Here is a 144,179-nt window from a genome sequence, read left to right as displayed (position 1 = left end):
CAATGTTGACCGTTGTCTAGCTCGGCATAAATCCATGGGCAAACGCAGACGCAGGAAGCGCAGACCTCTTAAAGAAGGTTCATATTCTATCAATTAAATCAAGTCACAAAAAGGCAAAGTTCTTTCTGTCGCTTCTTCGCCGACATTCCTCTTATTGTTAGGGTACTTGTACAAGAATGATAAAGCCCCCTCCCTCTTCTCTACGAGTATTGATTTCTGCGGAATTTTTGGGTGCTTTCTCTCTCAACAGGGAACTGTGGAACTTTTACTAGTTTCTGTCGTCCGAAGAAACGGCTTTTCTCGGACACTGACCTCCATAAAATTCCCAACCGGTCCGGGTTGGGTTTACAACCTTGGACTTAGTCTTGGTGCAAGCAGTTTTGTTAAGTTTGGCACAAATATCGGCATTATACAAGGGTTTGGTTGTTTGTTTGTTTTCTTCAACATGTATCTATTGTATATGTTTATTGGAAGAATGAGCAACCGCGGCTACTGGTGAAATGCCACTCCCAGTATATGTAATGTGCGATACAATGCAAAGTCAGTGGGTAGGTGCGCTTCTTTATACACGTACGGCTGTTTTTGGTTTTTGTCGTAAATCCGAAGCTTGAAATTGAGATGAAATAACCCATGGTGCTAAACTAAAACTAGAAATGTCGCTTTGGCGACTGGTATGCCTCCGCCATAATTCATGATTTTCCCAATAGGTCTAGATAGTACATGTGGACAATGTGTGATTACATTTTCACAAAATTGGCAAAATATTGAAACAACAAATTTGTCACAAATGTGTTGAATGTTCACCTTCCTTGACCTAGGTTTAATTGGATGAATAGGAGAGCATGTATCTAGGGATTTAAGGACTTTAACTTGACTTTGACCCATTCATACATTTAGGCATTGAGTAATTTTTAAGGTACAGGTGTGGAGAATTGGTGTTAATTTCTGAATTGAATAGTAAATTGTTACCATTTTCATCTGGCCCTTGACCCTAAAATTCATAAGATAATCACTTTCAGGTAGAACATGCATAATATGTACTAAGTACTAAGTACTAAGTACTAAGTACTATGGAGGAAAAAGTTAGTTCAGTACTTTCACTTGATCTTTGACCTTTTGACCTTTGAGGCAAAAAAAGAAGAAAAAAAAACTTTCCAGCGAATTTCTATTAGGTTACACATGCATACACCAAGTGTAAAAAAAATAACCCTGCTGGCATTGCATAAATATGAGGGAAATAGTAAAATTTTGAAGTGTTGCACTTGACCTTTGACCCCTGACCTTTGACCCCATGAACCCTACATTCTCTAGATAATCAATTCCAGTCAGTATGTTCCATGAAGATACCTTGAACAATTTTCCAAGGTACGGAGAAAAAAAGAAGTTTTAATATTTTTACTTGACCTTTTGACCTTTGACCTCATGACCCAAACTTTCACCAGAGAATTTTAATTGGGTAATACATATATACAGTAAGTTTCAAGAAAATATCTTGAGGCATTCAATAGATATGGTGGAAATAGTGAAATTTTATGTATTTGACCCTGACCTTTTGACCTTTGACCTTTGACCTCATGACCCAAACCTTCACCAGAGAATCTTAATTGGGTAATACATGTATACACTAAGTTTCAAGAAAATATCTTCAGGCATTCAATAGATATGGCGGAAATAGTGAAATTTTATGTATTTGACCTTGACCTTTTGACCTTTGACCTTGAGCATATGCACCCAAAAGTTGATAGGCACAACTTCACCCCCTAATACACATACATGCCAAGTTTCATTAGGATACCTCAACAGGTTTTGATAGTTACCTTGTCCACAAAATTCATTACGGACGGACGGAAGGACGGACGGACGGACGGACAACCCGAAAACATAATGCCTTCGGCACCACTTCGTGGCGGAGGCATAAAAAGCAAAAACAACAACTAACAAACAAATGAACACACGAACAAAACACACAAAAAAAAAAGAGAGAGAAAAAAAAAACTACGATTTCGGCGTTCATTTATCTCCTGGAAGAACAATCTCCTCTATCACCTCAATAGCCAGTATTTTACTTAAAAGACAAGAACCCCTTGAAGTCCATTGCCTTTCATCTGTAACGTCGATCAAGGAGTATATGTGAGCTGCTGGTAAACACGAATGATAATTTCCACAACTTATTGCCACGATTTGTAAGTATCCTAATACTTTACGATAAAGTTCCGCTTCAGTTTATCACAGATATCTATAAGAGACTATATCACTGCAATGTCGTCCATTGTGTCTCATCGCCGTTATCTTCTCGGCATGTGTGGCCTCATCACTTGTATAATACAGTGTATGCAACATTTCTTTTTTCAGCGGTCATATTAATAGTGAGTGCAAGTGTAGCCTTGCATGCAGGCTACCCGACGCACTTTTTGCGCCAAGTGACCGCTGCGTGACTTCGGGAAAATTGGGTCACGACTTAATGTGGGCGTCGCTGCGCGGAGGCAAAGTCGGAAAGTTTCACTTTATTGGTCACAAGTGGCGAGTTTGATGACATAAGCGAGGTCCTCACTGAGGGCGTAGGGACGGTAAACCGGGAACACTCGAGGCGGGCGAGTTTCGGCCGGAGACGGCTACGAAAAGGTTAGTATTTATTTTAGATGATGCAACGAAGGAGAGCATGACGTCCCTTCAGCAGAAGGGAGGGGTATTATATCACCCTCCACAGAAGTTTACGAAAAGTCGAGAGAATATGTTCTTTAAAAAAGAAAAAAGGAAAGAAAGAAACTTTGTGTAATTTTCTCTATATTTTGTTGTTCCCCTACCGTGATATCACGGACTGTAAGTTATAGCTTTCTTTTCCCGCGGTGACGGCAGATCTTGGACAATGTTGGATGAACACCTGACTTTCGAACGGATCGTCTATATATTCCTTAAACTTCACTGGCTTTTTTTTTCCTATTATTTCTCAATTCACTAAAAAAAAAAATAGCATAATATAGATAATATATAATATAATTTTATAATCATTACATTATGCTTGGGGATAAAATTCCCCTTAAAGTAGAAGGCTCCCTGAAGAGAAAGTAAAAGCCTTCTGATTTGAGGCTGATTTGGGAATCATTTTCACCTCTTGAAAAGCATGTATCACAGTAGCATCTCCCTGACTGCTTCCATATCTCAGTCCTGATTTTATTGTGTGAACATTTTAGCACTCCCATTCTGAACACATCACCACCCCCAGAAAGAAATGCATTGATAGTATAGGGAAAACAGACACTCCAGAAAATTTGCAAGTGCAGTGTACTGTGTAAAATGCCATGGTTACTTCTTAGTCGTAACATAATACAGTAGCATGTTTGTATAGTGATCATGCATTCATCTTTGAGTCAATGAACATCAAAATCTCAAATACTTCTTTAATGACAATTTTCTACAGGACAAATAATAGAAAATGACCAAATCAGAAAAGTAAAAAAAAAAAATCCAAATTTATTCATAAGCCTCCTCCTTTCACGTAAGAATATGACTTTCACTCCACCCAAATTAAGCGAATGTCTACCTATAAACATGCATACATGATGAAAGCCTGGCATTTTGTGTGACAAATCGATGAAATTTTAATGGAGGCAAATATCTGAAGAACAAGCAAGCATTGCCTATTCGTTTGCTTTAAAAACAAAACAAAACAAAACGGAACGTGACTTAAAAGGTCAGAAGACTCATTTCGCCTTTTCCCCTTTCTCTACCACGCCTCTCTCTCTCTCTCTCTCTCTCTCTCTCCCTCTCCCTCTCTCTCTCCCTCTCTCTCTCTCTGTCTTCATTTCTCTCTGTTATAATAAATGTACGACTTTCCTTTCACTGGTCACGCATGTCGTCTTCGCTATGGTAAGCCAAACAGAAAAGTATTTTTTCCGCTTTCTCTTTCGATTCGCAAAATAGCTTACGCTTTTCTCAAAAGTAAATAAATAGTTCTGTTCGGATATCATAACCACGCAAATTGTGAGTGCTCTGGATATTCACGGAATGGTAGATAATGTCCTCTTTTGTTCCCTTTTAATTATCCATCCAACATGATGGACCAATCAGGGCTACGGATCTTGTCTCCGATATCGTAGAGGCAGGGAAGGGCGGGAATGTTGTGCCTGTAGGCCTAAATAGTTTGTCTTTTTTATTCAAATTTTGCCTGTCCAGAATTGTTCATAAACAGGCAAATTTAGAAGGCAGATTAGACAAGATTAGCAAATCATTTAAACAACGAACAAATTAATCCCTTCGCCAAATATCACTACTTCGTACAATATTGCATTATGCAAGATAGTGCACTTAATTACACTTGAACAGTGTTGAAGATGAGTTTTCAACATGATCTAAAAGGAAATAAATTCCTAATTTCTCTTTATTGATTAGGCAGAAAACCTGTTTTGCCAGGTGATGTTCGTTATTCCGAAGGTTCGTAAATCCGGAAAGGAAATAAGGTTGATTATTCCTGAGGTTCACACAATTCCCTATCCGAAAAAGAAAAGGGGTTGATTAATTTCAACAATTATGGCGTTTTTCCGGAGGTTCGTTATTCTGAAGGTTTGTTAATCAAAAAATGAAATAAGGTTCGTTATTACAACAAGGCAAGTGCCAAAATGTGTCTCGCCCATTCGCGAAGAAGAAATGAATATTTTCTAACTCTCGGAAGTTCATTGACCCCGCCTATGACCTTTGACGTTGTGGTGACCTTTAACTCCCCAAGGGACATTTACCAGCCAAGTTTGGTCACAAACAGACATAGCGGGATCAAAATTTATGAGCCATAACCGAAACGCGCCGTAAAAACTTAAAGGACAAGTTCACCTTTTTAAACATAAGGATTGAGAGAATGCAACAATATTAGCAGAACACATCAGTGAAAGTTTGAGGAAAATTGGACAATCGATGCAAACGTTATGAATTTTTGAAGTTTTTGTGTTGGAACCGCTGGATGAGGAGACTACTACAGCTTGTGAGTCATATGCGTACAACAGTATAAAGAAAATGTAAAGAAAATTCAACATATTTTCACTTTTTTCGCATAATAAAAGAGCACTTGACTTGCCTCTTTCTAAAGGCAGGGGGAATAATATTACCCGTAACATATGTCGGTAATGAGTCATGGGAATGTGTACTTTTTTCAAAAGATGAAATTTTGTGAAATTCTCTTTATATTTTCCTTATATTGTTGTACGCATGTGACATCTAAGTTATTCATACACTGCAGTAGTCTTCTCATCCAGCGGTTACTGCACAAAAACTTCAAAAATCCATAACTTTTGAACGGATTGTCCGATTTTCCTCAAACTTTCCATGATGTGTTCTACTCCATCACTTCATTCTCTCAATCGTTATGTTTATGAAGGTGAACTTGTCCTTTAACATTGGGCCCTAAAAGTTCGTTGACCCCTGTCTGTGACCTTTAACCTTGTGATGACTTTCAACTCCCCAAGGGACATTTACCCACTGAACTCTGTATAGTGAAAGTGACGCTACGCGCAGTGCTTTGCTTTAGTTGGCGCTGCCATTTTAGGACTGCACATTTAGAACCCACCCACTTTACTATATGCGACTGTTGTGCAGAGGGTATGCAGAAGAAGCGTGCGTTCCTCAGTGGAAAGTCACGTTGGTGTAAATTATGGGGCGCCAGGAATCGCATGGATTATTTCACCACGAAATGGCTCTTTAGTCGACAAGATGAACATGTCTTATAACAAAACAACTGGTTTTATGACAAAATGAACATTTCTTCAACGGAATGACTGATTTCAAAATGCCATTTTGTAGACAAAATTATTCATTTCGTACAGGAATAGCCATGTAACACTTGGCACCTTATTGGTGCCCCGTAGCAAAGTCCCAAAATGGCCGCCACCGGCCAGCACTTTCGGTGACTTCAAAACTTGTACCCACAGTAAAACACGAGCGTAGTGGCTTTTCGGTGTAGAATGCACGTTAAGTGCGCACAGCGCCCCTTCCACTATATAGAGTTCAGCGCATCTACCGTCCAAGTTTGGTCACAAACGGACATAGGGAACAAAAGATATGAGCCATAATCGAAACGCGCAGTAAAGACTTAACATTGGGCCCTAAAAGTTCGTTGACTCCTGTCTGTGACTTTTGGTCTTATGGTGACCTTCAACTCCCCAAGGGACATCTGCCATCCAAGTTTCGTCACAAACAGAGATATACATTAAAAGTTATGAGCCATAATCGAAACGCGCCGTAAAAACTTAACATTGGGCCCTAAAGTTCATTGACCCCTGCCTGTGATCTTTGACCTTGAGATGTACTTCATGTTTGGTAAAATGTGTAACTTTGCATAAACACTCTTCCCTCCAAATTAGATTTAAATTGAAGTCCTCAGTAGAGAGTTATTCAAGTTTTTGTAGCGTTATGGACGGACGACGGACGGACGGACCGACGGACGGACGACGGACGGACGACGGACGTATATATTATATAACCCTCGGAATTACTAACCTATAATTATTTTGTTTTCGGAGTAATGGCTCTTCGGAGTGACGGGTTTTTCCCCCTTCGGACATCACGAACCTTCGAAATAAGGAAAAAAAAACCGAACCTAATTTCATTTTCCAATTAATGAACCTTCGGAATGACGAACATTATTTCGTTTAAGCCACGTTTACACCGGAGCCGAATCAGCTGCGAATCCACCCGAATATACATATTCGGGTGGATTCGGGAGCATTCTTTTCTACTTCCCCGAATGGGCGAAAATTCGGGAGGGATTCTGGAACATTTGTGGAGGGATTCGGCTCGTTTTGAAATGTTCAAAACCAGCCGAATACCCTCAAAACTACGCCCGAATGTGGCCCCGACAAATTTCATTCGGGCCACATTCGGGATGTATTCAGATGGAATTCGGTTGGATTCGGGGAGGCATTCGGGGCATTCTGGACAGATTCGGGCCTATTCTTATCATCAGGGGAGTAACGGCCCGAATCATCTAGCCAAATAGACCCGAATATCACAAATAGAGCCGAATCTGCCCAGAATGCCCCGAATACCTCCCCGAATCCATCCTAGTCGTTACCCGAACACAGAGCAGAATACAGGCGAGTGAGCCGAATAGGTCAGAATACGGCCGAATAGGTCGATTGAGCGGCCAGAATGACCCGAATAGCCTCTCAAATATAGCCATATTGGCGATTTTGCTCTGATTTGGGACCTATTCGGAACATATTCGTCTCTGATTCGGGGAGTTCCCCGAATCGGAGACGAATAGGTTCCGAATCCACACAATCCATCCGATTCAGGCCATATTCGGGCAGAATCGGTCCAAATTTATTCGGGAGTATTCGGCTTTGGTGTAACCCTGGCTTTACAGATAAATTAACCTTCAGAATAACCAGCTTCATTTCATTTTCGGATTAACGAACCTTTTGAACAACTAACCTTCGGCATAACGAACATTTTTTTTCATTTTTTGGTTTAACAAGGCTTCGAAATGGCGAACTTTATTTCATTTTCGGATTGAAGACCCCTTGGAATTAGGAACTGTATAGTAGTATATCCTTCATACGGATACTCACCTCCTTGGAATTAACGAGAACTAGGTAGATTTGAGTCACAAAAACGACCACAAACAAAAGTTTGGGTCCCTGACGGGAGTTTGAGTGGAAACACCTGTCCACTTGTCAAATTTTAGGACATGAAAGCTCTTAATTTGGGTGTGAATGTGTGGATGTTTGCGACATTTACTTTTTTTTTCATTTGCTTGCTTTGTTTAAATTGTGTCATCATGGAAAATTTCGTGCCTGAGTGAGACCATCAGTTGGTGCAAAGTCACTAAAACTGTTCGGAAACCATAAGTGGTCTTCAAATGATCGAGTTCATGGAGTTAATATATTTGTGTTATTATATCTGTGTCATCCCACATTTGTTGTCGTCTCATATTAAGGCTTTGTTTCTGTTTTTTCTACAAGACTACAGCCAATTAGGTGGTACAGGGGAAGTTATGTCGAGCTACTCAACCTTGAACCTGTATCCTTATGGAGGATTATACATGCTACCCATTGCGCATCGGTCTGAAGCTGAGGTTGGACTCGTGTTGGACTCGAATCAAAACTTCTTGTTCTATGTCTGTCATTTTGAGTCTCCATTTTTGGTGATGTCTCGTTAGTCGGTTAAACGATGGATGTCACTACATGATAATGCAGTTATCGTTTCCACATTTTATTCCAATGTTTCTCTTCATTCGACATCTAGGCCCTATATACATTTTTTTTTTTCATTGAGAAACATGAAAATAAAAATTGACTCGATATGAAAATGAAATGACATTTTACGAAGACACGTCAGGATTTTCCAGATTTTCCTCTCCGTCGCTCCGAGCTGGTTCTGGACCAAGATTTTGTGGTTCGATCGACCTTGCACCTTTGACTCCGACTCGAGGGAGAGCTTATGTTGATATAGAATTTGTCATGAACTATTCCCCATGGTAACCTTAGAAATGAAAGGTGAATGAACTTTCAGCTTCAGGCATTTCAAGACGTCAGAGATTTTATCTTGTCTCAAGAGCTCGTTCGTCGTTTACCGTCGAAGGTCACGTGACGGTCAAACATGGTCGCAAGAAAATTATTATACACCTGCGAGAAATATGATATATATAATATACATATATATATGGGTGAGAATTTTGAACGATGTACAATTGCCAATTTTCGCACCTTATGACATTCTTTTACTTAGAACACGCCAGGATGATCTAAGAAACCAGATTTTTTCATGTCATCTCAAAGATTGGTAAATTTCCTTTCAGGAAAAATATGGTTTGGTTGACTTTTGCCTGATATTTTTCATTTGACAAGGACTTAAAGCGTAAAAATACGGTAAAAACGCTATTTTCACAATAATTTTTGTTTTTCAAACTAATGATGTGCATTTTTAAGCGTACGTGGCATCTAATATCTGACCATGTCCTGGATCTGACATATCATGGGTATGAACCACAAAATTATAAGAACTTTATGAGCACGTATAAAATCACAGAGAACAATTGAAATATCAAAGTCAAAAACAGACGAACGTCCGTGATGCTTTTATTTCTATCGCTGCTGCAAATTCTACTTTGTTGTCCCAACTGCAATGTATACGAAAATTTGGTGTTCCACCTAATGAACATATCCTGCAAAAATTGTATGTCTGCTGGCTGTACATGGAACGTAATATTCTTTTATGCAAAATTATACTCAGTTTTCGTCACGGACGTGCTTCCGCTATTTTCTAATAAAGATCGTATCCCATTAAACGTTATTGGTGATATTGTTCTGAGTCGTAATCAACTAAGATCTAGCCACACGATATTATGTTTGTTTTGAGTTTCTGTCCATCCTTTGTCAAATAGGAACCGAAATTATATTTTTAGACGAACCTCCGAGAAAAAAAGAACGTCCGTGATGATTAAAACGTTTTCGAGTTGGACACCATCTTGCTTTGATGACGAAGGTGCATTTTACCTTTGGCTCTCTATCCGAGGAGCTGCATGTTATTTTTGGAGAGGACTGAGGCTTGTCCACAGTTTTTGTACCATGCAATTCACCGAAAACCAAGCAAATAATTGATATTTTCTCTGAAAATTCACCTCCTGATCCCCCTCTGAGCAATACATATGTTGTAAGGATGTCAAATTTCTTATAATTTGCATTGACAATACCTTTTCAAAATTTTGAAAGCGTTAGGAAGGCTTGGTACTCTCTGCCGATTAGTTATCCGTCCTGGAACATGACCCTATCAGTAGAACGAACGTCCATGACAATTCCAGCGAACGTCCGTGACGTATGCAATCCCTTCGATAGGGATAACTTGTCCCGAAAGTGTCCTGTATTCTTTAAAACTTTTAGCTCCAATAGCCACAAATAAAGTTTTACGAAGTAAACAATGAGTTTAGGGCAGTAGTTTCAGAATTTTTAAGGCGTTATGTGATCATGATGAACAAACAGTTGAAAATTTACTCACAATTTTACGCTTGTTTTCCCTCTAATCATACAAAAACAGCTAAACACTGAAAACAAAGTTATAGGAAAATGGAATTTTGCGTAATCTGTAATTTCTGTGCATTTAAGTTTCTTTCTAATGAGGATCTGGAGACAATTTGTACTGTTACAGGTTCTGAAAGTTTCGCTCACGGACGTTCTGTGCGAGAAAGGAAATCTCTGATAATTGCAAAAATATCCCTGCACATAAAGTTAATGTTAGTTGAAAATATTACCAAATCATCGAGCCGCTCATACCCAAAAGTGAATAAAGTTCAGCACTCAATTTACTTGTAATAACAAAAGGAAAACGTTTAGGTCACGGATGTTCGTTGGTAGAATAAGTCAATGGATTACATAGTAGGAGAAAGAGGATCAGTCCCACTTTTTAGTGACAGGTGCGCCAAGTGTTTATCTTTTGAGTATGGTAGCTGCCGTCTCAAACAGAACACATCCAGTTTTGGTCTCCATAACGGACGTTCGCTGTAATTGTCATGATATTAAATGCCTTAATTCATTCTTATTTTTCTCTTCATGACGATTTTTCTCTCATTCTCTCAATAGCCTGGACATGCTGCGACCAAACAGAAAACAGAAACAAAACAAAACAAACCAAAACAAATCCGAAAAGTGCTACGTAATCACATGCAGGATAATAACGGAAGAAGTCTGTAATGGGCATGTGTTGAATGAAAAATGGAAAAGTTTCAAAAGGACGTGGAAGCAGTTGAATGAAAATGACTGAGAAACAGAGAAGGGATCGAGCGCCAACACACAGAGAAAATAATTGCCAGAGCACTCCCGTTGTACCAAATTCCTCTGGAGAAGTTTTGGTTTGTTTGTTTATGTTTTTAATTCATCGAAATGCCGTCACAAGCGAACAAAAATAATGCAGTATACAATTATTGTCTGATGAAAACAAACAAATCCTCCGCTTATCATCACATGGTGTTGTTTTATACTCATCAATGAAAAGCAATGTTCATTTGTAATTCTTTGCAAGATTTTTTTTTTCATTTTATATTTAAGAGACAGAGAGGTCGTCAATTTGTCTGCGCTTGTTCTTACTTTGAAAACACATGTTTACAAAAGTAATGATTAAGAATAGGTTTAAGGTTGCACTTTGATACGTTCGCTCTTCCTAAGATTCGTTACTCCGATGTCCAAAGGTTTGTTATTCCGAAAATGAAAAAAAAAGAAGTTTGTAGTTAATTAAGGAGGTTTTTTATAAAAAAATGTCTTATTCCGAAAGTTTGTTAGTCCGAAAAATAAATATTAAGGATAATCATTTTTAGGTCCGTTCTTCTAAAAGTGGTAAGGGCCTGATATTCGTTTAGGTGAAAACGGTTATTATGAGGTTTTGAAATTTGGAGGATTTTAGTTGTTAACTTGTTTCTCCACATTTGGATAAGCGAACATGATTTTTCATGTTCCAATTAATAAACCTTTCGATTAACCTTCGGAGATTCCTATCATTTACCGAATAAAAAAGCTTCATAGTCATACGAACTCTATCAATTTTCGTATTGACAAACTGTATGAATAACGAGTCTTCGAAATGACGCGCTACAAAATGTTTGTTATAACAACCCACATTGTATAATATCGAAGTCACAAATATCCATCCAAGTTATATGGACTTATTGTGTCTTGTTATGACGAAACTTCGCAGTATCGAACCTATTATCATTTCTGACTATATGATGATACAAATTCTCCTCGGTAACAGTGTGTTACTCAAGGAGCAAACATAGAGGGATTTCTTCCCAACGTATTCGTTTGCCCTCCCCAGCTAAACTTCGTATTTCTATAACGGAGCACATTTTTGTTGTCTTTCTATGTTAATTCTTTGTCATAATTTTAGCTGTGACCATGTTCGTTTTATGAAAATTTTGCATTGTAGACTTTATATAACAAATTTAGGACCTGAATCTTTACTTCATGATAACGAAATTTTGACAAATATATTCGTTCTCAAGGATGGACTACGTCACTGAGATTACACATATGTTTGTACGTTCATTTACGAGACATGGAAAAATTGTTTTCTTTGATTCCTCAGTATGAGAAGATAAACAAGCTTATAATTATGATTGAGAATTGGTAATATCTATTCAGGATTTTGCAGAGGAGTTTGTTCTCGACATGAAATTGCTGTTTGTTGTGAGTAGAATGCGTTTCCAACTCAAGAGAGCTGCATCTTGTTTGTTCCGAACGTCCGTGAGCTACATGTGAACCTCCGTGATGAAAACAATGCTATGTTTGTTGGGTTATAGACACTGCCTAGATCAGATACATCTTAAAAAGGTATATTTTTATTTGGGAGTGAGGATTAAAGTATGGGATAGTGAAATAAGAGGTCAAAATATTGAGTTTCTGTAAAATGCGCGTAAAGTGGAGAAAGTGTTTAGCGGAAGAGCAATATTTCGACAGAAACGACGAATTTAGTTAAATCATCAGTTGTCTACCATTACGTACAGGTTAAGATTACAAGCTTAATATTCTGCAAGCACGTACACATGTCCCTTAAGATATTTCGTTAGGATTTTGAACTGAATCAGATCTTTGCAAACTATGTTAAATGGTATTCAAGTGTATGTGCTGTACTATTCCTCACGGACGTTCGCTGCTCTGGACATGGTAAACTTCAGCGGTGAATAAAAACTTGTTCCTCTGGGAAAATCCTAGTATAATTGGGTTCATATTAAAGCTTGAGTTATACTCTTTCAGGTAAGATGAATAATTTGGAGAATTTCCTACTTTTTAAATTTTGCCTTGTTTTGGCTCAATTGTACATCGTTCAAAATTCTGACCCATATACATACATACATACATACATACATGTGTGTGTTGGTGTGTTTTATGTATGTATATTTCAAGTTAGATCATACTTTCTAAATTCTATGAAGAAAAAAAAAACTATGAACAGTTGTGAGGTGACATCATCAAAGGCCATCACCTTTTCTAATTTGCATATGCGATTTGATACGACCAATGAGAAACGCCAAAGAGAACATGTAAAACTTTCACCCACAGTTTTCAGGAAAGCCGTGTGTAAATCGCGTTGGCGTACAACTAGAACTACAATGACCTTGGTCGAGTTCGAGCGGTTGTAAATCAAACATTCAGAATCAGGCTGATACTGACTTTGGCTCTCTTTACGACTCTGTTCTCTTTTTCTTTTTCGTTTTCAGAAATATTGATTTACTCGAATCACAAGATATGATCATGTACAACGGGCATGGAAATGGCGCAGATGCATGAAATGCCCTTAAATTGTCCCAGGTCACTTTATGATTATATGTCATTTGTTCCCCATTACTATAAAAACGTTTGGCGGTCATTATTAGTATCAAGGGAAAAACCTTGCCCTCTACACGACTTCATCAGCTAGATTTAGGGGAAAATCGTTTGCCTTTTCCTTGAACCTTTGAACATAGCGGATTTTGATGTAAATCTAGGTTTATTTAATACGAAATGAAGAATTAAAAGAAACAAATATTTAGAAAACTAGCACGATGTCCAGGCTAACCATGTTTACTCAAGAAAACACGGTTACAGAAATCAACTTCCATGTCCAGCTCTGAAATTACGTCAATATATGACGTCGGATAATCTTGTTTTTGCGTACATCATGGCGCCAAAATGTTCGCGCCGATTTTCGGAGATGAATGGTTATTGCATTGTGTCGAGTAATTAATTATTGCTGCCTCCTTCTTCTTCCCGCGCTATTTTCGGGTTGTTTTCCTGCGGCAGAAATCTCGAACACGATATATTCTACACCATTCGTGTTTTCAATTATTTGGGATGGGTATGAAAGCATGTTTACAGTCTGACGCGTCGCGACGTACACTTAAATGGCCCAAAATTGCAGTCAACATCTTTCACATCCATACGCCGCATCCAAAAAATCTTCATGCTTATTTTTTCTTTGCTTGTTTTTATGTGTGTGTGTGTGTGTGTGTGTGTGTGTGTGTGTGTGTGTGTTTGTGTGTGACATTTTCCTTTATGGGGGGGGGGGTTAGGGTTGGAAGGAGTTGTTTTTTTATCATTCAACTAGAAATCCTGACAGTTTTGTTTTGAGTTTTGTTTGTTTTTTTGAAGATTTTAGCGTTTCAAAACTCACCAATTATTGGATCTTCCTTCACAGAATCCACTTTCCATGGGTAGCCAGATCATGAGATAGGTGATAACAGTCTTGTTATTGACCATGATTGGCACAGTGATTATTAGTTACTTTCTTAATTCCAAAGTAGATTTAAAATGAGTGGAAGAGTTTTAGTACTACGCGAAAGGTAGTTGGGTCACTTCAGACGAAAATTAGATAAACAACGTACCGCATAGGAAAATGTAAAAGGTCTGAGCATTGCGCAGCATGAAGTTATAATAATATATAAACTTATAAAGCACAAAAACCTGTAGACATAATATTCTTCTACGCTGCCAAAGCTTCTGATGTACTTGGTGATAATAGACAGTTAAATGAAAAAAAAAATTGAGTCGTGATTTAAAGACTGCTACAGTTGGGGATTTCCTGATTTCTTATGGAAGGTCATTCCACAGTCTGGGAGCTGCACAGACAAAATAATGCTCGGCTCCCAGTGTTATTTTTGTTTTGCGTGTTGGAATTTGTAAGAGAAGAGTATCCTTGAAAAAAGTTGCCAACAATACAATGTCACCCGAAGTGCTATGTTATGGCCAGTGCTTCTTTATGGAGCTGAGAGCCGAACAATCAACGAAACCATGCAGGATCGTCTACAATCTACTAATATATGGTTCCTTTTAAGCAGAATGCTAAGGATATGTTGGACAGATAGAATGACGAATAAACAAGTACACTGGGTCGAACTATAATGGAACTGGTAGACATCTTCAAGACTACTACTACAAGATAGATCATTCTTCGTGGACATACTTTGAGAAAAGAACAGCTTGACGAGACCTATCTCTTACTTGAAAGACATAGGGTATACTAAGTATGGTACCTATTACTTTTCTTTGTTATGCCTATCTGTAGTTTGTTTTCATGCCTGTTCCGTCCCTGCTTTCGTTCTTGTCCTTGTCATAGTCCTTTCTTTCTGTTTGTTTCGTCTGACGTCATGAAATCAAAATTTTTATACACGGAGTCCTTGACGGATCTTGAGATGCCCTCATCTCCTCTAGAGTAAATTCACAAAATTTACAAGGTATGCTTCTCTTGTGAATTCCTCTTACCCATATAGAGTTACAAAATAAGATTGTATTGCTTACTTGTTTATTTATCTAAAAACCAAAGTTGATATCATTATGATATTGTATCCATGTTTTGTTGAAACTTATGTGATTCAAAGTTCCTTACAATATTGTGTACTCATGTAAGCGTTATGTGTATTGTTTTGTATTACTTTATATGGAATTAAATCATTTCAATTGAGATGAATTGACTTCAGAGAGCCGTTAGTACATTGCTCAGCTTGAGCTCATCAAGCGCTGCAAGAATAGAGACAACGTCAGAGAGGAGCTGATTGAATTTGCACTGAAAAGAAGAAAGATCTAAGGATTCGCAATATTTTATCACTTTATTAGTAATATTGTGTGAGGTAAGCAAACATACACACACACACGCACGCACACACACACACACACACGCACACACAAACGCAAAATTACTGTAAGGATGCCAGAGGTATAAATGTCAAAGTTCAAAGTCTTAGCGGTAAAAACATAGCTAGCTGGATTGATGTTTACTTTGGAATCCCACTGTGACTCTACTTCTGAATTTTAGTTGTCATGTTTCTCACCTAAATTTCTTGATTTACCTTACGTTAAAATATGATGCATGATGTGTTTTCCCCGAACAAGTATCATGAAAGTAAATACCGGTTTTTGTTTTTGTTCTGTTGTTGTCAATGTTTGTTTGTTTTTTGATAGCTTCATCTCCAATCGGACATGAATAACGCAGTCATAATCATAAATCTGCGATGAATTCATCACAGGAAAATAATCATGATGGAAATATTGCTATCTATCAAAACGTACCTTCAAAACAAACGAGGGTTGGATATGTGGGTGGGGGAGCTATAGGAGAGACCTCTCTATAGTTGAGGATATTTTTTATCTGACAAGGGGATATTTTCAAATCCCTGGTACCAGCTGCTTCCTGAAGCTGATGTATCATTGAGAAAGAAACGCCAAATCAAAACAAAACATCTTTCACCGTTTGTGGACGGTTTTTTTTCTTTGGAAAGCGCTGAGGAGGTGGATGGGGAAATAGGGACATTTCTAGAATCTTCGCTTGGGTAAACCACTGGAACTTATTAAACATTTTAAAGAGGAAATGTAAATAAATGAAAAGTCATTTCAAAATATACCGGTCATCATCCCGATAACCAGCCAAGCGAAGATGTTTAGATCATGGAGCATGTTTCGGGATCTTTTGTTTACGTTAATGGTTTGCAGCTCCGCAGTGTAAACGTCGGATGAAAATGTGGGGTGCGGCGTGACCTCGCTTTGCCGCTGTCTAGGGGTTACTCATGTATTTCCGTGTCTATCCGTCGGGTCGCTCACCTGAACCCGTGAGGTCATGTCAGATCAGATTTCTTCCGGCAGGGCGAGCACGGTTTGTTGACATTCTGACTGCGTGTGAATCCGCTCCGATTCTTGGAATTGAGGAAGTGAAGGAGAGAGTTGTGTAATATGAAGGGCACTGGGGAAAGAGGAAACGAAAGTTCAAAAGTGACACAATTCGAATAATTAGGCTTGAAGATGTGGAGGTATAGAGGAGTCTATGCATTAAAATAATACACAGTGTGATGGAAGCAGCGAGAGCTAAAGTTGGAAACCGATTGAAGTGCATGTGTGATGGAATCAGAACCAACGGAAATCAGAAAGCCTAACATAGCGTATCAGGGAAATGGTTAGAGGAGGAATGGAGGAACAGTAGTAAGGAATGAGTATGTCTTTTTAGAGTTTGGGATTGTTTTAAAATATCACAATTTGCCATGCCATCACTCCCCCTAGTTTTCCCCCTCCCCATTCCCCATGTTTTTTTTTTTTTGTTTTTTTTTTTTTTGAAGGGAATGGCTAGTAACTGATCAGTGGGAATCAGTGGGAATGCTGGGGGATGATTGTTCCAATCCTTGTGGGATTCATTTAAGAGTACATCATAATATCAATTGTTGTGTGGAAATTGTTTGCTTCAGAATGGTCTTATATTCAAGTAATGTACAGTTTAATGTTTCCAGGTTAGCATGCCTGTACAGTAACGGGGCATTAAACTGCACATTACTTGAATATGAGACCGTTCTGAAGCAAATAATTTTCACACAACAGATATAATGTACTCTTAAGTGAATCCTACAAGAATTGGAACAATAATCCCCCAGCATTCCCACTGATTCCCACTGATCAGTTACTAGCCATTCCCTTTAAACTAAAGTCATTATTTGGTCATTGAACCTTCAAAAGTAGAACAGCTCCGAAAAGACGATATTGTGACATAATGATCAGTCGATGATCAGTCTGAACACAAGGGAACCTTTGAAAGTGTATGACTACCTGTCCAAACTGGCTGTTCAAAAGCTTCCTCTTGGTGTCCGTTCTGTTGTAATCCGTTCCATCCTGAATTCTAAATCCCCATAGACTTAATACACCCATTAGGCCCCCAGGCTCCCATAGGGAACGGGTTTAAAGTTGGTCAGATTCGTAATTCTTGATCCATCCCTCGAAGGTATACAGACGTCCATATATGGACCTAAAAGGATTATGTTTGTGTCGGACTTCTGTCCCGCTCGAAGAGACTATAGTCTCTTCGAGCGGGACAGAAGTCCGACACAAACATAATCCTTTTAGGTGGATGAAAACTACATCATTGCCTAGCATCGCACACTTTAAGCATGAAGCTACAAACCAATAGCTTCATGCTTTAAGTATTATTGCATGACCCACATGCGATACGATTTTTTGTTGTTGTTTGTTTGTTTGTTTGTTTTTGCTTTTTCTCCATTATTCTTTACTTTTGTTGTTGTTGTAGATGATGCGCCATAGACATATTCAGAAACAAACCAAAACAAAACAACATAAAATGGTTTGACAAGTAGCCCAGATACAGACATACAATGCTTCCTCTTTCACAGAAATCCTACTTGCGCAGTCCCTTACCGAGAAAGTTTTGTCTTCTTGGTTGAATTGCTGCTACTACTCTCCGAACTCAGGTGCAGTAAGAAGTTTCGTTGGAAATCGGGAAAGTTGAAAACAGGGATAACAGAGACAGGTGTAAAATGACGTATGGAGTTCCACACATAAATGACTGTTCGTTCTTCCCGCGTGGAACGTAATACATGCGATATGTGCAACCTTGCAGGCTGAACACATGCGTCCATTCAACAAAACGTAATCTTACACTAAATCACTCGGTAAGGACATAACGCAAATGGCTTGTAGTGACATAATAAATTATCAAATACCTTGGCTTACTACAAGCAATGCCAAGGAAGTGATGTGTATTCTCTGTTGACAAGACCTGTTCGAATCCAGAGCCGGTTCAATGCCATACTTTATAGCCGGATGTCACCGGGGCTTGTTTCCAGTTGTTTTATTGCTTGTTAAAATGGACAGAATAGTGTGTCGTATTCGTTGAGTCTTACGTATAAGAAGCTGACTCGTACCGCCAGACCATGGGGGACCACTTCGCTATAGTGAGTCCCGAGTTCCCACAAACGTACCAGGTGCGTGACGTAACAGCGTCTGTAAATCAAGTTCACTGCGAGGCGTATGACCTTACAAGCCTGTCAAGGTTATTCGAGGCTCCCCGCAGGCCTTCGGAACGGCACTTCACTCAAAGTCGAAGTAAACGTTAATGCATAGAGTGAAATCAAACAAAGGGTACATGGCATTCTTATCTATTTCTTTTTCTTGAAATGAAATGGGGCGCTGTGGCATAATGGATAAGACTCCCGACTCCCGTTCGGAGGACCCGAGTTCGAATCCCGCCCAGTCTTACGTCCTTGGACAAGATGTTTTTACCCACTATGTCCCTCTCGACCCAGGTGTATAAATGGGTACCTGGCAACGCTGGGGTAATAATGATAGCAGGGCCCTCTGGTAGAGCAGTGGCAACACTGAAGAGGCTACCCTGGGTAAATAAGACCTTATTATTATTATTATTATATCGCTGGATAAGAAATCATTACTGTGACGTTAAAAAAGGCGCAGAGTATACATGCAACGGAACACAGAATCCTTGGAAAACGACATTTTCACTGGGTGTGAGATCACGAACATAAGACAATTAATCACTGGGTGTCTATCCAATGAGTTCGAGGTGCATTCCCGTTGTTTACAACCAGAGGAGGAATTGTCAACAGTTTAACTGTCAAAATAAAGCGAAAGAGAAAGGTGTGTGTTTGTGTGTGGGGGGGGGGGGGAGAGACACCCACAAGACAAAGAATCAAAATGGAATGTCTCTCCGTGTTAGAACTAAGTTTATTACTTGCAGTAAAAGGGAGTTGTTGAAGTCAGACTCTTAGAAGTTATGGAGATTCTCAGTTTTCGTACGAAGTAATGATGTGTGCTGAAATGATGACAATTAGACATGTTATACACAAGTGGAATATGTCATCCCCTCATAGCTCTTTTAAAGGGATCGTATATACAGTTTTGGTTGAGAACAAGCTTCAGGTTTCTAACATTTTTGTGGTGAGATAATGAGAAACTTTTTATGAAATATGAAAGAGCATGGAATTCTAACAGGAACCCAACGTTTACTTGATGAAATTTGGTTTTGAAATGGCTGAGATATCCAAAACAGCAATTCTATCTAACAAAAGGTGGACCCACCTTTTATTACAATCGTTTTGTTTTACTTTGTTTTAGATGTCTCAGCCATTCCAAAACCGATTTTTATCAAATAAAATTTGAATACCTCTTAGAATGGTATGCTCCGTACTCTTTCATAAGTGGTTTCTTGGTATCTCGCAAAAAGTTCAAAGCCCAATCCTCATCTCCACCAATACTATACCATACATTTAACCCCAAACGGAATGATATTTAGTCGGGCCTATTTGACAAACGCTTTTTGACTGGCGATGAACATGTTTGAGAATGAAGTCACTCTTCCTTTTTGTGTATCATGACGATATGTCCAACGTCTCAAGAAAGCTACGTCATGTACCATTAACCTACATCGGGCCTATAAAATTCTCGTCCATGACAGTGACGTAAACGTCCTTGTCCCGTCGACTTCGGCCTTCACCCGCCAGAAAGCCGTGCACACGTATGTCCCAAGATGAAAGACTGTCGTTATAGCTCATATTGAAAAAGTTCAAAAGTTCAAAATTAGAAATTAGAACAACGATAAGGACACTCACTTATTGAACGCACGTATCTGGGACGTCGTTTGATTACTTGCTTGTTTTTAAGGATGGGGTGTAGGGTGCCGAAGGGAGAGTGACTTGAGAGAGGGAAATATAGGGAAGATAATGTACTACCTTTTATTTTTATCGCTTGAACTTTGGCAAAGAAGAAAAAATGTTGGTTCAGTTTATCCTCTCTTCTGGGGAAAAAATAATATGACATCTTCTCCCATCCTAACCACTTCCACCGTAACTTCTTTAATAACGAGAAGCTTTCCGTTGCCCCAAATCGTAAAATCTTAGTGTATCACAGGGGCCGCGGAACGTTTTATAAGATAGGTGTGCGTGTCTGTGTGTGTGTGTGGGGGGGGGGGCTGCTTGAGGGGGTCAAGAGTCAATCATCCACGTGTTTTTGTTTTTGTTTTATTTAAGGAGAGATAGCACACACACACAAAAAAATGAAAAATCGCGGGGGGGGGGGTTCTCCCCCCCCCCCCCCCCTCATCCCCGTTCCGTAGCCCCTGTATCATAATTTATATACACATACTCGATAATGGAATCTTGACTGATATACATTTATACCTGGATGAATCAAACTCCAAAATCATATGATTGTTTGATTTCTTATTGTGATGAGTCATGTGACTCAACTTTAGCGGAATGTTAGATATCAGTTGCTTAATTTAAGTTTCATAAGGAAATATTTGTCTAAATCTGCAGCTGAGATACTTAATCATGCTTTGATTTCTTCTCGGTTGGATTTTTCGAATTCATTGTTGTGTAATCTTCCAAAAAAAGAAAATGTCACAAAACTTCAACGTCAACTTCTCCGTTATGAGACCAAAATTGTGGAATCAGTTACCTTTTCAGTAAAGGCAACTGTCATCTACAGAGGTATTCAAGTCCAAACTTAAAACGTATCTGTTCCTCTCACACTGAGGACTATAATTGCTGTCATTAATGTTCGGAACAATCGTATTCTTTATTTGGTATATGTTTGCTTGCTGTTTTTGCCTTTTTCGTCTTTGTTGTCATGTTTAAACATGTATATGTATATGCATGTATATATCTATCTTTTCATTTTTGAAGCGCCACGAGCACTGAAAGGTGGACCTGTGCGGTATGCAAGGAGCCACTGTTGTTAATATTATTATTATTGCTAGATATATACTGTTCACTGCAATTTTGTCCGTAGCATCAGCCTCCTTCGAAAGGGAAGAGGAGAAAGCTCCAACAGAAGACGACAGAGTTTTATTAAAAGTTATATTAAAACTAAGTACTGAATTACACCAAAAAAAAAGAAGAAGAAGAAGAAGAAGAAGAAGAAGAAGAAGAAGAAGGATGCAATAGACTAGAATAGAAGAAAATCACATGAAACGAAAGTAATATGATCCAGCCAAAGATGATTAAAGGGATGTTATAGTATTGGTTGAGGTGAGGATTCAGCTTTTAACTTTTTGTGATATACTTTTGTACTTAGAAACAACTTTATGAAATGTTAAAGAGTATACAATTCGATTAAGAGGAATTCAGATTTTATTTGATGAAAATGTGAGTTGACATGGTTGAGGTGTCCAAAAACAAAGCAAATCAAAGCGACACTCATAAAAGGGGGATCCCTCCCTTTATTAGGATTGCTTGCGTTATGGATATCTCAGCCATTTCAAAAACAATTTTCATCAATTAAATTTTGAATTCCTCTTACTATTATATGTTCTTTCACGTTTCATATTAAAGAGGTTGCTCATTATCTTAACAAATATATATCATCAAAAATAAATCGAAAATCTGAATCCCCATCTCAAGCAAAACTGAACCCATCCCTTCATCTCGAATCGCAAACAGCGAACAGCTCTCGTACTGTATGGTGAAACCAGAGATGGCAAAGGGGCGGCGGCTCGTTTCCATGGAAACCGGGCTCCGCAGCGGAGCACGAGGAGAGGCGTATGACCAAGGAAGTCCTATAGGCAAGCCTTGTGTGTGACAAGCAAACGAAGCTGAACAACGCGAGACAAGGCAATAAAGCTTGACCGTCCTCGGACATGAAACCACAGCGAAAGGACTGTCCGGAGAAAGACCGAGAGTGGACGTCTGTCGCCTCAAGGGAGAGAATTCTCAGACGGTCATTGACATCGTTTGTCCGACATCCGACATGTTTGGGGACGGTCGTAAATCCGACGCATCCAACCGCACTCGGTGGGCCCTGACCTTGACTGGGCGACAGCGAACACTCAGCGGGTCACTCTGGGAATCGACATCTCGCTTCCCCCATGGCAGCTCGCTTATGACCAGTGTCGTTGTGCATCCCCTCTCCCTTTGCGATTTGTTTTCTTGTGTTTTGTGCCGTTTTCATTTTTTTTTGTTCTCCATGCTTTATTACTGTTGTTTGCCCTTGTTGTTTGGAAAGATGCCCTTTTTTGTTTTGTTTGGGCATGGAGTCTTTATCCTGTCTTAATTGTTTGATGTTTTATCCGGTTTTATTTGAGACGTTTAATTTTCGATAATGCAGCAGTAATAACTAATTGTCTGTAAGGTTACTGGTGAATTCCCACAGTAAACAAAAGCAGCCTTTTAACGTCTGGGTTGTTGTGCGACTTTCCCCTTCATTTTGGGTATGTAATACTATGTATAGCTTGTACGTTAAAGGTAGCGTGTACAATATCGTGATTACAAATTGCCACAGTACCGTTTTAATCACATTTCAAATTTGGCATGTATATTCGAGCTCTGTCAGTGTACGCTGATTATCACAATCCGTTTCATCGTGACCACTAAGCCATGGTCATTTTCTCCATCTCTTCCGTCAATGGTCACGTTGTCGAATCGTAATTTCGCTTCAATCCTTTGCACGTTTTTATTTTCATTGTCAGCAATACGTAAGGAGCGGGGAGGACAAGTGGAGCCCTGGGCAGGGAGGTGCCCTCTCACCTCCCTGGCCTGGGGGAGGAAAGAAGTGCAGGGGTCCGACTCACCGCTCCAGATGGGGGTTCAGAGGCTGGGTCATCCAACTATAGACCGACACCCACGAGTCATGCAGCCCACGAGTTCGACACTAGGTAAAAACAGCCCACGAGTTCGACAGATACAACACGGGGCTTAAATGTGTTGTTCTCGTGGGCCTTGTTAGGTCAGTGTCGAACTACTGTAATGGGCTGTATGACTCGTTGGTGTCGGTCTCCTGACGTGCACCCTCAGAGGCAACGGCTAGTGAGTGGTACGGGGAAAATGTTTAGTCCTACTGTACACTCCCGTTATAACGAACACGGTTATAACGAAATTCCGGTTACAACGAAGTAAAAAAAATCAGGGCGAAACATTATCCGCTCTATTTTTTTTTTATTATTGTGTAATCGTCCGGTTGTAACGAAATTTCAATATAACGAAAGGAAACTGCTGGTCCCAAGGACTTTATTATAACGGGAGTCCACTGTAGATGTATATTTGTTGTCATTTTTATGTATACTATGCATATCACATCTTAGCTGTTACAAACATGTGACCAGGGTCCGTTGCTAGAAACTTTGCGTTTAAACGCAACTTGCAACTGATTGTCACTGGCCAATCAAAATCATTGTTGCATGCATGTCTTCTTAATAGGGCAGACCCTGAGCCAATCAGAATGGTTGTTTCAAAATTAGCAATTATTTGAAATTGATTGCAACTTTCTTGCAACGGGGCCCTGCTCACATAATTTGTACGTGTGTGTGTGTGTGTGTGGGGGGGGGGGGGGGTGTTTGTCTGTTTTTCATGGTTACAGTTCGTTTTTTCCGAAGGTTCGACAATCCGAAAATCAAATAAGGTTCGTTATTCCAAAGGCTCATAATCCCGAAAATGAAATAAGGTTCGTTATTCCAAAGGCTCATAATCCCGAAAATGAAATAAGGTTCGTTATTTCGAAGATTTGTTCATCCGGAAATGATATATGGTTCGTCATTCCGAAGGTTCGTTAATCCGAAAATGAATAAAGGTTCGTTCTTCTGAAGGTTCGTTAATCCGAACGATCGAGAAATAAGGTTCGTTATTCCCAAGATTCGTTAATCCGAAAATGAAATAAACTTCATTTAGGAGCAAATTACGGCATTGCAAAACAAAATTGTAGGAAATTATTCAATGAAAATTGAATTAAAATACGCACACACACCCACACATGCTTATACAGTATGTATATGTAAACACAAACACACATGTCACAGACTGATTGACAAACTAGAATGCAATCGTAATTTGTAATAGCCTTATTCACGAAAAAATACACATTTTCTCCTCCTCCTCTCTATACCTCGCTTCCCCCTCTTTTACATCATCCTCAGAGTGAGCCGTTCTTTGCCACAGTTTATTAAATTTTCGAAATAACAATTTTTTTTTTTCATTTTTTGGCTCAACGAACCTTATCTGATGTTCGGCTGAACGAATATTATTTCATTTTCGGATTAATGCACCTTCGGAATAACGAATCTTATTTCGTTTTCGGTGTAACGAACCTTCGGAATAACGAATCTTATTTCATTTTCGGATTAACGAACTTTTGGAATGACAAGCCCTATTTCATATCCGCAATAACGAACTCTCCGAATAACGAATCGTATTTCATTTTTGGATTAACGAATCTTGGAATAACGAACCTTCAAAATAACGCCACAAATGGATAGGTACAGGTAAATATATGTGTTTCGGAATAATGAACCTTCGGAATACCAACCTTATTTCATTTTCGGATTAACAACCCTTCGGAATAATGAACATATATCACCAGCTTTCATTATACACTAATTTTAGATATTGAAAATGATAATGGCGCAGAAGAAGTCAAATCAATGATGTAAGCACCAAATGATACCGCCGATACTCTCCGAACGCCGTTTTGTTTGTTTGTGTCCTTACGGCCATGTCTTCACACTGGCGGAGAAACACACACACACACAAACAAACCAAATAACAAACAAACACACAAACACACACATGAAGACATCATAATGCAAGACAGAAGAATAGCAAGGAGGTTCAAGAGTGGGAGCTTGAACTGGCTATAATCATTCGGACAGCTGTCAGTTTTCTGTGGAGTCTACAGGTGCATCTGTACCTTTGATCTTGCCGTTTGATGCCGCCATTTTTCTGAGCTATCTTTAGATTGCAAGATTTATTTTGAACGTCAACATAATGTCATGTATATTTTGCATGTTTATTCATTAAATGAAATGAACTTTCATCTTATGATAAAGCATATAAAACAAAAGTAATCCCGTCCAGAAATATGTACAGTAGTCAAAGTGTAAATCTGAGCTGTATGTTGTGAAAGAGTTTGAAATTGTACCCTCCGGGAAAGCCGATTTTATCACTCTTCCGATTGATTTCGACGTATAAAAGTGACATAATCTTTGAATATAGTTCTTTAGAAATTGAAATGTCAGATACGTGTCCAGACATTTTTTTTTTCTTTTGGCAATTTGCGGAATTTCTTTCAACGCATCCCCGTATCTTTACCGTCATGTACCCCTCATCTTTAATAAGTATAGGGATGGCGAGAAGTACCATCATAAAACAATACAATTGTATCTTCCTTAGAGAGTAGCTGATTATAATGCAATGAGACATGAATCTATTGTTTTCCTATCACTTGGGCAGATCCAGTTTGGCACATACTTCAAAATATTTTTGAGTGGTGGCATCGAACAAGGAATCAAAGGGAATACAATTGTTGTGCCTCTACGTCTTAAAAATTGAACCTCTTTGGGAATAGTAATAATCGATTCATTGTGTGCTGATAAAGTCTCACGTAAGAGGCTGTTCCAATCATTCCAGACATGTTTTGTTTACTTCTTTGTCTGTTGCTGTTTGTTTTCTCTTTGAAAATGAACGTTTGGACTCGACATAGCGATATCGTTTTTAAATCATAGAATTTGTATTCGTAGCGGAATGTTCCTTAACCAATTGATTCGCGTGTCCTAGTCCCCTCCCTTCGATTTCTCTACAATTAAGTTGCACTGCAGGGCGAGACTGCATAAAACTTTCTTCGACGATGACTTTTCGAAATTCGGAAGATGAAAGAGACTCGGGTAATTTCGAGAGTCATTAATACCGTTGCGACTCATGTCATTTTAGATTTCGAGAGACTTACGAATACCAGGCGGGCCATCGACTCTGCCAGCTGGACACATTTCGCCCCCCTGAACGTGACTTGATGTCCCCCTATCAATCTTCCAGTTGGGGGATGGTATCGGGGTTGATAGTCTCCCGGAGTCGGGCCCGGAATGTGACCTTGGAACGAGACAAAAGAAGTCATTGTGTTACACAACGTCCTTGTCAACAATGATTCGGAGTGCAGGGACCTTATCCGAAGGCTCATGTTGTTATTTTCGGGGTTTTTTGTTTTATTTTGTTTTATCATGTCGGCAGCGATATTTCGGCGAAAGAATGATTTTTTTTTTAATGATCATCAAGGGAGAAGAAGATCACAGGAAACGAGGAGAGGGGTTAAAGATTTGGAGAGGGTGGGGGGAGGAGGTGGAGGTCCACAGGATGGAGCTCCACTGGATCGCTGGAATCCAGGCATGGGTTCAAGGCCACCATGTAGTCTGCCGGGATTCGAATGCAGTGCTAACAAAATACTTTATTTTGCATTATTCAAATCGATTTGGATGGTTTGGTTTGGTTTTGTTTGGTTTTGTTTGATGCAATTTCTGTACTTCTTCTTTTCTGTTCTTTTGTTTTACTCCAAGGCCAGTATCAAATTAAAGTAAAAGGTGCAAAAAGTATATCGGTGATTCTTGATGATAATTAGGATTATATTTGTTTGTTTTTTTTTGTTTTTGTTTTTGTTTTTTTGTTGTTTATGTGCGCAGGATATGACCTTATATTCGTCCGGCTTTTTCGAAAGGGTGGGGTGAAATGTCGTGCCGCTTTTTATTTTCTTCTCTTCTATTCTCTTCTTTCCATATTTATTGTCTCCTTCTTTTCTTGTCCATCTTCTCCTTTGTTTTCATCCTTTTTTTTTTTTGCTTCTCTTCTTCCGTGACTTGTACAATTTCAAATATTTTTTTACTATACTTATATATCTAATAATGTGAAATTTACGTCAGTTTTGCGACGGATTTATAACTTATTAGCGACGTATCACTGACGTGAAATTAACGTTGCTTTGCAACATATTTATCACGTCATATTAGCGACGTACTAATGACGCGAAATTTACGTTATTTTTTGCGACATAGGCCTATTTATGACGTTATATTAGCGAATTATTAATAACGCAAAGTTAACGTTCGTTTGGCGACTTCTTATGACGTCATATAAACAGCGTATGAATGACGTCAGATTTACGTTGCTTTTTGAGGTGTTAATCACGTCATATTGGCGACTTATTTCCTGATGCTAGAAACACGGCAGAATGTCAATTTCACGTCATTATATGCCGTCTTTTTGACGTAAATGAGGTAAGAAAATAGATGCAATTTAGACGTCTCAAACTGACGTCAAAAATTGTATTTTTGCTCAAATGGAAAACATCTAAAAGACGTCATATTTGTGACGTCTTTCTGACGTCTGAATGTTCATACAAAGACGTCATAAAGACATGTAAACTACTTATATAAAGAGAAGATCTGACTTCAAGAAACGTCTTTTTGAAGAAAACAAACAAAGTATAGATGTCATAAACATTTCAAATTGACGTCAAAATGCCATATTTTTGGTCAAATGGAAGTTGTCTAAAAGACGTCATATTTGTCGGTCAGACGTCTTTATGACGTGTATATTACCATTTTAAAGACAGGATCTCACGTCAGAATAAGGTCATAAGCATGTCGTTTTTTTAGGAAGCAAAAAGATGGCGTAGAGACGCATTTTTGACGAAAATAAACCAATAAAATGGTCGTGATTTTCACGACTTTTTTAAGTTGTGACATTACAAGATCTGATAAAGCTGTGAGTAACTCAACCATGATACGAATCTAACCTTCTGTACTCCTAATCCTATATCTGCGTCTACCACGTAGATCCATGCTCTATACCCTCGGGATCATGACAGAGTTATAAACGACGTCTTCTAATAACATCTGGTAGAAGATTCTCATCCATGACTTCTGATGTGCCACTCAATATTCCAATGAAGTGAGTACTATAGTGATTATAATCTTAAACTGACAATGAGTACGCACTGCATTGGCCTTTAAATAATTCAGCAGTGATTTCGATGAAGGCAATTGTTCATATTTAGTCGCAAAAACGAATCAATATCAGCCCAGTTTCAAAGAAGTGCTTAATTGCAACTGCCAGGGCGTACATTAGCATTGACATTTTATTTCAAGATGGGAACTATACTTAGATCTAAATGGTATATTATGCAAAATGTCCGATTGTCCGTGATCACTTTGGGAGGTAAAAAAAAAGAGAGATTGCATTGATATGGAAAATAAGGTTGCATAAAGCCTAGAAATGCCATCATGGCTTATGTTTTGAACTGATAGGGTCTTTAAAGGAAACCTCAGGATGATTTTGAAACTTTGGTATTCGAACATCTATAAACTGATTATATTGGGTAGGCCTTCAAAGTTTCAAAATTTATAGTCATTGGGATGAGGAATGGAAAATGTTCATTGAAAAAAAAAAACCTGCTCAATGAACAAGGCTGATGACATAGAAGCTTCATATAAAGCTGCATGATTGGGGATCAAGGAAGCAGAACAAAGAAAGGGAGCATATTCCACACAGGTGAACTTGTTAAAGCAAGTGGATTGTAATGGATTTGCACTCCTTCATCACTGGAATACGTGAGCCTCTATATGTCATCATCCTTGTTCAGTGTATTTTTTTTTCCGGTTTTTCAGAGTATTGATTTATCTTTTCAGGACTACAATAAATACCACAAATCTATACATAGCACTATTACTTTATTTACTGCATGATGTGAAATTATATAAATTGTCTGGAATGCCCTTTAACTTTGGTTGTTTTCCCCGGGAACGATTCCCTTCTGTCGATCTCAACTCTACACGCTTATACTTTTTAGGGTTTCTTCTTATAATAATCAGACGGAACAATTTTTCAGTTGACATTTGACATTTAATTTTTTTTTCTACAAATGATTTACACAACACTTTAGATTTTAGATGTCATATCTTAAACAACAATCAACTAAATCCAGACAGTAAGAGGCATAATATAACTTCAAACTTCTTTGTATTCCTGCTATATGTAGTTCCGCCTGGTGTACAGGATGCATGGAAGCTTCTTTTTTCCTTCGTTCTTTCGTGATTTTCCCATCCCCTTTTGAATGTTTTGAATTACTGCTCGCGTCATCCTGTCGGAATGTCTGCATGATAGCTATTTTTGTTATTTTTTCTGTATCAAAAGAAGGCATTGACATTTGGAGAACATTCTCCCTGACGAATAACAATAGAATGTATATCAACCATTCAGTTTTCAGAGAGCCCAGAGAGGGAACGAGTATAATGGAGACCAGCCCTTTTGTTTGCTTGGATTCATTGCTATGGTAACCCATCTGATCATCAAGGTCACAAATTGCAATTCACAATATTTATTTCATCGTCCGTCTCATCTTCAAAATCGAAAGTATGTACCGATGCGCCCTAAAAAGGATACATAAATGTGTCAGTTCATATATCCCTTTCTAATTGAACACAACATACTGAAATATTTGTCTAGCCCCCGCTTCTATAGGTTTGATAAAGTTGACAATTATTTGTCACGCAAAAGTCTTCAGGGAGATCGCTTGCGTGTTACAACTGGCGTCCAATCTACAAACCGTGGTATTTGAATATGTCACCACCTACACAAGGCGCAATATCAACACCAACAATTCTGATAAAAAAAGAAAGAAAAAAAAAGCAAACAAACAGTCAATTCAATATATTATGTATGCACACATCATGACATTTAACGCATCTAAATGTTTCTAGGTACATAATAGAAACAAACAAAATGATTTATCTTCTCTGTCAATCCATCTGAGAAGATATAATGTCATATTTCTCAAAGTTATAAGGAATAACGATCAAAAGAAAAAACAAAACAATACAAAACAAAAAACCAAGTACGCCTGCAAGTAAAGGGTTTGCATGCTTAGTATTTTCTGCGAATTGTCCGGGAGGGAGGAGATTCTTATTCGGCAACATTAAATCGTGAAGTCCAAAATATTGGGCCACATTTTGGTCATATCACCAAGATGAGATAACCTGGTGATGAATAAACTATAGTGATATATGAAATGTATTTATTTACCAAATAAACATTGTCGATGTATAGTCAAAGGAGATAAAGCACACTGTTGGTGAAAAAAGAAAAGAACGGGCAATAATGTGTGCAGGGTAGTCGAGGCCAATCGTTTCAACAATGTAGAGAATAATAACGTATTTGCAATATTTACAGAAGCAATGTTATAATCATGTACATATTTACAGGTTTTATGGGATCATTTATACATTATAAGAGCTACTTTCGTAATGATTTCCGAAGAGCATTACGGGTATTAATATTTTTAGATCCTGTGGAAAGATATAGACAAATGACAGTTGCTTTGTAATGAAACAAAATGTAACATACGTCCAACTCATACCTGAAATATAAGATGCGTTGAATATAGGGAATCAATGACCTTGAAATATACTTAACGTCTGTAAGGTTTTCTATGATAACATTTTGTTCATTCGCGTCTATTCCTTTGTAAATGAAACGACCCATGCAAATTCTTAAAAGCATTATATTCGTTCCCATAAAGTTTCTCTCAACTATAAAATATGTAATTCAAATCCAAAGCAAAAATCTTATTGAAGAGAAGAATTTGAGTTCCATTAGCTATGTATTGACAGGCGAAGTATTCGAAGAAGTACAAAGATAATCATGCTATGGATATGTCAGTTAGATCATACTTTCTGGCTATTGCCGTAAAATGGGCAGAAGATACTAATGATGACAAATATATGTTATGCTGCATACTCTGCTGCCAAAAGACCGTAACGGCAAAGATTAACAAAGCATTGCGTGACTTGGTAGTCTCGTTTTTGTTTTTGTTTTTATCTGTTTTTGTTTTTATTTGTTTTGTTTTTGGTAATACACTTGTCAGTGTGTATATTTCAGGCTGACGACATCTGCGAATAACTCGTTGTGAAGGTGACCTTGTGAACTGTCTACTTTAAGAAGATTCAAAACGAGAAAGAAAACCATCAATAATTGACATCTCCTTGTCACTTGTAATGACACAATAATAGCTATCCTGTCAGATTAGTGCATCACGCTAATTGCACGGCAAAATGACACCACTTCACAGGAGTGGCGCCACAGGATCAGCACAGTGTATAAAGATGCACTGAAATGATGACAAAAACAACGATGGCAACATCAACGACGAGGCTATTAATAACCTCACCAGCGTTTATGGATGAAGATTCCTTAAAGCAATTAACAGATTTATAAATCATACTTATATACCAATTAAAAGTTTGAGGTTAGTCTTGATGTGGACATTTCTTGAATATGCTGTTTAACTTTTGATTTATGATTAAATTGCTCCCTCTTGTCTGACTGCCTGTGTTTATGGATTGACAATGTCGTCATAACAACATAAAGTTCTTTTTACAGTCTGTTCTTCGTACTCACCTCTTCAATCATACCAGCTACCAACTAATGGCACAACATATATTATACAGTATGTCCACACACACACACACACACACACACACACACACACACACACACACAAACACACAAATACAACGGGGTCCTCCGCAATGATATCTTTAAAAATAGTAAATCAATCTAAATACAAATTCAGGGTATGAAACTATAACTCATTGCCCACATCTTACAGAAACCCTATTCGATTTGCTTCAGTGGTCAGAGAGAAATGAGGAATTTTGTAGAGGATGTCGGGAATCTCTTCCGTCCAAATTCTGTCTATTATTCACACACAAGAGCGTTGGATTGCTAAAATTGGAAGAATAAGACTCATGACATGCTTTACAACAATCGATATTTCTCTGTGACCGCTAAATCAAATTGAATGGGGTTTTCTGCAAAATAGAGCTAAGATGTTACATTTCAAGACCCTGAAGTAGCACTTAGACAGGTCGATCATATTGGGTGTTATCAATTAGAAAATCTAATTGTAATTTTTGGGGCGACTTACTCCAGTATGTCCCCCAAAAATTACAATTAGATTTTCGCGTTGATAACACCCAATATGATTAATTCTTTTAAATGCTACATCAGGGTCTTAAAATTTAAAATCTTAGCTCTATTTTGCAGAAAACCCCATTCAATTTGGTTGAGCGGTCACAGAGAAATGCGGATTGTTGTAAAGCATGTCATGAGTCTGATTCTTCAAATTTGAGCAATTCAATACTCTTGTGTGTGAATAATAGACAGAATTTGTACGGAAGAGATTCCCAACATCCTCTACAAAATTCCGTATTTCTCTTAAACCACTGAAGCAAATCGAATGTTTTTTTTTAAAGATGTGGGCAATGAGTTACAGTTTCATACCCTGAATTTGTATTTGGATTGATGTAATACTTTTAAAGATATCATCTGTTGTGGAGGGCCCCGTTGTAATTTTTTTTTTTTTTTTGGGGGGGGGGGGGACATACTGTATAGAACGCAGATTAACCCTTTATGTATACCAAGATCTTTGGTTAATGTGTACAACCCTGTGGGGTCTTCTGTACTAATCAGCACTCCAAGCACATATAGGGTAGAGAAAAAAAAATAGCAATGGGAAGTAGACAAAATATTGAAGTGCATCATGTAGGCCTCTTTGTTTCCTCTTGGGTGAACTTGATTATAGACTTCGACACAACTACACTGTATAACTTTCATGTTTCAACTTGGAATTTAGCAAGTATATACATTGCACAAAGATCGGATTTAAATGGATGGTATAGTATTGGTTGAGGTGATGAATCAGCTTTTTACTTTTTGCAAGATACTTAAGAATGACTTTACGAAATATGAAATAGCTTACAATTTTAAGAGACATTCAAAGTTTACTTGAAGAAAAACGGTGGGTTCCATGTTTTATTAGGATCGCTTTGTTTTAGATATCTTAGTCCTTTCAAAACCAATTTTCTTCAAATAAACTTTGAATTCCTTTTAGAGTTGTATGTTTTTTCCTATTTCATAAGAGGTTTCTCATTATCTCAATTAATAATCATCAAAACAGTTGCAAACCTGAAGCCCCATCTCAAGCGCAACTGCACCATCCTTTTATGAGTCATAATCGGTGGAACACATCTGCATTAGCAAGAAATCATAATCGCTTGGGGAAAAAAATCATCACACTGTGAAGGTCATACTATAAGGGGCATAGAAGAAAAATAAATAATTGAGGAGAAGATTTGTAGCCTCTCTAAATGTCGCGTTGTAAGTCCTTGATTTGAGGTAAATGTTTGTGAGTTAAAAACAGCACACGATCGCTTCGGTACCTCCAATGCAACACACAATATATGTATATATCTTCGATTTGTCTAAATTGGGTTTAATCTGTTCAAAGGTTACTCAATCAGTTTTATCAAGCGTCTACTAGGGGCCAAAGAAGATGCCGATCGTGTGACATGCATGTTCGATGGCGCCTGAAATTTTGTCTATTGAGATGAAAAGGGCACGAGGAGTCAGGTATATGCTAGTGGTGAATCAGATGGAATCAGGGGAGGTGGATGTTGTCAAACATAAAATGACTTTTATTTCCGGAATTTACTGTCACCGACGACACATGAAAAGCTGTTTGGCTAAATCACCTATATAGCAGTTAAAAGCACAATCCCTCCGAGATTAAAATGAGGTTTTGCTAACATTGGCCTACTTCCAGATAATTGATGCAATCAAGATTATTAATCAGAGCGGGAGTCATGTTCTTAGGGGTGCACGCTACGAGTCCAATACCCACGAGTCATGCGGCCCACGAGTCACTCAGCCCGTGAGTCATACAGCCAGCCCACAAGCTCGACGCTGGCAAATAAACCGCGAGTCCGCGACAATAGGCAAATAGGGCCCACGAGTCCGACACTCGGCAACCCCCCCCCCCCCCCCCCCAAAAAAAAAAAAAAAAACCAAACAAACAAACAAACAAACAAAAACAAACAACAAACAAACAACAAAAAAAAAAAACAAACAAACAAAAAACATGAGTCCGACGCTATAATCAATTTAACGCAAACAAAGCCCACGTGCAATGACGTGTCCTACAGACGTTGCATCACTGTACGCAGTGTCGATCTCGTTGGTCTTTTCAGCCTAAATGATGAAAATGAATAATGATTGTAGCGTCTGTCGTTGATACAATGCACAATCATTCCATCAATTCAATTTCATTTTTTGTTGGCATTTCTTTTCTTAAAATGCTTTACAATAGAGTATCAACGAAATTGATCTATAAGCTTCCCCTAGGCATGGTGGGCGTGTCGGCGTAGATAAAAGGTCAGGTTGTCTGTTCTTGCGTGCTTGTCAAGAATTTACCCTGAACCTGTGGGCATTAGTTAAGTCACCTGGTGGCATTAACAAATTTAAACTTACGTGACATCATAATGGTCTAAAAGCTGATTGGTCGCCAACTCAAATAGAAGCTTACACAAACAAGCGTATTAAAAGAAACACAATGTTGTTGAGATATGAAGCGCAACTAACTGTTCTTCTTCTCCTCTATCATTTCCTCCTCCTCCCCATCTTTATCATTGTCGTTATAACAACAAGCATCATAAAATGCTACGGGCTTTAGAATCTATGCAATCTGATTGGTCAATTATTCATTCCGTTCCACGCTAAACCATTCATCCGGTAAAATCCGAATTCAAATGCATGGTTCAAGCCTATAGTATTGTAGGTTGCCGGACGCATGAAGGGGAAAAAGATTGAATTTTATGAATTTACGAGCCCATTTTATAAAACGAATGATGCACAGGCCTGTTTTTTTTTTTTTATTCGTGAGAACTGGATTCTCTTGTTAACCGACTCTCACCGATCCACTCTGTCCTGTGCGTCATTTGTATATTAATGTTATAACTATCAAAGTAGTTTTTAGTATAGTTCTACTACTTTCACCGATCCTGGTGATTATCATTAATGTTATCATTACTACCTTTCCCTGCATGTTTTACTGTAATGTTATATCATGTCTATAGTGCCTGGTACCAGAATTATTATCTTTTTTCTTGTATACATAGCGGTTACAGCTCGTTATTCCGAAGGCCGGGTTAGTTAATCCGAAAATGAAATAAGATTCGTTATTCCGAAGGTTCATTAATCCGAAAATGATATACCAGTAAGGTTCGTTATTCCGAAGGTTCGTTAATCCGAAAAATGAAATAAGTTTTGTTATTAATCCGAAAACAAAATAAGGTTCGTTAATCCGAAAAATAAATTCCGAAGGTTCGTTAATCCGAAAATGAAATAAGGTTCGTAATTCCGAAGGTTCGTTAATCCGAAAATAAAACAAGGTTCGTTATTCCGAAGGTCGTTAATCCGAAAATGAAGGTTCGTAAATCCGAAAATAAAATAAGGCTCTTAAATTAAAAAAATAGAGTAAAATTCTTGTAGTGACAAAATATGGTATTGTAATTGATATACTGTCTTATGCGTTCCTTGATACGTGTGCGCATATGTGTGAGTATCTGTATTGAGGTCAAGTGCATAAAACCTTTGAAATTACTGTTTACATGCCCATCTTATCCGTTCTCACCCCCATTATCTTCGCCTTTATATGGCCTCACGTTTATCGGTAGTCTAAAATTCATCGTCATCATCATCATCATCATCATCACCATCATCATCATCATAACAATTCAGGAAAGGCATGTTCACTTTGAAAAGGAGATGCCAGCATACTCATACTGTCTTTGGACACATAAACACATACGCGCCCATACAGCCCCCCCCCCCCCCCCACACACACACACACACACATATGCGTGGACTTAAATATAAAGGCTTTAAACAAATAAACAATCAAATATACTCAACAAGCAGATTGCAAATGTATAACATCTCTTTTAATAAGCTTCACTGTGAAGAGTGGAATGTAATCGAACTTGCCCTATACACCGATCAGTTTCTATAGGTAAGAAATTATCTTTGCATGAATTCAATGAGAAGTTAAATGCAGTTCTCCACTTTTTGTGTGTGACATGGTAACACATGGAATTCATGTCGTTATGGTATTACTGACAAAATGTAAGCCAGTGCTTTGTGTCATTTCTAGCTCTCGTAAAGTTAAGTAAATTGCGTTTTAGCACTCCATTATGATAGCCTTTGCCATGAAAACCCTGCATCAAGGTTCGACCTCCCATGCCAAAATCCGACCGCGCGTAAAAATTGACACTAACTAGTCGGATACGTTCGCAGGATTCTGAAAAAGTTACATAGTCATGTTTGCATTCGGTTCAAGCCCAGGATACTAACTGCAATCTGCGCTCTTGTGTTATTACAGCCATCAGAAACAGTGAATCTCTTGTGAAGAGTGGAATTTAATGTAGGCCCACATTGTATTTCAGCTTGTTCCCTGTCATTTATTGCTACAGCTAGTGCATTTCTTTCATTTTCTCATCTCTTTTAATTTCTATCTATTCCCTTGACTTTATTAGCTCTACGCCTTTTACATGTGCGTGTAATTATCTATTTTCTAAGAAGAAATGCATGTATAGGCCTACATGTATGTAAAAAACTTCATGTGTACGAAAAGAAACTGCAACTTTTCTGTGTAAAACCCGATTTTGGACACGTTAGGTGTACTGTTTGGATATTCAAGTTAGGGTACCCATCGTTAGAAGTGAAAAAAAAAAAACGAGTTGTCAGTTTGCATGCATATCACTTTCTTTGAGCATTTTTTTTTTTTGGGGGGGGGGGGGTGGTAGAGGAGCCGCGGTCACAATCTCAAAAAGGGAAGGTATTCAAAAAATTAAAGGGTTGGTATAGCATTGGCTGAAATGGGGCTTCAGGTTTCCAACTTTATGATTTAAGGTGGGTCCCACCTTTTATTAGGATTGCTTTATTTTTGGAAATCTCATTGCAGCCATTTCAATACCACTTTTCATCAAATAAACTTTGAATTCCTCCTACAATTTTTTTATTATATGCTCTTCCTTATTTCATAAAAGGTTTCTCATCACACACACATACACACACATCATCATCATCATCATCATCATCATCATCATCATCATCATCATCATCAAAAACATGTTGGAAACCTGAAGCTCTATCTCAACCGAAACTGTATCCATCCATTTAAGATAACGTTTCTTTCCATTCCCCCTCCCCCTTCCCCTGCCAGTTCCTCCTGGCTCTGCCGCAGTGTATATCAGGGCAATTACCCCCCCCCCCCCCCCCCGACAATACCCCCCGCTAAATACTGGTTAGTGATAAGGTTAGAGTAAAGATTAGGGTTTGGGTAAGGGTTAGGATTAGGTTCAGAATTAGGATTAGGGTTAGAGAAGGGGGAAGGGTCCGGGGTAATTGCCCAGGAGGTAATTGCCCTAGACCCCTGCCGTCTTATTGTCGTTACTGTTAATATCATTAAAAATGTGAGGGTGTCTGAAGGTAGGCTATAGAAAAAAATCACACAGTCCCTTACGCTGTAAATCCAATCCCTCAGGTAAATAATTGTTCAGCCTGAATTAAAATCAAGATTCTTGATCTACGCCACTTCTTCACGCAACGCGACGTGCTTTGCCTGAAAATATACACGTGTATCATCCTCCCCAGAGGAATATCGAATTTTCATTGCGTAATATCCCAGCAGTTTTTTTGTTTTTTTTTTATTACGACATTGTATTTTGTCATTATAATGAGTTTATTTCATGTTCGGAATAACGAGCCTTATTCCATTTTCGGATTTACGAACCTTCGGAATAACAGACCCTATTTCATTTTCGGATCAACGAACCTTCGGAATACGAACCATATCATATATTCGGATGAACGAACCTTCGGAATAATGAACCTTATCATAATTATATTCGGATTAACGAACCTTCGGAATAATGAACCTTATCATAATTATATTCGGAATAACGGACGCTATTTTATATTCGGATCAGCGAACCTTCGGAATTACGAACCTTCGAAATAGCGAGTCTTTTTTCATTTTCGGATGAACGAACCTTCGGAATAACCAACCATATTACATTTTCGGAATGACGAAACTTCGGAATAACGAACCCTATTTCATTTTCGGATTAACGGGCCTTCGGAATAGCGAACCTTCGGAATATGTTCTCCACGAATGTTCGGATTAACGAACCCTTTTACATTTTCGGATTAACGAACCTGTAGGTTTAGGGAATTTGTGTGTTTCGGATCAACGAACCTTCGGAATAACGAACCTTCGGAATAACGAACAGCACCCTACATGGTTACATGGAATTGTAACTTGTGGGACCCGCAACCTACCAGACCCTATTTCATTTTCGGATCAACGAACCTTCGGAATACGAACCATATCATATATTCGGACGAACGAACCTTCGGAATAATGAACCTTCGGAATAATGAACCGCTTTTAGGTCCCCCCATCTGCGTCTCAAAATTATCAATTTTATCACTTGAATGTTGTTTCACTTCCAAATATTTCACTTAAGTTCTCATAAGTACAATGTACCCTGCTTTTGGAATTACGATATCTTGATACCTCTTTCCTTTCATTTACATTGTGTATAAGCATGTTCTATTAATTATGTTAGAAATGGAGAAAGGAATAAACTTGAAACTTGCAGCTGAAAGAAATGTCATCCACGTGGCATTCACCCCTCAATAACCATTTTGTGGTATATTACATTCGCCGAATCAAGTATTTGATGTGTCTCCTGTCTTTATGACCCAAATTCTGTCCTTCTTTTTTCATTACAAATTGCATTATCATAATTACATCTATACGTACCCCGCTGGCCAATGTTTGATTTCATTATTCCTATCCGGTGCAGAGAGCAGTGCAGAATCTGTAACGATTCAAATCAATGATATTTGCAATGACTGTATGAATATTATAGACACAAAGTAAATGGATGTCTACAGAAGTAGCTGATTGAGAAAGAAGTAAAGCGGAAAGCGAACGAAAGTCAGTGTTTAGGATTAACCTCTTACACACAGTGCGATGACCCGAAAGGGCATTGGGAGAGGTAGCGAGAGAGGTGGAGAGAGGGAGGGAGAGAGAGAAAGACTTTTGGGGAAAAAAAATGCTTTTCGGGAATTTTCCAGCGTGGAGGAGGCCCTCTGGCTACGGCGCGATGAATGACGGAACAGAAACGCTGCCTCACGCGTGCGGATTCCAGAAAAGCCGGCAAAAAATAGCCGCCGTGGGAATACTTACCTACTGTGGGAGGTCGCTCTCTTGAATAGCGGCAGTACCCGAGCGAAGAGTTCACCGGCTGAACTTGACCGTTGCGACTTTTTGGCCATGATCCAAATTTTTTTGCGGTCGTTTCCATCTTTGAGGACGTCAATTGGCTGAAGTGTGAATGCTGAGAGAGAGAGAGAGAGAAAGCGAGAGAGTATACGAAATAATGAGCACTACGAGAATTTAAAAAAAAAAGAGGGGGTGGGGTGAGGAGAGCGAGGGCTCCTTTTTATCCCGGTTGTGACCTGATTTACTTAATACGAACTTTCGAAGAAAAAAGTGCGAAAATCGATGAAACGTGGCAGATATTTATGATAAATCTTGGTTGTTGTTGTGTCGATATCATTCATTGAACTGATAAAGAGGAAACGGCTTTCGAACTTTGAGGACGAAATATTGAAATTGAACGAGATGAAAGCGACGAAATCAATACTTTGCGTGACTTCTTTAAAGTAACCTTATGACTAGGACCCCTCCCACCTCCAAAGAACTAGTAAAAATCGATTATTTCAAGAGACATTGCAATGCAAATGCATATTGACCTGTATTGATTCATAATACGATGGACTTATAGCTTCGTCATGATTCTCCGATAATCACATTATGTGGCAAAAAGAATAGCTATATAGGTATGATATGTGCCATGAATTTTTACAATAATCTCTCTACAGATTTTCTTTACAGAAAAACTCTCTACAGAAAAACTCACCGATATTCTGTCAATGACATAATCTGTCATTGCTAGAATACTACTTCTATAAACAGACCACGGAGTGCACTTTCCCCTACTGAGCATAACTTTCGTGTTTTCCAGCGATGTTGTTAAGTAGTTCAGCAACTTGGAAACATGCTGGTTACGCTCAGGTCATAACATTGACAGAATCTATAGTGTGAAAGGTTTGATAGTGGAGTTATCCAAGTTATCTAAATAAAAATACTAGAAAAATTATTTTAATATATATGACAAGATTTTTTTTAGATATTCATTTGGCCAAATGTTATTAATGTTGAGGGTATCATGAATCGACACAAGTCAGACTGAATTTGCGTTTCGTATAGGTTCTTTAACCCTCTATGTGCTCTATGTGCAATGGTTACAGCTCGTTATTCCGAAGATTCGTTATTCCGAAGATTCGTTATTCCGAAGGTTCGTTATTCCGAAGATTCTTTGTTCCGAAGGTTCGTTAATCCGAAAATGATATAGGGTTTGTTATTCCGAAGGTTCATTAATCCGAAAATGAAATAAGGTTCGTTATTCCGAAGGTTCGTTAATCTGAAAATGAAACAAAGCTCGTTGTTCCGAAGCCTGTCGTTACAGACCCTATATCACTTCGGATCAACGAACCTTTGGAATAACAGATCCTATTTCATTTTCGGATTAACGAACCTTCAGAATAACGAACCCTATTTCATTTTCGGATAAACGAACCTTCGGAATAGCGAACCCATATTTCATTTTCGGATAAACGAACCTTCGGAATAACGACACAAATGTTCGGATGAACGAACCTGTTGGTATAGAAAATGTGTGTGTTTCGGATTAACAAATCTTCGGAATAACGAACCTTCGGAACAACGAACGTTCGGAATAACAAACAGCACACGCCACGGTAGCATCCTGTCCATATACATATCTGTGTGAAATTAGTACACATTTGACTAATTGGCATAGGAAGGGTCAATCATTATGAATTGAATGATGAGTCAGATAACTAACAATGCTATTCGTATGTTTCATACTAACGCTGAAATCACTTGCCCTATATACCCCCCTCCCCAGCAAACACCGACCCACTCCCTTCCTACTCTTCATTTCCAATAAAGATTCGTGGTTAGGAGACCGCAATATCATATCAAAATATTTCTAGGTCCTTCCCCCATTGGACATTTTACAATATAAGGTTTCTGTTTCCTCTTTCTTTCTCTCTCCTCCGTTGCTCATTTTTGGAACAAAGAATGTTTGGATACTTGCCAGCTTTCACCCCCCCCCCCCCCACACACACACACACAAACATGCACCTTTTCCACTCATTCTTGTATCAACCCGTGTGACGACACTCGCATACTTTCCCATAAAAGACGGATAAACAGACAAGCATACATAATACATAAACATGCACACATTCAGGATTGTTCATCCTTGTTTTATGCCATATCCAGAGGAAGCATATAATAACAAGTTCAAGTGTGACTTGTCTTTAAAACATTTTCACGTGAATGTGTTTTACTACTAAAGAACTCGGGTGGCTTTTAAAGGTCCTGTCACACCTTTCCGGGCAAGCTTTGCGTGTGATTTGCGGAGAGCAATTTTTGCTACCCGAAGATTCCCGCAGATGACCCGCACATGACAGTACCTGGCACGTATATCGCCCGTAGTCGCCCGGAGGCAGATGCAAATCCTTTTTAAGCGCAGCCATGTTTAGGCCCTGTTACACCTTTCCGGGAAAGCTACGCGGGCTTGTGTTGCATGTGGGGATTTTCATTTTTCCAGCATACCGGACAATTTCTGAGGGCGTACAAGGATTTGGGCGAATTTTTGCATGTGTCTTATAGTCCAAGAGCATTAGGTCAAAAAAGGCTTAAACCTGGACATTTTTGGTAACAAGCTGATTTTTTCAGGATAGGTCCAGAAAAATGTCTAGAATAACATACTAAAAGTCCTCATTAATCCTCTTTGAGCGTTTTCCGCAATCCAAGATGGCGTCCAAAATGGCCGCCATATCCAGAAATTCTTATAACTTTTCAACCAGAGAACCAAAGTACAAAATTTAAATGTCTAAATATATGTTTTTAAGCATGAAGAACTCAATAAAACACATATAAAGAGATTTTGATGCGCGCAAGTATGGTAATCCAAGATGGCGTCCAAAATGGCCGCCATATTTTGAAATTCTTATAACTTTCCAGCCAGGTACCGCACATACCAAATTTAGATGTCTAAATATATGTTTTGAAGGATGAAGAACTCAGTAAAATACATATTAAGAGATGTTGACGGACACAAGTACCGTAATCCAAGATGGCGTCCAAAATGGCCGCCATTTCCTTAAATACATATAACTTTTCAACTAGGCAACCCAATACAAAATTTAAGCGTCTATGTTTCGAAACATAAAGAACTCAATGAAATACATATTAAGAGGATGTTGACGCACGCATGTCCCGATTAAACCGCTCGACCTCTTCCTAAAATGCAAAATGGCGTGCAAAATGGCCGGCAGTCACAATTTTATCTCACAATTATGTAAATGTTAGTATAGTTTATAAGAAACATTTTTATTTAAAAATAGTTCTTATGAGTAAAGTATAGAAATAAAATATTTGGATGTTAAACTCAAAGAGTGTGTCCTTGTTACGAGAGAAACATTTCACCATCGTATTTGTTGCTAAATAGAGAGCCTACTAGATCTTTTTACCACATGGTCTATTTTCGTCACCTCGAGCACATGGAATGAAAATTAAGTGCTAGCCCTTTTTTACTACCAACGCATTTGGTGTCTACCATGAGGTGAGTTCCATTTGAAACTGTCAGTTATCACTCAAGAAGTAAAAACAATTCTTGCTGATGTCTGTGCTACATAAATGTTGAAAATGAGTGTCTGCATGTGCGACAAAATAATGTGTAATTCATCACACGACAGTGAATTTCTTCGCTGCACGTATATTGCTCCACCTATTAAAACAAAGTGTCTAAATTATCTTATTTATTTCGTGTAGATTAGGTAAAACTATATTATAGATAGAAATCAGAGAATGTGGCACTGGAATACTCCTCTCCTACACGAGGGATTTTCTTTTTTTTTACTCGAAAGTGAAACATATAGCGCAAACGTTTGGTTAGATATTGAATTGCTTCCATCAAAGAGTAGGAAATATATAAAGTATAGTATTCAGGGAAATGGGCAATATATGGGAGGGTGTGAAAAGGGGATTCCCTCCCCCTCCCCCAACATCAGGAAGATTTTGCATTTTCAGACTTGATATTCAGACATCTGATGCACCCTATTGGTGAAATTTTACATTTTTGTTTCCATTAAAAAAAGGAACAAAAAGTTATGTAATCATGGAAGTGCGCGGTCATAGGGTTGCCCGCTCCCACACGAGGGCAAAATTTCGTATTTTCAGACCTTAAATTTACAGATCTGTTGCACCTTTTTGGTGAAATATCTGATATTTGTTTTATATTTAACGCTAGAAGAAATATATATTCAGGAAAGTATCGGGGAGGGGGAAGTATGTGGGGAGAAAACTCCTTCCCATACGATTGAGAATTTGGCATTTTCCAATTTGAAATTCAGAGATTGAGCGCACTCTTTTGGTGAAATATCTGAGATTTGTTTTTGTCCTAAAATTAAGAAAATATATTAAGTGTATTAGTGGAAATATGCCGGGGAGGTGCAGGAGAGGTGTATGGGGGTGATGCACCCTCCCACAAAATGGATTTTCATTTTTTTGGTCAGGTTACGGGTTTAAGTATGGTGCCCAATGTTGGTGACATACTAGATTTTTGTTTCTATTAAAGAGTGTAAGTAGCATAAAGAATAAAGACTAGCACATCCAAGGCAATGAGCTAGTAGAGGATGGGGGGGGGGGGATCCCTTTCGACTGGAGGGAGTTTTGCATTTCTTTGATCATTAACCGGCCTATTGCACCTTTGATGTTATATTGATTGTCCATCCTCAAAGAGTAGATAATTCATAGTCTCAGTATCCCCATCCCCTCCAACTCCAGGGAGCTTTTATACTTGAATTGAAATGAAAATAATTATAATCATTTACACACATTTCATGGAATATTTGGGAATTGTTAATCAAAGGGGTATTTCATTTATATTGGGGATGTGAGCGGTGGAAGGGTTTTGTAGGAAGGACAAATTACCCTTACTTTTGCATTTTGTAAGTGAAAGATCTAGTGCACGCATTTTGATGACATATTCGGAAATTTGTTAATCTCAAAAGTGTACAAAGTCTATGGAAAGGGGCCGAGCGAGGGACGTTTTGCATTTTTGTGATTGCAATTCAATGCCAAAGTGCATATGATGAATATTTGGGAAATAATGATTGTATATAGGCCATCCCTTTCCACAAGGGGAGGGGGAATGCATCCAAGCGAGCCTATACCCGTGTTGTGCACATTTGAGGGAAAGATTCCACTGGACCTTCTGAGTTTTTGAATCTCGAACATTATGTTGAATATCTTTGTCTCTTGGTAAACAAACGGCGGCCATTATGGGCAACATTTGGTTTTCGCGAAGAACTCACGAGGTTTTATTTGTACTTACGTGCTTCATGATCACTGTATAAGTATTTTGTTAGGTTCCTTATGTCTCAAAATATATATTTATACATTTAAGTGCGCATCGATCGCGGTTACCTAGTTACAGGCTTATGAGAAAAACAGGAAATGGCAGCCATTTTGGACGCCATTTTGGATTTCTGAAAGTGCTTAAGTGCTTTATTTGTGTTTCAAAATCTCCGAATAAGTATTATATTTGGTTCCCTGTGACTAAAAACGTATATTTCGACATTCAAAGTGTGTACAGTTGAAGTCTACTTGCAAAATTATGATTTAAAAAAAAATCTGAAAATGGCGGCCATTTTGGACGCCATCTTGGATTACGGTACTTGCGTGCTTCAACAACTCTTAATATGTATTTTATTGAGTTCTTCATCCTTTAAAACATATATCTAGACATTCAAATTTTGTATTTGGGTTACCTGGCTGAAAAGTTATAAGAATTTCAGAAAATGGCGGCCATTTTGAACGCCATCTTGGATTACGGTACTTGCGTGCATCAATATCTCTTAATATGTGTTTTATTGAGTTCTTCATGCTTCAAAACATATATTTAGACATTTAAATTTTGTATTTTGGTTCTCTGGTTGAAAAGTTATAAGAATTTCTGGATATGGCGGCCATTTTGGACGCCATCTTGGATTGCGGAAAACGCTCAAAGAGGATTTATGAGGACTTTTAGTATGTTATTCTAGACATTTTTCTGGACCTATCCTGAAAAAATCAGCTTGTTACCAAAAATGTCCAGGTTAAAACTAATGCTCTTGGACTATTACTTGCTGGACGCATGCTACTTAAGTTCTACTTGCAGGCATTCCGTGTGACCTGCGTGTCAGGCGCGTGGGGGCTGACAACTCAGTGAAGGAATTCCTCTGAAGGAATATTTATTTGGCAGAGGTCCCAGTGAATGTCATAATCCTGGCCCGCAGCCAACTCTCAACTAAACAGCAGAAAAGCAGTAACTGACCCTCAACATGCACGCGGGTTAACTGCCTGTGACTTGCGGTAGCTACGAGCCTCCTGCTGGTGTTCAGCGTGGACCTCTGCTAGCAATCCCCGCGAGTCACCCGGAAAAAGTTTTGAGTACGTATATGTTCAAAACTTGGCTGCGGGTTAATAGGACCTGCGTGCGCAACTACGGGCGGCTGCGTGCTAGGTACTGTCACTGTGCAGGTCATCTGCGGGGACCTCCGGGTAGCAAAAATTGTTCCTCGCAAGTCACAGGCAAGGTTTGCACGGAAAGGTGTGACGGGCCCGTGAGCAAACTCAAACTTGTTCTGTGTGAGTCGCGGAGATTGCCCGCAGATGTCCACGCAGAACACCAGTAGAAGGGCCGTAGCGGTAGCATCTCGCAGGCAACTCCCATGCAACTATCCCGTAACTAGAACGTGAGTAGAACGTCTAGCACACGTCCAGCAGGTAAGACGCACGCGAAACTCTCCCAAATCCTTGTCCGCCCGCAGCTAGAAAATTACCCTGCGTGCTGGAAAACCCATACACGCAAGAAGCCCGGGTAGCTTGCCCGGAAAGGTGTGACAGGGCCTAGATGTGTTCCGACTAAAATAAACAAAAAATAAAAATAAAATAAAATAAAAAATATAAAGATAAAAGATATAAAGATAAAAATGGACTCCTCGATAAAGGATGAAAACATTTCCTCTCATAATTATTGATAACAGAAATGAAAGGATACAATGGATTTTTTTTTTAATTCGATAAAGGCACAATTTATCATTATTTTTTCTTTTTTTTTTTGGGGGGGGGGGCGCAAATCTGGCTACATCTTGAAGGGATGACGCCAAAGGAAACTGAAGGGTGATTGGTTGGTAGTTGCTGAATAAACCAAAATTCTTTTCTGTACGATATTCTTACGTATAATATACTGGCCTTTCTCTGTTTATATCATAAACAGATAAAGGCCAGTTATGAAGTGCTGACATCCGTACTCCATGCATTTGCATATGATTTACTGTGCTTGACGACATCGATTCGTGGAATACAAGTTGAACTTCAAATTCAATAACTTTCCGGGTTTTTTTTTTAAGTCCGATTTGAATGCACCCTCCCTTTCTTAGAATTTGCAGTCTTCTAGTCACTTCAAACATGGGTTGACTTTCACTCTAGACCTATATACAATCACAATGTCTCTGGTGATGCAAAGCTGTTTATTGTCATTCAAAAAGCACAGACACTTTGGCAGACAAACAATGAAATGGCGTAATAATTTCACGGTGGGAAAACCCTGTATAAATGTTTATGTTTCTCCGTAAACTGCAATTTACTCGATTGTAGGCTTTAATACAAGCACAACAAAATATCTGGGATTTCCCCGAAGACTCGATGCCGCTCATGATATAATCATTAGTCAAGTCGAGCGAATTTCCAGCTCCGTGAACAGTGGTGAAAGTGTTTTCTTTTGACGTAGCATTCTTCCCTCGAGGTATACAATGACTACATGAGCAATGTGTTTCATCAACCCCTCTATTCGCCCCGCTCTCTTTCTCGCGTGAGACGGGGACAAACAAACGGACGGACAGACAGACAGACACACTTCTACTTCCTCTTTCTCTGTCACCGTTTCCTCGAAAACGAGAAAAACGATACCGTAAACAAATTTGGATTGTGGTGGTATTTGCATTGCAGAAGTCTCTTTAGTTATGCAAGTGAAAAACAATCTCAAAGGGAAAAAGGTCATGTCAAAAAGAATCTGCGTTGATACTCCTCAGTCTAAGCACTCAGTTATTGCTCGCTCAAGCAGCAGGTCCCGTTTGATTGCGGTTGATGAAAACGTCTGATTAAGTTTGCTGTCGAGTTGGCTTTTAATTCAGGTTTTAGAATCAGAGGTGTAATGAGCTGGATTGTTCATCTGTATACCATGGGAGAGAATCCATCCCACCACGTACCTCCTCTGTCCGTATCAGATAAAGGTTATAGTCTGAAAATAAATAGTAAGTGTGACAAGGACAACAGCGAAAACTCCGTCATAATCGGATTATTGTTACAAAATAGTTCTCAAACGGTTGATATGAATCTGCAAATGACTGATCTTATTTTATAATGACATTACATCACAATATTCCATTAATCATGTACAAAAAATAAAGATAAAAATAAAAAGCGAATACTTTATGCCATAAAAATGTTAAATCATTATGTTGCTCATGGCCGAATGCAACTTCAAAATAATTATCAGTCAGTATTTATCAGGATTTGAGACTGGGACTATTAAAGTGCGTTTGAACAGAAAATGAAAATTTCAAAATATCATGTACAAACTTTATGGGAAGTTGTGAGGGGATGACATCATCACTTCACTATCTGCATATTCATTTTGACTGTTCAACAACTGTTTCGTGAAAACTAACGAAACTTCACAATTGCATAATTTCCTTAGGTTTCATCCAATTTTGATTAAAATGTCATAGTCGTAAACTCACAAAATTTTATTCTTTCTTTTCAGACAGACTTTCATATGGCCCGGCATTCTCTTTTAAGTATTTTTTTTTAATTCATCTTTTATTACTAATATTATTATTATCCCCACTTTACCTCATCTGAAAAATCTTCTTCCTGAAATAACAATTTCGAAACAAAAAAGCCCATATTCATGTTATATTGATGCCGGATGCGGCTTTCGCACTGCGTATTTAACGCGACTGAAAGAGACAAAAGATGAAATATGAAGGAAAGATAAAACAGGTAGAGAGAAGGAGGGAAGACCCCCCCCCCCCCTTCCCCTACATTTCAATCTTATTCCACATGAATACAGTCTTGGGAATTGAGCCCAGACAATCTTTATCCTATATCTCTCTCCTCCTCTTTCTCTTTCTCACTCTCTTCTTTTCAAGTGGCAAATCGTCTAGACTCATTCAAAAACCAAACAAACAAACAAAAACAAACATGAAGTTTTTATTGTTCTATCAGGGGGATTGGATACTTCCTTGTATCATCGCCGGAGGAAAATTCTCAAAAGAGGACACCATATAATGAGAGACGCTCAATATTTAAATACTGTAAGTGTGAAAAAATGGACACATCACCGTTTCAAAGCCACTAGAGCGTAGACTGTGTTTACTTCATTCAGCATCAACGTCATTCTTGCTGTAAAAATGGTATTTCACATACGACTGTGTGAATGGTTATAAATATGGCTTGATTTTGAACATTTGATATAGACTACACGAATTACAAAGATTTTGATGTTGGAGATTTAGAAAAGAAATAACCATTGCAGTTCCATTTTCTTTAAGATGATAACATTATATTGTTTTTTATAATCATCATTATTATTTAATAAGATACGTCGCAAAGAGTCAATATTGTACCGGCAAATGATTTTATGACATGTAATATATTTGCCCACCTGCTTGTGGGAGTTGCGTGGGTTTAATCGCAAGTGAACTGGACAGTTTCATCGCTTTTTAGGCCTTGTGAAATGTTACCAAATTTCCAGCTTATCATGACATTTAACATGACCCTTTCCAGTTCATACTTAACGATACTAATTTTGTTGTTGCCGGCAGCTTTATCACAGAAGCTGTATCTCCGCTGTACTGGTAATTCATTCATCACCATTGATTACATCAATTAACTCGTCTGGTCTCTTAATGAAGAGGTAAGCGATGCCTTTCAGGGGGAAATGATAGAACAGTAATGATACTTCTGCTATTTTCAGCAAGCCTATGTCTCTCTTAAAATACTGAATGGTCTGTGCAGGGAGACAATTTGTTTTTACGTTCTCCTTCTCTGAGCTACGATTGTAGAAGTCATCGGGGCCAAGCGTCCTCAGTCAGTGACATTCGTTGACGAACTTCGCGAACGGTGCAGCAATCAAAAGTGCACTCACCGTAAACATCGTTACGTCATCAGACAGTCTGGGCGTAGTCGTGATCTAGAGACCGGTCAATCCAACAATCAAACCGTATGAACGCAGCTGGGTCTTCTAGTCGCCTTTGAAAATGTCATGGCTTTTCTTCTGCTCAGACGAACGGACATAATTTCTTATCAAGTAGCAGAATAAAATGAGAAGGTGGATGGTATAGTATCTTGAGTATCCATTGTACTTGAAATTTACAGAAAAACGTACAGCTTGAATGGACAACCAAGGTAAGCTACAGTACTAAAATGAAACGGAAAGAAAGTTTAAACAAAAATGGAGGACATAACTTGTCCTCTCAAGAATGCGCGATTCTCTTTGCAGAAGTCATGGACGCCAACAGAAGAGTGCAAGACACCAATTGCGCTCTGAGCTCCTGCGGAAAGGCAGATAAGTCACTAATTGCATTAATACGTCCTATTTGCGGAAACAAACTTTAGACTAATCAAAACTATCTATCTATTATGTGGCATGACGGGCATCTACCTACGCCTTCTTGATCCCCCCCCCCCCCCCCGCTTCATCCAGCTCTCATCATCTCCCCCATCCCTCCATCTACTATTCCTCCTCCTTTTCCCTTTCTCTTGATCTTCCTCCTCCTCGTCTTCTGTCTTGTCCCCATCTTCTTCTTTTCGTCTCCCACAAGTCATCATCCTCCACCTCCTTCGTCGTCTCTCTCGTTCTCCCTTCTCCTACTTTCCTCCTTTTCCTCCTATTCTTTACCCTTTCCTCCTTATCTCCTCCTCCTCCACACCTCTTCCTCCTATTGTTTTTTATCACGCTCATCATCCCAATCTTCTCCTTCATCTCCCCCTCCTCCTCAACCTCCTTTGGCTTCGTATATTGTTCCTCCTCCTACCCCTGCTCTTTCTAACTTTTCTTCCTCTTCTTCCTCCTCGCAAACAGTGCTAAATCACGTGGAGAAACTCACTGCTGCAATCATATTGGCATACTAGTACAGCACTATGTTTAACCATGACATTTGTTCCTGTGACAATATTGCTCCAATCGTACACATCTGCATGTTATGCCAAACATAAAACCTACCAAGCATGGCCCTAACCCTAATCCTAATCCTTATATTAAACTAAGACCGTTAACAACTTTAACACCAACCCTTTGCCCTTGGAGAAAATAAGACCGGAGCAATTATCGCAGGAGGATTATGTCTTGTCACCATGTGCAACATCACACACAAAAAAAGAGAAATACAAATTGTACATTCCTAGGGGCCGATTCATAAAGATTGATAGCAAGATTGATATGACGATTGATGCAAAAGTAGTTACGCTCGATCTGTTATTAAACCTGTGCTTTTTTTATTAAGCTCAAGTATCTTAATGAAACGGAATCACGATTAGTATTGATCTTAGGCTCGATACACTGAGCTACGCTAAATTAATCGAACGTAAGAATAATCGTAACTCTTTATCAAACAGGCCCCTAGTACCCTAAAGCATCGTCGCCCTTTACTTTCACGGACTACCATGTCATGGGACGCCCTCATGTGGTGCCTTGACGAAGACAGATAGAAAAAACTGAGTTCACTGAAGTAGAACAGCCAAAGGGCAGCAATTACGTGAGAAATCAAAAGGTTATGATTATCTGAAATCGACCTGAAGGACGGGTATCCGAGGAATTTTAATGAATCAAAGGGGAACCACCTGATAAATTTACTGGTAACCTTAACTGGCTCAATAATGGCTATAATAGGCGTACTCCACCAGATGAATTATTGTTGTCCAATGTGTGTGTGTGTGTGTGTGTGTGCGTGTGTGTGTGTGCGTGTGTGTGTTTGCGTGTGTGTGTTTGCGTGTGTGTATGTGTGTGTGCGTGTGTTTGTGCGTGATGCTGCTCTATGGGGGGATGGTAGATGGGTAAAGCGTGTGTCTTAACGTGCCGACTTACAGCCTTCGAAAAAAAAAAAAGTTAAAGACATTTTTCTCCATGCACAGAAACGGAGGGGAGGAGGAAGAGAGATGCATGGTGTAAAATTATTTAAAAAAAAAATCACAACAAAAATCCTGTACCACTGAACTGATATTGCGTGATACAGAATGGGCGGAGTATTAGGCCTTTTAATAGGTAGGCATTTGGTTGGGGGGGGGGGTTAACGTATCTAAAACAGTAATCACGTCATGTATTCATTTCTATTTTTTCATGAATGCATTTCTTTGTTCTCCTTTCACCAGTAAAGGGCATTACCCTCGACAAGCGGCACCAGCCTTTGGTTATTACCGTTATCTTTATTCGAATATTTTCTGTCGGCATTTGTAGCGCTGTATATTATCATATCATCCAATACGTTGTACATTTTTTTGTTTGTTTCCTTACCTACTTATGGATTTGTCCCGCCTCACGTTTATTATGCCTGTACCAAAGAGATCCAAATACCGTTCCTATATCTCTATAGCCTATACGTAACGTGACTTACACTAAAAGGTACAATGTATTGAAATGAATTTAATTTAATCTAGTAAGATTGAATTTTTTAAAAAATGGACTTATTGAACTGAACTGCATTAAATGAAATGAATATAATTGATTTGGTTTAATTGAGTAGGAATGAAATTGAATTGAATTGAATTGAATTGAATTGAACTGAACTGATTTAAACTGAACTTCGCTACTCGCTTATGTGCCTCCGACTAAGAGTATCATCGTGGGCTATTTTGGGCCAATAATTATTTGTCGAATGTTCGGCGGACAGCCAGCAGCGACTCGTAGTGAATTAGCCCCCGTCGATCAGTAGGATGAAAATAAGATGATGAAAGTCCAAAAGCAGGTCGGATACACTGTGACAGTGATCAAACATTCACGAGAGAGCGCCCGTTTTGGACATCCCCTGAAACCTGGCGTAATTCGCTTTCCGTCCCGCCGGGCACGAACTTCGGGGGATTTGGGGCCCGCGAGGAACGGGGCTCGGACGTGGACGCGTTTAGTCACGCTGTTTGGATTATCTTCAAAATCAATTCTCAGATCGAATAGGTCAGAATGGTGACCTATACAACGCAACACTTTTTTTTTTCCATCTCTCTGTCTTCTTTGCGGGGGAGGTTGGTTCTGTTCAATGATTAAATTTGACGTGCATGTTATCATTATGATTTATTTGCTATGACTTTACGGGTATAGGCTTATTTTCCTCATATATCTTCATCCAAATGTGTCAATTGCTCAGCCGTTTATCCCCTCTCTTGCTCTTTAATTTCGTCGAAAGAATTACATATCTCGATAGATCCACTCCCACGCTATAACACAAATACTAAGAGTAATCCCTGTAGACTGTCCTGCACCACACTAAGATACCCCCTGAAAACAACAATAAAAGAACAGCAGACATCCAACAATGATATGATGCTTTTAAAGTAAATGAACATACAAGATTAAAATATTTAAAAGGTCTAGGGAGCTGAATGCTGCACCCCATACCATGGTCTTGATAACATTGACTCAACAGAATATCAAAAATTTAAAGGGATCGTACAGTTCTGGTTGAGACATAATTTCAGGTTTCTAACATTTTTAGGTGAGATAATGAGAAATCTCGTATGAAATATGAAAGAGCATGCAATTTCATGAGGAATTCAACGTTTATTTGATAAAAATCGGTTTTGAAATGGCTGAGATATCCAAAAAAGAACGATTCTAAAAAAGTGTGGGACCCACACTTTGTAATCATCGCTTTTTTTACTTTGTTTTTGGATGTTTCAGTTATTCCAAACCCGATTTTCATCAAATAAACTTTGAATTCCTCTTAAAATGGTATGCTCTGTGCTATATCATAAGTGTTTTCTTGGTATCTTGCAAAAATTCGAAAGCCTATTTCTCATCTCAACCAAAACTGTACTATCCCTTTAAAGGGGTGTTGTCTTTCTACCCCCTCCCCTTATACAACTGTACTATCCCTCCTACGCTCTCAGCTGCAAGTGTACAATATTATATTTTATAAACAGAGGAATGCACATCTGTATGCCTATATCCTATGAGCATCGATCAAAATGTTTGATAATCTGCTAAGTTTTCTTCTTTTCAAGTTATGTCCTTCATTTTTGTTTAAACTTTCTTTCTGTTTCATTTTAGTATTGTAGCTTACCTTATAAATGTGGCCCATTCAGACTGTACGTTTTTCTTTTCTTTTCTTTTCTTTTTTTTGGGGGGGGGGGAGGGGTTATAACTAAGTAGATGTATTTTCATTTTCTACAATTCAAAACTGTGTGGAAAAAAATGACAACAGAGAACATCAAGGAACAGAACAGGTATGTCTATATGCAAAGATTGGTCATTTCTTTCATTTATTACAATGTAGGATCCAGTACATGGGACGTAAGAGGTGATTTGATTTGCATTTTACGTTGTAGTACAACATTTCATACAGCCAGCTGAAACTGCTGTTTTGTAACTCCTGCAAAGCCGATCTTCTTTTTTTGTTGTTGTTGATATTGCAGCTACAATGTACAAATGATTTAGCCTTAATCTAAATACCCTCAAAGAAAAAGATATGAAAAAAGTTCAGTCTTGTAAACATTCCCCAACATCATAAGATTTGCAATCATTGCAACAAAGTATAACTGCAGTTATGTCAATACAGATGTAGCAACAACTCAAACACAGATTATTGACTGAACTGCACTGATGCCATAAGCCATAAATGTATGGTTGTTTGCTCATTTGTTTGTTTGTTTGTTTCTTTGTTTGTTTGTTTTGGCTGGTTTTAATCAATGTCTTTCTCGAAATGACTATTCATGTTTTTAAACAAATCAATAATGCCCAGATCAAAATAACATGCATTAAGGCTGACTGGTATACAGGATACAGTGCAGTATAATATATAATTCCAATGTCATGACAATAATACATGTAATGAGATTGGGTATTTTATAGCAGAAAAAATATCTCCACATCTTTACTAAAACGAAGAAACAAACAAACAAACAAACAAACAAACAACAACAACAAAATCATGACATGCTATACAACAATCCACAGCTCATTGTGACCACTTAACTGTATTGAATGGGGTTTTCTGCAAAATATAGGTAAGATGATATATATTTTTAAACCCTGAAATAGCATTCAGACAGTCTAAAGGTCCCGTTTACCTGTGGGAGCAGTGATTAGAAAAATTTTCGAGATATCACATTTGATGCATATGTGTAGGTCAGTTGTATCACAACACATCCTACCATATGAAGTTTTTGCAATAAAGCCTAATATATAAGGAGATATCACTATTTTTCTCAATAAACCATAACTGTAGACGGTTTAGTCTGGAAACACTTTTATTATAACTTTTGTTCACATTTTGTGTATCAAACCATACTTATCATCAATTATACATATTCAAATTTTTACAGTGGTTGTTTCTATCCCTAACTCACATTTTAGATCTATTATAAAGCACTAATGCTGGGTTTTTGTTTCATCTGCAAATGGTAAATTATGCCTTTAATCATGTTGAAAGTTATCAAGAATATGGAAATCCAATGGTCATTTTTTGGGACATACATGTACTGTGATTTGCAGAAGTCAGACCCTAGAACTTAAAGACCCAGTAGGAATACTGTAAAATGAGGAATGTTCGCATGCATTTTAATTTCGCGAATTTCGCGAGGCAAGATTCGCGAAATAAAAATGCACGCGAAAGTTCTTGTCTACACTATATGCATTGTGTGTTAGAAGCAACTCGCGAAAATTTCTTGCCACAGAACATACCATTTTAAGAGGAATTCACAGTTTATTTGATAAAAATCGGGTTTAGAATTACATGCTCTTTCATATATCATAAGAGGTTTCTCATTATCTCACCAAAAAATGTTAGAAACGTGAAATTAGGTCTCGACCAAAGGGCTCCAATTCGCAAAAATTTCATGCCGCGAAAATATCGTGTTTTACAGTACCATGGAGTGGGAAGGAAGGCCCTGCTCGGGTATGTTTGAGAATCCCTGTAATGAATTCTGTAAAGCTTTATCAAATGATATCAAGGTACATGTAAGTACACACACACAGCCAAAGTATCTCGACTGTAGTTGAATGTTACCAATGAGCATATTATGCTTCCATGCATACACAGTGCACTCGTACAAATGTTCAAGCAGTTATGAATGTAACTTTATTGAGAATAAAGAGAACACTTTGCCATTCAATCTCAACCTAACCAGATCATCTCTCCTTGTCTCTTTTTCCAGCGAGTCCAGTGAGTTTCTTTCTAATTTGGCGACCCTGCCAGGACGTTACACTGGCTGAAGAAATAAAGGCGAGACAGCTGTGGCGTCCCATGGACCAGAACTAGAAATCTTGAGGAGTATCTAACCAAGTACCCACATATCTACCATGGCGGCCAAACTCACTACAGTGATGCAGCAGGTGCAGGAGGGACTCCACAGGCTACACAAGGGTCAACTCCTGGGGCTGGCAGAGACGCTGAAGATCTCCCCGGAAGAAGAGAAAAAGGTAAGGGGGAGAGGGAGGATGGGAGCCTTTAGGTGGGTGTGTAGGTATTTGGATAGGGAAGAGGTGGAGGAAATGGAGGACGGTGGACTGGCGGTTTTCGAAAGCGTGCTGCACTACATCGAAGGACTGGTGGGGAAAGAGAGCAAGGAAATGCCTGCACCAGCGGCTGATGGGGTGGACATCCATCGGAGAGCACCAGCTACCACTGCCACAAGCCACACCAATGACGCCTGAGAGCCGGGTCCCCTTTTCTGTCCTTTCCACCCTGATGAAGAGGGACTTCAAGGTGGTAGGGCAGATAGGCGAACCCGGTCAAAAAGACAAGATCAGCTATACCAGCTTCATGAGACAAATAGTTCGGCTCAGCAAAAGGGGTACACGGACAGAGAGCTCATAGAGGGGGTAATTCGAGCAATCTCACCTGGAATGCGTCTGAGGAGCTACCTCGAAAGCAAAGACAACATGAGAATGAGGGAACGGGGCCCGAACTGGGGCTGTGCTGCCTGTAGAGAACAAGGGAGAGGTCCAGACTGCACCCACTGTTTTAACTGTGGGAGTGAGGATCACTTCCTGAGAGGTTGCCGGCTGAGGCAACATCAGCAGGGAAATGATCAAGGGTCAACCTGGAGGGACGGAGGTCGGCCACTCTCACAACGTCCCCGAGGAAACCCACAGGAACAGTAGGAAGCCCCACCCACAGTAATGCAAACCCATCACACTCACAAAACCTGTACTTCGTCAATGCAATCAAGTCCAAATCAAGAAAACAACTCACCAAGTTACTGGGAGATAGATGTCTTGTGAAATGCCGGATCAATCGGATTACAACCGACGCCTTATGGGATACGGAAGCTCAAGTGTCTATCATGTCCCAGAATTGGAAAAACAAATACCTGCCCAATGAAGATATCCACGAAATACAGGAGCTCATGGATGGCTGCAACCTAGAACTGAAGACCGCTAATGGGCACGAACTACCTTTTCTCGGCTGGGTCAAAGTTCAGTTCTCCGTTGAGGAGGGTGACAAAGCGCTAGTGATTGACGTCCCAATGCTAGTGACTCCTGACCAAATAGGTGACCCCATCATCGGGTTCAATGTCATCAGCGAGTTAGTCAAGCAACCTCCGTACACCCTACCTTCTGCACCACATGACAGGCTGAGAGATGCCTTTCACACAAACACCCATGCTGTCAACTCCATCATCGGTCTCCTCCAAAATTCTGAAGACGATGAAGAAATTGGCGTGGTAAGGCACCCAAAGCAAACAACTACCATCCCCAGCCAGACAACAATGGTAATTATGTGTCGAGTACGAACAATCGCACCTGTCCAGGCTGAGACGGAAGTTTACTTTCAGACAGACACCAACAGCCTACCACGAGGGCTACATCCGAGTGAAGGGTTACTGAAGCTGAAAACAGGTGCGTGTAGTAAAGTCCCCATACAAGTGACCAACACCACGAAACACAACATCTCTCTACATGGCCATCTAGTCTTGGGACAGATCCACCAGATATCCGCTATCATACCAGGGGAAATAGATCCTCATGTAGAGCCCCTGCAACGACCAGTTAACCGAAACCAAACCACCTCCACGAATGACTTCTTATCTGGTGTAGACATGACGGGGTTAGATGAGAACCAAAGGGCTCACGTGTTGAAAGTGCTGGAAGAAGAGAAAGATGCATTCGCAAGAGATGAAGAAGATGTAGGATGCATTGAAGATCTTTGCATGCACATCAACCTCACCGACCCAAATCCGGTGCAGCGGAACTACATGTCTATACCGCGCCCCCTGTATCAAGAGGTCAAAGATTACCTGACCGATCTAATTGCTAGAGGATGGGTAACAAGATCTAAGTCTCCCTACTCGTCACCGGTAGTCTGTGTACGAAAGAAAGATGGCACCCTACGTCTGTGCATAGACTACTGCGAGCTCAACAAGAAGACGATAGCAGACAGACAACCCATTCCAAGGATCCAGGATGTAGTCGACGGGCTCGGGGGAAGCTGTTGGTTCTCCACACTAGACCAGGGGAAAGCCTATCACCAGGGTTTCATGGATGAAGAGAGCCAGCCCCTCACTGCATTTGTGACTCCCTGGGGGCTGTACCAATGGCTACGAATTCCTTTTGGGTTGAAGAACGCGCCCGCCGTATACCAGCGACACATGGAATCTGCTCTCGAGGGACTTACTCACAGTTGTTGTGCTGTTTACCTTGATGACATCTTGGTTTACAGCAAGTCCTTCGATGAGCATCTCCACCACATCCAACAAGTACTTGGCCGAGTTAAGATGCATGGCATTAAGCTAAAGCCGGCTAAATGCAAACTCTTCCAGAAGGAGGTAAAGTACCTTGGGAGAACTGTATCGGACAAAGTTCACAACCAGACCCAAAGGACACTGAGGCCTTGCACTCCCTGAGGGAAAAACGCCCAAAGACAGTAGGGGGAGTTAGACAATTGCTCGGATTTGTTGGCTACTATAGGCGCTATATTGTCGACTTCTCCAGGAAAGTTAAGCCCCTGTATGATCTCCTGAAGGGTGCTCCAACTCCTGGTTGACCAGACTTGAAACCCCAAAAGAAATCAAGACCGAAGAAGAACAAACACCTAGTGCCATCTAGTCAACCCATCAGATGGACTAGTGAGCATAAGACCATCTTGGAGGATCTCATAGACCAGTTGACATCGCCTCCTGTCATGGCATACCCAGACTTTGAAAAGCCATTTTCATTGTTCACGGATGCATCACAGGAGGGCCTTGGCGCTGTTCTTACACAGGATCAAGATGGCAAGACTCGAGTCATAGGTTATGGTTCCCGGACTCTCTCACCAGCAGAAAAGAATTACAATCTACACTCGGGCAAACTGGAATTTCTAGCTCTTGAATGGGCCATCTCCGAGCACTTCAGAGACTACCTATTCTATGCTCCGAGTTTCACCGTATACACGGATAACAACCCCCTCACCTATGTTCTGTCCACTGCTCGTCTCAATGCCACAAGGCAGCGATAGGTTGCTGAGCTAGCAGATTTTAATTTCACTGTGAAATATCTGCCAGGAAAGAGAAACCAGGTACCAGACACCCTGTCCAGGTTGACAGTGGATTTGGAGGGCTATCGCAGGAAGTGTACAGAGGAGGTCTCACCAGGTGAAATCACAGCGATCAGTGCTGCAGTCCAGGAAGTCAATGGGACAGTTTTCCTTCATGCTTTGTCAGCAAACGCTGTGGATGAAGTTAGAAGTGAAACTCCTACAGTGGACCAAGCACTGACAAGAGAGAATATCCGCCTTGCCCAGGAGAAAGACCCCCTCATCAAACCAATATTGACGGCCAAGCTACAAGGTAAATTCCCCAGTCGAAAGAGTCACGTGAACTGGAACCCCAGATCACGTCGCCTATTGCATGAGTGGAAGCAGTTACACGTGGCCGAAGATGGCATCTTGTACCGGAAAACCACTAGCCGACAGCAAATGTTGCTCCCTAAGTGTTACCAGCAAGTTGCATTGAAGTATCTCCATGACAATATGGGCCACCAAGGCGCAAATAGGGTCCTATCCCTCGTGCGAGACAGATTCTACTGGCCACATATGCAGCGTGATGTCGAACATTACTTCACACGAACACGCTCATGCATCAAGGACAAGAAACCACCAAGAACACGAGGGCGCCTCTGTGAAAGTGAAGTCTGACTGTAAAAACCTCATGTACTTGTGATACTAATTTGGAGCATTTGACGGACTGAGCGCATTTTTGTTTGTATTGTCCCATATACTCATTATTGCGTGATACTTGAGTGACTAGTAACGGCAAGCCAATATTTTTTGGTTTGTGCTCTTGTTTGTCAATTTAACCATGGCAAATGTTTCAAACCAGTTTGTAACTCTCCCCATCGACGGTGATCATGAGATTTGTTTCAAAGACAGTGTGAATAACTCTATATCTGCAGCTGTAGAGCGTGTGGTTGGTGATACGGATAGTAAGAAGACCGGCAAGATGAATCAGCCCCAGAGCTCTGTGCCATTGGTCAATGCGACTATGGAAGAGCTTGTGTCTACTATGATCAAGGCGCTGCAGCCTGTCATCGTGCAGGCTGTTTCCGCTGCAGTGTCTGCAGCTTTGGATAGTGTAACCTCCGCTGTCACCGCAGCAATGGAGAAGCGTTTTCAGACGGTGGAGATCATCAAGAACAAGAAGAAGTTGAAACTGGTCGAAAATTACAAGTCCACCTTTGTAAATGAGGATCTCACTTCACTTCGTAGTGCAATGCTGAGAGCTCTGCGAAACGATGACACCATCAAGTCGTGTTGGAGCTCGGAGGGGAAGATCCTCTGTAAGCTTGTAGTTGAGGGGGAGGAGGTGACCAAGACCTTGGAGTCACCAGACGACTTGTGGAAGGTCGGCTGGGATGAGACCAGGGTCCTGAAATCAGGCCTTTTCCCTAAATTTTAGTACAGGCACGGCCCCAGCACAACCGATAATACACTTGTTCTTAATCTTCTGTGTTTAAATGTGTGTGGCTTGAGAACCAAAATCTCGTCTTGGCATTCTTGATAAATTTGTGAGCGATTATGATGTAATTGGTCTTTGTGAAACTAAATGTAATATCAGTGATATTTGTGTCATTCCTGATTTTCATCCTCTTGTCATGTCTTCGAAAAAAACCAAGCACAAATTCGGTGCAGCTCATGGCATCTGTGTTTATATAAGAGATGACATTAATGCTACTTTTGATGTGATTGAAAATACAAATTCTGAGTTTGTGTTTTGGCTCAAGGCAAGTTCGATTTCTAGACCGTTTATTATAGGTATGGTATATCTACCGTGTGAAGGTTCTCCTTATCATCATAGTGATGTTTTCTGTCACATTTCTGAGGATTTGGCTAACTTTAGAAGTGATCATAATAATATTCCGATATTGTTGTTTGGAGATTTTAATTTTAGAATGGGATTATTGAGCGATTTTATTGAGCCCGATGATTTTATTATTGAAGGCGGATTTGAATTGTCATCTGAATCTTTTGTTGACAGTAAAGCTAATATCAACAAGGCTGGGATAGGGTCAGAGCGTTATAGTAAAGACCATAGCGTTAATGATAATGGTCTTAATCTAACTGAGTTATGTAAGAACTTTGACATTAAAATAGTTAATGGTAGGTTTGGTAGTGACTTGGGGATAAGAGAATTTATATGCCAAAATGCGAAAGGCTCTAGTGTGGTTGATTATGTACTTGTTTCTTCCCTGTTAATGCCGAAGATTACCGATTTCCATGTATACCCCTTAGATAAATGCTTGTCTGATGCTCATGGAGCTATTTCTGTTCAACACACTTTTGATGCTGTTCATCCAAGTGATGCACGCCATGACAGGCTTCCTCCTATCGAAAATGTTTGTTCTATTGATGGTATATATGAACCTTTGAAAATGTCATGGAAAAAAGAAGTTGAAACTGCTTATCTTAATGCTTTCGATACTGATGCAATTAATGATGTGAATAATAAGATTGCTACTTTTGATGCCGAAGCAATTTCTCAGTGTGATATGGATGATATGGTTAATGATCTAAATAGACTGTTAATTGATCTTGCTAAGTCAATTGGGATTGGTAAGAAAGCACGTTTGGTTATTAATGTTTGTAGACGCAATACTCATTTAAGTAAAACTGATAAGCCTTGGTTTGAAAAAGCTTGTGAAACTCGTAGAAAAGAATACTTTAAAGAAAAGCACGGGCTGCAGAAGTTGAACTCTGTGGATGCAAAGTTAGAACTTAGGAAGTTAGCAAAAACTTACAAAAGTTTTATCAGGGCAAAATCAAGGGCGTATAATAAAGAGTTTCATAAATCACTGCAAAACTTGAAAAATTCCAATCCCAAGAAATATTGGAAACTGTTAGATGATGCTTGTAAATCGCAAGAGAAAGGTAGTAACATACCGTTAAATGCATTTATGACGCATTTTAAGAATTTGAGTATGAAACTGGAAGACTTGAATTCAAATGAAATTGATTTTGATCCTTCTGTTGTAGATCATTCCATAAATGAGGCTATCAATAAAGACTTTACCTATGAAGAGGTCATTCTTGTTATTAGAAAATTAAGGAATAATAAGGCTAGTGGGATTGATAATGTTATTAATGAACGACTGAAAAATTGCCCTGGTTCTTTCGTGAATTTGTTGGTTAGAGTTTTTAATATTGTACTTTATTCAGGAGTTGTACCTTCTGTTTGGTGTCTAGGTATGATTAAGCCCAAATACAGAAAGAAAGGTTCTGCTGATGATCCGGACAATTATAGAGGAATCACCCTTTGAGCTGTGTTGGAAAATTGTTTACAGCATCCATTAAGGCTCGGCTTTCACTTTACCTAGAGTGTGCAGGTATTTTAGGAAGCGAACAGGCTGGTTTTAGAGATGGACATAGTACCCTCGATCATATCTTTACTTTGCATAATCTAATTGAATTGTATCTAAACCGTAGAAAATGAATTTACTGTGCTTTTGTTGACTATAAGAAGGCCTTTGACCTTGTAGATAGGTCTAGTTTGTGGTCAAAATTTATATTAGGGATCAACGGGAAAATCATTAATGTTGTTTAAAATATGTATAAGAATGCAAAATCCTGTGTAAAACTCGGTAATAAATTGTCTGAGTTTTTTGTTTGTAACATCGGTGTACGCCAAGGAGAAAATTTATCGCCCCTTTTGTTTGCACTTTATCTTAATGATTTTGAATATTTTGTTAGTAGACATTACAAAGGGCTAGATATGTGCTCCTCTGCAATGAGGGAGCACTTAAGTGATGAGGATGTTGAGGTCTTTTTGCGTCTGTATGTATTATTATACGCTGACACTGTAATATTTGCTGAGTCTTTTGAGGAGCTCCAGTGTGCTTTATCAGCTGTTCACCAATACTGTGGTTTATGGAAACTCACTGTAAACACAAGTAAAACCAAAGTGGTTATCTTTTCCAGAGGTCGTGTTCGTAGGTTTCCTCAGGTTATGTTTGTGGAAAGTTCTCTTGACGTTGTATATGATTACACTTACCTTGGGATTATTTCTTATTGTAATGGCTCTTTCAATAAAGCAATGAAAAACAGATTAATCAAGCACGTAGAGCTATGTTCCATTTGAAAAGCAAAGCCAGGAAACTATCCTTGCTAGTCGATGTGCAGTTTGAGCTGTTTGATGTCCTTGTTGCTCCAATTTTACTGTATGGAAGTGAGGTTTCGGGTCATGAAAATTTAGAATGTATTGAAATGTTTTATAAGAAATTTCTTGAGAGTCTTTTGAGGTTTGAAGCGTGGAACAGCTAACTGTATGACGTTTGGTGAGCTCGGGAGGGTAAGCCTGACTTACAACATTGAGAAGCGCATGGTGAACTTTTGGCTTAGATTAAATGTAAATGTAAATGGGAGATCGAAACTGTCTTGTATTATTTATAACCTTTTACGTCAATTGCACGATAAAGAAATCTTTAGGTCAAAGTGGATAGTAAAGGTGAAAGATATTCTCGACAAATGCGGTAAGTCTAATATTCGGTCCGATCGAGCCATTATCCTCAATCTAAAATGGGTTGAATCAGCCGTCCGTCTTCGTTTAAATGATATTGGTCAGCAGAATTGGTGTGCGGAAGTAAATAGAAACCGCCTTTGCACTAACTATAGGATATTTAAAGAAAGCTACATCTTTGAGGAATATTCGATTAAACTTGATTATTTGGAACGGTTAGCGTTATGTAAATTTAGATGTGGAAATCACAGATTACCTGTAAGTGAGGGACGTTATCTCCCGAATCAAGAAGTTAAATCCTGCACCTTGTGTAAAATGAATGATCAAGGTGACGAGTTTCATTTTTTGTGTACAAATGTCCGTTCTTTGAAACAGATCGGAAAGTTTTAATTAAGACCTATTATGCTCGCCGACCGAATGTCTTGAAAAAGAAGCAGCTTTTTAATTCTAAGAACATAAGAGTTTTAAAGAAATTGTCACGTTTCTGTCAGATCATAATGGCCAGATTTTGATGTCTCGTCATTACTTTCCTTTTACAATGTATATATTGTAAGAGACTACTGCCACTGTTTGCCATTAAGTACCGATTGTTTCACTTATTCGTCGTTGTTTGCCTTATGAAGTTCATGATATGTACATAGTATATATATGCTTTTTTGTGTTACATCTTTATTTATGGCTCTGTTTTGCCATAAAACATGTACCTGTTTGTTATTCTTCCATGCCCCCTGGCGGGGCCGTTCAAGAATAAAATTCATTGTCATTGTGATTGTCATTGTCATTGCCTCTCATCCCCATTGTCACTTCACAACCCTTCGAGTTAGTTTCACTAGATTTCCTGCATCTCGTGGGCATGAATACATCTTGGTCATCGTTGACCATTACACCAGATTTGCCCAGGCAAACTCGACAACTAACAAGAGTGGGAAAACAGCTGCCACCAAATTCTTCAGTGTCTACGTCCTACGGTTTGGTCTGCCCAAGAGAATCCACCACGACCAAGGGAGAGAATTCGAGAACAAGTTTTTCTCCCAACTCTGTTAACTCGCAGGGATTTCTCGATCTCATACCACCCCTTACCACCCAGACGGAAATGGGAAAGTGGAGAGGATGAATCGAACGCTGCTTAGTATGCTACGCACCCTTCCAGCAAGGGAGAAGTCCCGATGGAGGGAGCATGTCAATAAAGTGATCCATGCTTACAACTGCACAAGACACTCTTCCAAGGGATTCTCACCGTTCTTCCTTCTCTATGGGAGATCTCCCCGCCTACCCGTCGATCTTGCTTTTGGACTCCACACCACGGAGGATCAGCATGCCTCACGAGATCACACGGAGTTTGTGGAAAGGTGGCAACAGCAGATGAAAGAAACATATGCCTTAGCATCAAAGAGAATATGTCAACTACAGCAGGACTCAACAAGCAAGGGTATGACAAGAAGGTGTACAGTTCAGTTCTCTCGCCAGGTGACCGCGTCTTGGTAAAAAATCTCGCCCCAGCAGGTGGGCCAGGTAAACTACGTGGGTACTGGGAGGACACTGTCTACATCGTATCTCAAAAGGGAGAGATGCCAGTGTATGAGATAGCACCAGAAAAAGGAGAAGGGAGGACTAGGGTTCTGCATAGAAATCATCTTCGCCCTTGTGACTACCTAGAAGAAGTCCCATCCCCGTCGAAAAGCCCCCACCAAAAAGTACTCGGGCACCAAAAAATAACAAGAAAGAGAGAACTGCTTCACCACCACCACCATCCCCACAAGATGACCCAGACTCTGAGGATTCAGAGGCTGGCCACTACATGGAGTTCAGGCGACACCACAAAATCGCTGAACCTCAAAATACGAGCAGGGCTTCACCGGTAGCTGATAATTCGAATGGTGACGAAAATATGCGGGGAGCACCAGGAAATGCTGACGTCACTGAAATGGGTAGAAACGACAGAGGACGAGCAGATGAAGTAATCCCACCACCTCAAGGATAACCAATTGGTGAAAGACTGGAAAAAGACCATATAATCCAATCCCAATGTGCGTCTCCACCAATGGAGAGAAGAACTCCAAGACGCAACAGAAGGCCGCCCACCGTTCTGACTTATGACCAATTAGGGAAGCCTTCATCTGAGGCCTTTCAAATAAACAGTTTGACAACTCACCCCTATGAAGGGTCTCGCCCTCATTCATGTTACCAAACCACACCAGTGTTTTATCAACAGATGCCACATCATCCGTTCAGCTACCAACCAAGCCCAACTACATTCCAGCCTACTTCTCAGTCTACCATTAATCCAGCTACTTCATTCCTCTTCCAAAACCAGTACTCGCCCATAATAAGGCCACCACCAAACGCTGGCCTCAATAGCCCCATCAATGCAACCATGAATATGCTGTATACTCGCAGTGCTGATGATAATCCTTAAAATCACCTTGGAGATGCCGGCAGACGCACCCTTTGGGCCAGCCCTACACAGTGACGGGATGACGGTTCTCAACAAGATATGGACTAGAAGGACGTAGCAACATGATTGTGAGGACAAGAAGGGACCAACGAAGACTGAAAGGACCGAAACATTTATGAACTTCTAACAGTTATAATTATACCCCCATGGTTTTCAATTACTGACTGATCGATGTGATAATGATGGCAGGTAGGAAAAGAAAGAGAAGATAAGGAGCAAACCTATGCGCAGGGTTTGAATGAAAAGTTAAACATTCAGGACAATATTTGATAGCTTTTTGGTTGGGTAAAAGGAAAGATATGTGTTACCCACACGCACTACAATTATGTGCAAAAAGCATGTCCTGATCTCCTATTTGCTATTCAAGAAGTGCTTTGACATAATTTGTATTTTAATGAAGAAAAAAAAAAACATGTCTATAAAACTAGGAAATCTGGACAGGTGAACTAATAGGGACTGTGCACACCCTGTGAATGTCATACCAATGGTTCCAGCAGTACTGGAGCAATAATGGAAGCGAAGAGGAGCGCCTCCTCAGTTTCCATAATGAGATGTTTTATTACAGTTATGTGTAAAGGCACATCACTACGATTTGATGAATGATCACCAAATCAGAATGTAAACAAAATCGAAGATGTGTTTATGATTACAAATTGAATTTTAATAAATTAATGTCATGGTAGACTCAGGATTCTCAAGCAAGATCACGCTTTGCTTTCATAACGAGCTACTTCCAACTGCGTCAACATTTGCGTTGACTCTCAGATTGCCACGGCAGTACAAGGCAAATGAGGAGTTCAATGCCATATTGGTCAATTCCATACGGATTTCGCCTGGTTTTGGTAACATGTAGACTGTAGAGTCATGCATCCCAGAAAACGAAAACCCCGAAACACAGGGTTAGTTTATGCAAACTATATGCATATATGTGTTGTATGACAGTGTTTGCCATAGAATAGAAATTTTCATGCTTTCCAAATTATCAATTTAATGGCACTGATCCACACACCCTTCACCAAAAGGCATATCAAAAACCATCTGCACCCGATTTGGGTGTAACAGCAGAACTTATGAACAAGACATGGTAAGAAATTGTTTTCATGAGTTATATTCTTTAGATGATGACAAGAGTACAATGCCATCATGATGGAATAAAAGATAATCAAGCGTAGTGGTAATAGGGGTGATGGGGGGGGGGGCATAATTTCTGTAGGCTATCACACAAGCACTGTAATTGTGCCCAAGACAGCATTGAAACAGCATTCACAGAATTGCATTCAGAGAACCGCAATGAGATGCTGAGATATCACACAGATTTAAAGGGACTGTACAGTACTGGTTGAGGTGGGGATTCACGTTTTGAACATCCCTAAGTGAGATAATGAGAAACCTCAAATGAAATATGAAAGAGCATGTAATTTTAAGAAGGATTCAACGTTTATTTGATGAAAATTGGTTTTTATATGGCTGAGATATCCAAAAAAGTGATAATAATAAAAGGCGACATGCCACAACTTTATTAGGATCTCTTTTGGATATTATCTCAGCCATTTCAAAACCGATTTTCATCAAATAAACTTTTGATACCCCTTAGAATTGCATGCTTTTTGACATCTCATAGAGTGGTTTCTGAATATCTTGCAAAATGTTAAAGGCTAAATTTTCACCTCGACCAGAACTGTACAGTCCCTTTAAGTCACAATTTTACTTCATACCCATTCTATTCTTGTAGAATTCTTCCTGAAAACAAGAAAATAATAATACATTGTAGTTGATATTGTCAGCTGAGAACCAGAAGGGCACTAATTGCATTCTAAGATTTGAGCATAAATAAAATTCAACAATCAATTTTCACGAAATAAAAAGTTTACTCAATCAAAAGGGGGTAGATCTATAAGCATTGTTCCAAATATCGGGAGAAAAAGTGCCCTTGTGGTTTTGATTCTGAACATTTTACTGAAAATGAAAACGATTTATTTAAGATTGATACCATAACATAGAGGAGATCAAGCTCTACAATTTGATACCAGTAACTGGGTACACCCCCAAACTGTGTTAACGCCCTTCTATCTGGTTCTCAGTCAACAATATGCAAAATAACTTGTCATATGTTACTCAACACTACAGGGAGCACTGGCTATACACATTTTTTATCAAGACAACTTCATTTCATTCTATTTCAAAACCTTACATTTTAAGTGGAGACCAGCTCACAGTCTGATTTAGATAAGCCCCAAATGATTTAGATTACCATCATTATTCTTTATATTTTGTCTGTCCACAATCAAAGCACTGGTATGGTCTTTGACTGGTCTTGGACATTCATGATTTATCCCGATCCTGAACACCTTCCACATCGCTGTGATTGGTCAGCTGCCGTCTCTGCCCCACGGGTATATCAGCTGACCGCTGACCAGCTTCTTGCCGATGAGCAGGAGGGACTGCTTCTCCCCGTCCACTTGGGCGGGGCTTCGTCCCAACATCAAGGCACTCGACAATGGCATCAGCTGCATCTGCAGAACCACACACAGGAACGAGAGAAACACAAAAAAAAATCAAGATTGTTGAAGCCTCTTGAGACAGGCTCACATCGGAAATTGGTTCCCGGTATGGAACGAAGCAATAATTGCGGTTTCAACGAGGTGGGTATGAAAATATATAACTACTGTCAAGCATACTCTCTTGTCATGCGCATACATTTACCTCTAGTGCTTGAAAATCTCAATACTCATGGGGGCAAATAATGACATATACAAGGATAAAGACAAGTAGATCACCACTCTCAGGCAACTAACCTTGCTCCTTTTAGCACAACTTTCATGAATGTTTGATTGTTTTTTTGTTGCATATAATATGTGAAAACCAGAGTGTGCTAATTTTGTCTTTAATTAACTTTGTCTGAATAAATATCATTACTATCATTGGCACTGCACCAACTTTGAAACTAAAAAAAAAAAAAACAACACACACACACACACAAAATGTTCTTATGGAACTGAGAGGAAAAAAAAATCTCCACTTCAGAAAAGCTTTCTTTCAATGTGTTTGTATGCAGAGCACATGTAAGTATCCTTCAGTATCTTTGCATATGGTTGATATTTAGCACACTATATTTAGCAAACTAATCAAACCATCATTACAGTGAAGGAGACAAGTTATTTTTTTATGTTATCTTATCAAGACTACATGTTGTGTGAAGAAAAATACATTTTCTCATTCATAATATCAGTTTAATATCTCCTTGGTATTTGCAGAGAGCATTCTGTACAAAAGGTTTTAAAAGGTCAAATTTCTTGTCCATTTTTCATTAATATGTCGCCAAGTGTTACTAACTAAACTTTACAAGATATTTCATTTCCTGAAATGTTCTCTGGTCAAACATCTAAAAGTGTTACTAATTAAACTTAACAAGATATTCATTTCCTGAAATGTTTTCTGGTCAAACATCTGAAAGTGTTGATAAACTTAACAATGAAGAGTACAAGTAGTTATGTGACCATCCCTTATATCTAAATACGATCACTTGGGAATGAAGTGGCCATTTACATAAAATGAAAGCATATCTAATGGATATCATTCTGGTACAGTAGTCTCCGCTTAATCTGGCAGTAGTGGGCAGAGCAATTCTTATCCGACTTAGAGCGGAGAGTACCCGCTTATTAACCCATTAAGGACGGTTTGATTTTGCTACAACACGCATTTCCCATAGACACTTGCCCGAGTATACTCAGGACTCGTCCCCAACGGGTTAAACTGAAGAGCATGTATCATTCACATCGCAGTTGAAAATCACACATTATACAACGCCTATTTAGAATGTAGCTATACGTTTGGTCGATTGCCCATCATGTGACATTTAGTGAAAAGTTCCATTGCACGCTCTGGTTGTCTCAGCAGTGCAATTTTGTTTGACCAAAATGTTCCATTACACGCGCTGTGATGTCACAATAAACAAACATGTGCCAAGCGCACTCAACAATTACAAGCGCGCTTACAAGCGCGTACTTTTGTCACTCATTTTTGTAAACAACTTCGTTTCGCATACATACGTACACATGTACATACACGGTGACTACGACTGTGAGGCTACTCATTCGTCTTTCATGGAAAATGGTTGCCATTTCTGTGCTAAATTCAAGAATCTGTGACTCTTGTGAGTACCAAATCTGTTGACGTTCGAGGTGTTGTATTAAACAAATAGTGTATGGTCTTTACCTGTGCAATGGAACCAGATTTCGCACTCGGTGAAAGATGAGGCGCACTATTCAACTCGGCTTCGCCTCGTTGAATAGAGCGCCTCTATCTTTCACCTCCTGCAAAATCTTGTACCATTGCACTTGTGACCATTCACTATTTGTATACTAATCACACGCCTCATTGCATCACAGACACACAGCACGGTAGGTCTCTACAGCTTGTCTATAAGCATGCAGTGTGTATGTCGGTATCATATGATATGCTGGTGCGAGGGTCTGTACACGGCATGCACAGCCCCAAATGCGCCAACTACAGATAAAGCTATGGTGAATCGGTCATAAACTGCACATTTTATAGTGTGTTAAAAAATAAAGCTCAGCACTCTTTCAAATCTCAGCACCTCAGTTTCTTCTGAATTGAAATTTTCACAAATTCTGAAGACTTTTTCTGGAAAACTATGCAAATACAATCGTACATCATATTCATGCAGAAACTCCTACCAATTTTAATCCACAGGCCTACCTGGTTATCTGGTGAATATACCACGCATCACAACAGGGGGGATTTCATAAAGTGTTTTGTTGCCTTTTTTTTCTGACAAATTTGCTCTCAGCCGATCAAGTGTAAGGACTGCAGTAGCTTATAACAGTTTGTTTGGAAAAAAAAAATCAGACAAAATGCTTCATGAAATGCTCCCCTGGTTTTTGCTCTTTAGCTTGAAAGTCAATAAGGCGAGTACCCAATTAAGCGGACCCCAATTAAGTGGAGAATACTGTAGTCCTACAATGTAACAAGTTTTCTTTTGTACAGTTATGCCACTGAAATTATGATTACATTTCATACAAAGTTGAAATAGTTTGATGGCCTGAAGTGAAATACGTTGTTTGAATAGGCTCAGCAAAGCCATTATATAAAGCAGGTTGACTTGTTGATGATCTATGCTGATGTCAATGAATAATATTTCTTGTCTACAACATATTTCTCCAAGGCTTGTCTCCTAAAAAACATTCATCTTCAAACTCACCAAGAGTTCATCAAGATGGTATGAAGAGGCCAGCAGAAGGAACAGATTGTTAAAGCAAACTAAAACCAAAAGAGAAATGTGGATTGAGTGAAAGCAGCAACATTTGTAGAACACATAAGTGAAAGTTTGAGGAAATCGGACAATCGATGAAAAAGTTAAGCTTTCACTTTTCTAGCATAATGAAAGAGCACTTGACTAGCTGCAAACAGAAAGCAGGGGGAATAATTACTATCCTTAACATATGTCAGTATCAAGTTGATGGAATGTGTAATTTTCATGAAGATATTTGTGGAAGTCCCTTTATATTTTCTTTATATTGTTGTCCATACATGACATCATAACCTCTAATAGTCTCCTCATCCAGCGGTTCCAACACCAAAACTTTAAATATTCATAACTTTTGTATCGATTGTCCGATTTTCCTCAAACTTTCACTGATGTGTTCTACTAATGTTGCTGCTTTCATTCAATCCACATTTCTCTTTAGGTTTAGTTTTCTTTAATATGTAAAATGCCATTACAGTAGTCTCCGCTTATTCAGGTAGTGTCTGGCAGAGCATTTTTTACTTGATTATGCGGAGTACCCCACTAATGAGAAAGCATGTTACTTCATTCACATCACAAGCACCATATATTACTCACACACCTCTCTGTATCAGACACACCACAGTATGTCACTAACAGGCACAGTTCATCTAAAGCCACACAACAACCTTAGATAGTGTCTGTAGCATAAATTTGCAAACAACTGCATTGCAAATTTCCCAAGTCCTCATCAGGCCACATGTGCGCTTCTAAACATGCGTCATTTGAAGCTAGATTCCAAAACATTATATGCATCCAAATGCTGCAACGAATTCTGCTGCATCCCCATGTGTTTTTTGGCAACCATAAGTTTATTTTCAAATAACAGCCTGAAGAAAGGGTGATGGAGTTTCTTTATAATATTCTTTGTTTTTCTTGAGAGCTAGCTATAGGCACATATATAGTGATTACTGTGTCGCTGTGTGTGAGCGTGTGTTGGTAGCGTGCATGGTGCTGGTACAAGGGTTCGTATACAGCATTAACAAATGCGTCTACTTGTACCAGTGTTATGGCGAGTCAGTCGTACACTGCATATGATTTAATACATCTAAATATAAACCTAAGCTCTCTATCTACTTTCAGCACCTTACAGTTTTTTTCGTCATTCACATTCATGTAAATTTTAAAGGCTTTCTGCGGCAAAATATGGAAACAGTTAAGGGTAATCAGGAAAATTCTTACCCATTTATCCAGAATGCCTACCCGATTATCCGTTAAGTATAACAGGCATCAGAAAAAGTTTTTCGGCTTGTATTAGTCAATTAAGCACAGTACCCCCATTAAGCGGTGCCCATTTAAGTGGAGAGTACTGTACTAAAAGAAGGTATGTCCAGTTTGGGGATTTAGAATCGAAAAAAAGAAAGAACAAAAAAGCTTTACTTCAGGTGAATTAACCCTTACACTGCTTCCTTTGCCAATCGGCATGGTTGCCTGGGAACTTACCACTAATAAACAATGATTACCCAAACTTTCCTCATTCCTATTATATTTCCACAACCTCCCTGTGGCCTCAGGCATTGCCTATAAGCAGGAGTGGATTGCCTACAATGTACCTTGAAATAAAGACAATTCTGGGTGGCAGGATTATTCAAAAACATGCTAATGAAATAACCTGGCAAGTTACAGGGAAATGCAGGTAAGGCACACAACATACATCTCAACGGGGCTCTGTACACTCACCTGGAGGAGAAGAGAGGTTGGTTGCCCTGGCGACGGTTGCAGCACCCGAAACTGGACGCCGTCGTTGAGCGAGTCTGACCCGCAGACCCAGAGGAGGAGAGAGAACCAGGGAAACGTGGAGAGAACATCCCTCAGCAATGTCAGGAAGCTTTGCACCACCAGGACAACCACTCGCAGCTAAAACATTAAAAAAACACATACAATACAGTGGACTCCCGTTATAAGAAAGTCCTCGGGATTAGCAGTTTTCTTTCATTATATCGAAATTTCGTTATAACCAAACAAATAAACAATAAAACTACATGTACATAGAGAGGTAATGTTGTGGCCTGAATTTTTACTTCGTTGTAACCAGAATTTTGTTATAACCGTGTTCGTTATAACGGGAGTGCTCTGTACATGGATCCATTGCAATGGTTGGTGGAATACATGCACTTGGCCACCTTTTAGCTGTGATCTGCTGTGATCTGATCTGAATATCTTCTGACACAATATCTGGTGCGCCACAAATCATTGCACATTTGGAAAGGGAGAGACCTCCTGGTATTGACTTGATCACTTTATTACTACTGGCTGTCTTTCCCTCGACATTTAAAGAGAAAATTGATAACTGTATGCTGATATGTCCCTCAACAGAGTCTCTAGAATTGTCTCTTTTTCCAGACGATATAAAGATATGGAGAGAAAATTACACTGTAAGTTACTCTTTCTGGTCTGAAAATTTCTACATTACTCTCCTTTTTGGTTCTTTTCATTAATCATTCATTCAACACTTCACTGATCTGACATGAATTCAGGTATACATGCCTCTATTTATACTGTACACTCAAATAAAAAGTAGACAAAAAACTACTTTAAAGCTTCTTGACCTTTTGTTGACATTGAGCGAGGGGATTATGTTATATTGCTGAGGATGAGTCCTGAGTATACTCGGGCAAGCGTCTATGGGAAATATGTGTTGTAGCAAAATCAAACAGTCCTCACCGGGTTATGTTACCAGTATACCCGGCTATGACAGGTGTTATGTATGATACTTACATGTATCTTTTTGAACACGGAAGTACAGTTCATAACGGTATGTATTTTAAAGTATTCTATTATCATTAATATTCAATATGTTGATAAAGTCTTCAAAATCTCATTAATTAAACTGTCCAGTCAATATATTCTGCATAGGTCCAGACAGTGCACATACAAAACATCTTTAAGACTAATGAAAGTAGACTTTTCAGAGCTGCTACATTAAACATGGAAGTTATTAAAATCTGAATACAAATGTTCACTTTATTACAACAAAACAAAAATGCAGGTTCTAAAATCATTGTCCATATCTTTACCCATGTGCATATACTGTATAAGCTGTTATTTTCACTTACACATTATTTTCGTGAATGAGGAAACTGCGGACATTTTTGCGAGATGTTCTTTTTGTGAATTGACACTAAGGCTATCGTAAGTGCACTATTGCCTTTGTGCCTGGCAACAATATTGCATGCTGTTAGATTCAGGGTTCAACACAGTGATTTGAAAACTTCACAAAAATTAAACCATTATGAAAATAACAGCTTATACTGTACTTGACTGTTCAGCTATGATGAAATTTTGATGTAATGAGAGAAAAATGTCAGTGGCAAGGACTTTGTTATAATGGGAGTCACCTGAGTTGCCTGTATTTGTTTCAGGAGTATTATACGTGACTGTGCATCACAAAACGAACAAAAAGTTTTGCGTTGGGACTGAAAATAGGTGAAATGGGTCAACCCAGCCAATCTGAAGTTTTTTATATCTTCTGGAAGGGCAAGTGTTCTTCTACATTACATTGAACTTAGGGATCATAAAATGAACAGGAATTTTATTTAGCAGTTTTACTTGAACATGTTTTGGTAGAATGGTGTGTTAAGGTGTGTCTTTAATATAGACTAACCTTTTCATTTCTTAAAAAGTTTGTCCACACTCTTCACATCCAACTCTAATAACTTTAGAAACCCACTACTGCTTTGAAAGTTGGCTTTAATCATCTACAGAATGTCTCAATAAAGCATGCTTAATTTCAGCTTGATCTGATAATCCCTTCATTGTTGTTGCTCCTGTGGTTTACATCCTGTTTTTTTGTTCCATTCATTGCACAGCTAGCACGGCTTGGTAAAGATTAAGCGCCTGAATAGACACTGTACTTCAGAGTCTCTTTTCTCACATCACACTTTCAAGAGTGTGTGCTTAATTTCCAACATTATGATATGTTAGGAGAGTCCATTTGACTTAAAGATAATATGTGACCGTGCACCTCAAAACGAACACAAAGTCGCACACACTGATTTTGCGTGAGGACTGAAAATAAGTGAAATGAGTCAACCTAGCCGAACTTGACAATTTCAAATTTTCTGAAAGAGTGGGTCTTCTTTTACATTATGTTAAAATTTGGTATCATAAAACGGGCAGGAAAGTGTGTTTTTTTAGCAGTTTATCTCGAACATTTTTGGTAGAATAGTGTGATTAGGTGTGTCTTTAGAATCCCTTTTTCGTTTCTGAAAAACCTCGTCCACACTCTTCACTTTCAACTCTAATAACTTTTAAAAGGATGATGGTACTGCTTTGAAAGTTGGCATTTATAATGGAAAGAATGTGTTGATGAGGCATGCTCAATTTCAATTTAATCTGATAATCCCTTCATTGTTGTTACTCTGGTGGTTTACTTCCTGTTTTTTGTCCCATTCATTGCACAGCCAGCACGGTTTGGTAAAGATTAAGCGCTTGAATAGACACTGTACTTCAGAGCCTCTTTTCTCAGTTCACACTTTTCATGAGTTTGTGCTTTCTTTCTAATATTTAGATAGGTTAGGAGAGTCCATTTGATTTGAATTATTCATCATTTTAAAGCTTAAAGTCTGCTCTTTCAGAATATGGTCTTAACTAAAAATTCATGTCTGGCGACTTTTTGTTTGTTTTGAGGTGCAGGGTCACATATAAAGTTTTGGTACCTCAAAAGTTTCCCTTAATTTTTGTGTTTCAGGTTAAAGTACCTTTCATATAACTGACACTGTGAGACTTACTCGCCCCAAAGTGCTTTCATGTCTCAGTAATCATGCAATTAACTGCGACCAGCAGCCCCATACGCATAGCGTAATGGGACTTCGCATTGTAGCATTCAGGATCATGACAGATTTAGTATCGCAGGTAAATATCAACTTAAAATCCAAAAATTTCTTCAATTTGAAGACTTACCAATTAAGTTGAATTTTTGAAAACAGGCTTCGAGCAACGTTTGATTCTGCCAATAGTCCCTTTCTGTTCGAATTGATGACTGAATGTGACTCGGTCGAGAGGACTTTGGGAGAGCTACGTACACTGAATACTACGGCCAGCGCATGCGCACACAAACATCTTATCCGTTCATGGATTTGAAATTTGTGCCCATGTGATGTGTGCGCATGCGCTGGCCGTAGTATTCAGTGTATGTAGCTCTCTCAAGGTCCTCTCGACCGAGTCACATTCAGTCATCAATTTGAACAGAAAGGGACTATTGGCAGAACCAAACGTTGCCCGAAGCCTGTTCTCAATACTTCAACTTAATTGGTACACCTGTAAGTCTTCAAATTGAAGAAAATTTTGGATTTTAAGTTGATATTTACCTGCAATACTAAATCTGTCATGATCCTTGGTGCTACAATGCAAAGCCCCATTACGCTATGCGAATGGGGCTGCTGGTCACAGTTAGCTATGCGTACACATGTTTTGTATGGGGCTGCACGCTGCTGGTCACAGTTATCATGCAATAATGGTTTTGTACAATACGTGTACTACCTCGCCGCTGTACGGCGGCGGCTCTGGTACGAAACTATTATTGCATGATTACTAAGACATGAGAGCACTTTGGGGCAAGTACGTCTCACAGTGTTAGTTATATGAAAGGTACTTTAACCTGAAACACCAACTAAGACAAGGAAATTTAGGGAAACTTTTGAGGTTTTATATTTTATATAACTTTATATTATCTTTAAGTTATATATATCGTTTTAAAGCTTAAAGTCTCCTCTTTCAGAATCTGCTCTTAACTAAAAATCCATGACAGGCAACTTTTTTGTTGGTTTTGTTATGCAGGGTCACATACAGAGGTCTTTTGATGCTTACCAGTGTGAAGACGATGTAGAACAGAGCCGTGGTTGGCAGCATAAACAGCAGCATGGTGAAGAGGAGGGTACCGATGAAGAGCTGGTCGACGTCGTATGAACATGAGTCAACACGCTGCCGAAGGACGTTCCACTTTTTACCCTGGAAGAGGCGCGCCAGGGACAGGAGAGCGGAAATCTGCAGTCTGTACAGCCTGTCGCATAGAGAAGAGGGGGATACAGTAGAGTAACACTTAAGATTTGAATTTCACACAACAACAAGGGGCAGTTTCACTATAAAGCTCTAAAATCAATCCTTAGTTCAATTCATCTGATCATAGGGGCAATTCTGCGATCAATCAGTTCTTAAAAGTTAGGAAACGTTCCCTATTACCCATTTAGGAACACCATCTTGCCCACCCCCCCCCCCCCATCCCCTTGCAAAGTTTTAGAATAGCTGGGTTCACATGTACACCAATTAGTGGCATACAAATCTCGAGATTTGCATCGCGATCGTCATCCCGAGTTTTTGGCAAGTGTGGACAGAAAAAACCCGAAAATTAGCGGGATAAGCATCGCGATGCTAATCCCAAGAAATTTTGCGCTGGTTCGTCAATTAGCGGGATAATTGGCCCCGCGCTGGTACGTGTGAACGGTCGGGATTAGAATCTCGAGTTTTTATATCCCATCATGCAATGCGCACATCACAACAGCGAGGCCTCTGCGAAGAGGTCCTTCACCTCTTTGGAGCACAACAACAACAGCGCGCGAACCACACCACTGACGCGTAAAAGACAATGGACAAAGGTAAGTGCGCGCAGGCAGTGATAGAGAAGGGCGCTGTGTGACCCAGTTTGCAGGCTTTGCTGTTATCTCTATCGGCAATTAGCGGGATAATTTGGTACGTGTGGACGCTCACCAAATTAGCGGGATACCGATCGCGATCGCTATCCCGCTAATTTGGTACGTGTGGACGCTCGCAAAAAAACTCGGGATGTGCATCGCGATCGTCATCCCGCTATTTTGTACATGTGAACCCGGCTAATGTCTACATGTCCTTCCCAACTAAAACTGATCTGAATCTGTCCCACCTTTAGATTCATTCTTTGGCTCAAAATAGTTCCCATGTTAGTGAAAGAGGGCTCAGGTTACCAGCTAATATAGGATAGTCACAAGAACATGAGATACCATACTTGCCAACTCTACCGCTTTGGGCGGTAGACTACCGCTTTTTAGAGGTATTGACCGGCTACCGATTTTCTCTTCTGATCTACCGATTTTGTAGCAAACCTACCATAAAATGAAATGGATGTCATATTTTCCCTTCATTGTGCGTCGATTCCCTAAAATAACTTAGAATACTAATAATAATTTCAAGGAACTCGTTCCTCAAAAACATCATATTCAGCCTTCTAATATGCACACATGTATGCACACTGCAGTGGCGGACTCATCTCTATCATATCTACGTGCGTGCAAGACTTACTGTACACATGTACGTGTAGCTAGATGTTTTGGTACATGTAGCTCACGTGTGCGTGGTGCGGCCGATGCAGCATACGGCGTGGCATGATCCCAGCCTGCCGTGTACGTACGTGATTGTACAATTGTATTTACATGTATTTTCATATCTAACTTGTGATAACAATACGTTTGTTTACTTTTTCACATATGCTTAGCCTACATAAATTATTTACCAATATGTCTGATTTTATTTTTGTATGCATAGTCCAAAAAATAGTTCATAGATTTATATGGATTATATGTTTTTTTATCAATACCAAGACCCTTTATGACCCAAAGGTTAAAGAGCATGCACCAAATCTCATATTTTGATATTGAAAAACAAAAAAGTCCACACCGCGGGAGGGGGGACACCCCCCTCCCACACCCTCCCCCCCCCCCTCGCACGCAAGCGTGCTCGGGCTTGGTCACTTCGCTCCCTCGCAAAACCTACCTCTTCAGGATTTCAAAATGTTGGCAAGTATGAGATACCAAAACAACTACTGTTTCCCACCTGCATTTTGTACATGTAATCTAGAGTTTGTTTGTTTCTGTTTTTGTTTACTCTAAATTACTTTATTTTCATTCATTGCATTTTTTTTTCATTTGTACCGCTACCCCTTACATGCTACTGTGGATGTACGAGCATAAGATGCTGAAAGTGAACATAGTGTGGAATGTATTTGGTTTGTTCATTCCCTTACCAGACGTAATTTTTAATGCTTTGTGTTGCTTTGGCTTGTCTTGTGATGAACAGCTCTGTTACCATCTTACACTCTAGCTCAAATGTTGCTTTAGTAAAGAGTAGTTTCAGTAAAGAGTGAGAATAATCAACAGAATGTACTTCAGTTTATGCATCAGTTTATTTTCATGATTTTTTTTTTATGTTCTATTTTGCCTACCAAAAGTCCTTGTTCCCTTCACCTGGCAGTATACACAACAGACTTGGCAGATGACCGCAATGAACAGTGGGATGTGATTTGTTTCTTTATCTAGTACATGTAGTTCACTTTAAACCTTTTTTTAGCTTTAATTATCTTGTCTCATGTCTTAAAAGGCCCTTTGTCGCCACATCACTTGGCAGCTTACACATACATTTCCCTGTTGAGCATAAGTCAAGAGTATACATGTACTTGGGCAAGTATAGTAATGAAAAATGTGTATCATAGCGAAGTCAGCCTGTCCTCAGCAGGCTAAGAGATAAGAAATGTGGAGAGTAAAAATGGTGAGTAAAATGTGTTTCCCTTGTACATTAATTTGGTAGACACATCTGATAAGGTTTTTGCTTTATTTCATCTTACACAGGCCACTGCCCCACCCCGTCTAAAAGCACACATTGTAGAAACAAATAACATGGAAGGTGAACACAGCAAATAGAATATAGCTGTTTTTTTTCATATATAAATACATTTCATTCCTATTTGCCTTGTTTTGTTTTGTTTATTTTGTCCAATAGAGGTCATGACCTCTAGCCCTCCTCACCTGGCAGCGTAGACGTAGAAGCAGTAGATGTGGAAAGTGAGGACCGAGATGAGATCCGAGGTCTGGGCCAGGAGGACCGAAAGACCCAGGGCCCCTGAGCCAGCGATGCACCACAGGAGTGAAGGCAGCAAGGGCCACATGAGTCCCAGGTAGCCTGTGAAAGGATGCAAGCAATTAAAGCAAGCTCAATTAAATCATGAAGTAGATTGATACAATCATCAACCCATAAGTCCCAGAAATTACATTTTTGTGGGTTAGTGCTGCAAACAGGATGTGTCCTTTACAATGAACATGGTTATAATGAAGTTTCGATACAAGCGGAAAAATTGAAGTTACCAAACTTATTATCACTTGCATCTATGGTGCATAAGATCCTGTCAGTTATAATGAAATTCTGATATAACAAAAGAAAACTGCCGATCCTGAGGACTTCGTTAATGGGAGTGCAGTTTTTCTAGAACACTTTTTTCCCCTCAAATAGTGTGAAGAGGCATGTATCAAAAGGAGCCTTTTTATTTTCTTAGCAGCCCTCTACATGCTCTTCACTTTCAACACAAATAACTTTTGAAAGGATGATGCTACTGCATTTCAAGTTAGCATCAGTCATGAATAGAATGTGATCAATGAGCGTGTCAGCTTAATCTAATAACCCCTTCATTGTGGTTGCTACAGGGTTTTACATCCTGTTTTTCTGTTGTTCTTGGTCCCATTCATTGCACACATCTCAGCTTGGCGAGATTAAGCACTTGAATCGAACCTAAACTTCAAAGCCTCCTTTATAGTTAACACTTTTCCAGAAGGTGTACCCCAGGTACATTCAGAATGTACTTTCCATCATTTACACTGTGAAATTTTAATATGTATGAAAAGTCAATTTGTTTTGATTTATATGTCATTTTGAGGCATAGAGTGTGCTTTTTCAGATTCTGTCCTTAACTGAAACTCCATATCTGGCAACTTGTTGGTGTTTGTGTGAGTGTGTGTGTGTGTGTGTGTGTGTGTGTGTGTGTGTGTGTGTGTTTTCATGCAGGGACACATGCAGTTACTATAGCACTACAATGTGTATACCATTAAAAATGTCTTCATGAAACAGGCCCATTTACTTAACCCACTGAAGACTAGACCTGGGTATACTCAGGCAGCCTAGGTGTCTATAGGAAACATGTTTTGTAACAAAATCAGCTCAATCCTCAATGGATTAACACATACAGAAAGCTGAACCTGTTCTTGTTTATAGTGACTAAGGACAGGGAGACAAAAGTTATTAAAGGTAGGGAATCCCATTTGCATGCCTTAAATGAAGAGTTGTATAAATACAGTGGTATGTTGAAGAGAGTATCATTTTAGAAACTCCCATAAAGTATTGAAAGTGGAAGGTAACATTTAGTACACTTTTATTGACCGTTACATTTTGAATTGAATTTTTGCGGGGCTCACCGTAAATTCCAGTACATTACTAGGCTACCTTTGCAGACCCATGCACTGCATGTGTGTCCATCATGTATATTTTGTGAAGAAAGTTCATCAAAACTTACAAACATTTCTATATAATATTCTTGCCACACACTCTATATGTTATTACATCAGCTCTTATACTTTTAGATTTGTGTTTATAGATAAAAAATACAGAAGACTGCAACAAAAAGGCTTAAGTGTGGCTGACACACAGAACTACTGAGTAGTTGAGTTTTGTGCATTATTCAAATTGTAGATAACTGTTGACTTCCAAATTTCTCAGCAGTGGCCTAAACAAGTCCCCAGAGGTTCACATTTAATGTTTTGCTGCATTTTGGGAGGTCTGTAAAAGGTATCCCCTTCCTTTAAAGGGGATGACTAGTAACTGATCAGTGGGAATCAGTGGGAATGTTGGGGGATGATTGTTTAAATTCTTGTGGGATTCATTTAAGAGTATATTATATATCTATTGTTGTGTAAAAATTATTTGCTTCAGAATGGTCTCATATTCAAGTAATGTGCAGTTTAACGTTTCCAGGATAGCATGCCTGTACAGTGACGGGGCATTAAACTGCATATTACTTGAATATGAGACCGTTCTGACACAAATAATTTTCACACAACAATGTACTCTTAAATGAATCTCACAAGGATTGAAACAATCATCTCCCAGCATTCCCACTGATTCCCACTGATCAGTTACTAGCCATTCCCTTTAATCATGAACCTGCTATGTTAAAACAAAGGGACACGGGTAAACTTTGTGTGGCAAATACATCTACAGCAGCACTCCTTACCAAGCCAGAGATAAATATGGTACAGGAAGAAATTCCCCAGGAAATGGGCAAGCGATGTGTTGAGTTTGAGGCCAGCTGGTGCACCCATCAACCAGTGTAAGAGCTGTTGGAGTGCGATGCCTGTTTGCTGCAGGTCGGGGGATTCAACACAAACACATCACAATGAGAATTAGTACCAACTCAACACGACAATCTACAAACTATATTCCCACTGATATCTGAATACTACTAAATAATTGCAGTGATAATAAAGCACCGACAATAATGATGATGTTTTATTGTTTAAATGTATCTTTAATAATGAATAGAAGATTCACCTTTTACACTGTGCCTTAAAGGACAAGTTCACCTTCATAGACACGTTAGTTGAGTGAATGCAGCAATATTAGTAGAACACATCAGTGAGAGTTTGAGCAAAATCGGATAATCCGTTAAAAAGTTATGAATATTTGAAGTTTCTGCTCAGTCACGGCTGGATGAAAAGACTACTATAGCTTGTGATGTCACATGAGTACAACGATATAAAGAAAGAATAAAGAAAATTCAACATATTTCCATTTTTCTCGCAGAACAAAAGAACACTCGACTTCTCTCTTTCAGAAGGCCGGGGGAATAATTTTACCCTTAACATACGTCAGTAGCAAGTCGAAGAAATGTGCACTTTATTCAAAAAGTAAATTTTTTTGAAATTCTCTTTTTATATTCCTTATATAGTTGTACGCATGTGACATCATACACTGTAGTAGTCTTCTCTTCCAGCAGTTACTGTGCAGATACTTAAGATATTCGTAACTTTTGAACGGATTGTCCAATTTCCCTCAAACTTTCACTGATGTGTTCTACTAATATTGCTGCATTCTCTCAATCCTTATGTATATGAAGGTGGACTTGTCCTTTAACATGGTCAATTCACCAATGACAATCACTGCTCCATTGAATGTACCTTAAGTTACAGTCCTGTCTGAGAAACATGAGCAGACCTCCCAACCTTTCTGACTGAAAAATAGGGGTGATATGGCTCAAAATTAGAAAAGAAAAAGCAGTTTCTATAAGATTGTGTAGTAAAATTAGCAAGAAAAATAGGAAACTATTCCTGAAACTAGAGCTAGGGTCAAAATTCAGATTCTTCCCTCCAAATTCAGAATGGTTGGGAGGTCTGCAGGAGGGTCTAGTCACAACGCACTGACACAGCCTCTGTTATGTTTGAAAACTTAACAGTCTATGGGTGTATTCCTTGTCTGTGAGTACATCATATAATCATGCAACAATGTACACTTTCTCCATCTCTGATGAGTGTGCACGATTACTGTGGCAGATCCCCCTTTCGCATGAGAGTTCTTGTATAGTACGACAAATGGATATAGGATGTACATTGTACGGATAGAGGACGTTTTTTCACATCTGAATTCCTGCATATCGATAAGTTGTTTCAAGATAGGAAGTTTTTAAAAACGATGTTTTCAGCACCATTTTGGATGATTATCCTATATCCATACGACACTCGTTTGCATCTGAAAACTCTCATATCCATACGTCATATAAATAGGCGGGGCTTATCCGCAACCCACGCTCAGGGCCCGACCTCTACTACAGATGAGTGCTGCACAAAGTGTAAACATGAAACCCAAAGCCCGCACAAAGTTCATATGCGCAATGGAGAGACTCGTACACCCATGAGCTTCCCATTAAGGTTCAACTGAGCACAAGGGTGAATGCTCCCACACGATTGCCGAATAACGGGGTGTTGCATCTGAATGGACTCGTATCAACACATCATATATCCATGGATACATCGTATGCATATACCATAAGTCGGTATGTCTGAAAGCACTGAGGAGAGGCCAAGGAAACCAACTCACATCAGCCCAAGATATGATGACTTTGGCGAAAACGACGGGAAACTCTGTGGCATGCATCCAGTAGAAGAGCGAAATTCCGAGCAACAAGTCCACAAATATCGACAGCAACACATTGCCAGTCCTGGATGGATGAACAAATAAATAGAGCAACATCAATTGCTGTTAATTCATTGACACTGACATACCGGTTTTGTAGTAGTTCTATATTTTGCATACAGCATCAGTGGCGGATCCAGAGGGGGGCGCAACCGGCGCACGCCCCCTCTTTATTTTTCGTCAAAAACAAAAGAAATAAAAAGAAAAATAATGAAATGAAACCCGGAAGTGGCACCAGAAATAATAGTCACCCCCCCCCCCCCCCCCCCTTTACAGAATTCCTGGATCCACCCCTGCAGCATATAAAGTAGGGAAAAAAAGTTTTAATCTAAAAGAAAGTAAATGTAAATTGAATGTCATACTGTTTGCTTTGTGTCTTAGCTGTTTCAGCATTGAAAGAGATCACAGCAGCCCTAGAAAACAACACCATCACTGAAAATACTTATGATTTGGCCATACAAGTTGACATATGACATGGCAATTGCAATCAAACTCTATTGTATTCCAGCATTACCCTTTCATTCTGGGAAAGATACTATCAAATAATACAACATTAAATTTATTTATAACTTTGATGTACACATACAGTAGTTATCCTACCACAACTTAATATGAATACTAAGAAATTACAGGAAAAATATGCTATCAGTTTAAAAGCAATAAACGAACACACAAGGCTTTCCTCCAAAAGAACTGAAAGATCTTATGGCAATGCAACTCATTTAAGAGTTCACAAACAGCCAATACCAGAAAGGAATTAAAAGTAAAAGGCATCAATCCAGCAAATTTCTGGTAGAGTTCCGTCTTACCACCTCATTTCTGTTTCATTTAAGGTAAATTTCAAGAGTATGCCTCTATTCGAAACTTTAAAAAAGAGAGCTAGAGAGAGAGAGAGAGAGAAAAGTTATTCAGATAAGATCTAACTCTGGGAAGTGCAACCTGTTTGGGTTTTATACACTGAGCAACTTTTTGGCAACTCAGTATGCTGGCTCGCATGAAATGACAGCATGAAAACAAAGAGCAGTAGTACAATTGTACTTACAGGAAACCTCCTGATGATTTTCAGATTTTTACATTTGAACAACTACAAATTTGTTATACTAAGGACAGAGTTTCAGAATCTATGATAACTGGGATGAAGAATAAGAATATTTTCGAAATTTATAACAAATTGCAATGAACAAGGATGATAACATGGCAGCGTCACCATAAGAATCCATGAGTTAGGGCTCAAGGAAGCAGAACAAAAGAAGAAGGCATGTATAGATTATACACAGGTGAACTCGCAAGCAAGCAGTATTGTAATGGAGTTACACTGCTACATTTCTGAAAGATGTGAGCCTCCTGTGTCATCATCCTTGTTCAGTGTAATTTGTTTCGAGGTTTTTCTAAGTATTGTTTTTCAGCTTAAGAACCACAATAAATTCCACAAAGCTATACATGGAGCTGTTGATTTATGTACTCCATGATGTGAAATTATGAAAGTCATTTGGAATGTCCCGGAATTTACTGACTGTCTCCTTGCATTCTTCTACTCACTCACCATTAGGTTCAGTATTCATATGTCATGTACAAAAAAAAAAAAAAAGACAAAAAAATAAAATAAAAAGCACTAGAAAATCCTCATTCAATGTTTTAGTAAACAACAACAACAATCATCACTCACCTGATATAATCCAGCTTTGTGGACATGTCACTCACATCAGCCTTTTCTTTTGTGTCTGGTTTGACTCCATCTCTCAAAAGTTCACAAACTTGTTGAGACTTGTTGGCTAGCTGGCCTACAGTGGCAGGATAGGTCAGTACTGTCTTGACAACAGACTCATTATACCATCTAATCAAAGAGAAGAGAACAGAGAGGAAGGAGAAAAAATGAAAATGAACATTTGTTGGTATAGCAGCAGTTTATACAAAGATGCATTTCTTCACAAAGTGGGCCAGTGTTCAATATTGTTACATAACAACACAAAGAATGAACCTTTAATTAATCTGACATTGAATGTTCTAACCCTTATTTGTGAAGATAGTTAAAGATTTTGATAGAAAGATTGGTGATGTCGACAAAGTGATTCTTTAACAAATTCTCAAAATGCACTACAAAGGGATATCAGTTCTTTAGGTTCCTCTTTGGTTAAATGTAGAGTCTAGAGAAACTGATTTAAATTTGTTTTATACACAAGCTTATATTCCCTAAGAAAATTAAGTAAAGGAATATATACAATCAGTCAGACTCCTACTTTACTCCTAGCTTCTACAAAACATGAAAAATTCAATGATACATTGTATATTGTAGATTGATTCTAAAGACCATTTGTGACATTCTATCACAATCTGCCAACCCCAGCAGAATGTACACGTACATGTACACTACAGGCTATTTCACTTACTTGTTGTACCTAGATGAACTGACATTTTTAGGCAACCTAAAGATAAGTCCTAGTGCAGACACCATGAGTGCAACAAGCTGTTTGCATGCCCGATACAGGAGACCTCCACGTCCATCAACTGCGACTGAGATTACAGATGTCATGGACAGAGTTTCTTGTAGCATTGCCGTTGAAGGCACAGTCGAAAATTGAATGACTGCTGATTGCAAGCAATAGAATTCTGCAAAGAAATGTGATGTTCTTTGACGTGCTGTCTTATTGCCTGAATCTGTGTCACTTGAGCTTGATGTGCGCAAAGTCGGAGCTTCAGATTCTGGTGAGTGACGATCATTACCATCAATCATCTGAGGCGTCAGACTCAGAGATGCTCGCTGTATTTCTTTATCGTCAAAGAGTACTAGCAGAGGGGTGCATTCTTTGTGGCCATTCATCACCGTCTGCTGCCATGGCGTTCTCGTCACCCTGCACACCGGTATCCCGTTGTGACGCCTCTGCTCCAGCTCCAAGAAACCTTCGCAGTCTGCAACCACATCTGGTCCAGTTCCCGATGATTTGTTGATGAACTTTCCAATGACGTGAATACGAAGGTTGCTACATTCAGAAGCCTCCTTTATCAGGTTTGACAGTGCATCTTGGTGTCCCCCCGCATGATGAAGTATGCCTAGAATACAGACTAGCCTTGTGCTTTCATCTCTGATGCCAATACAAAGACCACTTCTTGAATTCAGCAAGCAGCAAGGAAAGAAAATCTTCAGCTCCTCATTCCCCTCCATGTATGGCATTGGGCATTTGGTACGACAGGCCTGAAAAGTGAGAAACAAGGAACACACAGTGCAGTGTCACGCTCACAGAATGAATTCTACTGGCTCGCTGGAGTAAAATACCCGAAAGTGGTACCCGATATGCGGCAGGGTGCCTATTTGTGACAGGGGCACTTTCATTCATTAATAAAACAGCTATAATTAAATGAACATCATGTGGACTACTTTAGCATTCTAGCTAGGTCCTACTACTACTAGCATGACTACAGTTGTAGTTAGTAGTATCTATCTAGATCCTAGTGGTAGATTTTATTATTATTCACTAATTTAGCCTAATTCAGTATTAAAAAGTTGGACACATCTGCTGTTGGTACAATCACTACAAATTGTACGTCGATAACTGTAGCAAAAAAAGGTGTACCCCCTCCTGGCACACCTTTCAGGGCTCACTGTTCGCTCAGCCCCCCCCCCCCCCCCCCCCCTAGCTGTTGCTTTTTCACTCTTTCCCTTTCTTTATCCCTCCTCTTTGATGTTGCCTCCCTATTCATCCTTTTCCTCCAATCATTGCCCCCTTGATCCTCATGATCATCACAGACCCTCCCCCCTCCTCTGCCTTTTGTCTGTCCACCATGGTCCTACTCTAATCCACCTTGCCTTCCTTAGACCTGTGGCTGTAACTTGGTTGGGCTCCTTGCCCGTGACCTCCCACCCTCTCCTTTGTTTCCTTTGTTCTGTGTACCCAGCCTGACCCTGACTGTTCTTGTCGTTTGAAGTCCTTATAATGATGTGATTGCTTTCCCTACTACAGTACTGGTACTTACTAACCATTTCATTTGTTAGACAAGTAATCCTATTAAAAGTATTACTTGTCTGTCATTTTGCCTCTGTCTGCCCTGACGAAGATTCTGCTACGGATCAAAAGCTCAGGCCCCTTTTGACTCGATAATTGTAAACAGAACAAACAATACAACATGTTTTCTATCAACTGGTATCATAAACAAATTTCATTTAGAAGTAAGAGTAGTGTTTATCACAATTCATGGCATTCACAACACAGCAGGAGTTTGGACGTGGATGGATGGACGGACCACGAAAGCATAACGCGTTTAGCGACTGTCTGCCCGAGTTCATCACGTAACTATGTCAGTCCCACACATATATTCCCATGTTTGTCATACACAAGTAAAGCAAGTTTTCAATCAGAAATGTGATTAAAACTATGTTCTCACATGCCTGGCTCTATTTCGTATTACAATTGTGTATCTTACCTTGATAACATTGCAGATGGGTCAGTAGTGTGAGAAGAATTGTTCCTCTGATGACAGAAAACAGTAAATTTATAGCTACTTACGCACACACCGCAGCAAAAAAGTCCAGAACGGAAGTGGCCCCTTCTAACGTACGTGTATCCCACATCTTTCGCCGAAAGTTCTCTCGCGAACTTGTCGTACCCGCAGTACATGCCGTCCGTCGATTAGTCTTCAATAGCTAGACCCTGTTTATACAAATTTGGAAAATACATGTAACCTGTTTTGAGTCAAGTGTTGCTTTTATATTCCTGTGCCACTTCCGGGTTTCATCAGCTGACAAGCAAAAACAAAACGAAAAATAACACTTCTATAAAAAAAAGGGGGTTGGAGGGGGAGGGGGCGATGCCCTGAGTAAATATGCGCTATACGTTTATGTAATGTGTCAGGCAACCTTGAACGAAACAAAAACAGAGAAAGTAAATGTGGAAAGGAATATTGTATAGACCAAAAAGAAATACTACAGCAAAGAAATTTACAGATTGCAACGTAGACAGCATTGCCGAGAATTATAGACGTTGCAACCCCATGTAGGAGCCCTACAAAAAAAAAAATCAACAACTCTGGTTTAGAGACACCTCCCGGCTGAAGTTGTTAACAGACATCATTAGAGGTATTCAAAGCACATAATAGTCGAGGAAAATCACCTCCGTTTAATTAATGGCATTTAAAGTCTCTCACCCTAAGTGTGGTAATTACTACAAGGTCCATTATGCAGATCCAAATCATGGATTTGAAAGCATTATAAGCAATATCATGATTTTGTGATAGTGGTGATTATGGTGATGATGATGGATTGAAATGATTTTTTCTTTTCTTTCACAAGAATGACTAGGCTTTCATGTATACCACAACTTTCTTTTGAGTCACTTTAAAAAGAAAACGCCACCTCAATTTTTTTTTTGGAAAAAAAATGTCAAACAGACTACTGATCGTTACTCTATAAAGGGGCCAACTTTGAAGTCAACTTGGAAGGAAATAAACTAAAGCTTAACTCATTTTCACGTAATAAAATGATCGCCCCCATTTTCCTAATGTTTTTAAATTCCATGCGAGAGTAGGCCCTATTAGCTTTTTTAACGCTGGAAAAGAAACAAACTGATAATGTATTTGGGCCAATACGGTATACTCGTTTTGAATAAACTTCTACTTTATTGGTAAAAACTGCATGAACAGTTTGTTTCTTTATTTCTTCGTGGAGCCAATACGTGAAATCTCAACATAACAATACATACTTATAATGAGATAGAGATAATGCATGTCTCAGTTGGGCAGTGACACGAACTTGATATTATGAAGGAGTTTGATTGCAAGACAAGGAAACCCCATTCTTGTTAACTTGAGATTTCCGTGTTTAAATCTCCTTAAAAAAAAATCAAGGAAAATAGTAATATATATATATATATATATATATATATATATATATATATATATATCGTAACTTTGAGAATTTATCTTATTTCTTGTTATGCAACAAGTGAGGTATCATTTGAAAGGGTTTATTATTAATTTTTGCTTTATGCGATGACGGACTAATTTCAAAATGTTTAAAATTGGTTTTAACCCGCTGCGAGAATAAACTCTTTATATTGTCACTCAGGTCATAAAACAATCAAGAAAATTCACGGTCGGGAGCAGATGTTGGTAGTGCGACAGTAAATAATATTGCTCATTTTCTCCATGTATGATGGACTCACAGATGAGGGTTATTTTGTGCAAGAGGGTTTTAGATTTACTACGCCGGTTGCGCCGGTTATCGTAACAGCGCCCTCACTAAACTGCCTGCTTGTCTGCCTTGAGATCTGAATATCAAATTTTGTTTGGCTAGCATTTTCTTATTTCTGCTCACTTTTTGCTTTTTGTATTTTGTTTTTTATTTTTTAGATCTTACCAAAAAAAAAGAGAGAAGAAATCAAACATCATTTCGCATTTTGGGAAGCAAATTGTGTGCGAGTATAACTAATGGACATTTTGTGCTGCTGCATGTAGGCCTACTGTGTTAAGAGATCCATTTTCGTAATAATGTTCTATTTTTCATTTATTTGACTGAAAATTCTTCATAACTTTGAAGACGAAGTAATTAAGAAAAATCCCATGCACATGGTCCGTACTGGACGGAAAGGGATGTATAGGCCCGTAAATGAACAACAAATAGGTCTCACAATTACAAAATATGCTTCCAGTCAATACTGTATAGTGTATTAATTCAATTCAATTCAGGTATATAGGCTACAGTGTAACATCTTGAGCTGTCGAATCAATCACATCATGAAGAGAATAGCCTTTACATTTACCTGGAGCCTGGAAGCTATAGGTCCTATAGGCCTAACAGTGATAAGACTATGGAGGGCATTTCCTGGAAGGGACGTAGGCCTTAAAACTGGCCTTGGGCCTGTGTTGGGATGCCCTCGGGATGCCCTGATAATGATAGGCCTATTTCTCGAAAAAGATATATATTAATATATATTAATTGCAGCAAAAGAAAAATGGGCTTGGAAACGAATCCACATGTATTTGAAAATAGATTTACATTTTCTTTTTCGAGAAACAATATATATATATATATATATATATATATATATATATATATATATATATATAAAGTCACAACAGAGGAATGCAGGGAATGCATTAATAGCCAATCTTGATTTAATGAATAATCCGAAGTGCGAATATTGTGAATATTCGCACTGTCATCCCTGAAGAAGAGGAAGGTTCCTCGAAAATTCGGATTATTCATTAAATCTCTAGTACTGCCAATACGCGGAACAACTACAATATATATATATATATATATATATATATATATATATATATATATATATGTATATATATATATATATACATGTATACAATGTATATATGTATACATGTATATATGTATATGTATATAATTTATCCAAACAGTTTGTATTCTATATGGGATAATTTTATATGGAATAGTTTGTTATCGTACATCTGGTTATGTTTCCCTTGGTCAATTTTATCCGAATAGTCTGTTATCCTATCTTATTATGTTTCACTTAGAGACAATTTTATCCGAACAGTCTGTTATCGTATATTGTAGTATGCTTCACTGGGACATTTTCATGTAAACAGTTTGTATGTTATCCTACTTTACCATGTCACACAGGGACAATATCATCCGAATAGCCTTTTATGCTATGCTTCACTGGGACAATTTTATCCGAATAGCTTGTTATCCTATCTTTCTATTACACTGGGACAATTTTATCCGAATAGCTTGTTATCCTTACTTTCTATTACACTGGGACAATTTTATCCGAATAGATTGTTATCCTATCTTTCTATTACACTGGGACAATTTTATCCGAATAGCTTGTTATCCTATCTTTCTATTACACTGGGATAATTTCATCTGAATAGTTTGTATGTTATCCTATCGTACCATGTCAAACTGAGACAATTTTATCCAAATAGCCTTTTATCCAAACCATCTTTCACTTAGACAATTTTATCCGAGTTATTTGTTATCTTATCTTACCATGTTTCACTGGAACAATTTTATCCGAACAGGTTGTAGTACCCAAGCTTGATATACGGTACATGCCTTTCAATTTGACAATCTTATCCGAATAAGTATAGTTTGGATAGGAGATTCAAACTTAAAACTTTTCACTGAGACAATTCCATCCGAAGAGGTATAGCTTGTATGGGAATGTTACCTTAGCAACATATGTACTAAAATAATTCGAAATAAATATACATATTTGTTTTTATGAACATGTATGTCTTTTTTTTTTACTGGAAATCGATTGATTGAAAGTTGGATTTCATGTGACAATTTTTACATAGTTTTTGATTCGTGTTTGTGTGATGGAAGGTGAAGAAATAACTAAGTGGAGGGTTTGATGGATGGAGAAATAAAATAAAATAAAGTATTAAAATGACAGTGAGATGTCAGAAAACAAGTGTGTAAACAGAAAGTGAAATTACATGTTTGTTTGAATGAAAACTTATAGCTTTTTTCCCCATTGAATATCACTGGTGATTGAAAGTTGATTCAGTTTAAGTGGTTTTACATTGTTTTTGAGATGTGTTTGTGTGATTGAGAACGAGGAAGAGACAAAAAATTAGAGGGTGATGATGTGAGATGTTTATGTGATTGAGGACGAAGAAAAGACAATTAAGTAGAGGGTGCGATGGCTGCTGACAGAAAATGAAAGGAATGAGACTTAACTGAGAAGTCTGAAAAATAAAGAATGCGTGAGCAGAGGGTGAAGTGGGATGGGAGAAAATAAACTGACGAATTTGAAACGGCCTTGAGATAGGGAACGTAAGAAAGAAAAAAAAAGGCATAAGTAGAGGTTGAGATATGTGGTAACAAAGGAATGAAATTTAAAATGCTTAGAAATTGTAATACCTAGTTCTTAATCACTCTTTTTTACTATTGCAAGATACCTTACCTTTTAGATTGTCTTTATTGAGTATCATTATTTCACAGTCATTTAACAACTTCATTAAAACCTGAAATCTGCTAAAAAATGAACAAAAATTCATTCTATATGAAAAGATACATTGTTCTATTCATATGACATATCATTTGGAGTAACTACTGCTCACTTACAACTGACTGCCCTACTTTGGCAAAAGGAGTACAAATGCTACAAATGAAGAAAATTTGTTTTTGAGTAGGCCCTTCAACATGGAAATTTGTGATGAGAAATAATGTAGGTATTCGTGCAAATCATATGGTGATGCATTTATGACAATTTGAAGAATTTTGATATTCTCATAGAAACTCATTATCATTATAACTTGCTTCCTTTTGCCAAAGTATTATAGATTTGTAGCAAACATGAAAAATCTGGCAAAAGGAAGTATTTGACAATCATATTTTATCAGAGTATGTTACTTGCTTCCTTTTACCAAAGTATAATAGATTTAGAACAAACGTAAAAAACTGGCAAAAGGAAGCAAGTGAAAATCATACCATAAGGATGTCACTTGCTTCCTTTTGCCGAAGTATTTGAGATTGTGTGCAAATATAAATAATTTGGCAAAAGGAAGCAGGACAATATCATATCATGAGTTTATAACTTGCTCCCTTTGCCAAAATATTTCAGATTTTTAGCAAACATAAAAAAACTGGTAAAAGTAAGCAAGTGACGATCATACCATAAGGATGTCACTTGCTTCCTTTTGCCGAAGTATTTCAGAATGCGTGCAAATATAAATAATTTGGCAAAAGGAAGCAGGACAATATCATATCATGAGGCTATATCTTGCTCCCTTTGCCAAAGAATTTCAGATTTTTAGCAAACATGAAAAATCTGGCAAAATGAAGCAAGTGCCAATCATATCATGAGAATGTTACGTGTTTCCTTTTGCCAAAGTATTATAGATTTGTAACAAACATAAAAAATTGGCAAAAGGAAGCAACTGACAATCATAAGGATGTTACTTGCTCCCTTTTACCAAAGTATTTTATATTGTGTGTAAATATAACTGATTTGACAAAGGGAAGCAAGTGACAATCATGTCATGAGGTTGTAACTTGCTTCCTTTTAGCCAATTGTTTTCATGCAATTAGTGCACTTGCTTCCTTTTGCCACCCGAATATCTCAGAAATTGGCCAAAATTGTAACTTTTTGATTTTTTTAGTTACATAGAGTATGCCTCAAATGTGCCAAATCAATAAAAAAGTCAATATCCATAAAAATGTCACTTGCTTCCTTTTGCCAAAAAGGGCAGATACAGACCCCACACAACTGTATTTAAAATGACACGCCACTCTGAGCCTGGATTAGTAGACTAGCAGCTAAGTTGTTGGACGAGTCCGTGTGTACGGTACGCCCACAGAACTCTTAGTTCTGTGGGTACGACATATTGTGTGGCGCGCGCGTGGTACGTGCGTGGGCAGTACTCTGCATTGATCAATTATCGTAATGGCGTAAACACAATGCGTGGCCGGCAGTTGTGTTGCGTCCTCCATCAACAACGTTTGAGCGTACATCAAAACAACAAACGAACAGCAATCGACGGCGAAATTTGTGTTCCTGTTGAAAGTTCATTTGTCATCATGGGTTTATCTTCATAGCCGTCTATGTTCGTTTATGCAAATTTCATGCAGCCACGATTAATCGCCTCTTCGTTGTGATATTCATGCAACAGCGCTGCTGATGCTTTTTGATGGTGAGTTTGCTGTCAGCATTGCATGTTTTGGTATGAGTGGGACTACGCGAGATAGGTGATCTTGAAACGGATGTTGTTGCTTCGTCTGAGGTCTGTAGCAAAACACGGAGTTCGGGATGTGGCGCATGACGTGCGCGCAGAGCAGAGGGGGCCTGGGGATGGCTGCATTGGGATGGAAGCAGTGGAAGGTGGGCGGTGTGGTGCAGTGATCTCGACTCTTCCACAGAGATAACGGGGTGGGTGGGGCGGCAGTTTTGTGTAGTTTTAACGATGACATCGCCTTAAAAATCACTGTAGAATTCTATCACATATTCACAGTTTTATGTCGTTGTGAAGGACATACAACCTCTATTCAAAGTTTAGTACAGTGTATATAGATCTCTAAGCCAGTTTGTAATTACTAGTGTTACAAACTAGCTCATGTGAATTTATTAAAAGTGCACATTGGTACAAAATTAAATGACCTTCCTTTTTTTCTCAGTTGGTTTTTAAAGTTAAAAGGCACTTACTGTAGATCTAAATTGTTTTCAAAATGACATTATGCCTAACATTACCTTTACCGTAAGCTTGCCCGACGTAACAATTCATGGAATTTTAAGTTCAAACAATGAATGAACTTGCATACGTGTAGACTAGCTATAGCCTAAGTACTAAAGTAGGTGACCAGAATGGTCCGTCAATCAACCGTAGTGGGGGAAGCATCCATTTCATTGTTTTGCGTTGCATTGAATGCATTAAAAACCTGTTTTATTTATATTACCAAATATCAGGCTTGCTTTCAGTGGATGTACTGGAAAGCAACATTTACAAGGATTGCATGAATAATCATTATATGACAGCTGCTTATCTCAGTGAATTTAAAAACTAGTAAACGTGCCTCCTGCGAGTCCTGCTACAAATGACCTTTTTCTGCTCATGCGCAAAGTTGAACTACGAACTGGCTTACACATCCCAGTCGCTGCTTCACACGGCGTCTACATGTAGTCGGACTGGACTATTATAAACGGCAAGCTGACAAGGCTTGTTAAAGGGTATGCAGTAAACAGATAAATTAACTGACGGTTGTGATTTGAAAGAGTAAATATGATTTTCATTTTGTGGAAGTTGTTTTGTTGTACACACACCCCATGTTGTACATGTGGCATTATGGGATATCTCAAATTCCACTGCACTGAACCAATTACGTAGCGGTTATGACAGTGACTTCGCTGAAGAGCTCCCGTCAGTACACAACGCTACACAAACCATACAATATGGCGACCAATTTGCATTGTGGTGTTGAGCTTCTTATGTGTGTCGCTCCACACCCATACATGTCGCTACCATACATATCGCATGTATTGATACACACACACCAACAAACACATCGAATAACTTCACAAATTCACACCTTGAAATCATGTAAAAATATACAAATGATGCACAGGATAGAGTGCGTTCGCCGAGTGCATGTTGCACTACATTGTAAATACCCGAGAGTGAGCTACGCCTACACTAACGCCACGAAATAATCCTGTGCATCATTTGTTTTATAAAATGGGTCGAAAATTCGAAAACTAACATCATTTTTCAGCGTTTTTCACGTACCTTTGTGAGTCGAGACGTCCGAAGATGTTCGTCCCAAACTTTTACGCACGTCGCACTCGCGGAAGTCCCGCACATACAGTATAAGTATAATGGGGGGTTGGGTTTCCGGACACCCGCATGAAAACTTACTTATTTTACATAGAATATGCACCCTTTACCTTAAAGACTTGATATAGACTCCTCATATAGGCCTACTAGACAACATGTACTCTGAAAACGGCGTGAGAATTAACCTGCTAAATCGTTGGATTTGCTCTTCAAAGTGACTCCATGTACGCGTCCGGTCCCATAACGCTTGGTCTACTGTACTGTACAAAGTGTACGTATAGTACAGTATACGTACAGTACGTACGCCACATATGTTATGCACAAGGAAGGGAAGACAGGCCGGCCGGCCGGCAGCCCGAACTAGAAGTTGTTTACAGGATTGACAGCGCGTACGCGTATGCATGCAATTCATCAAAGGAGCCGCCGCGCGCACAGACGATCGGCAATCTACCATAGGATTACAGGCAGTGCAGTTGTACTGAAGTAAAGGAAGGAGGTGTGTCTCATTTCAGCGCTTCCTATTGGCTACATTCTTGAACCCATTTTATAATATGACTTATCGAATCTCAAACATAACGATATCTTCACTGAATACGATGGTTACACCGAAGGAGGAAAATATTTTGCCAAAAATCGAAAATTTGATGTAAATATGCCGAGTTTGACCAGTATCAAACTGTTCGGCCGATCGTGCTGGAAATCGTCACACACATATGTTATAACGTTGTGGGAAAATATGTAAATGATGGGGGTAAAGAGCCAATGATGATGCATATTCGGTGTAGCTCCCAATTCATGAATGAAAAATGACGTCATTGTGATGCGTGCGAGGGCAGAAGCAAATTGCGCATACGCGGAGTTCAGGGCACAAGCCATGGTGCCAAATTGCATCAAAATCATGTACAGGATATATTTACAGTTGTACTAGTTTATTTCCAATTACAGGTATGAATTTGAACCAAATCAGTTGCTGGAAATCGTCAATATCGACATTGACTTTCAAGTGCATTGCTCACATAAAGCAAACTCACTCTGCAAGAGAATGCAGCATGTGTAACGCCTCAATCTAATCTAAAACTGATGTTAGCCATTTAATACTGAATGCTGTAAATTGGGACTAAATGCGGTCCCGAGCTAAAGATAAATGTTTAAAGAAATAGCAAGTTGAAAGAAGTCGTTATTGAGAAATGCATGTGTGTGTGTCCATGTGTCTGTCCTTGTCTGTCTGTCTATCTGTTTGTCTGCCTGTGTATGGTCTTGTGTGTCTTGTGTGATACAAAGGAGCCATGAGACTTCATTCAACTTGTGATAAATCATTTGTACATTGATACAAATTGTATTTAGCACTCAGTTACTTGAAAGATATGTGCATGATATTAAAAGACAGCTACTGTATAAACTTCAGTTTCAGATTGCGCAGGTACACTGTACATGTACATTTTGTAGCATCCACCGTGATCACTCTAAAAAGCAAGTTGTTCTGATTGACGACATAAAAGATGACGTCGATATCGACGCATATCGATGACTGATTTGGTTTGAATGGTAAATAGTACGTTAGGGCTGCCTGGCCCTGGCCTGACAGAGCTCCTCAATATATTTTAAAAACTTACTGCAGAAAAACAGTGGTACATGTACATGTACTAGCAGCCAGTTTGCCTGAGGGGTCTATAAACTAGGGCAATTCCCCCCTGGGCAATGCCCCGGACCCTTCCCCTGTCCCTAATCCTAATCCTAATCCTGAATCTAACCCTGACCCTAACCCTAATCTTTACTGGTCAGTACTCTTACCGTACCACTAACCAGTGTACAGTAAGTATTTAGCTGGGGGGGGGGGGGGGGGGGGGGGGGGGTAATTGCCCTGATACGTTGCCTGGATGAGTACTTGTACTTCAAACACGAAATGAAACAATTCTCATGAATAGAGCTTGTATTTAAGTCTTGATTCTTGAGTTTGTTTTTTTATAACTAATGTTGGTAAATTTTTAGCACCATGTTTATATAGATGGAAAAGCTGTTTCTTTTTTTTTAAAGGCATGGTATAAAAAGCATTGACTTCAATCTCTTTCAGAGATGAAGTACTGAATGAAAAGGAAGTGATTACTTGACAGATGTACAGAGCACTCCTGTTATAACGAACATGGTTATAACGAAATAAAACTTTAGGCAGCAACATTATTTGCTTTTTTTTATTGATTATTTGTTCGGTTATAACAAAATTTTGAGATATAATGAAAGAAAACTGCCAGTCCTGATGACTTTGTTCAATAACAGGAGTCCACTGTATAGAATACCGGTATACACACTTGTACATGTATGGATATTCGGTTTATAAAACATATTGTACAGTTGTGCATACTGATGTAGTACATGTACACTGTACAGTGTACATATGTATGTACTACATACACGCTTGTATAGTTTCATGAAAATTGCCATGTACAATGTATACATACAATTGTACAAGTAGTGTATATCCTGAAATATTTCCAATTTCCAGTAGTACAGTTTGTACACACATGTATTGTGTCAATATAGCAGACCAGCAATTAAAGCCAGTGTCTTTTTATGTATCACAGTACATTCATGATATTTCATGAAAACACTTCATAGCCAGTCACTACAACAAATGCCTATATGTACTGTACTTTTAGTACATGAATGAATACCAGTAGAGCTCCCAATATCTTTTATTGCCATGATCAGTCAAATCACAAAATTATCCTGCAAAGTACACTTTGGTAGTATGCCTGCCAAAGGCACAACAAAATTTTTCATGATCATTGATTTTGTCAAAGTCAGGGCCAATATTTTTGTGAGAAAGAGAGTCTGGAGTACTTGCATTTTCCAGTCCAGGTTGTTAAACTTGTAGTCTTTGTCCAAGCATGGAGCTACCATGGAGCTGCTCCATGGTCCAAGAGTGTGAATTTAAGTTGTAATGAAGGCATTCATATTCAGAGTGAGGGTTGATTACATAATGTAAAGGAATGTAACATTTGTACATGATGTACAAGTAACGTATCCACACATGCATGCGTTTGTCCACAGATCACTACCAGCAAATATATTTTAATACATCCAAGATCAGTTCCTGTCTGGGGAAAAAAAAAATCCCAAAAAGATACTGGCAAGGGGGGCAGTACAATGTTTGTGGCCTCCGCAGCGCAGTTTGAAATGATGGTGCACTGATGTGCGTACCTTGTACTTTACAGCAGGTACCAGCTTAAATATGATTTCTCTTCCCTTTTTACAGACATATAAAGATGATGGGGGATAGGGGAGGGGGAATTCTTAATGCCCAGACATAGCATTTTAGTTTGCACTCTATACCTCCTGTCACATGGTTCTTTGTACAACGCTGTGCTCAGTTTGGCAATTTGACTGTCTTTTTCTTCCTTTAATCATCTTTGGGTAAGTGCAACATTTCTCCTCCCCATAGTCTTGATGCATAGTGTAGTGCTTTTAGAGTCATAAATTTGAATGAAGTTATCATTTACAACAACAGTGCAATACTGTGAAAAAGCTTGAACTGAACACACAGTATTTTGTACATTTTGAGTACTCTACAATGTATCTACATAGTCAGGGAGGGGGTTCCACCTCCCTGGTACAGTCTAAAAACCAGTACAGCCTGTACCACATGAAAGTAGTTAGTGCAGCTGTACAAGTTCACATGTGCCATAATATCAAATACCTACAAATACAATCATGAGCCGCATTTTCACCTACTAACAGCGTGATATCGCAATATTTTGGTTCCACCGTTTACACTTGCGCAAAAGCATACGAAGTTTGAACTTCACGAAACATCGCAATTTTTTGGTCGGTAGTGCGCATGTGTAATTTACCTCTCTTCAACAAGGTAGACGAGTGGAAGCACAGGCTATTCGTATTCACTGCAGTGCAGTCTATTTTGCTCACAGCTATTGCTACGTGTAGCTGGTTGGAACGTTGAGTCAGGGCTTTTTATCAGTCCAGTGCACACATAAATTTGTGTTTCTCGAGAGTGTAAACTTACACAGTAAAACTATATGCTTGCTATATTAGATCACATACGTAGCAGGTGTGTAAAACTTCAGCTTAGTATGGGAAAGTTGATGAAATAGCATTCAGGAGGATCATGAAATCTTGCCGATATGACGAAAGTGAGAAGTACATCTTAGGCTCGTTTTTAGAACTGGTATTTCATCAGGCGTCAGCAAGAATTCACCATTGTTTACAATGTATGACACTTGTTATTTACTCCTGTATTCCACAAAGTCAACGTATACCGAGAGCAGTATGGGCACTCCAAAATCAACGCATTTTTGTGAGAACATTTGTCATTTTGTAAAGTCGTTATGGGGTGATGATATATAGTTGGAGAACTTCAAGTTTGTTACTACATATATAATATACTGTAGTTTAATCAGAAAGGTGAGATACCACGAGCCGAGGATCGGCCGTTTACCTGTACAGCATGTACCCTGTACTCTGGCCAGCGATCGACGTACTCTGTAGGGATTGGGAGCACGCGTAAACTCCAGATGCAATCCGATACCAAAAGTCACGTGATGAAAAATCACGATATTTCTGCAACTTGGGTTTCGCTCACTAAACTTCGCCTCAAACATTGTGATGTTTAAAAAAATCGCACTCCGGCTGGCAATTTTTCTGGCAATGTTTCGAGGGCGTTTGGGTGTGGTTGCTTTATAGCAACTTGCACCGAAATGTCGCGATTTTAGAAAAATCACGATTCTTCCAAGCAAGTATAAATGGGCCTATGGTATTGTGTACACAAGAAAATACTTAATAACGAACTGAAAATGGAAAGTTGGTGGTTATCACAGAGGTGAAAACTGTTGCAGTGAAACCCCTCTCTGTGAGAGGATGTCTGTGGAAGAGTATTGAATAGAAACAAATGAGGAAATAGAAACAAATGAGGATGAATTATGAAAGAAAAATGATGTGATCCTTGGAATGTACATGTAAGCTACATTACATGTTTGTAATGTTAAAGTCTCGTATCAGTGCTTTTGGTGATGAGGCTGTTTCCAAAGTCCTGATCCTTTTATGTGGTTTTCCTGTTGGAAAGAGTGGGCGGAAGTTGTTTTTTTTTTTTATGTTTGCTTGTAAACGTTTTGCTTTGAAGTGCTGTAGGAGTTAGTGTAGAGTTTCATTGCAACAGTTTTCATCTTTATGGTAACCAGCAAGTTTCCATTTTCAGTTTGTCATTAAGTATTTTCTTGTGTACATATCAATTTTATAATGATGAATACTTTGCCCTTTGCTCATAGTCTGGATGTTATTACCACAGGCATAAATGGAGTGTGTGTTTGAATGAAGGGTTTATTTGATCCAAGAGCATCACAATTGTATGACCTTTTGGCTTCTTCTTTGGATCAAGTGATAAAAATACCTTGGCGAATATATTTTATTGATCCCAAATCTTGACTTGCTCTATCAATGGAACATACTATGGGCAGTGTGTGAATCATACAGTAAAGGTGAGTCTTTTCATACAAACTGTAGATTTTATGGCAGGTTGAGATTACGTAGGCACACTGTGAGTTTAAATGGCATACAGTTACATTGTATGTTGTTGGCCTCCTTCATGATTATAGTACCAGTACATGCACAAATTTGCATTATTCATGGTTCTGCCTTTGCCGAGTTAGGGACTGTTTGTGCAGGTGGAGTATAAACTCTTCCGCAAATTGTCATTGACTATTTGCCACGCATCAGACCTGACCAATAATTAATTATATTTTCTCTCTCACTCTCTCCCTCTCTCTCTCTCTCTTTCTGTCTCTCTTTCTCATTCTCTCTTTTTTTTGTCTGTCTGTCTATCTGTCTGTATGTTTGTATCCATCTTTCGTCTGACTACAGGTATCCACGCATAAACGGCTAGCGAAAGGGACATGACAGGGCAGGCATCAGTTGTGGTCAGTCCTGCTGCGGGCGGGGTCGGGATGCAACCCCCTGTCAAAGTGACCACACCCTTGGCTAGTGGTGCTGGCGGTGCCGGCGGCGCCGTGGGGACCTCGGTCGGCGGCGAGAAGCAGTACACCACCAAGAAGGTGGCGCGGTTCTACTTCGGTGGTCTGGCGGGTGCGGGGGCTGCATGCATCACACATCCCTTGGACCTTGTGAAGGTGATCTAGAATGATTTCGGGTGCATGGGGGTATAGCTTTTATAGTGCGACAAAGTTTGGCGTAGACTTTTTCTCTCTGAGCTTTTGTCGTTTGAAGCTGAGTGAACAAAGAATTTTGCCATGTCTATTCTGATTCATATTTTTTTACTTGAGGAGACAATGATTGAATATGTAAGCAATTATGATAAACATGTATTTTTACTTAATTGGTGTTTAACAGATATTGCTGTTGTGTTAAAGTAATACCATGGGTACAGTTTCCTCAATCTTGAAGAAACAGTGGTATCCCCAAACTTTGCAAAAGTGCTTTCCATATGATCTGTTTGCGTAGCAGGTTTTTCTTAATTTTAGCAAGTTTTGTGCTCAGCAGATATTTTTTTATAATTTTCATCAAACAGACTAATCCCTTTTTCTTCCAGTGAAAAACATGCACAGGGTTGTATGAAAACTAACCCAATATGTGATAGTGTTTCCCTTGCAGAGAATTGTACCTTTCAACTACGTGTGCATGTATGTTTCCTTCCTCATGTTTACAGGTCCACCTTCAGACCCAGCAGCAAGTGAAAATGAATGCGTCTGGTATGGCGGTACACATAGTACGGAACGATGGCATCCTAGCGCTCTACAATGGACTTAGCGCCTCACTGTGTCGACAGGTACGTCAAATCCACAGACCGCCAAATTAAAAAGCATTGCCCTCGTACATACACATATGTAATACATAACATATAAGAAAATAGGAGGGAGGGATGACTTGCATAGAGATAGGATAGAAGAAAGGAGAAAGGAAGGGAAATTTCTGTCTCCTTTTGCTAAAGGTCGACATGAAGTTAGATCACCTGGATCACTGATCAGTAAATCATGACAAAGTATTTTCTCACCGAGGTACAGGTGAATAGTTACAGGTCATGGTCGGTTACATAACATTACGTAATGAATTAAGAACGGCGATATTTACATGAGGGAATTTCGTACAATGCAATTACAATGACATTATGAGACCACTGATATCCAGAGAACAGAATTGTCTTAACAACTTTACATGGCTTCCTTTAACTGATATTGTTTGCTAGTAGGATGTTTGTTACTGTAGCTTTGTTGTCTGGACTCTTCTGAATCTGTTGAAAAACTTTTGGCACATTCCTAATAGTATTTGCGATGACAATATCTGCTTTGAGTTCTTTGTGGAGATCGATTCCCTATCAAAATCGAGCAAGGACATTTGTGTTTACGTTTCAATTGCATTGATGCTTGGGCACAAATAGAAATGTTGTCAGATACAGTGTATATGGCTATTGAAATGGGACAACAATGTTTTCTCTCAGAAGAGTAAACATTTATGCATCTCTGTGTTTAGCATTCATGTACAAGAATGTTACAGATTTGAATGGGCCAAAAACATAAAAGGTTTTTCCATAAAATTGTATGTAGGCATGTGGAATCTATGTTGCAGTGACTAGTTACCATATACCAGTCCAAGACTATTTGATTGATTTCTCTAATAGTAAGATTCAAACTTATGTTAGACAGATCATACATAGAGGTAATGTCTGGGAAATTTGAATTGACATAGAATGACAAAACAAGCCTACAATGTACATGTAGATGAAAAATGTTTTTGCAGTCACGAGTATACATTGTTGATAATGTTTGTTAGAGTGTTGATGATGTGTGTTTAAGAGAAAGACTCTTCAGAACTTCTCCAGGTCAGAGTAGAAAAACCACTTATTTTTTATACTGGGTGTAATCTGAATCGTAAATTTTAGAGAGATTCAGTGTGTGCAGAAGGTGACTTCAAAGCTTAAATTGGCATTGAAGCCATCAACTCTGCTGGTTTTATTCCTCATGATTTGAATTCTGTTTCCAATGAGCATGTCTGTACACTTCGCCAACAACAGCTCAGCTACTCCATGGCTCGTTTCGGCATCTACGAGACGATAAAGCAGAGGGTAACGGCAGACAACCCTGACAGACCGCTTCCATTCTACCAGAAGACCCTCATCGCAGGATTTGCAGGTATGTGCTGTTATTGTCGGCTCTATTGTTGAGGGTGTCTATCATGGTGATGCTCTTTTGTGATTATTTTTATCACATCTTTTGTGCTGTCTGTGATGGCCCATCATTCATGAACTTGTAAACATTTTCATGAATTTCTTTGAAACCTTTTAGTCACGGTTGTTTACCAAACTTGGCACAAATCATACAGATGTACAAATATTAAGTTCTGGGAAATTTATACAAATTTATTCGCTGAGTTGGACAGAGCCGCCAACTAGTATAATTTTGTGATAATCAGTATTTTTTTTTTTTTCTTAATCAAAGATATAAAAATTTGTTTTTATCCTTAATGAGAAAAAGAAATCAAACCAAAAGATCATTGACCTAATGAGGAAGAGCTGATTTTCCTGTAACACATATTTCCCATAGACACTTGCCTGTGTATACTCTGGACTAGTCTTCAACTGGTTAACATAGCAGCATCACCTGAGCCCAAAGCCTACATTCACACAGTTCTATCTAGAAGTTACACTTTTAATTGAAGTTGGCTTTCAGCAACTCACGTGATGTTAGTACATGTAGTGCATTATTGTGTCTGTTAAAGTCATTTGTGGAGATGTTAATCAATAGGTATTTGAGAGACGGTCCTCGCTTGTCTTTTGTTGATCAGACTGTTATCAGCGCACTCCTGACACTTTTCTCACAAGTGCTGAAAAGTGACAGCAAACAACATAATGTACACCGTTCTATCCAGTCAAAATAACTGGCAAATCTCTTCATATCCTCTGCACATTCATCGTACAATTGTACATGTACGTGTATGTGTGCATGCTTGATCCAAACAAGTTGTGGTATAAACCTGTACGCCTCGTTGATATTTTGGTCTATTTCAAATCTAGTGCATGTAATTTTAATGCCAAATGTTGTCTTCTACAACAACAACAACAAAAAAAAAACCCACCAAACCCCCCCCCCCCCCACCCCCACCACCCCAACACCAAAAACTTGCTTTCATACATTGTAGATCACCCCCTCCCCCCCAAAAAAAAGATAAAATATGAAACTATAGATATAAAACAGCAATTTCCATTTCTCTCAGTTTGTATGGTAAGTTGTAAATGACATACAAATAGGTCTTCAAATATGGGTATGATAATTTATGATGTATCTTTATAGCCCAGGCATGAAGCTGGGTATATTTTTTCAAACTCTTCTCCTTTCATGCATACAGTAGACTGTACTGCGCTCTTTTTTTTTCCTTTTCTTTTTTAATGGATTGTCAAGCACATACACTCCACATGTATACATATATCATTCATTTACATTTTTCTTGGATTTCTGTACGATAGTTTCAGTTTTATTCGATTTGTAATATGTACATGTAGTAGACTTTTAAGTACTTGTACATTTGGATAAAGTACACATATCTAAGTGGTACATAAACCAAACATAAATTATCCTCTATGTACTTTGGGCTTCTTTGCTTTAAAAAAAAACAACAAAAAAAAAAACATTAAAAAAAACAAACAAAACAACAACAAAAACAAAAACAAACCAAATCATACAGCTTGTTCATACTAATATGAGTGCAGGGTACATAAAGAGTCCAATCTACAAAATTTGTAATACACTACTCCCCTATCTGTTTGCCGTGTATAAATAGCAGTAAATTGAAGAAGTGCAATCGTTGAATAAACTTATATTCAGTGATAAGAAGTGCTAACATTGAGACAAATGTGAAGTGATGTATAAACACACTGACTCTTGCATGATACACGGCTTGCATGCATTCATTCGTGTCATGAAGAATGCATGTAAAGGAGAGGCCATAATAGCAACAGGTATTTATACATTATATCTAAAAAAGAATTAAAAAAAAAGATTACCACCATGTATACCAATTCAAGTGATGGCTGTGATGGTGGGAGAATTAATTCACTGTTCTATTTGTCATACAGTGGTTAATTAATAATAAGACATTGACAGATGTATTGTTCATGTGTACAATACAAGTACAAGTATGTACTGATGAGATAAAAGTTTGAGTTTGTTTAGATTATCTGGAGTGCACTTTGAATGAAGCCTCGTACAATTTGTATAACTTATTTGATCTTTATAGATTGTATTTTTTAACATTTTGTTATTTCTTATTCCGTGTTCTCTTCCTACCGAAACTGGTTGATGGAGCACATAAAAGCATCAGATCCAGTGAAATCAGGAAGATATATATGTCAAAATCATGCAAATCATGGAAAGTTTAGGTAAAAAAAACAAAACAAAAAGAAAAAAAAAAACAACTTACGGATATGCAGGTTCATGGGACTTCTAATAATGTCCTGTACAGCATTCTTTTTTGTTTTGAGAAGGAGGCTTTTAGGTTATCAAGTGGTCAGAGTGTTTAATTGTCTCATAGTAAAAAGAGGAAAATGTAGATTTAGATAGAAGATTACACCAATTCTGGATATGTCAGTAGGATAATGATAAAGAAAATATAAAGGGAATTCCACAAATATGAAATTTTTTTCATTTAAAAGTTATATATTTCTTTGACTTGTCACAGACAAATATAGATGGTAATATAATTCCCCCTGCCTGCTGGAAAAGGTAAATCAAACATTCTGTCATTATGCCAGAAAAATGAAAATATGTTAAATTCTCTTCATATTTGCTAATATTGTTGCATTACTGTGACATCACAAATTGCTGTACCCGGTAGTCTTCTTATTCAGCAATGACAGTTCACGGATTTATTAACCAGAATCAGGACTTTGGAAAAAAACAAAAACAACAACAACAACAAAACAAGAAATGTCTGGTATTTCTCAAATTTCACTGCATTACATGTACAGTATGTACTGCTATAATTGTTCTGCTTTCTCTGAATCCATATTTTGGGGTGAATTTCCCTTCAATGTCTTTGTATTTTAGCATTTGCATTGCATGCTATATATTGTATGTATCTACATCCTACATCGTACATTGTAAACATGTACAATGTACATCTTTCTCCTGATTGCATACTGTGAAATGAGGAATTTTCGCGTGCACTTTAATTTCGCGAATTTCGCGAGCGCCAAGATTTGCGAAATTAAAATGCACGCGAAAGTCCTTGTTTACACTATGCATTGAACGCCAGTGGCACTTCGCGAAAATTTCATGTCTCGAAAAAGGCTGTCGGCTCCAATTCGCGAAAAATTCATGCCGCGAACATGTTTTACAGTTAGTCTGTTCATTCTAAATGACTATTAAATATTTCACTTTCATGACAGATGATAGATATCTACAGTATATTCCTTGGCAACTACATACACTGTACACATGTGTATTCAGATTATTTCAGGGATCAAGAAATGAACACAAAGCTTGATTTATGTTTTTCAAGTTTGACATGGTACATGTACAACTGTAGTGTGTTAGGTTTGGTTGAATTTAAATGCACTATTGAAGTTTTTGAGTTTCCACATTGGCAACCACAATTCACAAAGTAGAGTAAATATTACATTTGTAGTTGTGGATTTACAGTGACTGCATGATTTGGTTGCACTCGTCCAGAAGTGTATCTGGTAGAAACTAGACTATGTGTGCACATACAGTACCAGCCACTGTCGTTATACAGTGAATACACTGTAAGTGTAATAACCTTACAGTATATTCACATCTCCTATGTGTACAGTGTACACATTTTGTATGTGTAGGGATAATAATGTGTAGGGATAAAGGATGAATACTTGTTTGTTGCTGTTATTTTGAAGCAGAGATTGTACAGTAGTCTGGCCAGTTCAGTCTGGATTGCTTGAAATACAAAACAAAATGTAGTGGATAATGAGGTACAATTGTAGCCCGAAAATAGCTTGCTATCTCGATGACTGGTACAGTGTAGATTGCAAGCCATCAAAATAATCCAAAATGTCTAGCTGTTTGGGTATCATGCAGATTTCTGTTTATCCAGTTTAATACAGCCTTTGAATACATTATCAGAAAAAAAAAACAGATTTCTTTCATTTGCTCTAGTAATTAGGTGAGGGACTTTGAATCACTTTGTCAGCGTAATCACAGGAGAAATGTGCTGACAGGGCGCAATGTGTGGAGCATAGGATGAGCATCGGCAAATCTGTACCTTCACTGTATGCAGACTGCAGGGAACTCTTAATAGCAGAAATGCAAATATAGCATTATCAGTAGCAGTGGGAACTGGATATAACTGGGCAATCTTTCTTTAATTCTGGGCTTTGTTTGATACTACAGACAACAAGGACAAACAAGTTGGGAAGAATATTTCGCATAAAATGTAGGCATACAACTGAAGAGTTATTTCAAAATGAGAAAAGCGCCATTTTTAAACATTTTAAGGTAAAGTCCATCATCAGAAAGAGCAACCAATTTAAACCTTTCCAGTAATACCTCACTTGTGACATCACAAGGAATATTCTAGAAGTTATGATTAAAACTATTAAAAATAGCGCAAACAAACAATTTTTTTTGGAGGAATTGAGAGATTTAAGGAGAGAAGAGAGATCTATGATAGATAATAGATGCAATGTAGATAGATAGATAGATAGATAGATAGATAGATAGACAGATAGATAGATAGAAAGTCAGAGAAAGAGACAGACAGACAAACAGACAGACCTTCAAAAAAGACAGAGGGAGAGGGGGAGGGGAAAAATGGATCATATCAATGGCCACACTTGTAGGGCCTACCGCATCAGTGTTCCATTGTGCATGAATTTGGAGAGGGAGGGATGCAGTATTATGTTCATTATTAGTTGGAATATATTGTACACTACACAATCTTGATCTCTGTTGGGAAATGCACTAAATCTGATGATATTGAATTTGATTCCTGTCAGTGTGATTCCCTGCATGCACACGCAGTCTACATTTACAGTGTACACTGTATGCTCATGAGAGGGTTGTTTTTGCACGCACCAGGTCGTGCCTCAATGCACTCCAGGGCACGTACACCTTCGCACCACGTGTCTGCAAAAGTGCAGCCGTGTGTATTGCTGGGAAGTGAAAAGTCAAAGGTCAAATATGTGCACGCTCTAACACCTGAAAGTTCCCTGAGTCTGAGATGTGTTCACTTCCAAACCACGGGGCTGTCATGAGTTTGTTGAAAGATGTGGTAGAGTGGTGTATAAAGTTGTTTTTCCTCATTCATGAGCCTTTTAAAAAAACATTAGTCTGCATTCTTAATATGACACTGAATTACAATACACTTCTGGATATTGCTACTTTGCATTTCAGAGACTACTGGTACACTTTACAGTAGGCCTACAATGTATGTCCCCCAAAAAATAACAATCAGATTTTCACATTGATATTGCCAATATGATTAGACTACCTACAGTAAATGCTACTTCAGGGTCTTAAGATATATGAACATCATACATAGCTCTATTTTGTGGAAAACCTCATTCAGTTTGGTTACAATGTAAGTGGTCACAGAGAAATGTGGATTGTTGCTAAAGCCTGTCATGAGTCTGATTCTTCCAAGTTTAGCACTTGGTTACTCTTGGAATTGTGTATACAGTGAACACAATGGACAGAACTTGGAGGGAAGGGATTCCTGACATGCTCTACAAAATTCCTTTCATTTCTCTTTGACCACTGAAGCAAATCGTATGGGTTTTCTGTAAGATGTGGCAAATGAGTTATAGTTTCATATCCTGAAATTGTATTTGGATTGGTTATAAACTATTTTTAAAGTTATCATTGTGGAGGGTCCTGTTGTAATTTTTTTTTTTTTTTTTTTTTTGGGGGGGGGGGGACATACGGTAGGCCTAGATACAGCTTTGAGACCTCATTCTTGTGGCCTCACTACATCGTTCTACTTGACAAACAGACATCTATAGATCTACATAATGATAGCCCCTTGTGCAGATGGATAAGGATGAATGACAGTGTGAATGTCAGTCATTGTTGTGATTGATCCATCTTGTTATTACTCCGGATTGGCCTCCCTTCCTTTGTATAAAGGTCATGTAAGGTCATGACCCTATTCATCATTAATAGTAACTATAGTATGACATCAGTCTGTCCTGCTTAAGGCACCATTATACAATGTACCACCAGTATATTTGTAGCATAGACCATGAAGTATTTAAGAATTGCCTCACTTTTGTTCTTCTTTCATGTATTTTCATGTATTTTCATGTTCACCTAAAGTTTGTGTACCACAGATTTTGCAAAACTCACACAAAATTATAGAAACTGTGTGCAGTGTATGACAGTAGAATACAGAAATAGGAATGTGGGTATGAAAAAGCTTTTAGTACCAAAAACTTTGAGCACAAAAACTGTATAGTTGGCTGTCTAAAGAGAACAACAGCAGGGGTTTTCTTGTTAACTTCTCTGATTGTTTGCAACAGCTGTACAACAGTAGGTAAGGTTGTACAAAAAAAAACCTTTACACACAAAAAAAAGTAAAGTATAAAACTGTCTTTTGATATCATAAACACAATTCATGTAGACCTACATATGTTAAGTAGCTACATTGTATGTACTTATGTCCCCTGAGGCAATGCCAAGCCAATCTCATTTGGTATGTAGTAAGAAAGACTTGCAGGTGATCGCCTACTATGTGAAGCGCTGTTGTACAGTAGGTCATACCCTTCGTGGAAACCCCAGGGGCTGAATTCCAAATACATTGTACATTTCACTTTAGTTTTAATGAAATATCTTGTCAAAATGTGTGTGCTGGGTTTATGCTGCACAAGTGTTGTTTTTGTTTTGTTTTGCTTGTGTTGTTTAATGTGTGGGGGAGGAGGGTTTCAGATGTTATTTGTGTACATATCTTACTATTGTGACGTTATGAAACGGGCCATGAAAAAATCCCATTCATATGTTTTGCACCCACATACTAGGTGTTTCAAAAAACATTTCCCACTTTTAATTCTTAATAATTCAAAAACTATATATCAGATAACACTGTCATTGATATGAGTGATAGCTGAATAGTGTACAATTTAGTTGAATGTAGTTTAAGTATGAAAGCATTTATAAGTTTCATGAAATCCATGATTAATTTCACAGTAAGGTTCCAGACTTTGCTCTATTTTCAACCCTCTGTACAAAATTTCACTTTGCACAGGGGTCAATGGGTGTGTATGGGAGTGTGTGGTTAACACCCTGACAATGGTCCTGAACAATGGCCAGGGTTTGAATGCTTCATTATTTATTCATGAGAAATTCCACTATCACAAGTAGTCTTTATTCAGCCTCTGGCGGTATCTGTGTAAAGTCAAACGGCTGTCGATACTGTCGTTGAGTCGCGACAGTGCTCTCCCTACTTCTGAAAAACAAAATTACATTAAATACCTTCTGTTCTATGATAAACGTGGTGACAGGAAGTAAAGAAAATCAATTAGATTATATACACTTGTGTATATGGAGCCTTAAATAAATCAACTCTGAAACAAATAGCCCCAATGATAAATGCTGCTGAACTCTTTACCAAAAATGATCTCTTTTTATCGAAAAAGCAAACAATTTGTCAGACTATTTAATTAGTAGACAGTTGTATTAAAATGAGGAACTTTAGATCATTCATGCTTATTCATATCCCAAATTTAGTGATATGGGTAATTCCATGGGGTTGGGACTGAAATTGTGACATACAAGTTGAAAATTCAATTTGGGTAAATTGAAATTTCCTTTTTCCCCCTGATTTGTTACTCCCATTCTTCAACATATTCCACTAGAAATCTGTTTATTACTTCGCACACTTTCAGTCAGCATGGGTAAACAGGTATGGCAAAATACCTATGTTACACGGACTTCATTTGTTGACATCCTTCATCATTTTGTGTTCTGAAATGATAACAATGAACACATCCACGTTTTTTTCGTCCATAGCACATCAACATGTTATTTAACAGGCGCATGAGATCATTATTAGTAAGATTGTATGTTCTGATGTCAACTGCAAGCCACTTTTATTAACATGTTTTTTTCTACAAACCATGCAATTTCAATCAAAGGTTTAACTTTTTCATCAAGAGTGACACAATGACAATATTCTTAAAAGCACCACAATTGAAGCAAGTGATTTGTATGGGTATTCAAGTGAAAACATGATTTTATTGTTATAATCAGGGGTTTTCAGACAACAACCTTGCCCACGGTGTACTACCTATGTTACACGGACAGTATGTCTTTGTAACATAGGTACACTACGACATATCAACTGATTCCTTTATTGTGGTGTGAGATGTTAAAACCTACACATATAGACTTTATGTATGTTCCCACAAATAACACTATTGTAACAGTTCTTTGGAATTATATCTACTGCACACCTGTGGAACAATACCTATGTTACACAGACTTCAATTCTTTGTAACTCTGATATGAAAGAAGGCAGACTTAATCAGAAGAAGAAGAAGAAAGTGAAGCTTTACACAATTTGACCTAATATACACTAACAACATCATCAACTAATTGTCAACTAACTAAGAAAACTAATAAAGAGAAATCAGACAAGTCTTCTTGTCTTCTCCATGTTCTTTGTTTGAAATTAATTTCTGCTCTTTTGTCCAATGTCCATTTAGCCCTCGATTTTTGTTTTTCTTCTGTCCATTTTCCCTCTGTGCAGTTTTCTTCTTGTCTAGTTTGTTACATTCGCTCTACTTGGGTGTTGCTTTGTCGGCTTCCTTTCTGTTTGTGGAGTGCTGTGGATGTGTCCTTTTCACTCTTTCATGTACATTGTAGTTTAACACGTAGCGGTGGTAGAGGAGGAGCCATGGCAGATTCATCAACAAACTGAACAAAAGGTGTAAAGAGAAATAGAATAAAAAAATTAAAAGAAAATTTTTGTCGGGGTTGACTATATATTCCTGTTGATGTATCTGTGTGTTTATGAATGGAATTAAATAATTTTAACAATTTTGCTTACATTTCTACCTCTTGGCATACCCATTAGCTAGAGTTCCATGTGTACCTCCCACCAAAATTGAAAAAAAAATGGGTTATGCTTAAAATGATGTAAATATTAATAATGATAATATAGCATGTAAAACATAGGAAAATATCATTTTCATACTCTATGCTAAAAACTTGTTTTCGGATGCAAGCTACACTGTAGGAAGGGCAGGTCGCTGCCCCCAGTGTCCTAGCTAAGGTTAGGGCTAGGGTCAGGGTTACGGTTACGGTTATGGTCCTTAATAGACTCCCAAAATAATACTAGGCCCTATACATCCCCCATTGAAATTGTCGCCCTCTTTTTGAATGATAGTGTAGAGCAATAATAGTCCAATTTTGATTGGGGTTCATAATTTTATTGAAGCCTTTCCTACCCACTACCCACCCAAACTGAATAGGACACTGGCATTTTAGCTTTGAGACTTCACAGTGGGTGAACATGGAATGGAAATGGTGAATCCTTGTGAAATGTTAACAACTTCCATCAGAGCATCTAACAGGTCAGTGAAATCTTGGAAGGAAAACATTGACATTTTCGAAGTAAATCTGTTAAAGAGAAAGAATTTCACAGCTCCTAGTTCCCTCAATATCACCAGCAAAATAAGGCAAACTCTATTTCTCTAGTTCAGATGCAGTCTGGACATCTACGTTTTCCAACTAGTATATAGTGATTAATACTAACTCTAGCACGTCTACCTTGGTAGATACCTAATGACAAAAGGGTCCAAAAATTCACAATAATCGGGAGGTAAAACAATTTTATATTGCAGTGAAGATACACTGATATACTTTTGTATGGTTTTCTAAGAGAGGAATATATGCTCCTTTTGCAGAGACCGGCATGGACGGAAAATTTGGCAATCAAAATTATGAACATGAACCTGTAACAAATATATCTCAGTATGTGGGACTACAGTATCATCGTCCACAGTATTTTTGGCCAGTTCAGAGGTTTAGATGTCGTTTTTTTCCTCTAATAGAGTTACAGAACATGACAAATGTTATTATTTTCGTAAAATAGCGTAAAAGCTTACCAATTGACATCAGAAACATTAAAACTCCTGTACCTACGTTACATGGACAACGGCAGAAAAACAGATCTTGCGCTGTCCAGGTATAGTAGAGCAGAAGATAAGCCGAAAAAATGTGCAAAGTTTGACTAAAGCATGAAACTTTCACCAGTGTTAGTACATGTTATCAGATTCATTTTAAGATCGGGAGGTAAGTCTGAATTGACCTCTGATGACCTCCAAAGGTCAATGACCTCAAAATTTAATAGAAATTGATATTTTGCGTCATTGATTAATGTTCAATATGGTAATGATGTACTAAAAACTTATTTTTGTTACAGTGGAATTGTCTTCATGTTCCATAGAACCCTGACAGGTTTCTACCTTTGACCTCTGATGACCTCCAGAGGTCAATGACCTCAAAATTTGATAAAAATTGATATTTTGCGTCATTGATTAATTAATGTTAAATAATATGGTAATGATGTACTAAAAACTCATTTTTGTTACAGTGGAAATGTCTTCATGTTCCATAGAACCCACACAGGTTTCTACCTTTGACCTCTGATGACCTCCAGAGGTCAATGACCTCAAAATTTGATAAGAATTGATATTTTGCGTCATTGATTAATGTTAAATAATATGGTAATGATGTACTAAAACCTCATTTTTGTTACAGTGGAATTGTCTTCATGTTCCCTAGAACCCACACAGGTTTCTACCTTTGACCTCTGATGACCTCCAGAGGTCAATGACCTCAAAATTTGATAAAAATTGATACTTTGCGTCATTGATTAATGTTAAATAATATGGTAATGATGTACTAAAAACTCATTTTTGTTACAGTGGAATTGTCTTCATGTTCCATAAATCCTTGACAGGTTTCTACCTTTGACCTCTAATGACCTCCAGAGGTCAGTTATTGACCTCAAATTATCAGAATTTTGATATTTGGTGCAATTGGTTGATGATAAACATAACGATGTCCTAAAAATTCATTTGTGTTACAACTGAATCGTTTTCCTATTCCTCAGATCAAGGGAAATTATTTACATGTCTCTGCCTTTGACCTCTGAGGACTGTGACAAGTCAATGACCTCAAAATATCAAAATATCGATATTTGATGTATATTCAATGGTGAACTGTATACCTGGTGTGCAATCATGCATTATGCTATTAGCATTTATACTACACTGTACAAGAAGTGTCTTCTCATTCCACAGAACATTGGTCATTACCCTGTGTATCCAACTTTGACCTCTAAGGACAATGTGAGGTCAGACTTTTAGAATATCACTAAAAATTTGTGTAGGATTGCAAATATTGATGTTTGGCTTCATTGGTTTAATCCTAAATGTTTAATCATGTACAAATCATGCCTTGACATTATAATCAAAGTATGTATGCACATTCCACAAAGCATTGGTTCATAGTAACAGGTCTCAGGAATGTGAGCGGTCAATTACTTCATAAATGAAGCTTACGTGTCTTCAGTGATGGCAGTGACCTCAAATATAATATTTATGTTTGGGTTAGTTATGCAGACTAGCTTGCATGAAATTATGTGCAACATTATCCAATTTGCACTGGACAAAATTTGTACGCTTAAACATGGAAGGTGGGGAGAGGTGTACCATATTTTGGGTTGATGCTTAATAGTTTGTGAACAGGCATATGGCAAAGTCCCTTGAACTGGATGAAAGGGTGACACTGGAGATGCTAACCAGAAAACAACAGGCCCACCTCATCAGATGTACGTCACGAGTCAAACAACCCGAGTCGTACAGCCCATGAGTTACGCAGTCCACGAGTCATACATCCCGTGACCTAAATACTATACTAGTAGATGAACAAGGTCAATGAGCTCGACATCAAATATAATAGGCCCACAAGCTGTGCGGTCCGCGAGCTCGACACTAGAGGAAAGCAAGGCCCACGAGATTAATATATGTATTACATCAGAAAGCTTAATCTATTCAGTGTAGGTCTTGTGGACCTCCCCCTCCCCCCATGTGTCGGACTCTTATGGGCCTGGTTTGCCTAAGTGTCAAGCTCATGGGCAATGCTACCTAGGTTCGAGCTGGCGGGCCTGTGTTGGTCAGTGTCAAGCTCGTGGGCTGTATGGTTTCGGTGAATGACTCATGGTCCTGGAGCATACAGTGACGTCATGGACCATCTGGAAAGCGACATACTGTGAGGCATAACATGCATTCCACATGAAGCAACCCTGTGTCTTGCAACTTGCTATTGTCATCCAATTAAGTTTGGGTCATTACATCAGGAAATTTTGGGCATTTTTTCAATGACCTGTTTAGGAACCTCATTTCCAAATAGGAGTGGAACTACTATTTACTCTAATTGTCTTCTTTATGCCCAATACTCCTTAACACTTGGGCCTGGCCAAGAGTTGTGCCCCCATGCCCAAATATTGGTTGTTTCCAATATGCCGCCATCCGGTTTGCATCCAATGTGTGAATCAGGGTACGCTGGCAGCGGGTAATATCACCTGCATGATCCGGTTAAGACTCTCTGCCAGCAAGTGATGATTCAGTGTAACCTGCTGAAATTGGTCTAGATCTATACCCTCGATCTCTTTCAAGACAGGGCAGCATCTGCGTCTTCAGTGAAGCACGCGATCGGCACACAGATCTCCTCCACGACTAAACTGGATAGACATCCTAAGGTCAGACCAGCGTTCTTATAGGTGCACAGCCACTGTATGCGATCATCAGAGTCTTCCAATGGCAATATCTAAACAGTTTGGGTGAAGGCAAGCTTGTCTCTATGATGAGTGCATTGCACATAGAGTACAGGATGCACGAGATGATAAGAAAGCTTCTTTTTGACTCGCGGGATAGGCTAGAAGCCTTTCTCAGGCAGAGGTTCTGAATTATCGGGTCGTGCTCAGTCTGCACACAGTGAGCTGTTTGTTTGTTTGTTTGTTTGTTTGTTAATTTCCATCTGCGAAGATGGCTGGATAGCCCATATTTAGCTACGTTAAAGGGGAAGGCTAGTAACTGATCAGTGGGAATCAGTGGAAATGCTGGGAGATGATTGTTCCAATCCTTATGGGATTCATTCAAGAGTTCATTGTATATCTATTGTTGGGTGAAAATGATTTGCTTCAGAATGGTCTCATATTCAAGTAATGTGCAGTTTAATGCTTCCAGGTTAGCGTCCCTAGCTGGTCAGTGACGGAGCATTAATCTGCACATTACTTGAATATGAGACCGTTCTGAAGCAAATCATTTTCACACAACAATAGATATACAATGAACTCTGGAATGAATCCCATAAGGATTGGAACAATCATCTCCCAGCATTTCCACTGATTCCCACTGATCAGTTACTAGCCTTCCCCTTTAAGCTGGTCTTCCATGGGGTCCAGTTGGATGTGAGGTGGGACCACTTCACCAGGTTAGACACCCTGCTCTTTGCGATGAATGAATGAAGCGGGATCTTTTACGTGCATGAGTTATTACTCTTTCATACACGGGACCTCCATTTTATGTCCTATCCGAGGGACAGAGTGTTTTGCCTCTTGCTAGAGGGGACGGTATGTTTACACACAACATTGCTCAGTCCAGACTCGGGTTCGAACCCGGGCCGCGTGATCGTGAGGCAGACGCGCTACCGACTGAGCCAACTCACCGCCCTGACAGCTGAATACCATATCAAGTATACGTGTGTAATGATTGTGTGTAATGATATGGGAAAAATGAATGGAAAAATCAAAGTACATGTTTATGTATTCTACGTGGAATCTGTTCCTGTCTGTTGTCTTGGAAGAAATGCATCAATCTTGCAATGCTGTTGTTTACTATTTTCCCTCTCCATCACAAGTATATAATTATGGAACGTGTTGATCAAAGTTTTTGTGATGTCGGAAAATGCCGGGCTGTATTGCATGTGGCCTATTGAAGGTAGCCTTCAATTTGTTTTTCACAGTATTATTGGCATGTTTAACATACTGTAACTCACCAAGATGCCTCTTGAAATGTTTTGAAAAACTTCTGCTTGATTTTTCATGAGCGGATGATTATCAGTTGTCTTTCTGCTTTTTCATCTTGTGTGAAACAAAGTATTGTTTCTCTTCAAAAGATAGCGTGCCAATTAATCTGCACTTACTGTTGGTGCTCTATCGGCCCTATAAGACATTCACACCCACCTTCTTCCTAGAAATCCGTAGGCGTTGTGGTGTGGAACAGGATCTGAACATCTCTCATGAAGCAAGACTTCTCTTTTCTTTTCTTTTCTCCACTAACAATATGAAACAAAGATATCCGTAGGCGTTGTGGTAAAAAGACGTGGTACATATAGAGCGAGACTTCTCTTCTCTTTTCTTTTCTTTTCCCCACTAACAAACAAGTTTAGCGGGAAACACAGAAGCATTCGCACGTACTGTTAACATTTCCCATCACATGCTTTTAACATCGGAATTTTCATGTACACGTTTTGCCTGGAAAAGAATTACCAAGAACTTTTCAACATAATACATGTTCAAAAGAAGCCATTTAGTTCATATATAATTTACTCGACAGAGTGATTTATAGGGGCCTACTTATCACTGTCCACGTACTCGAACAGTTTTCGCTAAAGATACAAGTATGTTTACAAGACTGCAAACAGTAGAATGATTTGCCCCTTAACATATCAGACTACTACATCTCTTGGAATGTCTTCAAACGTAAATGAAAGTCATTCCTCTTAAATGATTATTCTCGGTCGACGAATGAGGTCCTCGTCTGCATGTCATTGTCGATCTCGTCAGTGTGACTGGGCCGTCCGTTGAGCGGTCTGCCGTCACGCTCTCAGTAGGCCTATTCTCTTCGTCACCATCACTCTCCACTTTGTATCAGTCTGACAGGGCGCTTCAACATCTCCATCTCCGATAACACCAGTTGACTATTTGGAGTTTGTAATTGCACTCCAAATTAGCGTAAACTAGAGTTTTGTGTTATCGTGACTCATAGTTTTTCCTACTGTCCTGCTGCTCGCCGGTTCAGTCGTGACAGTCAGATCCTCATCACATTTACAGCGTAGGTCGATGGTGCATTCAGCGTCGATAAAGATTAGTTGGTTGACTTGGAGGAGGGGGGGGGGGGCATGATGTACCAAGAAAGTAGAACTCCTGACTTTATCTCTGTGGTCTCCAACTATTCTCAAAGTTCCTGAAAATTCTCTCAAAATCCTCAAAACTCTGCAGCCTTTGCTTCACTAAATAGCGTGAAGCTGCTCCCACTGTGCTTGCCACTCTAACTGATTTCTCGGCTGAGACATGTTTTTTTTTATAACTAATTTACTAACAAACTTCCTTTCCCTAAAGCATTTCATTGGCTCAATCTTATATCGGGGTGTGGCGTTTACTAGAAATTAATTCCTTACTGGTCAAATGTTCAATTTGCTCCTTCTATTCGTTTCTGTGAAAACTCAATTTTCTATGATTCATCTCATTTTCTGATTAACTCACCCACTGTCTTTTAGTTTCTTCATTCACTTGTTCTCTGTAACCACTGGTAAAGACTTTATTGTTTCTTGGATATCAAAATGATAAATCAAATGAATATTAGTGTCCTTATGGCAACCAGCGTCATCGTTGTTCTGGGTCATTATCCCTGAATTTGTCTTTGGAGTTCCTGTTTGACCCACTCCACTAAACAATAAATGCTAAAATAGAGGGATAAATTCTGACAGGAGGGCCACCTTCCAGCTCAGAGGGTCATTTATGTTTGGGGATTAGAGGGCAAAAACACGTCATCACGTCATTCTCCGTAATTTGACGCGGGGCTTTGGGGATGGAGAGTGCTGACCACTAGCGGGGAAAGTAGCCAACATCAAACTTATAAATTCCTATGACCATAGACTTTTCTTGGAAGAGGTGGTTTTGACCCCCCCCCCCCAAAAAAAAAAGAAAAAAGAAAGGAAATAGCTGGAAGGAAGATAGACGGTTTCATAAACTGCAAGAAGGGGAAAAGACTGAGCATAATTGACCTCACAGGGTGTCTAGGAAAACGACTGCAGTGTTCTGTTTTCTTTTACTCTCTATTCTATTCTATTCTATTCTATTCTATTCTATTCTATTCTTTATCATAAACATGTGCTAGTAGCTATCTGGGCTACAATTGTGTTTGTTTTGTACATCCTCTAAAGGTCACCGGAGGTCAAAGGTAGAGCCCTATCTGTGCTCTTTGGAATAATGAAGACAATTTCTTGTAAAACAGGTATGCTTGTTTTGTACAACTTAACCATGTTTATCATTAACTAATCATGATGACATTACAGATCAATATTATGATATTTTGAGGTCATTGACCTCTAAAAGGTCACCAGAGGTCAGAGTTAGAAACCTGTCTTTGCTCTTTGGAATATAAAGACAGTTTCATTGCAAAACAGATATGCTTGTTTTGCACATCTTAACCATGTTTATCATTAACTAATAACATCACAGATCAATATTATGGTATTTTGAGGTCATTGACCTCTAAAGGTCATCAGAGGTCAAAGGTAGAAACCTGTCAATGCCCTGTGGAATCAGAAGATTTGTAGTACAAATGCATATTTAGTGCAGCGTAACCAAGATCTAAGCCTATCATTCACAAATGCCTCCAAACATCAATATTCTGATATTCAAAGTTCATTGACCTCTGGAGGTCATCAGAGGTCAAATCAGACTTACCTCCCAATCTTAAAATGAATCTTATGGTATGTACTAACACTGGTAAAAGTTTCATACTTTAGTCAAATTTTGCACAATTCTCATGATTTTGAGGGCTTAACCGCTCTACTAGTAGGTGTATATTGGCTGCGAGTAGTTTTTCTGCCATTGGGGGAGGACTGCCAGTGACATGAATACGATTGCTGAAGTTAGTAGCTCTTATTTTTATTGCGAGACGCGTCTTTCCTTACCTACGTTACATGAAGAGGCCGGACATCGCACTGAAGTACAGTGATATGTTCCGTATTTTCTCGTTTATTTGGAGGATTTTGATGCTAATTTTTGGATAAGAATAATCCTGAAATATAAATCTCATTATAGAAATAAAGTTTCTAATCATATTATGATTGGAAGTGTATGTAAAACCATGCTATACGTATGTTACAGCAAAAATTGCCATGGACATCGTTTGTAACATAGGTATGAGGTTGCTTGAAGATGCTCTGGTGTTCTTATTTTGTTACAAATGTTTATGTGCCTTATAGTCTTTGTAGAAGTCACCTTGCCTCTCTTAATTATGATAGGCATAATGCTGAAAGGTTGTATATTCCTGTTTTACATTGCCATGAAAATGGCATATATTTATGTCACAACATAAACCACAAAAAACCATGGGACATCATTAGTGAAACAGTCATAGACAAAATACATTTGTACACAGGCTTGTTTTTTTTTTCATCAAATAATTCTTCACACATTTCTCTCCAAGAATAACTGCAAACCACGGACAATTATTCGATAAATTTTTCAGAATATGACTTTTATTCCCCACACAACATGAAAATCTAGAGAAGACGCAACCCCATGGAATGACCCATATGTGAAGCAAAATTTGAAAATGATTGCCAGCTGGAATGAAATGTGGTGTTTGCAAGCACTTTACCGTGAATGAATTCAGACTAGCAGTGCCCAGGGCAATCCACATGAATTATTGATTAAGCGTTCATGTGCCAGGGAGCGCCAGACTGACGCCTAGTCAACAGGTGCTTCAGGCATGTCCATTGTCAAGGGCCATTGTCAGCACACACTCACATACACATCATTGGTTCCTGTGCGAAGTTCAATTTTTGTACAGAGGGTTAAAATTTGACCAAAATCTGAAGCCTTACTTCAAAATCAATCTTAGATTTAATGAAACTGATTTATGCTTTCACGTGCAAATTACCTTCAACCAAATCGTACACTATCCAGCTATTACTCATATCAATGACAGTTTTATCGGATGAATAGTTTTTGAACTATTAATGATCAAAAGTGGGAAATGTTTTTTGAAACACCTAGTACAAATGTAGAGGGAAATGAATTTGAAAATTTGCATTACCCGGATAACAATACTGTGTGTCTATGTTCACCTAAAAAATTACAACGGAACCCTCGGCAATGATAGCTTTAAAAATAGTGAATCAATCTAAATACAAATTCAGGGTATGAAACTATAACTCATTGCCCACATCTTAAAGAAAACCCCATATGATCTGCTTCAGTGGTCAAAGAGAAATGAGGAATTTTGTAGAGGATGTCGGGAATCTCTTCCCTCCAAGTTCTGTCTACCGGTATTGTATTCACACACAAGAGCATCGAAGTGCTAAACTTGGAAGAATCAGACTCATGACATGCTTTACAACATTCCACATTTCTCTGTGACCGCTTAACCAAATTGAATGGGGTTTTCTGCAAAATAGAGCTAAGATGTTATAAAAAAGTGTATTTTAAGACCCTAAAGTAACATTTAGACAGTTTAATCATATTGGGTGTATTCAATGCAAAAATCTGACTGTAATTTTTTTTTTAGACATACTGTGCATCATGTGTTCATACTGATGTGTTGACAATGTACAATACAATGTACTGTGCAGGTGTATACAGGTATGTTGTACACATTGTTCATTGTATGTGTGTGCTTTAATATTGTTTAAATGCTTGGTTGCAGCATTACAGTCTGTATCTGCCAGTCCCCATCAATTAATTGCTCATCATGATGCTCATAGCGGACATGACATGAATCTTTGTTGTGACAAGCATAACGAGTGCAATGCACAACTGTACACCTTGTCATTTGACAAATTTTCCATCCAACACATGTTACAGTTGTACACATGATCACATCATTTATGTGTACATGATAGACGTATCATACAGACTAGTAATGTACACCAGTGACCTAGTGCCAAGCAAATGTGTGCAGCTATCTAGCAACAAGGCTTAATTGCTTGGGACAACTGAACTTTTGCTGGAGTGGCATTATGTAATGCCAGATATGGCGGCATGATAGGCCTACATGTACGTACATGTACCACAGGATACAATAGTGAACTTTATCAATGTTTGATGTAATCACAACTCTCAGTATCAACCACAAGTTGCATGTGTATGTGCAGGAATGTTCAGATGTACATGTAGATGAACAGCGCTGTCTGAATTGTATAACTTCTTTTTTTGAAAATGTAAAATGAATTTCCCCTTCTGTGTTTATCCATGATCAATACAGTTCATGGAGTATTCCATATTCAAGTAACCAGTGTGAAGTTTAATAATAATCAGAGTGGAGAAGTTTGAATATCCCAGTACATGAGAAGTTTAGAAGTGATTGATTGGCCATTGCATTTCTCCAGCTTCAGATGTAAATTTTTCTTTCAGATTTTTCAGGATTCATTATTCTATACAAAAATGAATAGAGACCTACTGTACACTTGTAAAGAGCAAAGCACATGAAGCTTTATGGAGTGTGTGATTAAAGTGTAACATTGGCATTGACTGTATCACTCATTCCCATTGTCACTCGACAGGTGCTACAGGAGGGGTGGTGGGCACCCCGGCCGATCTCATTAACGTCAGGATGCAGAACGACATCAAACTACCTCCAGAACAGAGAAGAAAGTGAGTTCGTACAAGCTGCCAATTTGTGCACCAACACCTGTGTGGTCCCTCCTACATAATAGCCCCATTCACACACAAGGGAAAAAGTGAGATTTAAAAATCGATTTTCTTATTGCGATCAAAATTTCGAAACTTTTTCCTGTGTGGACAGAAAAATTTCACTAATTTTCGCAATCCTAATTGCGATCCAAATCGCACTGATAGTGTGATTGTTCAGAAAAATCATGATTATTTTGCCAAGCGTCGTGTGTGTGAGCGCGATTGAGATTCAGAAATCGGTATTTTTAATCCCATCGTTTGGAGCATGTGCGAAACTCTATTGGGACCGTGGGGTCAGTCTTCGGTCATGCAAAATTCGCGCATGCGCAGTTCGGCCACTGATCGTTCTTTCCTTGCTGCGAAGTGCGATTTTTCCTTGTGTATGAACGGTCGGAAAAAAAAAAATCGAAATTTGGATCGCGATTGTAATTTCGATTTTCGTTGTGTGTGAATGGGCCTCATTGAATTGTATTCCACTCAGACATCATTTTACATTTATTGTTGAATTGCTGTCTGGTAATTGGAGTGTGCAGCACTCTGCGAATCCCTTCAATAGAGCGAAAACTGAGGAATTTTTTTCATTTCTCCATTTGACTGAGTCCCAATTTGATTTGAGTTCCACTGGCAAAAAAGAAGCAGCAATAACTACAAAGGCCAAATTGCTGTTTATTGTGGAATGTCTTTGGTATAACAGTAAAGCTGCAGTCTTGTGACAAATACATTGGTTGTGTGATTATTAACATGGTTTGAGGTACAATGTAACAGAGAATATATGGCTTTTCTTCTCAAGCACAAAAGATGCACATTGATACAGTTTATTTTGCTTGACCACTCTACATAATCATTGATCTTTGTAATGTTTTCACAATTTACCTAGTAGTAGTATTGAAACCTTCTGCAGATCAGGACAAAAGTTGTGTACGTATATGCACACATCGTAGATCAAGAAGAATTGCCATGATGGCACTATTCCGTCAAAATCTTTTCAAGCCATCCTTTGAACTCTTTTTGTATTGTGTATGGTGATTTCACATAGAGGTATTGCTGCGCTAACCTAATTTCTAAAAGCAAAGGGTTTAAAGGTATTGTATGTAAAGTATCCTATCTCCTCTTTACATATAAAGGGATCGTATAGTTTTGGTTGAGACCTAATTTCAGGTATCTAACATTTTTTGGTGAGATAATGAAAAACCTCTTATGAAATATGAAAGAGCATGTAAATCCATGAGGAATTCAACGTTTATTTGATGAAAATTGGTTCTGAAATGGCTGAGATATCCAAACCGGAGCGATTCTAAAAAAGTGTGGGACCCACATTTGATTACGATCACTTTGTTTTCCTTTGTTTTTGGGTGTTTCAGCCATTCCAAACCCGATTTTCATCAAATAAACTTTGAATTCCTCTTAAAATGGTATGCTCTGTACTATATAATAAGTGTTTTCTTGGTATCTTGCAAAAACTTAAAAGCCCAATTTTCATCTCCACCAATACTGTACTATCCCTTTAACTACTGTACATGTATGAGACAGTATAAAACCTGTCCATGATCAAAAATCATTTCAAATTTGGCAGAATAGGAAAAGTGATACTTTCAGTCAGTAGCTGACTCATGTTAAATCATGTGGTTATCACCAAAGTTGTTTATCCATGTTTACCCATGAAAGTTAAATCAATCATCGTATAAGTTGTTACCACCCATTCAAGAATCAACAAGATTTTAGAGTTTTTATAACTTTAATTAGTTTTAATTGTATTTTCTCAGGCATCCTGTTAATTTAAAGCTGTTATTTGTATTTGCTATTCACCGAGTATTTCTTTAGATAGTCAAAACATGTTTTGAGATGGTAACATGTTTAAGAAGAACAGTGTGTGTTCCTGATTTTATAATTTGTTCATTGTAGTGAGATGGGGAGGGGGGAGGAGGTGGGGACATACATTTGTACATCATAACTATGAAAATCTAACCAGCATTTGTATTGATATTTGAATAGTGATATTCATGGCTAGGTCATTGTTGGTCTAGATGAAAATTTGTTTTATGTAGCAGAGAAAACATCATACATGTACATGTAGATGAAAATTTAACCAGAGGTTGTGGTGATATTCAAATAGTGATATCCATTGCTGTATTCTAGATGAAAATCTTTTAATGCATCACAGATTTACATCGTACATGTAGATGAAAATTTAACCAGCATTCAGGTTGATATTCAACTAGTGATATTTGAGGCTATAAGTCGTTGTTGGTGTAGATGAAAATCTTTTAATGACCATCTTGTTAGCATCTTGCCAAGATGCCAAGTCATCTCAAGAAAATTAATCTGCCAAGCTGATGACAGAGAAAGATGATTAGTTGATGATTAAGTCCTCCTACTGTACGAGTAGATGTAAGTACAGGTAGATAATAGAGATAGAAAGATATATGTAGATAGATAGGTAGACAGATACAATGTAGATAAATAGAAAGATAGATAGACAGAAAGGTAGATAGATAAAAAGGTAGATAGATCAAAAGATAGATAGAAAGATATATATAGAAATATAGATAAAGAGAGAGATGAGAGATAGAAAGAGGAAAGTAGAGAGAGAGAGAGAGAGAGAGAGCTAGTGAGAGTAGAGGAAGCATTCTTCTGGTGTTTTGTTTTGTTTCATTTTATTTTCTCAATTGATTGAAATACCCTGTTGGATTTAGACAAACAGAAAGAGAAAGAAAATCTAATATGTTGAAACGTCACCAGCTTGCCATACATCTGGAAATTGCATTGTACAGTCACTATGGCAACAGCATCTGAACAGCTTTTTTAGTGTACCAGTAATAATTACTTTCCCCCTGTTCTCTTCGTTGTTCTTCTTATCTGCAGCTACAAGCATGCCATTGATGGTCTATGGCAGATTCTCAAGCACGGTACGCACATTGCTGAAATAATCAAATCTTCTTTTCTTTTCTCCCTTTCTCTCGCACATGACTGTGATACCACGGTGGCGACATATTTGATGTACACTTGTTATGTGTATTGCTAGTTTCTCCCTCTGTACACTCCATATTAGTTTGGCTCAAGTGTCATGTAATGAGCTATGGAATGAGAAATTTAGTTTTGATGGACTATTGTGCAACCTTCTTGTCTAAGAATATGACAGTGGAAAATGATAGTGTGGAAATACATGTACTATTGCATCTTTTTTTTTTTGCACTCAAAAAAAAGAAGAAGAAGAGGGAACTGTACTGTCAATCATTGCATCAGAATCTCTCAGTCCTGGAAAGTTTATAGATTTTGAAAAGAACAGTGTCAAGTTAAAAGTCAAGTGTTGATCAAATTGGAAATAAAATTATCATAAAGAAGACCTCACGTTCTGTAATTTCTTTAAAGAATATTCCCCCTGGTTTGTTACTTTTATAGTAATCTGTTGTGTTTCCGTGTTTGCTTCTCCAGAGGGACCAAAGAATCTCTTCAATGGATGTTCAATGGCTGTTATCAGGGGCTTCCTTATGACCTTCGGACAGGTTCGTGACCTTTGCAACATCCATGCACTACCGGCTGAAGGGATTATGTACTGTAACACCAGAACCAAAAAGGAATATGTACTGCATGCCATCAAATTTTCACAAATTTCGCAAGGAGCAAAGATTTGGGAAAATTGAAAAGCACACAAAAGTTCTTGTCTACACTTCTATGCATTGAATACCAGTGACAATTTGCAAAAATTTCAAGTGGCAAAAAAGGCTGTTAGCTCCAATTTGCAAAAATTTAATGCTGCGAATGTTTCTGGTCTGACAGTACCATACACACCAAAAGTATTGAAACACTGAAATTTTTCACATTTGCCCAATACAATGCCAGCACCAAAATAAAATTGGGCATATCATTGCTGGGGCAACAAGACCTTGTATCTACAAAATGTCAAACGTTCAGGAGAGCCAAAAAACATAGCAGCCAAAGCACTGTGGCGAAGTGGATAGCCTTTCCTTTGACACGCTGTGGTGGCTTCATTTATGGGGTATTAAAGACAGTTTGGATTTGGACAGGACATCACTTAACCAACTATTTGACCATTAATCCAAAAAAGTCATTTTCATCAAAATTTTAGGTACAAAGTCTTGTCACCCCAGCAACGATATACTTTGCTCACAATATTTTGTCGTATGTGACTGCCTAGATCAAAACTCACAAAAAATCACAGATAGGGATTCTCTATAATGGACCAAAATAGTCTTTGGTTTGAAAGACTCAAATTTGTAAAGTTTTTTCTTACCTGGGAGAGTAATCTCTTCTCTACCTGCTGTCAAAATTTTATGGCTTAAAACAAAACCAAAACCGAGATGTGAGCAGTTTTCCTGGACCATTTTTTTTTCAGACAAGTGCTGCTTTTACTGTGATTTTCATTGGTGCTTCTGCACAGCATGCCTGAGTTTAATACCATAATCATAAATCCTCTTTTCTCACGTTGCTATGAAACTGCACCTTCTAAACTTTCTCTTATTTCAATCACTTTTTGAATGGGTTAGGATGGTCTAATTCTAACAAGCTATATTTTATCATCTCAGAGCTTAGGGTTTAAACTCTTTTTAAACTACAGTGTGTATGAAGAAAAGTGAAAAATTATTTTGACCTACTTTTTGTGGGTTTTGAGCTGGATGGTCATATATAAACGTACATTGTATTCCTAGTGCCAGTTACACGTTTTCATTTTCAGTGAGCGATTTTAAACGGTATATAATTAGACAGGTACAAGTGTGTATGATTGGTATACAGTTGGAATATAATTGGTATGTAATTGGTATGTAATTGGTATGCAATTGGTATATAGTTGGTATATAATTGATATGTAGTTGGTGTGTAATTGGTATGTAATTGGTATATAATTGGTATGTAATTGGTATGTAATTGGTATGCATTTGGTGTGTTTTTGGTTTATAACATGCAGTCCTTGTCATGTCTTGTTTTTCTGTTCTGTTTCAGGTGGCTCTGTATGACCAATACAAACAACTCTTGATTGCTTCAGGTTACTTCAAAGACAACATCATCACTCACTTCACAGCCAGCACGTTAGCGGTAAGCATACCAGGATGAGGTGTACCCATCCTTGCAGTCCTTTTTAAGGATGCGGTAGGGTGGGGATACCATTTTATTTAATAATGGGAAGGCTGGTCCTATGCGGATATATTCAAGGATCCCAAAGTAACTCTGTACAGTTCTATCACTGATCTCAATGTACATTTTATTGCAGTTCACACACGGCCGCAGCAAAAGGGTGGGGGAGTCAAAAAACCTTGATTAGATGGTTCAGAAAAGGAGGCGCTACCATCATTCCAGGAACATGGTATGGTGATCCTGTTTAAGCTTTGCATTAAAAGCACAGACTGGAACCAACCCCACCCTGGCCTTGGGAGTCGTTTTCAGAAGTGGAATGTTATGTGTACACAGTAACAGTGCATCAAGATAGAATCTGTGCATATATTGACACAGATATGAAGCCATGTTCAGCATATTTTTTTGCTCTCCTCATCACAAATTTGCTGTAGGTGCGATCAAGAGTTTCTGTGTGCCAAGCTGTTCGCTCATGTTTGCACAGTTAAAATAAGCAACCCCCCTTGCACTCTGGAACCTGGTAGCTTTGTTATAGCCATTTGCTGACGTGACTGCAGTGTCAGCAGTAGAGATTTTACTGTGGACATGACCTCAAATATTTGTTCATCTGTGTCAGGAGTGTGCATGTGTGTGTGTGTTGTGGATGGGTGAGTTTAGAGAGAGAGAGAGACAAAAAAGAAGAAGAATAAACAGAAGTATGAAGGAGTTAAAAGGAAGAGGCAAAGGAGCTGGAAGAGGATACAGACATTGTGTATGTCCACTGCAGTCGATTTTAGATAATTACTGGCAACTTCCATTATAATGAAGTCCTTGGGACTAGCAGTTTTTGTTTCATTATATCAAAATTTCATTATAGCTGAACAATATAAATACAAGGTTATGTAGACAATAATTTTGGGACCTGAATTTTTGCCTCACTGTAACAAGAGTTTCATTATAACCATGTCTGTTATAACTGGAGAACATTGTGAAGGGCATTAAAGGAAATATATTGATATGCGTGAATACATTTTGTATATCAATCTACCAACCCATCTCTAAGTGTAGTCATTTTGTACATCCATCGATACTGTATTCATCCATCCATCTCTCCCTCCATTTATATCCATCCATCCATCCATCCTTTCATCCCTCTATCTGTTCCTCTACCTACCCATCCATATATTATATTCTTCTTTCCATCTGTCTTCTGCAAATGAAAACCCACAGTGGCTGAGAACCAGAAGGGAGTTACTGCAATTTTGGGTGTACACTGAATTAAGTTATTGGTATCACGTTGCAGAGCTCTATCTCCTCTACATTATGGTGTCAATTTTTAAAGTGTTTTCTTTTTCAATAGAATATTAAAAATCAAAACCATAAGGGTACTGCATGTACTTTAATACCCGATATTTGCAACAGTGCTTTTGTTTAAATAAGATTTTTATTTCATAAAATCAAAAACTGATTGTTTCGTTTTTATTTACGCTCAAATCTTAGAATATGATAGTGCCCTTCTGGTTCTCAGCTGACTATGTGTACATCTGGTATTAAATATATGAACAGAGTCTTCTCCCTGCTCTCCAGCATCTAGACCTGCATTGAAGCTCTTCTTATATATGATTGTTCTCTTTTTAAAATCTTACCACAGGGAACGTGTGCCACAGCGCTGACCCAACCAGCGGACGTCATGAAGACGAGACTAATGAATGCCAAGCCAGGACAGTACAAGGTATTACAGGGAGCGAATCATATCACATCATGCCATTTCTGATTCATTCAAGGCTTCCCTGAAAAAAAAAAAAGAAATAGAAAAGCACTCTGAGAGTGCAGACCTCCGCCAAGCAGCTCATTTCCACCACTGATCTCATTCTCCAAATGACATCAGGGATATCCACTCATACGTATGCGTGCTGAAAATTGTAGAATTTCCCCAATATAGAAGCCTTTTGTTACATTATCAACTTCCAGCTGCGTGGTGCCTCGCCGTAGCAGAAACTAGAGCACGCACTTTAGTGCGTGTATGTAAACCTCAAAAGATGTGCAGCTTGAACTCCCTGTATGTTCATTGACCCCACCTGCCAAAATATCGAAAATCCTTCATAAAATCCATAATAATTCCTAAATCACTACCAAAATCTAATCATCTGTTCCTTGTGTCATTGTCAACCTTTCCTGTATTTGTATTAAAGTTTAATCCAAATCCGTGAACAACTTTGAGTTATTTTGCACACAGACAAACTATGTAACTAACATTAACAATCAAACAAATGTTGATGAAAACATAACCTCCTTCCTTGGTGGAGATAATAAAAGTGGCATCGGTAATTTCATGTTAGCAAATATTTCAGTTATTGATATTATTGTCAGTTCTAGGTAGGAGTGTGGGCATTTCTCATGATTATACACCATGATAATACCAAACAGGGTTACAAGCACTTTAGGACTATTCATATATAATCATAGCAGTACAGACAATGTGCAGTATTTCTTTCATATTCATATACTTGAATGTAGACTTTGATTGCAATTAAGAGCATGTTTATAACTTGTGAACTTTCTTGTGTTTTCACCAAACATGAAGCAGGAGGTCAGTTTCATAATTGTTTCGAATTTGCAAGTTGTAATCCTAACACAAGAATTCTGCCAACAGACTCACTTTATGTACTGTGCTTTGCTAAACTATAGTATTAGTAGTGTATCACAATAGGTTGTTATACAACACATGTATAGATCCTTGCCATCTGATTGGATGAATGTGGGTCACATGACATTCAGAAGAGTCAGCTACCACACGCTCACTCTCAATAGCAGTGCGATAGTTGACTATTGAACGGTAAACCAAGCGGGCCGGGCCAGCAGTGCAATAGATCCTGGGATGCAATGAATTTCTCGTGTGTATCGTAAAGCATTACTGCATACGCACACACCCGTTTCTAGATCTAGATCTAGGCCTAATTGTTAGTCCTCCTCCTAGATAGGCTTAATGTTAGATCTGTTTTGGCCCACACTAGGTGTACGTGTATATTGTGTGTTGTATAAAACAAATATTCAATGTTTTATTATTTGTGCAACAGTTCAAATATTACATTTGAAGTGTCATTGAATAGAATGGCTACACTTACATGCTCATGTAATATTCGGAACCAGTGCACTCATAAACATTGAGTATTTGTAAACTATTAAATGCCACCACTGTTCTTCATGACATAATTTCATCTGTATTTCCCAGAATTCACTAGACTGCTTCCTGAACGTTGCCAAGCTAGGGCCCATGGGTTTCTTCAAGGGATTCATTCCCGCATTTGTCCGCCTCGGGCCGCACACCATCATCACCTTCCTCTTCTTCGAGCAACTCCGTCTGCGCTTCGGCCGTGAGATCCGGGTAGAGGTCAAGTCTTGAGCCGTTTGGCATCGGGCGAGGTCAGATTGCGACGATGCTTCGCGGCGATGATGACGAAGTCCTCGACAAATCTCATTCGTGGACGGACTCGCGTTCAAAGCACTTGAATTTTTCGTGTAAGTTGGGGCTTATGATTTGGTGGAATAGACGGTGGATGTTGGTACGTGTTGATGGATTATCATGTGATTAAGAATGACTCTTGCCCTTTATGAGATACTGCTTCCAGAGTACAAATCATTACGGGCCCAAAAATAGGCTGTCGCCAGCCAGGCTTATGATGTTCGACTGGTAGCCTGTGTATAGGGCCACGTCGTAGTTTAATGCTATTAAAAATGAGATATTTGTGTGGATGAATGGAATATCAGAGAAGTAATTTATATTTTGTATGCAACAGTTCCTTTTGAGATGCCTCAACCTAAATCAGAGGATATCAGTTACATACTGTACGTATGAAGCATATGTCCAATATGTTTGCCAATTTGTGACCTGTGTACTTATATGGATCATGGCAAGCCACACATATACATGTGTATGATTATGACACTTTAATAGTTTTTAAAATATGTCTATGTGCCATGTACACGTACGGTGTATGTTTTATTTTTAGTTTGTTCGCTTTGTTTCATTTTAATACCAGATCATGTATGAAATCTCATTTTGGCTGAGATTTTATTTTGTTTTCTTTTTTACCATGAGCTACTGTGTGTGCTTCCTATGAGTGACAACAACAATAACAAAAGCCAAACATCTCATGTGTTAAAATGTCTGTAGTATACATGTATGTCATATCAAATATTGAAGTCAGTCGTGGCAGTCACGATGATCGTGAAAAAAAAAAATTGAGTTGTTTAAAACTGTCAATGATCAAAACAAAGATCTGATGGGCTCTGATGTGATTGCCACGATTACTCCATGATGCGGACCACCCACAATTTCAATAGTGGCACAAATTGTCATAGACATAAGCAAAAATTCCACAATCAGCTACTAATTGTCAATCGTAGTGCACGTAAGGGATCATTACATCAATTGACCGTGGGCACCCAGCAGTTATGAAGTACATACATTTTATTGGTAATTCTCTGAATTGTAACTTTCAAGATTTGCTACATAATATAGTTCCATTATGGTAGAGAGCCTAGGATTACAGATGTATGTTGAAACATATTTCAGCTATAGCTCTACAGCTTGTAGTCAGCGGATCAAAAAAGCATTGAGCTTACAGATTTATTGAGGCTGCCAATTAATACACGTAGCAATGCACAATATTCAGCTGTCATGGAATGGTATATAACGCCAAAAAATGCCTTTGTATGTGTTATATGTGTATAAAATGTGTTGTGTACAATTGACTCAATGCAGTACAACAGTGATAAGTGGGCATGAGTAATCAAAAAGAGCAAAGTCACTGGATATACCTGACAAGCTGTGAAGAAGCTATTGACGCTGTCCTCGGTATTTAGCTTGTACAAATGCTGCCAAAAAGCAATTGAAAAATATATATATTCCTTCCAACACTGATAACATACTGAGTATGAAATACTGTACCTCAAGGGTTATAGTGAAGCACATGTACATGCATTAAGTATGAAGAGCTGATATTATGCAATCTACCTGTTGGTTCCACTTCTCCTTTTATCAAACTACGTAAGACGCTTCATTCTAAGCTTACGTGTACCTGAACTTGTGACTGCTATTGTTTGCGATCAGCTTCTGTAAAGCAAGAAATTTTTGCGGTTTGACATTTTTGCAAATTGTAGCCAAGAGGCTTTTTGGCTTCATGAAATTTTCGCATATTGCCGTTGGCATTCCATGCACGTGTAGTGTAGACAAAAACTTCAGCGTGCATTTCAATTTTGCAAATATTGGCCCACACAAAATTCGCAAAATTAGAATGCACACAAAAATTTCTCATTTTACAGTAACCATATAGTCATATTCAAATTTGTGCACACATATCGTAAACAAGGGCTGACCCTATCAACAGGAAACACCTACCCTATCAAATACTAAATTCTGACTGCACCAGAATCTTTTCATCTTTTCATGAACGAATTGTAAGATGAATATCTGAATTGGTTAGAATAGCAACAAAAAAAGAAGAAGAATGATTTGCTATCCTAGGAATCATGCATTGAAAAGCATGGAGTAGATACAGCTAGTCATTTCATGCATGTGCCAAGGCAAAGTGGAAGGAGGGAAAAGATGGATGGGGGGGGGGGGGGGGGGGGAGAGAAGGAGGGAAGTGACATTTGTATATTAAAAACGATGATTATGTGTGATTACGACTCTGGAGACTTTTTGCTGTAATAATGAGTCAAATGCTGAATATCTTGAACATCTCTGAAGAGTTGTGGATTTGATTTGCTCAGTTAACGTAAATTTGGTGCTAGACATGTATTGATTTGCCTGCGTATCATGGTTGCAATGTTTCATGGCCAGGGAGCAATTGAAGAATACAACAGGAATTGCTATGTTGCAGCAACATAGTTTAACTTGTGCTAATGACGGAATCAGTAAATTGTGTCCTGATTGACTGTTGTGACCTGCCCTTGGTAATTATGAAGTATAAGAAAAGTGCAAACGTCCTGAGAAGGAAAACAAAGTTTAATATGAAATATCAGTAGCTGTAAAAATGTTCACTGCAAATTTGTACCTGGGTACAAATCCCAAAAACATTATCAGGCAGTTAACTTGAAAGGCTCATCTATAGCCATGGTCACACTGCAAAAATTCTTTAGGTTTAAGTGCTCAAAGTTTAAGTTCTTGAAGTTTGGCCTGCCTGAATGCAAACTTCACTAAAAACTTTGCGCAAAACTGTCCACTAAAATTGGGGAAATTTCCCTGACCCTTGCAAATCCTCTCAAAACTTGTGCAGTGTGAACGCATGCAGCTGAAACTACGCAAAGTTTGTCACGTGACCAGTCCACTTCCTGTGTGTGGTGCCTCCGAAGCTGTAAGACAGCACCACTGATCTGTCGTAAGAGGGTAGAGATCAGTGGATAGGGTGCATATTGTTCTTTGTTGCGCATCATGCACACCAGTGACCCAAACTTAAAGAACTGATCGAGAACTGAAACTTTGAGAAGTTTGGCCACCATCGTAAACAGACAGGCAAACTTCGCAAACTCTTCCCAAAGTTAAACTTCTAGATGAATTGCCAGTGTGACTGTGGCTTGTAGTTGATCATAAGGATTAACCCTGTCATTGCCAAGGCAACTACATGTACGTATGATGTGTTTGATGTCAGTGATGTTGAATCATTGGTACTGAAAAGGATAATGGAGCCATTGGTTGCATAGTTGTTGGTTTTGAGTATTTACCTGCGATTTTTTTTTTCTTTTTGCCCATCCATAGAAATCAAAGACTACCCTCACATAGCCAATCAATAGACAAGTTTACAAATGTATTTGAATTTTATGCATGCGTATCATAGAGCAAGAAATGTGGGTTCCTTGAAAAGAGAAAATTTCCTAGAGGCCTGCCCACGTCTTGCCTGATGCAGCAGAAAGTCAGGCTGGTATACAAAACTGACATGACAGACTCTTTCAACATCAATGAGATCAAGTACAAATGTAGATTGAGTTGGCATTGGTCCTTGCAGAAGGGAGGGGAATATTCATGAGTTTGATTACATTTGTAAACTTGACCTATCACTGTTGTGTTTCATAAGGATTTGTTCTAATTTGATCAAAACAAAAACAAAAACAAAAACATGCATTTGTCTCATATATGTCAGAAATGCAGTCAGGTCAAAGATCTGAATACATAATTAAGAGAATGACAATCAGTTATGATTAGCACTAATACATGTATGCCTGTGTCATCTGCCTGGTAACGTAGAAATCATACTGTATACGCCAAATATTTTGCGAGGTTTTTATTTTTGCAAATTTCGCGAGTCAGGTGCTATTCCCGAAATTAAAGACACACAAAAATATTGGCTCTAATCGGGATGTGAATGTGACGTACTGGAGTACATTTCTCTGTTCAGTGCAGGACTCCACGATCGTGAATTTAACCACGCGCGAAATCGTCGGGAATTCCTGATTCGTGAAAATTTAGACTTGCGAAATATATGGCGTATACAGTAATGTATAGGGATACTGTTGAATTCCTCTTTTTAATATCAAATGTGCAATAAAGATCAATTTTCTACCCATGTTGGGGAATGAGTGTGATGAAGGAGGGTAATTGATGATAAGTAGGGATAAATTGTATGTGAAGTTAACCATATCAAATATGAGCACGGGGGTCATCAAGTATGTCTTTGTTAGCTGTGGTTTAATTACATATTGTTATGCACTCTGTGGAGAATACACAAAGTTTGTGACTATAAGATAAAGAGGACTTAACATGGAAGCTGGGATGTAAAAACTTTATCTGTTCTAAAATTTGAGAAAAGTTGGGGTTAATACCGAGGAGAATACTAACTTATATCCATGTTTTCTTTTTTATGGTCATATTCTGTGCACATAGAAAAAAAATGTAACAATGTGTAAAATAGAAAGAACTGACCTCTTTTTTTCAATGTATGAGTTTAAAAAAAAATGTCCTTCAGCAGGGGGGCACGTATGCTATTCAACTCAGTGATTAAGAGTTTTTTTATGCCCGTAAATTAAAAAGGAGATCATTAATGTTTTATGCGAAAAAAAAAAAACATGGTGTAAATGCTGCATTACTGTTTGTAATAATGCCTGGATGAAGTAAACATAATACAGTGAGCAGAGGACAGAATATTAGCCTGTGGAGGTTTATTATCAGATGTTGAGATTAAATGGTTGGTGGTAAACTAGCTTTGAAGAAAGAGAAATAGACTGGGTGTCATTCCTGTAAATGTCATTTAAATGTGCATTCTGTCACTGCAGGTGCATTTTTGTGGTAAACTCAGTGACAGTGTGTTTCATTTTACACCTGATATTACCTTCCTAATCCTGTTCAAGTGAACTGGTAGACATGTCCACCTTGGTAATGCAGGAATCCTTGCCTTTCACTTTCTTGGCCTCGTTTTCATCTTTGTCACTCCTTCGTAGATGGTACTCATTCATTTTGGAAAGTTTTATTTCCTGTCATCTCAGCTAACGTTCATTTTAAGTCTTTGTGTGTGTTCCTTGTGATAAATGGGCTGGAACAGTTTCATAGTGTGATTTGACCATACGCCAGCTTTACTGGACCAGTTTTCTGATACATTCATGTCATATTTACTCACGTATTGCATGCTGCTATGGAGCTCTTGCAACCTCATCTGTCAGAGTGCTCTGTCGCAATTGGTTCTTGCTATGTGAGATTGACCACTAGCAAGCAGCAGATCTTTTTTTTTTTTTTTATGGGTGATGACTGCCCTAGACATTTGCCCAAATTTCAATATGTACAAGAACAATCAACTGTTGACCAATATTGTATTTGTGCACCCTTCAATCTTCACACAATATGTGTGGAAGTGAAACTTACAGCCTGTTTCATATGATCCCATCTCCTTTCTGATCTTGCGTTAGATAACATCTGTCATTGAAATTGCAGTACATGTACATTGTATCATCATTATTTTTTGTTCATATTCAATATATCAGTATTTTTAACATGGAAGCCAAAGCGTTCTTTACTTTCACCCTGTCAGCCAAATTTATCTGATGTTAAAAAATGGGATTACTGCAAGAAATGTATTGCTCCATGGAGTCCAATGTACAATGTATCCAAGGTTATTCCAGTCTAAACTATGAATGTTACTGATATGTTCTGAGGAGCATCGAATACACCATGTAAGCACCAGAGTTGTTATGAAGAAGAAATGAACACTCTCTCATGTATGACTGTTCAGATATCATTCTTGCTGTTCAAATGGCAGAGCAGAGTGGTCGTTGTATCTCGGTACTGATTGACTTCAGAGTGTATTGTATATCAAGAACTGAAATTTGATTTGAATAATGGATCTCTTGCATAATAGAACTAAGTAAAATTGACCCGTATGAAATTGTTTTGCATTGTTTTCACCCTGTGGATATATGTCCTTTGCTTTATAATTTTTTTAAAAGGATTATTCGTGCTATCAAGCAGAAAATTGTCTTTGATAAGCCTTGTAGATTAGTTTTCAACTCAAACCAGTGTTGTCTATATTGTGAAGAGAATCAGTCAACACTTAAATTAATCAGCTGAATAATTGAGTATGATGACAGTCGTGTCAAAATGTTCTGATGAATCTTGTTTATCAGTAACATTCTGTCTTGAAATAGTAATCTTAACATATAAATGCTATCCTCCTGCCTTTTCCTCCCTGTACACTCAACTTTGAAATAATAATAATAATAATTTCAGAGAATCAGGAGGACAGTCTTAGTTATCTAATGTCTGTTTTCAACTAAGTTTCTCTAGATTAACGTGTCTCTAGTAATTCTAATGAACATGTTTCAGCTGATAAAGGATGAAAGCGTTCAAAGTTTGCTAACAAAATGTGAGTCAGATGGCAAAGGCAAGCCCCTGAGAAAACTTATCAGAGGTGACAAAAACGTGCATTTATTATCTTCGTAATATATTACATTTGGGATCACTGGGGTCAGCGACAGAAAACCATTTTGCAAATGTTGACTGCACTTGATGTGTAGCAAACCACTCTGTATAGTGGATATGTATCTGGGTAGTCATCAATGTTATTATATCAATATGTAATGGTACATTGTAAGTGATCAAGTACCATGATGATTATTTACAAGTGAGTCAAGTATTGATCAACTTGTTGGAATTGGTTGTGTCAAGATTATGTGGGGCATTTAACACTACATTTTGTCTTGAACGCACGCATGTTATGATTATTATAGACATTTTGATAATCATTATCTTGACTTGCCTGATACATGGATAAAAGTCAGTCTTTTGTCACTTTTGTCTACCAAGAACTGCTCAGCAAAGCCTCACCGTCTCCTTTTTTCTTTCTCATGTATCTTTATACAGACTGTGCCACAATGTCTAACCTTCAACTTTATTTGTCCATACCAGAGATAAAACATGCCTGTATTTCTGTATTTTATGAGTGCCATAAACTCCCAAGTTGATGAGGCTGACTTTGAGCCCCGTGTGGAAACAATCGGGAAGATCCTTAAAATTTGCAATGAAAAAGTGACTGTCGATCTCCATTTTGAATTTTTGTGTCATAGCAGAGTTTTACAATATTGGTGAACAATTTTCAAAATAGTCTTTGTGAATTTTGATGTGTATTAACATGCATATTTTCAGGCACGGAAAATGTGCATTGTTATTCATCACCTACTTAATTGTGATATACTTTAGATTTACGAAGGTACTCCGGATTCCTCAATCATCCATGCTTGAAAGCAGAATTCAAACAAATAGACAAAGTCAACATCTGAATAATATTAGTTTTGGCAGAGCCAGAAGATGCCCTCTTTGGTGACCTGAAGAGTCACGGTTATGTTCCTAAATAGACCTTACAGTGTGATGTAGGATTAGATAATGATCACAGACCTCGTCATGAAAGTCGTAATAGCTGCCATAGATTTACGTTAAACTTGATGCTTCATAATATATTTTGCCTTCCAGTGACATCTTGGAAGAAGAGCATTCCATAATGCTGCCATAGAGGCTTGCGGGAGGAATGGGGATGGGGGCGCTGTTACTTTGTTTTTGAATTAGGTATCACGATGTTCTTTTTATTCGCCAATATAAAATCTGTATGTTCTACTCAGACTACAATGTTTTCTTCGCAAAGATACGAAAATACGCAGTACTCGGCTACATGTTAAGTGTTTACATTGTCTGTGATTCACCACGTAATCCTTTTATTTTTGTATTTGGTTGCAATGTTCTGTCGAATATAAACTTAGAATGTGGAAGATGCATTTTTTTTTCGTTCTTATTTTATACCCGAAACATTATATTGGACACGTTTTCTCCAGATCTGTCAAACTGAAGTGAGTTCTGTAATCTGTTGTGGCAGTGATGGTTTAACGCAAAAAAAAAAAAAAAAAATAGGCTGCATAATTCACTAACGTTTAGTGACATGTTTGTGTGTACATAAGAGGGAATTATTAAAAGGAACTGACGAATTTACAATATACACATGCTCTTGATCTGTTTCTGTTTTGTTTGCGTTTTGGTTTTCACCCAGCATTGGTGTGTGTTACATGTAGCTTGGTGACTGCTTGCTAAATACAATGTTAACATGAATAAATAGATGAATAAACATGAATTAATAAATATATGCATTTACATGAATTATTGTAAATGTATAAATGAGAGTAAATTACCTAATAATGATGTGTATGTATATATACATATATATATGTATATATATGTATATACTACACATAGACCCCATATATATATATATATATATATATATATATATAATTCATATGCAGTTAACAATAATTTGACGATATAATACGAGTACTCCGTAAGGAATATTAGGTCTAGTATCATGAAGGAATTAGGCATTTTCATTTTTTACACAACTTTTTTTTCAAATTTATTTTCACTATTTTCACTATTTGTTAGTACATAATTATGTACATAATGATATAACATGTCAGAAAATGTCATTTAAAAAACAGTTGTCCATATTAAACATTCATGGCTTCATGCCACTGACAGTTTTTTCATACATACAAATTTAAGTACATGTACATTTTTACCTAGCGAATAATTCACCAAGAAAATAGTGTGGCATTGTATCCAAGGACTGTCTTTAGAGTTGGATGCTTTAAAAACGATTGTTCTAAAGTAAGAGCTCAGAGCTACATTGAAAATCTTTAGTATTCGTAAAAAAATGTACTGTACTCTCAATAACTGCAATATCAATAAATATCTTCTTTTTTTTCGTTTTCATTATCCCAAGCACAAAACTTGCTCGCGTAATTGTCATTTACCAACGATGGAGATTTTACTTCAGTTGAATTTTCTCACAAAATTATTTGAATGAATGATGCCATGTTCATTTCACAACTTTAACCCAAGCTGATAGTCACGTGACCACCTGTGAAGTCGTATCTTTCACTGAATACCCGTGTCAAACAATAAGATACTTTGAACTTAACTCGTGAAGTTTGCCAAATTTAGGGAATATACTATGAATCGTCATTATCATTTATCACACAAAATAATGGGCATGTAGATTACCAGACGGGGTATATTTCTGAGGCAGATGGAATATGATGAATATTGACACAGACACAGACATACATACACATGCACACACAGAGACACACAATCAGAAAGCCCTCAACGGACAAAGTATTCTTTTTCATTCCGATTGTCACACCCGTGATTATAATATGGCTGTGTGCTCTGCTGGTTGGGTACTTGATGGTATGTTTTTGTTTTTGTTTTTCTTTCTTTTGGCAAATCAATTAAACACTTTCAAAATATACAGAGAAAAGCATCTGGTTTGATGCTTCCTATGTAAACAACTAACGTAAGACACTTATAAACCGGTTTTACTTCCTTTTTTTCTTCTAATTTATCTGTGTGTGATTGTGTATCTTTATGTGAACTTGCACCGAAACAACAGGATGGTAACCTATATCTATCCTCCGGATGAGGAAGATTTTACACAAGAAATAATCCACCCTCACCATCTACGATACTTGTGAAACGGGTGTTCCAAATCAGCCATTGTTTTCACGACAGTGTCATATACTCTTCAGTTCATTCTGTTTTCTTGGGGACGGCCTTGCGATAGGGTGCAGAAATGACAATTTATCTTGTAAATAATAATAATAATATGCACACAGAATGTGAAACTAAAGAACTCGATTAGTGTCGATCAAGACACCTTCCGAGATAACCATTATCATGTATTATGTTATTCATTCGCATTTGAAGTTTTATCTTTCTCCAGACGACCAATCAATGACGCAATCCGGAAAGGCGTTCTCGAAAAAAAAAAATAGAGACTTTCATGTGGATACTTGAATCAATGAACACGTGCTAAATTTCTTCAAAAACCAGATATGCGGGTAAAATAATTGCATTACATGGACATAGGTCTGATGGGCAAAGTTAATCGGCCATTAACACGATTAATAGTTAACCGACTCTGCGCAAGATGTGCTGTTGTTGTAGTGCAATAATTCTAAATAATTGGTCTCTCTGTCTTTGTGCGATGGGTAATGATGCTGCATATCATATTTGTTCAAATGTACAGTCAAACTGAAGTTCACGTGCCGAATAAATTAACAATCAACTAGTTAATACATGGAGCTATAATTATAACGCCATGATTGGTATAATTCGTATTGTAAAACTTCCTGTATACATTGCTTAGTAATTTTGTTTGTCATGTTCATCCAACCAACCTCCAAACAAACGGCTATACTGTTATTCCTTTTTGTTGCTATTGCTATATAGATAATAATTTCAAACACGATTATGTTATGATAAACATTCATATCATTTAACTACTGAACTCATTTTACGGATGATAATCATCATAACTCCACAAAATTTCTAATTAGCAAGTGCTGGCGTTATTCCCTTAAATAACATTTTTAAAGCGACACTAAATTGCTCAACTGTACACGGTCAGTTGCCTCGCTATAGAAAATATACCAACACTTAACCTCAGTCAATGAAATTACACATGCCATCATTTTACTTTGGACACGTTTTATAATTACGACTTCAGTTACTATGGTAACCGCCAGATAACAACCAACCAAAGTTAGCATTCAGGTACTTGCCATGGTTACTTGAGTTACAGTTTCTTGCAAGAAAAGCAATCCTGCTCAACCAATTGCCAAGTTGTAAGTTTGATAAAAAAGAAACCAGAATATTGTGTACATATGGCGTACAAAGACATTAAATCGATCAAAACGATTCCAAGTCTGGTCGACAACAAAACTCAAGAAACCAAGAGATATACAGCATATAAACATCATCTATGTGTATACAGATTAAATACACAGCTATGTTTTCTTTTTTTATTTGTCTTTTTGGTATTTTTCTTTTATCATAAAAGACAATTACAACAAGGTGACACCATTATATTACAACTTTTGTACAATATAGTTCTGTTAAAAAACTCCAACTTGCTTGATGTAATATCACACGCCGTATACTCATGACCGCTTTATAGTTACCTCTGCGTGTAACCAAGCACAATCAAACACAATGAATACACGTAAGAATACACACCAACACTTCACATTGTTATAACCCGCAGAAAAGAGAGAGAAAAAGAAAAAAAAAGAGAGAAGAAAATAACTGGAGACAGGTTTGGCACTG

General features: G+C 38.4%; 2 protein-coding genes across 2 annotated transcripts; one reads left to right on the top strand and one right to left on the bottom strand.

The window, feature by feature from the left end:
• Window positions 1-67,821: 67,821 nt before the first annotated feature.
• Window positions 67,822-89,065, bottom strand: LOC139737090 (phosphatidylinositol N-acetylglucosaminyltransferase subunit Q-like). Its single transcript, XM_071647766.1, has 9 exons — window positions 88,949-89,065; window positions 86,920-87,722; window positions 86,199-86,366; window positions 84,437-84,557; window positions 82,578-82,704; window positions 80,326-80,479; window positions 77,363-77,555; window positions 73,235-73,411; window positions 67,822-68,762 (listed from the first exon to the last, which is right to left on the bottom strand). The coding sequence occupies exons 2-9, from the start codon at window positions 87,699-87,701 to the stop codon at window positions 68,619-68,621; spliced, it is 1,866 nt and encodes a 621-aa protein (XP_071503867.1). The 5' UTR covers window positions 87,702-87,722; window positions 88,949-89,065; the 3' UTR covers window positions 67,822-68,618.
• A 5,883-nt stretch (window positions 89,066-94,948) lies between these two features.
• On the top strand, window positions 94,949-133,090 carry LOC139737089 (mitochondrial dicarboxylate carrier-like). The gene is made up of 10 exons (XM_071647765.1): window positions 94,949-95,143; window positions 102,647-102,912; window positions 103,449-103,568; window positions 104,811-104,928; window positions 124,345-124,435; window positions 127,337-127,380; window positions 127,907-127,977; window positions 129,434-129,526; window positions 131,193-131,273; window positions 132,774-133,090. Exons 2-10 carry the CDS (start codon window positions 102,679-102,681, stop codon window positions 132,942-132,944), a joined length of 1,023 nt encoding a protein of 340 aa, XP_071503866.1. The 5' UTR covers window positions 94,949-95,143; window positions 102,647-102,678; the 3' UTR covers window positions 132,945-133,090.
• The last annotated feature ends 11,089 nt before the right edge of the window (window positions 133,091-144,179 follow it).

The sequence above is a fragment of the Diadema antillarum genome, unplaced genomic scaffold (assembly GCF_040938485.1).
Source record: "Diadema antillarum isolate AM-2024a unplaced genomic scaffold, OU_Dant_1.0 seq00000681_RagTag, whole genome shotgun sequence".
Taxonomy (NCBI): Eukaryota; Metazoa; Echinodermata; class Echinoidea; order Diadematoida; family Diadematidae; genus Diadema; species Diadema antillarum.
This window is presented reverse-complemented; position numbering and strand designations above follow the sequence as displayed.

Excerpts from the sequence above, each read along its gene's own strand:
- LOC139737090 (XM_071647766.1), bottom strand. The coding sequence starts at position 87,701 with ATGCCATACATGGAGGGGAATGAGGAGCTGAAGATTTTCTTTCCTTGC. Across the intron at positions 77,556-80,325 it reads TTCTACGTCTACGCTGCCAG|GCTGTACAGACTGCAGATTT; the intron begins GTGAGGAGGGCT and ends TCTATGCGACAG. Across the intron at positions 68,763-73,234 it reads CAACCTCTCTTCTCCTCCAG|ATGCAGCTGATGCCATTGTC; the intron begins GTGAGTGTACAG and ends GTGGTTCTGCAG.
- LOC139737089 (XM_071647765.1), top strand. The coding sequence starts at position 102,679 with ATGACAGGGCAGGCATCAGTTGTGGTCAGTCCTGCTGCGGGCGGGGTC. Across the intron at positions 102,913-103,448 it reads ATCCCTTGGACCTTGTGAAG|GTCCACCTTCAGACCCAGCA; the intron begins GTGATCTAGAAT and ends TCATGTTTACAG. Across the intron at positions 103,569-104,810 it reads GCGCCTCACTGTGTCGACAG|CTCAGCTACTCCATGGCTCG; the intron begins GTACGTCAAATC and ends CGCCAACAACAG.